Genomic DNA, 144,179 nt, shown 5'->3' with positions numbered 1-144,179 from the left:
TCCCAGGAAGACCAGTAGTAACTTCCGATGCACATCTGGGGGCATTCTGTAATGTGTGGTGTATCAGAGTGTTGATGAAACACAGAAATTGCTTCGGGATTGAATACAACAGACACCATGCGCACTTTCCTCTATAGGAGTAATGTCTCAAACAGTCTACGCTTTAATCGTTCCTTGCAAGACCAGTAGTAGTTTCCGATGCACATCTGGAGACATTCTGTAGTCTGTGGACTATCAGAGTATTGATGAAACACAGAAATTGCATCGGGATTGAATACAACAGTCACCATGTGCACTTTCCTCCATGGGAGTAATGTCTCAAACAGTCTACGCTTTGATCGTTCCCTGGAAGACCAGTTGTATTTTCCGATGCACATCTGGAGGCATTGTGTCATCTGTGGACCTTCAAAGTGTTGATGAAACACAGAAATTGCATCGGGATTGAATACAACAGTCAAAATGCGCACTTTTGTCCTTGGGAGTAATGTCTTAAACAGTCTACGCTTTGATCTTTCCCTGGAAGACCAGTAGTAGTTTCCGATGCACATCTGCAGGCATTCTGTAATATGTTGACCTTTAAAGTGTTGATGATACACAGAAATTGCATAGGGATTGAATTCAACAGGCACCATGAGCACTTTTGTCCATGAGAGTAATGTCATATACAGTCTACGCTTTGATCGTTCCCTGCAAGACCGGTAGTAGTACCGATGCACATCTGGAGGCATTCTGTAATGTGTGGACTATCAGAGTGTTGATGAAACACAGAAATTGCCTCGGGATTGAATACAACAGTCACCTGGCGCACTTTCCTCCATGGGAGTAACGTCTCAAACAGTTTACGCTTTGATCGTTCCCTGGAGGACCAGTAGTAGTTTCCGATACATATCTGGAGGCATTCTGTAATCTGTAAACTATCAGAGTGTTGTTCAAACACAGAAATTGCATCGGGATTGAATACAACAGTCACCATGCGCACGTTCCTCCGTGGGAGTAATGTCTCAAATAGTTTACGCTTTGATCGTTCCCTGGAAGACCAGTAGTAGTTTCCGATGCACATCTGGGGGCATTCTGTTAAGTGTGGACTATCAGAGTGTTGATGAAACACAGAAATTGCATCGGGATTGAATACAACAGACACCATGGCCACTTTACTTCATGGGAGTAATGTCTCAAACAGTCTACGCTTTGATCGTTCCCTGGAAGACCAGTAGCAGTTTCGATTGCACATCTGGAGGCATTCTGTAGTCTGTGGACTATCAGAGTGTTGATGAAACACAGAAATTGCATCGCGATTGAATACAACAGTCACCATGCGCACTTTTCTCCATGGGAATAATGTCTCAAACAGTCTACGCTTTGATCGTTCCCGGGAAGACCGATGCACATCTGGTATCATGCTGTAATCTGTGGACTATCAGAATGTTGATGAAACATAGAAATTGCATCGGGATTGAATACAACAGACACCATGCGCACTTTCCTACAATGGAGTAATGTTTCAAACAGATTACGCTTTGATCGTTCCTGGAAGACCAGTAGTAGTTTCCGATGCACATCTGATGGCATTGTGTAATGTGTGGGTTATCAGAGTGTTGATGAATCATAGAAATTGCATCGGGATTGAATACAACAGTCACCATGCGCACTTTCCTCCATGGGAGTAATGTCTCAAACAGTCAACGCTTTGATCGTTCCCTGCAAGACAAGTAGTAGTTTCCGATGCACATCTAGAAAAATTCTATAATCTGTGGACCTTCAAAGTGTTAATGAATCACAGAAATTGCCTTGGTATTGAACACAAAAGTCACCATGCGCATTTTCCTCCATGGGAGTAATGTCTCAAACAGTCTACCCTTTGATCGTTTCCTGCAAGACCAGTAGTAGTTTCGGATGCACATCTGGAGGCATTCTGTAGTCTGTGAACTATCAGAGTGTTGATGAAACACAGAAATTGCATCGGGATTGAATACAACAGTAATCAGGCGCACTGTCCTCCATGGGAGTAACGTCTCAAACAGTTTACGCTTTGATCGTTCCCTGGAAGACCAGTAGTAGTTTCCAATGCACATCTGGAAGCATTCTGTAATCTGTAAACTATCAGAGTTTTGTTCAAACACAGAAATGGCATCGGGATTGAATACAACAGCCACCATGCGCACTTTGCTCCATGGGAGTAATGTCTCAAACAGTCAACGCTTTGATCGTTCCCTGCAAGACAAGTAGTAGTTTCCGATGCACATCTGGAGAAATTCTATTATCTGTGGACCTTCAAAGTGTTGATGAAACACAGATATTGCCTCGGGATTGAATACAAAAGTCACAATGCGCATTTTCCTCAATGGGAGTAAAGTCTCAAACAGTCTACGCTTTGATCGTTTCCTGGAAGTCCAGTAGTAGTTTCCGATGCATATCTGGAGGCATTCTGAAATCTGTTTACCTTCAATGTGTTGATGAAACACAGATATTGCATCGGGATTGAATACAGGAGTCACCATGCGCACATTCCTTCATGGGAGTAATGTCTCAAACAGTTTACGCTTTGATCGTTCCCTGGAAGACCAGTAGTAGTTTCCGATGCACATCTGGGGGCATTATGTAATGTGTGGTGTATCAGAGTGTTGATGAAACACAGAAATTGCATCGGGATTGAATACAACAGAAGCCATGCGCACTTTCCTCCATGGGAGTAATGTCTCAAACAGGCTACTTTTTAATCGTTTCCTGCACGACCAGTAGTAGTTTCTGATGAACATCTGGAGGCATTCTGTAGTCTGTGGACTATCAGAGTGTTCATGAAACCCAGAAATTGCATTGGGATTGAATACAATAGTCACCATGCGCACTTTCCTCCATGGGAGTAATGTCTCAAACAGTCTACGGTTTGATCGTTCCCTGGAAGACCTGTAGTAGTTCCCGATGCTCTTCTGGTGGAAATCTGTAATCTGTGGACTATCAGAGTTTTGTTGAAACACAGAAAATGCATCGTGATTGAATACAACAGTCACCATGCGCACTTTCCTGCATGGAGGTCATGTCTCAAACTGTTATCGCTTTGATCGTTCCCTTGTAGACAAGTAGTAGTCTCCGATGCACTTCTGGGGGCATTCTGTAATGTGTGGACTATCAGAGTGTTGATGAAACACAGAAATTTCATCGGGATTGAATACAACAGTCACCATGGGCACTTTCCTCCATGGGAGTAATGTCGCAAACAGTCAACGCTATGATCGTTCCCTGCAAGACCAGTAGTAGTTTCCGATGCACATCTGGAAAAATTCTATAATCAGTGGACCTTCAAAGTGTTAATGAATCACAGAAATTGCCTTGGTATTGAACACAAAAGTCACCATGCGCATTTTCCTCCATGGGAGTAATGTCTCAAACAGTCTACCCTTTGATCGTTCCCTGCAAGACCAGTAGTACTTTCGGATGCACATCTGGAGGCATTCTGTAATCTGTAAACTATCAGAGTGTATTTCAAGCACAGAAATTGCATCGGGATTGAATACAACAGTCACAATGCGCACTTCCCTCCATGGGAGTAATGTCTCAAACAGTATACGCTTTGATCGTTCCCTGGAAGACCAGTAGTAGTTTCCGATGCACATCTGGAGGCATTCTGTAATCTGTGGACCTTCAAAATGTTAATGAAACACAGAAATTGCATAGGGATTGAATACAACAGTCACCATGCACACTTTCCTCCATGGGAGTAATGTCTCAAACATTCTACGCTTTGATCGTTCCCTGCAAGACCAGTAGTAGTTTCCGATGCACATCTAAAGGCATTCCGTAATCTGTGGATCTTCAAAGTGTTGATGAAACACAGAAATTGCATCGTGATTGAATACAACAGTCACCATGCTCACTTTCCTCCATGGGAGTAATGTCTCAATCGGTCTACGCTTTGATCGTTTCCTGGAAGACCAGTAGTAGTTTCTCGATGCACAGCTGGAGGCATTCTGTAATCTGTGTACCTTCAAAGTGTTGATGAAACACAGAAATTGCATCGGGAGTGAATACAACAGTCACCATGCGCACTTTTCTCCATGGGAGTAATGTCTCAAACAGTCTACGCTTTGATCGTTCCCGGGAAGACCGATGCACATCTGATGTCATGCTGTAATCTGTGGACTATCAGAATGTTGATGAAACATAGAAATTGCATCGGGATTGAATACAACAGTCACCATGCGCACTTTCCTACATTGGAGTAATGTCTCAAACAAATTACGCTTTGATCTTTCCCTGGAAGACCAGTAGTAGTTTCCGATGCACTTCTGGGGGCATTGTGTAATGTGTGGACTATCAGAGTGTTGATGAAACACAGAAATTGCATCGGGATTGAATACAACAGTCACCATCCGCACTTTTCTCCATGGGAGTAATGTCTGAAACAGTCAACGCTTTGATCGCTCCCTGCAAGACAAGTAGTAGTTTCCGATGCACATCTGGAGGCATTCTGTAATCTGTTTTCCTTCAATGTGCTGATGAAACACAGAAATTGCATCGGGATTGAATACAGCAGTCACCATGCGCACTTTCCTCCATGGGAGTAATGTCTCAAACAGTTTACGCTTTGATCGTTCCCTGGAAGACCAGTTGTAGTTTCCGATGCACATCTGGAGGCTTTCTGTAATCTGTGGACCTTTAAAGTGTTGATGAAACACAGAAATTGCATCTTGATTGAATACAACAGTCAAAATGCGCACTTTTGTCCATGGGAGTAATGTCCCAAACAGTCTACGCTTTGATCGTTCCCTGGAAGACCAGTTGTAGTTTTCTATGCACATCTGGAGGCTTTCTGTAATGTGTGGTGTATCAGAGTGTTGATGAAACACAGAAATTGCATCGGGATTGAATTCAACAGACACCATGCGCACTTTCCTCTATGGGAGTAATGTCTTAAACTGTCTACACTTTAATCGCTCCCTGCAAGACCAGTAGTAGTTTCCGATGCACATCTGGAGGCATCATGTAGTCTGTGGACTATCAGAGTGTTGATGAAACACAGAAATTGCATCGGGATTGAATACAACAGTCACCAAGCGCACTTTTCTCCATGGAAGTAATGTCTCAAACAGTCTACGTTTTGATCGTTCCCTGGAAGACCAGTTGTAGTTTTCTATGCACATCTGGAGGCTTTCTGTAATCTGTGGACCTTCAAAGTGTTGATGAAACACAGAAATTGCATCGGGATTGAATACAACAGTCAAAATGCGCACTTTTGTCCATGGGAGTAATGTCTCATACGGTCTACGCTTTGATCGTTCCCTGGAAGACCAGTAGTAGTTACCGATGCACATCTGGAGACATTCTGTAATATGTGGACTTTTAAAGTGTTGATGAAACATAGAAATTGCATCGGGATTGAATACAACAGTCACCATGCGCACTTTTGTCCATGAGAGTAATATCTCAAACAGTCTACGCTTTGATCGTTCCCTGCAAGACCGTTAGTAGTTTCCGATGCACATCTGGAGGCATTCTGTAATCTGTGGACTATCTGAGTGTTGATGAAACACAGAAATTGCCTCAGGATTGAATACAACAGTCACCATGCGCACTTTCCTCCGTGGGAGTAATGTCACAAACAGTTTACGCTTTGATCGTTCCCTGGAAGACCAGTATTAGATTCCGATTCACATCAGGGGGCAGTCTGTAATGTGTGGACTATCAGAGTGTTGATGAAACACAGAAATTGCATCGGGATTGAACACAACAGACACCATGAACACTCTCCTCCATGGGAGTAATGTCTCAAACAGTCTACGCTTTGATCCTTCCCTGCAAGACCAGTAGTAGTTTTGGATGCACATCTGGAGGCATTCAGTAGTCTGTGGACTATCAGAGTGTTGATGAAACACAGAAATTGCATCGGGATTGAATACAGCAGTCACCATGCGCACTTTCCTCTATGGGAGTAATGTCTTAAACTGTCTACACTTTAATCGTTCCCTGCAAGACCAGTAGTAGTTTCCGATGCACATCTGGAGGCATCATGTAGTCTGTGGACTATCAGAGTGTTGATGAAACACAGAAATTGCATCGGGATTGAATACAACAGTCACCAAGCGCACTTTTCTCCATGGAAGTAATGTCTCAAACAGTCTACGCTTTGATCGTTCCCTGGAAGACCAGTAGTAGTTTCCGATGCAGATCTGGAGGCATTCTGTAATCTGTGGAACATCAGAATGTTGATGAAACACAGAAATTGCATCGGGATTGAATACAACAGCCACCATGCGCACTTTTCTCCATGGGAGTAATGTCTCAAATAGTCTACGTTTTGATCGTTCCCTGGAAGACCAGTAGTAGTTTCCGATGCACTTCTGGGATCATTGTATAATGTGTGGACCATCAGAGTGTTAATGAAACACAGAAATTGCTTCGGGATTGAATACAACAGTCACCATGCGCACTTTCCTCCATGGGAGTAGTTTCTCCAACAGTCAACGCTTTGATCGTTCCCTGCAAGTCAAGTAGTAGTTTCTCGATGCACAGCTGGAGGCATTCTGTAATCTGTGTACCTTCAAAGTGTTGATGAAACACAGAAATTGCATCGGGAGTGAATACAACAGTCACCATGCGCACTTTTCTCCATGGGAGTAATGTCTCAAACAGTCTACGCTTTGATCGTTCCCGGGAAGACCGATGCACATCTGATGTCATGCTGTAATCTGTGGACTATCAGAATGTTGATGAAACATAGAAATTGCATCGGGATTGAATACAACAGTCACCATGCGCACTTTCCTACATTGGAGTAATGTCTCAAACAAATTACGCTTTGATCTTTCCCTGGAAGACCAGTAGTAGTTTCCGATGCACTTCTGGGGGCATTGTGTAATGTGTGGACTATCAGAGTGTTGATGAAACACAGAAATTGCATCGGGATTGAATACAACAGTCACCATCCGCACTTTTCTCCATGGGAGTAATGTCTCAAACAGTCAACGCTTTGATCGCTCCCTGCAAGACAAGTAGTAGTTTCCGATGCACATCTGGAGGCATTCTGTAATCTGTTTTCCTTCAATGTGCTGATGAAACACAGAAATTGCATCGGGATTGAATACAGCAGTCACCATGCGCACTTTCCTCCATGGGAGTAATGTCTCAAACAGTTTACGCTTTGATCGTTCCCTGGAAGACCAGTTGTAGTTTCCGATGCACATCTGGAGGCTTTCTGTAATCTGTGGACCTTTAAAGTGTTGATGAAACACAGAAATTGCATCTTGATTGAATACAACAGTCAAAATGCGCACTTTTGTCCATGGGAGTAATGTCCCAAACAGTCTACGCTTTGATCGTTCCCTGGAAGACCAGTTGTAGTTTTCTATGCACATCTGGAGGCTTTCTGTAATGTGTGGTGTATCAGAGTGTTGATGAAACACAGAAATTGCATCGGGATTGAATTCAACAGACACCATGCGCACTTTCCTCTATGGGAGTAATGTCTTAAACTGTCTACACTTTAATCGTTCCCTGCAAGACCAGTAGTAGTTTCCGATGCACATCTGGAGGCATCATGTAGTCTGTGGACTATCAGAGTGTTGATGAAACACAGAAATTGCATCGGGATTGAATACAACAGTCACCAAGCGCACTTTTCTCCATGGAAGTAATGTCTCAAACAGTCTACGTTTTGATCGTTCCCTGGAAGACCAGTTGTAGTTTTCTATGCACATCTGGAGGCTTTCTGTAATCTGTGGACCTTCAAAGTGTTGATGAAACACAGAAATTGCATCGGGATTGAATACAACAGTCAAAATGCGCACATTTGTCCATGGGAGTAATGTCTCATACGGTCTACGCTTTGATCGTTCCCTGGAAGACCAGTAGTAGTTACCGATGCACATCTGGAGACATTCTGTAATATGTGGACTTTTAAAGTGTTGATGAAACATAGAAATTACATCGGGATTGAATACAACAGTCACCATGCGCACTTTTGTCCATGAGAGTAATATCTCAAACAGTCTACGCTTTGATCGTTCCCTGCAAGACCGTTAGTAGTTTCCGATGCACATCTGGAGGCATTCTGTAATCTGTGGACTATCTGAGTGTTGATGAAACACAGAAATTGCCTCAGGATTGAATACAACAGTCACCATGCGCACTTTCCTCCGTGGGAGTAATGTCACAAACAGTTTACGCTTTGATCGTTCCCTGGAAGACCAGTATTAGTTTCCGATTCACATCAGGGGGCAGTCTGTAATGTGTGGACTATCAGAGTGTTGATGAAACACAGAAATTGCATCGGGATTGAACACAACAGACACCATGAACACTTTCCTCCATGGGAGTAATGTCTCAAACAGTCTACGCTTTGATCCTTCCCTGCAAGACCAGTAGTAGTTTTGGATGCACATCTGGAGGCATTCAGTAGTCTGTGGACTATCAGAGTGTTGATGAAACACAGAAATTGCATCGGGATTGAATACAGCAGTCACCATGCGCACTTTCCTCTATGGGAGTAATGTCTTAAACTGTCTACACTTTAATCGTTCCCTGCAAGACCAGTAGTAGTTTCCGATGCACATCTGGAGGCATCATGTAGTCTGTGGACTATCAGAGTGTTGATGAAACACAGAAATTGCATCGGGATTGAATACAACAGTCACCAAGCGCACTTTTCTCCATGGAAGTAATGTCTCAAACAGTCTACGCTTTGATCGTTCCCTGGAAGACCAGTAGTAGTTTCCGATGCAGATCTGGAGGCATTCTGTAATCTGTGGAACATCAGAATGTTGATGAAACACAGAAATTGCATCGGGATTGAATACAACAGCCACCATGCGCACTTTTCTCCATGGGAGTAATGTCTCAAATAGTCTACGTTTTGATCGTTCCCTGGAAGACCAGTAGTAGTTTCCGATGCACTTCTGGGATCATTGTGTAGTGTGTGGACCATCAGAGTGTTAATGAAACACAGAAATTGCTTCGGGATTGAATACAACAGTCACCATGCGCACTTTCCTCCATGGGAGTAGTGTCTCCAACAGTCAACGCTTTGATCGTTCCCTGCAAGTCAAGTAGTAGTTTCTCGATGCACAGCTGGAGGCATTCTGTAATCTGTGTACCTTCAAAGTGTTGATGAAACACAGAAATTGCATCGGGAGTGAATACAACAGTCACCATGCGCACTTTTCTCCATGGGAGTAATGTCTCAAACAGTCTACGCTTTGATCGTTCCCGGGAAGACCGATGCACATCTGATGTCATGCTGTAATCTGTGGACTATCAGAATGTTGATGAAACATAGAAATTGCATCGGGATTGAATACAACAGTCACCATGCGCACTTTCCTACATGGGAGTAATGTCTGAAACAGTCTACGCTTTGATCGTTTCCTGGAAGGCCAGTAGTAGTTTCCGATGCACATCTGGAGGCATTCTGTAATCTGTTTTCCTTCAATGTACTGATGAAACACAGAAATTGCTTCGGGATTGAATACAGCAGTCACCATGCGCACTTTCCTCCATGGGAGTAATGTCTCAAACAGTTTACGCTTTGATCGTTCCCTGGAAGACCAGTTGTAGTTTCCGATGCACATCTGGAGGCTTTCTGTAATCAGTGGCCTTTAAAGTGTTGATGAAACACAGTAATTGCATCGGGATTGAATACAACAATCAAAATGCGCACTTTTGTCCATGGGAGTAATGTCATAACAGTCTACGCTTTGATCGTTCCCTGGAAGACCAGTGGTAGTTTCCGATGCACATCTGGGGCATTTTGTAATGTGTGGTGTATCAGAGTGTTGATGAAACACAGAAATTGCATCGGGATTGAATACAACAGACACCATGCGCACTTTCCTCCATGGGAGTAATGTCTTAAACAGACTACGCTTTAATCGTTCCCTGCAAGACCTGTAGTAGTTTCCGATGCACATCTGGAGCCATCATGTAGTCTGTGGACTATCAGAATGTTGAAGAAACACAGAAATTGCATCGGGATTGAATACAACAGTCACCATGCGCACTTTTCTCCATGGGAGTAATGTCTCAAACAGTCTACGCTTTGATCGTTTCCTGGAACACCGGTAGTAGTTTCCGATGCACATCTGGAGGCAATCTGTAATCTTCGGACCTTCGAAGTGTTGATGAAACACAGAAATTGCATCGGGATTGAATACAACAGTCAACATGCGCACTTTCCTCCACGGGAATAATGTCTCAAACAGTTTACGCTTTGATCGTTCCCTGGAAGACCAGTAGTAGTTTCCGATGCACATCTGGGGCATTCTGTAATGTGTGGACTATCGGAGTGTTGATGAAACACAGAAATTGCATCGGGATTGAATACAACAGACACCATGCGCACTTTCCTCCATGGGAGTAATGTCTCAAACAGTCTACGCTTTGATCGTTCCCTGGAAGACTAGTAGTAGTTTTCGATGCACATCTGGTGTCTTTCTGTAATCAGTGGACCTTCAAAGTGTTGGTGAAACACAGAAATTGCATCGGGATTCAATACAACAGTCAAAATGCGCACTTTTGTGCATGGGAGTAATGTCCCAAACAGTCTACGCTTTGATCGTTCCCTGGAAGACCAGTAGTAGTTACCGATGCACATCTGGAGACATTCTGTAATATGTGGACTTTTAAAGTGTTGATGAAACATAGAAATTGCATCGGGATTGAATACAACAGTCACCATGCGCACTTTCCTCCATGGGAGTAATGTCTCAAACAGTCTACGCTTTGATCGTTTCCTGGAAGACCAGTAGTAGTTTCTCGATGCACAGCTGGAGGCATTCTGTAATCTGTGTACCTTCAAAGTGTTGATGAAACACAGAAATTGCATCGGGAGTGAATACTACAGTCACCATGCGCACTTTTCTCCATGGGAGTAATGTCTCAAACAGTCTACGCTTTGATCGTTCCTGGGAAGACCGATGCTCATCTGATGTCATGCTGTAATCTGTGGACTATCAGAATGTTGATGAAACATAGAAATTGCATCAAGATTGAATACAACAGTCACCATGCGCACTTTCCTACATTGGAGTAATGTCTCAAACAAATTACGCTTTGATCTTTCCCTGGAAGACCAGTAGCAGTTTCCGATGCACATCTAGAGGCATCATGTAGTCTGTGGACTATCAGAGTGTTGAAGAAACACAGAAATTGCATCGGGATTCAATACAACAGTCACCATGCGCACTTTTCTCCATGGGAGTAATGTCTCAAACAGTCAACGCTTTGAACGTTCCCTGCAAGACAAGTAGTAGTTTCCGATGCACATCTGGAGGCATTCTGTAATGTGTTTTCCTTCAATGTGCTGATGAAACACAGAAATTGCATTGGGATTGAATACAGCAGTCACCATGCGCACTTTCCTCCATGGGAGGAATGTCTCAAACAGTTTACGCTTTGATCGTTCCCTGGAAAACCAGTTGTAGTTTCCGATGCACATCTGGAGGCTTTCTGTAATCTGTGGACCTTTAAAGTGTTGATGAAACACAGAAATTGCATCGGGATTGAATACAACAGTCAAAATGCGCACTTTTGTCCATGGGAGTAATGTCCCAAACAGTCTACGCTTTGATCGTTCCCTGGAAGACCAGTGGTAATTCCCTATGCACATCTGGGGCATTCTGTAATGTGTGGTGTATCAGAGTGTTGATGAACCACAGAAATTGCATCGGGATTGAATACAACAGTCACCATGCCTACTTTTCTCCACGGGAGTAATGTCTCAAACAGTCTACGTTTTGATCGTTCCCTGGAAGACCAGTTGTAGTTTTCTATGCACATCTGGAGGCTTTCTGTAATCTGTGGACCTTCAAAGTGTTGATGAAACACAGAAATTGCATTGGGATTGAATACAACAGTCAAAATGCGCACTTTTCTCCATGGGAGTAATGTCCCAAACAGTCTACGCTTTGATCGTTCCCTGGAAGACCAGTAGTAGTTACCGATGCACATCTGGAGACATTCTGTAATATGTGGACCTTTAAAGTGTTGATGAAACATAGAAATTGCATAGGGATTGAATACAACAGTCACCATGCGCACTTTTGTCCATGACAGTAATATCTCAAACAGTCTACGCTTTGATCGTTCCCTGCAAGACCGTTAGTAGTTTCCGATGCACATCTGGAGGCATTCTGTAATCTGTGGACTATCTGAGTGTTGATGAAACACAGAAATTGCCTTGGGATTGAATACAACAGTCACCATGCGCACTTTCCTCCGTGGGAGTAATGTCTCAAACAGTTTACGCTTTGATCGTTCCCGGGAAGACCAATATTAGTTTCCGATTCACATCAGGGGGCAGTCTGTAATGTGTAGACTATCAGAGTGATGATGAAACACAGAAATTGCATCGGGATTGAATACAACAGACACCATGAACACTTTCCTCCATGGGAGTAATGTCTCAAACAGTCTACGCTTTGATCCTTCCCTGCAAGACCAGTAGTAGTTTTCGATGCACATCTGGAGGCATTCAGTAGTCTGTAGACTATCAGAGTGTTGATGAAACACAGAAATTGCATCGGGATTGAATACAGCAGGCACCATTCGCACGTTTCTCCATGGGAGTAATGTCTCAAACAGTCTACGCTTTGATGGTTCCCTGGAAGACCAGTAGTAGTTTCCGATGCTGATCTGGAGGCATTCTGTAATCTGTGGAACATCAGAATGTTGATGAAACACAGAAATTGCATCGGGATTGAATACAACAGCCACCATGCGCACTTTTCTCCATGGGAGTAATGTCTCAAATAGTCTACGTTTTGATCGTTCCCTGCAAGACCAGTAGTAGTTTCCGAAGCACATCTAAAGGCATTCTGTAATCTGTCGACCTTCAAACTGTTGATGAAACACGGAAATTGCGTCGGGATTGAATACAACAGTCACCATGCGCACTTTTCGCCATGGAAGTAATGTCTCAAACAGTCTACGCTTTGATCATTCCCGGAAAGACCGATGCATATCTGGTGTCATGCTGTAATCTGTGGACTATCAGAATGTTGATGAAACATAGAAATTGCATCGGGATTGAATAAAACAGTCACCACGCCCACTTTCCTACATGGGTGTAATGTCTCAAACAGATTACGTTTTGATCGTTCCCTGGAAGCCCAGTAGTAGTTTCCGATGCACTTCTGGGATCATTGTGTAATGTGTGGACCATCAGAGTGTTAATGAAACACAGAAATTGCATCGGGATTGAATACAACAGTCACCATGCGCACTTTCCTCCATGGGAGTAGTGTCTCCAACAGTCAACGCTTTGATCGTTCCCTGCAAGACAAGTAGTAGCTTGTGGATGCACAGCTGGAGGCATTCTGTAATCTGTGTACCTTCAAAGTGTTGATGAAACATAGAAATTGCATCGGGTGTGAATACAACAGTCACCATGCGCACTTTTCTCCATGGGAGTAATGTCTCAAACAGTTTACGCTTTGATCGTTCCCGGGAAGACCGATGCACATCTGATGTCATGCTGTAATCTGTGGACTATCAGAATGTTGATGAAACATAGAATTTGCATCGGGATTGAATACAACATTCACCATGCGCACTTTCCTACATGGGAGTAATGTCTCAAACAGATTACGCTTTGATCTTTCCCTGGAAGACCAGTAGTAGTTTCTGATGCACTTCTGGGGGCATTGTGTAATGTGTGGACTATCAGAGTGTTGATGAAACACAGAAATTGCATCGGGATTGAATACAACAGTCACCATCCGCACTTTTCTCCATTGGAGTAATGTCTCAAACAGTAAACTATTTGATCGTTCCCTGCAAGGAAAGTAGTAGTTTCCGATGCACATCTGGAGAAATTCTATAATCTGTGGCCCTTCAAAGTGTTGATGAAACACAGAAATTGCCTCGGGATTGAATACAAAAGTCATCATGCGCATTTTCCTCCATGGGAGTAATGTCTGAAACAGTCTACGCTTTGATCGTTTCCTGGAAGGCCAGTAATTATTTCCGATGCACATCTGGAGGCATTCTGTAATCTGTTTTCCTTCAATGTACTGATGAAACACAGAAATTGCATCGGGATTGAATACAACAGACACCATGCGCACTTTCCTCCATGGGAGTAATGTCTTAAACAGACTACGCTTTAATCGTTCCCTGCAAGACCTGTAGTAGTTTCCGATGCACATCTGGAGCCATCATGTAGTCTGTGGACTATCAGAATGTTGAAGAAACACAGAAATTGCATCGGGATTGAATACAACAGTCACCATGCGCACTTTTCTCCATGGGAGTAATGTCTCAAACAGTCTACGCTTTGATCGTTTCCTGGAACACCGGTAGTAGTTTCCGATGCACATCTGGAGGCAATCTGTAATCTTCGGACCTTCGAAGTGTTGATGAAACACAGAAATTGCATCGGGATTGAATACAACAGTCAACATGCGCACTTTCCTCCACGGGAATAATGTCTCAAACAGTTTACGCTTTGATCGTTCCCTGGAAGACCAGTAGTAGTTTCCGATGCACATCTGGGGCATTCTGTAATGTGTGGACTATCGGAGTGTTGATGAAACACAGAAATTGCATCGGGATTGAATACAACAGACACCATGCGCACTTTCCTCCATGGGAGTAATGTCTCAAACAGTCTACGCTTTGATCGTTCCCTGGAAGACTAGTAGTAGTTTTCGATGCACATCTGGTGTCTTTCTGTAATCAGTGGACCTTCAAAGTGTTGGTGAAACACAGAAATTGCATCGGGATTCAATACAACAGTCAAAATGCGCACTTTTGTGCATGGGAGTAATGTCCCAAACAGTCTACGCTTTGATCGTTCCCTGGAAGACCAGTAGTAGTTACCGATGCACATCTGGAGACATTCTGTAATATGTGGACTTTTAAAGTGTTGATGAAACATAGAAATTGCATCGGGATTGAATACAACAGTCACCATGCGCACTTTCCTCCATGGGAGTAATGTCTCAAACAGTCTACGCTTTGATCGTTTCCTGGAAGACCAGTAGTAGTTTCTCGATGCACAGCTGGAGGCATTCTGTAATCTGTGTACCTTCAAAGTGTTGATGAAACACAGAAATTGCATCGGGAGTGAATACTACAGTCACCATGCGCACTTTTCTCCATGGAGTAATGTCTCAAACAGTCTACGCTTTGATCGTTCCTGGGAAGACCGATGCTCATCTGATGTCATGCTGTAATCTGTGGACTATCAGAATGTTGATGAAACATAGAAATTGCATCAAGATTGAATACAACAGTCACCATGCGCACTTTCCTACATTGGAGTAATGTCTCAAACAAATTACGCTTTGATCTTTCCCTGGAAGACCAGTAGTAGTTTCCGATGCACATCTAGAGGCATCATGTAGTCTGTGGACTATCAGAGTGTTGAAGAAACACAGAAATTGCATCGGGATTCAATACAACAGTCACCATGCGCACTTTTCTCCATGGGAGTAATGTCTCAAACAGTCAACGCTTTGATCGTTCCCTGCAAGACAAGTAGTAGTTTCCGATGCACATCTGGAGGCATTCTGTAATGTGTTTTCCTTCAATGTGCTGATGAAACACAGAAATTGCATTGGGATTGAATACAGCAGTCACCATGCGCACTTTCCTCCATGGGAGGAATGTCTCAAACAGTTTACGCTTTGATCGTTCCCTGGAAAACCAGTTGTAGTTTCCGATGCACATCTGGAGGCTTTCTGTAATCTGTGGACCTTTAAAGTGTTGATGAAACACAGAAATTGCATCGGGATTGAATACAACAGTCAAAATGCGCACTTTTGTCCATGGGAGTAATGTCCCAAACAGTCTACGCTTTGATCGTTCCCTGGAAGACCAGTGGTAATTTCCTATGCACATCTGGGGCATTCTGTAATGTGTGGTGTATCAGAGTGTTGATGAAACACAGAAATTGCATCGGGATTGAATACAACAGTCACCATGCCTACTTTTCTCCACGGGAGTAATGTCTCAAACAGTCTACGTTTTGATCGTTCCCTGGAAGACCAGTTGTAGTTTTCTATGCACATCTGGAGGCTTTCTGTAATCTGTGGACCTTCAAAGTGTTGATGAAACACAGAAATTGCATTGGGATTGAATACAACGGTCAAAATGCGCACTTTTCTCCATGGGAGTAATGTCCCAAACAGTCTACGCTTTGATCGTTCCCTGGAAGACCAGTAGTAGTTACCGATGCACATCTGGAGACATTCTGTAATATGTGGACCTTTAAAGTGTTGATGAAACATAGAAATTGCATAGGGATTGAATACAACAGTCACCATGCGCACTTTTGTCCATGAGAGTAATATCTCAAACAGTCTACGCTTTGATCGTTCCCTGCAAGACCGTTAGTAGTTTCCGATGCACATCTGGAGGCATTCTGTAATCTGTGGACTATCTGAGTGTTGATGAAACACAGAAATTGCCTTGGGATTGAATACAACAGTCACCATGCGCACTTTTCTCCATGGGAGTAATGTCTCAAACAGTCTACGCTTTGATCGTTCCCTGGAAGACCAGTAGTAGTTTTCGATGCACATCTGTAGGCTTTCTGTATTCAGTGGACCTTCAAAGTGTTGATGAAACACAGAAATTGCATCGGGATTGAATACAACAGACACCATGCGCACTTTCCTCCATGGGAGTAATGTCTTAAACAGTCTACGCTTTAATCGTTCCCTGCAAGACCAGTAGTAGTTTCCGATGCACATCTGGAGGCATCATGTAGTCTGTGGACTATCAGAGTGTTGAAGAAACACAGAAATTGCATCGGGATTGAATACAACAGTCACCATGCGCACTTTTCTCCATGGGAGTAATGTCTCAAACAGTCTACGCTTTGATCGTTCCCTGGAAGACCAGTAGTAGTTTTCGATGCACATCTGTAGGCTTTCTGTATTCAGTGGACCTTCAAAGTGTTGATGAAACACAGAAATTGCATCGGGATTGAATACAACAGTCAAAATGCGCACTTTTGTCCATGGGAGTAATGTCCCAATCAGTCTACGCTTTGATCGTTCCCTGGAAGACCAGTAGTAGTTACCGATGCACATCTGGAGACATTCTGTAATATGTGGACTTTTAAAGTGTTGATGAAACATAGAAATTGCATCGGGATTGAATACAACAGTCACCATGCGCATTTTCCTCCGTGGGAGTAATGTCTCAAACAGTTTACGCATTGATCGTTCCCTGGAAGACCAGTATTAGTTTCCGATTCACATCAGGGGGCAGTCTGTAATGTGTGGACTATCAGAGTGTTGATGAAACACAGAAATTGCATCGGGATTGAATACAACAGACACCATGCCCACTTTCCTCCATGGGAGTACTGTCTCAAACAGTCTACGCTTTGATCCTTCCCTGCAAGACCAGTAGTAGTTTTGGATGCACATCTGGAGGCATTCAGTAGTCTGTGGACTATCAGAGTGTTGATGAAACACAGAAATTGCATCGGGATTGAATACAGCAGTCACCATTCGCACGTTCCTCCATTGGAGTAATGTCTCAAACAGTCTACGCTTTGATCGTTCCCTGGAAGACCAGTAGTAGTTTTCGATGCAGATCTGGAGGCATTCTGTAATCTGTGGAACATCAGAATGTTGATGAAACACAGAAATTGCATCGGGATTGAATACAACAGCCACCATGCGCACTTTTCTCCATGGGAGTAATGTCTCAAATAGTCTACGTTTTGATCGTTCCCTGCAAGACCAGTAGTAGTTTCCGAAGTACATCTAAAGGCATTCTGTAATCTGTCGACCTTCAAAGTGTTGATGAAACACGGAAATTGCGTCGGGATTGAATACAACAGTCACCATTCGCACTTTTCTCCATTGAAATAATGTCTCAAACAGTCTACGCTTTGATCGTTCCCGGAAAGACCGATACACATCACGTGTCATGCTGTAATCTGTGGACTATCAGAATGGTGATGAAACATAGAAATTGCATCGGGATTGAATAAAACAGTCACCATGCCCACTTTCCTACATGGGAGTAATGTCTCAAACAGATTACGTTTTGATCGTTCCCTGGAAGACCAGCAATAGTTTCCGATGCAAATCTGGGGGCATTCCGTAATGTGTGGTGTATCAGAGTGTTGATGAAACACAGAAATTGCATCGGGATTGAATACAACACACACCATGCGCACTTTCCTCCGTGGGAGTAATGTCTCTAACAGTCTACGCTTTAATCGTTCCCTGCAAGACCAGTAGTAGTTTCCGATGCACATCTGGAGGCACTCTGTAGTCTGTGGACTATCAGAGTGTTGATGAAACACAGAAATTGCATCGGGATTGAATACAACAGTCACCATGCGCACTTTCCACCATGGGAGTAATGTCTCAAACAGTCTACGCTTTGATTGTTCCCTGGAAGACCAGTTGTAGTTTCCGATGCACATCTGGAGGCATTCTGTAATCTGTGGACCTTCAAAGTGTTGATGAAACACGGAAATTGCATCTGGATTGAATACAACATTCAAAATGCGCACTTTTGTCCATGGGAGTAATGTCTCAAACAGTCTACGCTTTGTTCGTTCCCTGGAAGACCAGTAGTAGTTTCCGATGCACATCTGGAGGCATTCTGTAATATGTGGACCTTTAAAGTGTTGATGAAACACAGAAATTGCATCGTGATTAAATACAACAGTCACCATGGGCACTTTTGTCCATGAGAGTTATGTCTCAAACAGTCTACGCTTTGATCGTTCCCTGCAAGACCGGTAGTAGTTTCCGATGCACATCTGGAGGCATTCTGTAATCTGTGGACTATCTAAGTGTTGATGAAACACAGAAATTGCATCGGGATTGAATACAACAGTCACCATGCCCACTTTCCTCCATGGGAGTAATGTCTCAAACAGTCTACGCATTGATCGTTCCCTGCAAGACCAGTAGTAGTTTCCGATGCACATCTGGAGGCATTCTGTAGTCTGTGGACTATCAGAGTGTTGATGAAACACAGAAATTGCATCGGGATTGAATACAACAGTCACCATGCGCACTTTCCTCCTTGGGAGTAATGTCTCAAACAGTGTACACTTTGATCGTTCCCTGGAAGACCAGCAGTAGTTTCCGATTCACATGTGGTGTCAATCTGAAATCTGTGGAGTATCAGAGTGTTGATGAATCACAGAAATTGCATCGGGATTGAATACAACAGTCACCATGCGACTTTCCTCAATGGGAGTAATGTCTCAAACAGTTTACACTATGATCGTTCCCTGGAAAACCAGTAGTAGTATCCGATGCACATCTGGGGGTATTCCGTAATGTATGGACTATCAGAGTGTTTATGAATTACAGAAATTGCATCGGGATTGAATACAACAGTCACCATGCGCACTTTCCTCCATGGGAGTAATGTCTCATACAGTTTACGCTTTGATCGTTCCATGGAAGACAAGTAGTAGTTTTCGATGCACATCTAGGGGCATTCTGTAGTGTGTGGACTATCAGAGTGTTGATGAAACACAGAAATTGCATCGGGATTGAATATAACAGTCACCATGCGCACTTTCCTGCATAAGAGTAATGTCTCAAACAGTCTACGATTTGATCGTTCCCTGGAAGACCAGTAGTAGTTTCCGATGCACATCTGGAGGCCTTCTGTATTCTGTGGACCTTCAAAGTGTTGATGAAACACAGAGATTAACTCGGGATTGAATACAACAGTCATCATGCGCATTTTCCTACATGGGAGGAATGTCTCAAACAGTTTACGCTTTGATAGTTCCCTGGAAGACCAGCAATAGTTTACGATGCAAATCTGGGGGCTTTCCGTAATGTGTGGTGTATCAGAGTGTTGATGAAACACAGAAATTGCATCGGGATTGAATACAACAGACACCATGCGCACTTTCCTCCGTGGGAGTAATGTCTCAAACAGTCTACGCTTTAATCGTTCCCTGCAAGACCAGTAGTAGTTTCCGATGCACATCTGGAGGCATTCTGTAGTCTGTGGACTATCAGAGTTTTGATGAAACACAGAAATTGCATCGGGATTGAATACAACAGTCACCATGCGCACTTTCCTCCATGGGAGTAATGTGTCAAACAGTCTACGCTTTGATCGTTCCCTCGAAGACCAATTGTAGTTTCCGATGCACATCTGGAGGCATTCTGTAATCTGTGGACCTTCAAAGTGTTGATGAAATACGGAAATTGCATCTGGATTGAATACAACAGTCAAAATGCGCACTTTTGTCCATGGGAGTAATGTCTCAAACAGTCTACGCTTTGATCGTTCCCTGGAAGACCAGTAGTAGTTTCCGATGCACATCTGGAGGCATTTTGTAATATGTGGACCTTTAAAGTGTTGATGAAACACAGAAATTGCATCGGGATTAAATACAACAGTCACCATGCGCACTTTTGTCCATGAGAGTAATGTCTCAAACAGTCTACGCTTTGATCGTTCCCTGCAAGACCGGTAGTAGTTTCCGATGCACATCTGGAGGCATTCTGTAATCTGTGGACTATCTAAGTGTTGATGAAACACAGAAATTGCATCGGGATTGAATACAACAGTCACCATGCCCACTTTCCTCCATGGGAGTAATGTCTCAAACAGTCTACGGTTTGATCGTTACCTGGAAGACCAATAGTAGTTTCCCATGCATATCTGAGGGCATTGTGTAATGTGTGGACTGTCAGAGTGTTGATGAAACACAGAAATTGCATCGGGATTGAATACAACAGTCACCATGCGCACTTTCCTCCATGGGAGTAATGTCTCAAACAGTCTACACTTTGATCGTTCCCAGTAAGACCAGTAGTAGTTTCCCATGCTTATCTGAGGGCATTGTGTAATGTGTGGACTGTCAGAGTGTTGATGAAACACAGAAATTGCATCGGGATTGAATACAAGAGTCACCATGCGCACTTTCCTCCATGGGAGTAATGTCTCAAACAGTCTACGCTTTGATCGTTTCCTGCAAGACCAGTAGTAGTTTCCGATGCACATCTGGAGGCATTCTGTAATCTGTGGACCTTTAAAGTGTTGATGAAACACAGAAATTGCATCGGGATTGAATACAACAGTCACCATGCGCACATTCCTCCATGGGAGTAATGTCTCAAACAGTCTACACTTTGATCGTTCCCTGGAAGACCAGTAGTAGTTTCCCATGCACATCTGACGGCATTGTGTAATGTGTGGACTGTCAGAGTGTTGACGAAACACAGAAATTGCATCGGGATTGAATACAAGAGTCACCATGCGCACTTTCCTCCATGGGAGTAATGTCTCAAACAGTCTGCGCTTGATCGTTCCCTGCAAGACCAGTAGTAGTTTCCGATGCACATCTGGAGGCATTCTGTAATCTGTGGACCTTTAAAGTGTTGATGAAACACAGATATTGCGTCGGGATTGAATAGAACAGACATCATGCGCATTTTCCTACATGGGAGTAATGTCTCAAACAGTCTACGCTTTGATCGTTCCCTGCAAGACCAGTAGTAGTTTACTATGCACATCTGGAGGCATTCTGTAATCTGTGGACCTTCAAAGTGTTGATCAAACACAGAAATTGCAACGGGATTGAATACAACAGTCACCATGCGCACTTTTGTCCGTAGGGGTAATGTCTCAAACAGTCTACGATTTAATCGTTAACTGCAAGACCGGTAGTAGTTTCCGATGCACATCTTGAGGCATTCTGTAATCTGTAAACTATCAGAGTGTTGTTCAAACACAAAAATGCATCGGGATTGAATACAAGAGTCACCATGCGCACTTTCCTCCATGGGAGTAATGTCTCAAACAGTTTACGCTTTGATCGTTTCCTGGAAGACAAGTAGTAGTTTCCGATGCACATCTGGAGGCATTCTGTAATCTGTGTGACTTTCAAAATGTTGATGAAACACAGAAATTGCATCGGGATTGAATAAAACAGTCACCATGCGCACTTTCCTCCATGGGAGTAATTTCTCAAACAGTCTACGATTTGATCGTTCCCTGCAAGACCAGTAGTAGTTTCCGATGCACATCTGGAGGAATTCTGTAATCTGTGGACCTTCAAAGTGTTGATGAAACACAGAAATTGCCTCGGGATTGAATACAACAGTCACCATGCGCACTTTCCTCCATGGGAGTAATGTCTCAAACAGTCTACGATTTGATCGCTCCCTGCAAGACCAGTAGTAGTTCCTGATGCACATCTGGAGGCTTTCTGTAATCTGTGGACATTCAAAGTATAGATGAAACACAGAAATTACCTTGGGATTGAATACAACAGTCACCATGCGACCTTTCTTCCATGGGAGTAATGTCTCAAACAGGCTACGCTTTGATCGTTACCTGGAAGACCAGTAGTAGTTTCCGATGCACATCTGGCGTCATTCTGTAATCTGTGGACTATCAGAGTGTTGATGAAACACAGAAATTGCATCGGGATTGTATTCAACAGTCACCATGCGCACTTTCCGACATGGGAGTAATGTCTCAAACAGTTTACGCTTTGATCGTTCCCTGGAAGACCACTAATAGATTCCCATACACATTTGTGGGCATTGTGTAATGTGTGGACTGTCAGAGTGTTGATGAAACACAGAAATTGCATCGTGATTGAATACAACAGTCACCATGCGCACTTTCCTCCATGGGAGTAATGTCTCAAACAGTCTACACTTTGATCGTTCCCTGGAAGACCAGTAGTAGTTTCCCATGCATATCTGAGGGCACTGTGTAATGTGTGGACTGTCAGGGTGTTGATGAAACACAGAAATTGCATCGGGATTGAATACAAGAGTCACCATGCGCACTTTCCTCCATGGGAGTAATGTCTCAAACAGTCTACGCTTTCATCGTTTCCTGCAAGACCAGTAGTAGTTTCCGATGCACATCTGGAGGCATTCTGTAATCTGTGGACCTTCAAAGTGTTGATGAAACACAGAAATTGCATCGGGATTGAATACAACAGTCACCATGCGCACATTCCTCCATGGGAGTAATGTCTCAAACAGTCTACACTTTGATCGTTCCCTGGAAGACCAGTAGTAGTTTCCCATGCACATCTGAGGGCATTGTGTAATGTGTGGACTGTCAGAGTGTTGACGAAACACAGAAATTGCATCGGGATTGAATACAGCAGTCACCATGCGCACTTTCCTCCATGGGAGTAATTTCTCAAACAGTCTACGATTTGATCGTTCCCTGCAAGACCAGTAGTAGTTTCCGATGCACATCTGGAGGAATTCTGTAATCTGTGGACCTTCAAAGTGTTGATGAAACACAGAAATTGCCTCGGGATTGAATACAACAGTCACCATGCGCACTTTCCTCCATGGGAGTAATGTCTCAAACAGTCTACGATTTGATCGCTCCCTGCAAGACCAGTAGTAGTTCCTGATGCACATCTGGAGGCTTTCTGTAATCTGTGGACATTCAAAGTATAGATGAAACACAGAAATTACCTTGGGATTGAATACAACAGTCACCATGCGACCTTTCTTCCATGGGAGTAATGTCTCAAACAGTCTACGCTTTCATCGTTACCTGGAAGACCAGTAGTAGTTTCCGATGCACATCTGGTGTCATTCTGTAATCTGTGGACTATCAGAGTGTTGATGAAACACAGAAATTGCATCGGGATTGTATACAACAGTCACCATGCGCACTTTCCGACATGGGAGTAATGTCTCAAACAGTTTACGCTTTGATCGTTCCCTCGAAGACCAGTAGTAGATTCCCATACACATTTGTGGGCATTGTGTAATGTGTGGACTGTCAGAGTGTTGATGAAACACAGAAATTGCATCGGGATTGAATACAAGAGTCACCATGTTCTCTTTCCTCCATGGGAGTAATGTCTCAAACAGTCTACGCTTTTATCGTTTCCTGGAAGACCAGTAGTAGTTTCCGATGCACATCTGGAGGCATTCTGTAATGTGTGGGCTATCAGAGTGTTGATGAAACACTGAAATTGCATAGCTATTGAATACAACAGTCACCATTCGCACGTTCCTCCTTGGGAGTAATGTCTCAAACCGTCTACGCTTTGATTGTTCAATGGAAGACAAGTAGTAGTTTCCGATGCACATCTGGATGCATTCTGTAATCTGTGGAACATCAGAATGTTGATGAAACACAGAAATTGAATCGGGATTGAATACAACAGTCACCATGCGCACTTTCCTCCATGGGAGTAATGTTTCAAACAGTCTACACTTTGAACGTTCCCTGCAATACCGGTAGTAGTTTCCGATGCAAATCTGGAGGCATTCTGTAGTCTGTGGACTATCAGAGTGTTGATGAAACACAGAAATTGCATCGGGATTGAATACAACAGTCACCATGCGCACTTTCCTCCATGGGAGTAATGTCTCAAACAGTCTACACTTTGATCGTTCCCTGGAAGACCAGTAGTAGTTTCCGATGCACATCTTGTGTCAATCTGAAATCTGTGGAGTATCAGAGTGTTGATGAAACACAGAAATTGCATCGGGATTGAATACAACAGTCAACATGCGACTTTCCTCAATGGGAGTAATGTCTCAAACAGTTTACACTTTGATCGTTCCCTGGAAGACCAGTAGTAGTATCCGATGCACATCTGGGGGTATTCTGTAATGTATGGAATATCAGAGTGTTTATGAATTACAGAAATTGCATCGGGATTGAATACAACAGTCACCATGCGCACTTTCCTCCATGGGAGTAATGTCTCATACATTTTACGCTTTGATCGTTCCATGGAAGACCAGTAGTAGTTTTCGATGCACATCTAGGGGCATTCTGTAGTGTGTGGACCTTCAAAGTGTTGATGAAACACAGAAATTGCCTCTTGATTGAATACAACAGTCATCATGCGCATTTTCCTACATGGGAGTAATGCCTCTAACAGTCTACGCATTGATCGTTCAATGGAAGAGCAGTAGTAGTTTCCGATGCACATCTGGTGTCATTCTGTAATCTGTGGACTATCACAGTGTTAATGAAACACAGAAATAGCATCGGGATTGTATACAACAGTCACCATGCGCACTTTCCGACATGGGAGTAATGTCTCAAACAGTTTACGCTCTGATCGTTCCCTGGAAGACCAGTAGTAGATTCCCATGCACATCTGGGGGCATTGTGTAATGTGTGGACTGTCAGAGTGTTGATGAAACACAGAAATTGCATCGGGATTGTATACAAGAGTCACCATGCGCACTTTCCTCCATGGGAGTAATGTCTCAAACAGTCTACGCTTTGATCGTTCCCTGGAAGACCAGTAGTAGATTACGATGCACATCTGGGGCATTCTGTAATGTGTGGGCTATCAGAGTGTTGATGAAACACAGAAATTGCATCGGGATTGAATACAACTGTCACCTATGCGCACTTTCCTCCATGGGAGTAATGTCTCAAACAGCCTACTCTTTGATCGTTGCCTGCAAGACCAGTAGTAGTTTCCGATGCACATCTCTAGGCATTCTGTATTCGGTGGCCCTTCAAAGTGTTGATGAAACACAGATATTGCGTCGGGATTGAATAGAACAGACATCATGCGCATTTTCCTACATGGGAGAAATGTCTCAAACAGTCTACGCTTTGATCGTTCCCTGGAAGACCAGTAGTAGTTTACGATGCACATCTGGAGGCATTCTGTAATCTGTGGACCTTCAAAGTGTTGATTAAACACAGAAATTGCACCGGGATTGAATACAACAGTCACCATGCGCACTTTTGTCCGTAGGGGTAATGTCTCAAACAGTCTACGATTTAATCGATAAATGCATGACATGTAGTAGAATCCGATGCACATCTGGAGGCATTCTGTAATCTGTAAACTATCAGAGTGTTGTTCAAACACAAAATTGCATCGGGATTGAATACAACAGTCACCATGCGCACTTTCCTCCATGGGAGTAATTTCTCAAACAGTCTACGCTTTCATCGTTCCCTGCAAGACCAGTAGTAGCTTCCGATGCACATCTGGAGGAATTCTGTAATCTGTGGACATTCAAAGTGATGATGAAATACAGAAATTGCCTTGGGAATGAATACAACAGTCACCATGCGCACTTTCCTCCATAGGAGTAATGTCTCAAACAGTCTACGCTTTGATCGTTCCCTGCAAGACCAGTAGTAGTTCCTGATGGACATCTGGAGGCTTTCTGTAATCTGTGGACATTCAAAGTATAGCTGAAAGCACAGAAATTGCCTCGGGATTGAATACAACAGTCTCCATGCGCACTTTTCTCCATGGGAGTAATGTCTCAAACAGTCTACGCTTTGATCGTTCCCGGGAAGACCGATGCACATCTGGTGGCATTCTGTAATCTGTGGACTATCAGAATGTTGATGAAACGTAGAAATTGCCTCGGGATTGAATACAGCAGTCACCATGCGCACTTTCCTCCATGGGAGTAATGTCTCAAACAGTCTACGCTTTGATCGTTCTCTGGAAGACCAGTAGTAGTTTACGATGCACATCTGGTGGCATTCTGTAATGTGTGGACTATCAGAGTTTTGATGAAACACAGAAATTGCATCGGGATTGAATACAACAGTCACCATGCGCACTTTCCTCCATGGGAGTAATGTCTCAAACAGCGAACGTTTTGTTCGTTCCCTGCAAGACCAGTAGTAGTTTCCGATGCACATCTGGAGAAATTCTATAATCTGTGGCCCTTCAAAGTGTTGATGAAATACAGAAATTGCCTCGGGATTGAATACAAAAGTCACCATGCGCATTTTCCACCATGGGAGTAATGTCTCAAACAGTCTACGCTTTGATCGTTTCCTCGAAGGCCAGTAGTAGTTTCCGATGCACATCTGGAGGCATTCTGTAATCTGTTTACCTTCAATGTGTTTATGAAACACAGAAATTGCATCGGGATTGAATACAGCAGTCACCATGCGCACTTTCCTCCATGGGAGTAATGTCTCAAACAGTTTACGCTTTGATCGTTCCCTGGACGACCAGTAGTAGTTTCCGATGCACATCTGCGGGCACTCTGTAATGTGTGGTATATCAGAGTGTTGATGAAATACAAAATTGCTTCGGGATTGAATACAACAGTCACCATGCGCCCTTTGCTATATGGGAGTAATGTCTCAAACAGTCTACGTTTTGATCGTTCGCTGGAAGACCAGTTGTAGTTTCCGATGCACATATGGAGGCATTCTGTAATCTGTGGACCTTCAAAGTGTTGATGAAACACTGAAATTGCATGGGGATTGAATACAACAGTCAAAATGCGATCTTTTGTCCACGGGAGTAATGTCTCAAACCGTCTACGCTTTGATCGTTCCCTGGAAGACCAGTAGTAGTTTACGATGCACATCTGGAGGCATTCTGTAATCTGTGGACCTTCAAAGTGTTGATGAAACACAGAAATTGCATCGGGATTGAATACAACAGTCACCATGCGCACTTTTGTCCGTAGGGGTAATGTCTCAAACAGTCTACGATTTAATCGATAACTGCATGACCGGTAGTAGTTTCCGATGCACATCTGGAGGCATTCTGTAATCTGTAAACTATCAGAGTGTTGTTCAAACACAGATATTGCGTCGGGATTGAATACAACTGTCACCATACGCACTTTCCTCCATGGGAGTAATGTCTCAAACAGTCTACGCTTTGATCGTTCCCTGCAAGACCAGTAGTAGTTCCTGATGCACATCTGGAGGCTTTCTGTAATCTGTGGACATTCAAAGTATAGATGAAAGCACAGAAATTGCCTCGGGATTGAATACAACAGTCTCCATGCGCACTTTTCTCCATGGGAGTAATGTCTCAAACAGTCTACGTTTTGATCGTTCTCGGGAAGACCGATGCACATCTGGTGGCATTCTGTAATCTGTGGACTATCAGAATGTTGATGAAACGTAGAAATTGCCTCGGGATTGAATACAACAGTCACCATGCGCACTTTCCTCCATGGGAGTAATGTCTCAAACAGTCTACGCTTTGATCGTTCCCTGCAAGACCAGTAGTAGTTTACGATGCACATCTGGGGGCATTCTGAAATGTGTGGACTATCAGAGTTTTGATGAAACACAGAAATTGCATCGGGATTGAATATAACATTCACCATGCGCACTTTCCTCAATGGGAGTAATGTCTCAAACAGCCAACGTTTTGATCTTTCCCTCCAAGACCAGTAGTAGTTTCCGATGCACATCTGGAGAAATTCTATAATCTGTGGACCTTCAAAGTGTTGATGAAATACAGAAATTGCCTCGGGATTGAATACAAAAGTAACCATGCGCATTTTCCACCATGGGAGTAATGTCTCAAACAGTCTACGCTTTGATCGTTTCCTGGAAGGCCAGTAGTAGTTTCCGATGCACATCTGGAGGCATTCTGTAATCTGTTTACCTTCAATGTGTTCATGAAACACAGAAATTGCATCGGGATTCAATACAGCAGTCACCATGCGCACTTTCCTCCATGGGAGTAATGTCTCAAACAGTTTACGCTTTGATCGTTCCCTGGACGACTAGTAGTAGTTTCCGATGCACATCTGCGGGCACTCTGTAATGTGTGGTATATCAGAGTGTTGATGAAATACAAAATTGCTTCGGGATTGAATACAACAGTCACCATGCGCCCTTTGCTATATGGGAGTAATGTCTCAAACAGTCTACGCTTTGATCGTTCGCTGGAAGACCAGTTGTAGTTTCCGATGCACATCTGGAGGCATTCTGTAATCTGTGGACCTTCAAAGTGTTGATGAAACACAGAAATTGCATCGGGATTGAATACAACAGTCAAAATGCGAACTTTTGTCCACGGGAGTAATGTCTCAAACCGTCTACGCTTTGATCGTTCCCTGGAAGACCAGTAGTAGTTTCCGATGCACATCGAGGGCATTCTGTAATCTGTGGACCTTCAAGGTGTTGATGAAACACAGAAATTGCATCGGGATTGAATACAACAGTCACCATGCGCACTTTCCTCCATGGGAGTAACGTCTCAAACAGTTTACGCTTTGATCGTTCCCTGGAAGACCAGTAGTAATTTCCGATGCACAGTTGGAGACATTCTGCAATGTGTAAACTATCAGAGTGATGTTCAAACACAGAAATTGCATCGGGATTGAATACAACAGTCACCATGCGCACCTTCCTCCATGGGAGTAATGTCTCAAAACAGTTTACGCCTTGATCGTTCCCTGGAAGACCTGTAGTAGTTTCCGATGCACTTCTGGGCGCATTCTGTAATGTGTGGACTACCAGAGTATTGATGAAACACAGAAATTAAATCATGATTGAATACAACAGACACCATGCCCACTTTCCTCTATGGGAGTAATGTCTCAAACAGTCTACGCTTTGATCGTTCCCTGCAAGACCAGTAGTAGATTCGGATGGACATCTGGAGCCATTCTGTAGTCTGTGGACTATCAGAGTGTTGATGAAACACAGAAATTGCATCGGGATTGAATACAACAGTCACCATGCGACTTTCCTCCATAGGAGTAATGTCTCAAAGAGTTTACACTTTGATCGTTCCCTGGAAGACCAGTAGTAGTACCCGATGCACATCTGGGGGCATTCTGTAATGTGTGGACTGTCAGAGTGTTGATGAATCACAGAAATTGCATCGGGATTGAATACAACAGTCACCATGCGCACTTTCCTCCATGGGAGTAATGTCTCATACAGTTTACGCTTTGATCGTTCCCAGGAAGACCAGTAGTAGTTTCCGATGCACATCTAGGGGCATTCTGTAATGTGTGGACTATCAGAGTGTAGATGAAACACAGAAATTGCATCGGGATTGAATACAACAGTCACCATGCGCACTTTCCTCCATGGGAGTAATGTCTCAAACAGTCTACACTTTGATTGTTCCCTGCAAGACCAGTAGTAGTTTCCGATGCACATCTGGGGCATTCTGTAATGTGTGGGCTATCAGAGTGTTGATGAAACACAGAAATTGCATCGGGATTGAATACAACTGTCACCTATGCGCACTTTCCTCCATGGGAGTAATGTCTCAAACAGCCTACTCTTTGATCGTTGCCTGCAAGACCAGTAGTAGTTTCCGATGCACATCTCTAGGCATTCTGTATTCGGTGGCCCTTCAAAGTGTTGATGAAACACAGATATTGCGTCGGGATTGAATAGAACAGACATCATGCGCATTTTCCTACATGGGAGAAATGTCTCAAACAGTCTACGCTTTGATCGTTCCCTGGAAGACCAGTAGTAGTTTACGATGCACATCTGGAGGCATTCTGTAATCTGTGGACCTTCAAAGTGTTGATTAAACACAGAAATTGCACCGGGATTGAATACAACAGTCACCATGCGCACTTTTGTCCGTAGGGGTAATGTCTCAAACAGTCTACGATTTAATCGATAAATGCATGACATGTAGTAGAATCCGATGCACATCTGGAGGCATTCTGTAATCTGTAAACTATCAGAGTGTTGTTCAAACACAAAATTGCATCGGGATTGAATACAACAGTCACCATGCGCACTTTCCTCCATGGGAGTAATTTCTCAAACAGTCTACGCTTTCATCGTTCCCTGCAAGACCAGTAGTAGCTTCCGATGCACATCTGGAGGAATTCTGTAATCTGTGGACATTCAAAGTGATGATGAAATACAGAAATTGCCTTGGGAATGAATACAACAGTCACCATGCGCACTTTCCTCCATAGGAGTAATGTCTCAAACAGTCTACGCTTTGATCGTTCCCTGCAAGACCAGTAGTAGTTCCTGATGGACATCTGGAGGCTTTCTGTAATCTGTGGACATTCAAAGTATAGCTGAAAGCACAGAAATTGCCTCGGGATTGAATACAACAGTCTCCATGCGCACTTTTCTCCATGGGAGTAATGTCTCAAACAGTCTACGCTTTGATCGTTCCCGGGAAGACCGATGCACATCTGGTGGCATTCTGTAATCTGTGGACTATCAGAATGTTGATGAAACGTAGAAATTGCCTCGGGATTGAATACAGCAGTCACCATGCGCACTTTCCTCCATGGGAGTAATGTCTCAAACAGTCTACGCTTTGATCGTTCTCTGGAAGACCAGTAGTAGTTTACGATGCACATCTGGTGGCATTCTGTAATGTGTGGACTATCAGAGTTTTGATGAAACACAGAAATTGCATCGGGATTGAATACAACAGTCACCATGCGCACTTTCCTCCATGGGAGTAATGTCTCAAACAGCGAACGTTTTGTTCGTTCCCTGCAAGACCAGTAGTAGTTTCCGATGCACATCTGGAGAAATTCTATAATCTGTGGCCCTTCAAAGTGTTGATGAAATACAGAAATTGCCTCGGGATTGAATACAAAAGTCACCATGCGCATTTTCCACCATGGGAGTAATGTCTCAAACAGTCTACGCTTTGATCGTTTCCTCGAAGGCCAGTAGTAGTTTCCGATGCACATCTGGAGGCATTCTGTAATCTGTTTACCTTCAATGTGTTTATGAAACACAGAAATTGCATCGGGATTGAATACAGCAGTCACCATGCGCACTTTCCTCCATGGGAGTAATGTCTCAAACAGTTTACGCTTTGATCGTTCCCTGGACGACCAGTAGTAGTTTCCGATGCACATCTGCGGGCACTCTGTAATGTGTGGTATATCAGAGTGTTGATGAAATACAAAATTGCTTCGGGATTGAATACAACAGTCACCATGCGCCCTTTGCTATATGGGAGTAATGTCTCAAACAGTCTACGTTTTGATCGTTCGCTGGAAGACCAGTTGTAGTTTCCGATGCACATATGGAGGCATTCTGTAATCTGTGGACCTTCAAAGTGTTGATGAAACACTGAAATTGCATGGGGATTGAATACAACAGTCAAAATGCGATCTTTTGTCCACGGGAGTAATGTCTCAAACCGTCTACGCTTTGATCGTTCCCTGGAAGACCAGTAGTAGTTTACGATGCACATCTGGAGGCATTCTGTAATCTGTGGACCTTCAAAGTGTTGATGAAACACAGAAATTGCATCGGGATTGAATACAACAGTCACCATGCGCACTTTTGTCCGTAGGGGTAATGTCTCAAACAGTCTACGATTTAATCGATAACTGCATGACCGGTAGTAGTTTCCGATGCACATCTGGAGGCATTCTGTAATCTGTAAACTATCAGAGTGTTGTTCAAACACAGATATTGCGTCGGGATTGAATACAACTGTCACCATACGCACTTTCCTCCATGGGAGTAATGTCTCAAACAGTCTACGCTTTGATCGTTCCCTGCAAGACCAGTAGTAGTTCCTGATGCACATCTGGAGGCTTTCTGTAATCTGTGGACATTCAAAGTATAGATGAAAGCACAGAAATTGCCTCGGGATTGAATACAACAGTCTCCATGCGCACTTTTCTCCATGGGAGTAATGTCTCAAACAGTCTACGTTTTGATCGTTCTCGGGAAGACCGATGCACATCTGGTGGCATTCTGTAATCTGTGGACTATCAGAATGTTGATGAAACGTAGAAATTGCCTCGGGATTGAATACAACAGTCACCATGCGCACTTTCCTCCATGGGAGTAATGTCTCAAACAGTCTACGCTTTGATCGTTCCCTGCAAGACCAGTAGTAGTTTACGATGCACATCTGGGGGCATTCTGAAATGTGTGGACTATCAGAGTTTTGATGAAACACAGAAATTGCATCGGGATTGAATATAACATTCACCATGCGCACTTTCCTCAATGGGAGTAATGTCTCAAACAGCCAACGTTTTGATCTTTCCCTCCAAGACCAGTAGTAGTTTCCGATGCACATCTGGAGAAATTCTATAATCTGTGGACCTTCAAAGTGTTGATGAAATACAGAAATTGCCTCGGGATTGAATACAAAAGTAACCATGCGCATTTTCCACCATGGGAGTAATGTCTCAAACAGTCTACGCTTTGATCGTTTCCTGGAAGGCCAGTAGTAGTTTCCGATGCACATCTGGAGGCATTCTGTAATCTGTTTACCTTCAATGTGTTCATGAAACACAGAAATTGCATCGGGATTCAATACAGCAGTCACCATGCGCACTTTCCTCCATGGGAGTAATGTCTCAAACAGTTTACGCTTTGATCGTTCCCTGGACGACTAGTAGTAGTTTCCGATGCACATCTGCGGGCACTCTGTAATGTGTGGTATATCAGAGTGTTGATGAAATACAAAATTGCTTCGGGATTGAATACAACAGTCACCATGCGCCCTTTGCTATATGGGAGTAATGTCTCAAACAGTCTACGCTTTGATCGTTCGCTGGAAGACCAGTTGTAGTTTCCGATGCACATCTGGAGGCATTCTGTAATCTGTGGACCTTCAAAGTGTTGATGAAACACAGAAATTGCATCGGGATTGAATACAACAGTCAAAATGCGAACTTTTGTCCACGGGAGTAATGTCTCAAACCGTCTACGCTTTGATCGTTCCCTGGAAGACCAGTAGTAGTTTCCGATGCACATCGAGGGCATTCTGTAATCTGTGGACCTTCAAGGTGTTGATGAAACACAGAAATTGCATCGGGATTGAATACAACAGTCACCATGCGCACTTTCCTCCATGGGAGTAACGTCTCAAACAGTTTACGCTTTGATCGTTCCCTGGAAGACCAGTAGTAATTTCCGATGCACAGTTGGAGACATTCTGCAATGTGTAAACTATCAGAGTGATGTTCAAACACAGAAATTGCATCGGGATTGAATACAACAGTCACCATGCGCACCTTCCTCCATGGGAGTAATGTCTCAAAACAGTTTACGCCTTGATCGTTCCCTGGAAGACCTGTAGTAGTTTCCGATGCACTTCTGGGCGCATTCTGTAATGTGTGGACTACCAGAGTATTGATGAAACACAGAAATTAAATCATGATTGAATACAACAGACACCATGCCCACTTTCCTCTATGGGAGTAATGTCTCAAACAGTCTACGCTTTGATCGTTCCCTGCAAGACCAGTAGTAGATTCGGATGGACATCTGGAGCCATTCTGTAGTCTGTGGACTATCAGAGTGTTGATGAAACACAGAAATTGCATCGGGATTGAATACAACAGTCACCATGCGACTTTCCTCCATAGGAGTAATGTCTCAAAGAGTTTACACTTTGATCGTTCCCTGGAAGACCAGTAGTAGTACCCGATGCACATCTGGGGGCATTCTGTAATGTGTGGACTGTCAGAGTGTTGATGAATCACAGAAATTGCATCGGGATTGAATACAACAGTCACCATGCGCACTTTCCTCCATGGGAGTAATGTCTCATACAGTTTACGCTTTGATCGTTCCCAGGAAGACCAGTAGTAGTTTCCGATGCACATCTAGGGGCATTCTGTAATGTGTGGACTATCAGAGTGTAGATGAAACACAGAAATTGCATCGGGATTGAATACAACAGTCACCATGCGCACTTTCCTCCATGGGAGTAATGTCTCAAACAGTCTACACTTTGATTGTTCCCTGCAAGACCAGTAGTAGTTTCCGATGCACATCTGGAGTCATTCTGTAATCTGTGGACCTTCTAAGTGTTAATGAAACACAGAAATTGCCTCGGGATTGAATACAACTGTCACCATGAGCACTTTCCTCCATGGGAGTAATGTCTCAAACAGTCTACGATTTGATCGTTCCCTGCAAGACCAGTTGTAGTTTACGATGCACCTCTGGAGGCATTCTGTAATCTGTGGACCTTTGAAGTGTTGATGTAACACAGATATTGCCTCGGGATTGAATAGAACAGACATCATGAGCATTTTCCTACATAGGAGTAATGTCTCAAACAGTCTACGCTTTGATAGTTCCCTGGAAAACCAGTAGTAGTTTCCGATGCACATCTGGTGTCATTCTGTAATCAGTGGACTGTCAGAGTGTTGATGAAACACAAAAATTGCATCGGGATTGAATACAAGAGTCACAATGCGCACTTTCCTCCATGGGGGTAATGTCTCAAACAGTCTACGCTTTGATCGTTCCCTGCAAGACCAGTAGTAGTTTACGATGCACATCTTGGGGCATTCTGTAATGTGTGGGCTATCAGAGTGCTGATGAAACACAGAAATTGCATCGGGATTAAATACAACAGTCACCATGCGCACTTACCTCCATGGGAGTAACGTCTCAAACAGTTTACGATTTGATCGTTCTCTGCAAGACCAGTAGTAGTTTCCGATGCACAGTTGGAGGCATTCTGTAATCTGTAAACTATCAGAGTGTTGATGAAACACAGAAATTAAATCGGGATTGAATAGAACAGACATCATGCGCATTTTCCAACATGGGAGTAATGTCTCAAACAGTCTACGCTTTGATCGTTCCCTGGAAGACCAGTAGTAGTTTACGATGCACATCTGGAGGCATTCTGTAATCTGTGGACCTTCAAAGTGTTGATGAAACACAGAAATTGCATCGGGATTGAATACAACACTCACGAAGCGACTTTCCTCCATTGGAGTAATGTCTCAAAGAGTTTACATTTTGATCGTTCAATGGAAGACCAGTAGCTGTATCCGATGCACATCTGGGGACATTCTGTAATGTGTGGACTATCAGAGTGTTGATTAATCACAGAAATTGCATCGGGATTGAATACAACAGTCACCATGCGCACTTTCCTCCATGGGAGTAATGTCTCATACAGTTTACGGTTTGATCGTTCCCTGGAAGACCAGTAGTAGTTTCCGATGCACATTTAGGCTCATTCTGTAATGTGTGGACTATCAGAGTGTAGATGAAACACAGATATTGCCTCGGGATTGAATAGAACAGACATAATGCGCATTTTCCTACATGGGAGTAATGTCTCAAACAGTCTACGCTTTGATCGTTCCCTGGAAGACCAGTAGTAGTTTACGATGCACATCTAGAGGCATTCTGTAATCTGTGGACCTTCAAAGTGTTGATGAAACACAGAAATTGCATCGGGATTGAATACAACAGTCACCATGCGCACTTTTCTCCATAGGGGTATGTCTCAAACAGTCTACGATTTAATCGTTCCCTGTAAGACCGGTATTAGTTTCCGATGTACATCTGTATCCATTCTGTAATCTGTAAACTATCAGAGTGTTGTTCAAACACAGAAATTACATCGGGATTGAAACAACAGTCACCATGCGCACTTCCCTCCATGGTAGTAATGTCTCGAACAGTATACGTTTTGATCGTTCCCTGGAAGACCAGAAGTAGTTTCCGATGCACATCTGGAGGCATTCTGTAATCTGTGGACTATCTGAGTGCTGATGAAACACAAAAATTGCCTCGGGATTGAATACAACAGTCACCATGCGCACTTCCCTCCATGGGAGTAACGTAACAAACAGTCTACGCTTTGACGTTCCCTGGAGGAATAGTAGTAGTTTCTGATGCACATATGGAGGCATTCTGTAATCTGTAAACTATCAGAGTGTTGATGAAACACAGAAATTGCATCGGGATTGAATACAACAGTCACCATGCGCACTTTCCGACATGGGAGTAATGTCTCAAACAGTTTACACTTTGATCGTTCCCTGGAAGACCAGTAGTAGTATCCGATGCACATCTGGGGGCATTCTGTAATGTACGGACTATCAGAGTTTTGATGAATCACAGAACTTGCATCGGGATTGAATACAACAGTCACCATGCGCACTTTCCTCCATGGGAGTAATGTCTCATACAGTTTACGCTTTGATTGTTCCATGGAAGACCGGTAGTAGTTTCCGATGCATATCTGGAGGCATTCTGTAATCTGTGGACTGTCAGAGTGTTGATGAAACACAGAAATTAAATCGGGATTGAATACAACAGACACCATGCCCACTTTCCTCCATGGGAGTAATGTCTCAAACAGTTTACGCTTTGATCATTCCCTGCAAGACCAGTAGTAGATTCGGATGCACATCTGGAGCCATTCTGTAGTCTGTGGACTATCAGAGTGTTGATGAAACACAAAAATTGCATGGGGATTGAATACAACAATCACCATGCGACTTTCCTCCATGGGAGTAATGTCTCAAAGAGTTTACACTTTGATCGTTCCCTTTAAGACCAGTAGTAGTATCCGATGCACATCTGGTGGCATTCTGCAATGTGTGGACTATCAGAGTGTTGATGAATCACAGAAATTGCATCGGGATTGAATACAACTGTCACCATGCGCACTTTCCTCCATGGGAGTAATGTCTCAAACAGTTTACGCTTTGATCGTTCCCTGGAAGACCAGTAGTAGATTCCGATGCACATCTGGAGTCATTCTGTAATCTGTGGACCTTCTAAGTGTTAATGAAACACAGAAATTGCCTCGGGATTGAATACAACTGTCACCATGCGCACTTTCCTCCATGGGAGTAATGTCTCAAACATTCTACGCTTTGATCGTTCCCTGCAAGACCAGTTGTAGTTTCCGATGGATGTCTTCAGGCATTCTGTAATCTGTGGACCTTCAAAGTGTTGATGTAACACAGATATTGCCTCGGGATTGAATAGAACAGACATCATGCGCATTTTCCTCCATGGGACTAATGTCTCAAAGAGTCTACGCTTTGATCGTTCCCTGGAAGACCAGTAGTAGTTTACGATGCTCATCTGGAGGCATTCTGTAATCTGTGGACCTTGAAAGTGTTGATGAAACACAGAAATTGCATCGGGATTGAATACAACATTCACCATGCGCACTTTCCTCCATGGGAGTAATGTCTCAAACAGTCTACGCTTTGATCGTTCCCTGCAAGACCAGTAGTAGTTTCCGATGCATGTCTTGAGGCATTCTGTAATCTGTGGACCTTCAAAGTGTTGATGTAACACAGATATTGCCTCGGGATTGAATAGAACAGACATCATGCGCATTTTCCTACATGGGAGTAATGTCTCAAACAGTCTACGCTTTGATCGTTCCCTGGAAGACCAGTAGTAGTTTCCGATGCACATCTGGAGTCATTCTGTAATCTGTGGACCTTCTAGGTGTTAATGAAACACAGACATTGCCTCGGGATTGAATACAACTGTCACCATGCGCACTTTCCTCCATGGGAGTAATGTCTCATACAGTCTACGCTTTGATCGTTCCCTGCAAGACCAGTTGTAGTTTCCGATGCATATCTTGACTCATTCTGTAATCTGTGGACCTTCAAAGTGTTGATGTAACACAGATATTGCCTCGGGATTGAATAGAACAGACATCATGCGCATTTTCCAACATGGGAGTAATGTCTCAAACAGTCTACGCTTTGATCGTTCCCTGGAAGACCAGTAGTAGTTTACGATGCACATCTGCAGGCATTCTGTAATCTGTGGACCTTCAAAGTGTTGATGAAACACAGAAATTGCATCGGGATAGAATACAACAGTCACCATGCGCACTTTTCTCCATAGGGGTAATGTCTCAAACAGTCTACGATTTAATCTTTCCCTGCAAGACCGGTAGTAGTTTCCGATGCACATCTGGAGGCATTCTGTAATCTGTTAACTATCAGAGTGTTGATGAAACACAGAAATTGCATCGGGATTGAATACAACAGTCACCATGCGCACTTTCCTCAATGGGAGTAACGTCTCAAACAGTTTACGCTTTGATCGTTCCCTGGAAGACCAGTAGTAGATTCCCATGCACATCTGGGAGCATTGTGTAATGTGTGGACTGTCAGAGTGTTGATGAAACACAAAAATTGCATCGGGATTGAATACAAGAGTCACCATGCGCACTTTTCTCCATGGGAGTAATGTCTCAAACAGTCTACGCTTTGATAGTTCCCTGCAAGACCAGTAGTAGTTTACGATGCACATCTGGAGGCATTCTGTAATCTGTGGACCTTCAAAGTGTTGATGAAACACAGAAATTACATCGGGATTGAATACAACAGTCACCATGCGCACTTTCCTCCATGGGAGTAACGTCTCAAACAGTTTACGCTTTGATCGTTCCCTGGAAGACCAGTAGTAGTTTCCGATGCACATCTGGAGTCATTCTGTAATCTGTGGACCTTCTAGGTGTTAATGAAACACAGAAATTGCCTCGGGATTGAATACAACTGTCACCATGCGCACTTTCCTCCATGGGAGTAATGTCTCATACAGTCTACGCTTTGATCGTTCCCTGCAAGACCAGTTGTAGTTTCCGATGCATATCTTGAGGCATTCTGTAATCTGTGGACCTTCAAAGTGTTGATGTAACACAGATATTGCCTCGGGATTGAATGGAACAGACATCATGCGCATTTTCCAACATGGGAGTAATGTCTCAAACAGTCTACGCTTTGATCGTTCCCTGGAAGACCATTAGTAGTTTACGATGCACATCTGGAGGCATTCTGTAATCTGTGGACCTTCAAAGTGTTGATGAAACACAGAAATTGCATCGGGGTTGAATACAACAGTCACCATGCGCACTTTTCTCCATAGGGGTAATGTCTCAAACAGTCTACGATTTAATCTTTCCCTGCAAGACCGGTAGTAGTTTCCGATGCACATCTGGAGGCATTCTGTAATCTGCTAACTATCAGAGTGTTGATGAAACACAGAAATTGCATCGGGATTAAATACAACAGTCACCATGCGCACTTTCCTCCATGGGAGTAACGTCTCAAACAGTTTACGCTTTGATCGTTCCCTGGAAGACCAGTAGTAGATTCCCATGCACATCTGGGAGCATTGTGTAATGGCTGGACTGTCAGAGTGTTGATGAAACACAAAAATTGCATCGGGATTGAATACAAGAGTCACCATGCGCACTTTTCTCCATGGGAGTAATGTCTCAAACAGTCTACGCTTTGATAGTTCCCTGCAAGACCAGTAGTAGTTTACGATGCACATCTGGAGGCATTCTGTAATCTGTGGACCTTCAAAGTGTTGATGAAACACAGAAATTACATCGGGATTGAATACAACAGTCACCATGCGCACTTTCCTCCATGGGAGTAATGTCTCAAACAGTCTACGCTTTGATCGTTCCCTGCAAGACCAGTAGTAGTTTCCGATGCACATCTGGAGTCATTCTGTAATCTGTGGACCTTCTAAGTGTTAATGAAACAAAGAAATTGCCTCGGGATTGAATACAACTGTCACCATGCGCACTTTCCTCTATAGGAGTAATGTCTCAAACAGTCTACTCTTTGATCGTTCCCTGCAAGACCAGTTGTAGTTTCCGATGCACCTCTTGAGGCATTCTGTAATCTGTGGACCTTCAAAGTGTTGATGAAACACAGATATTGCCTCGGGATTGAATAGAACAGACATCATGCGCATTTTCCTACATGGGAGTAATGTCTCAAACAGTCTACGCATTGATCGTTCCCTGGAAGACAAGTAGTAGTTTACGATGGACATCTGGAGGCATTCTGTAATCTGTGGACCTTCAAAGTGTTGATGAAACACAGAAATTGCATCGGGATTGAATACAACAGTCACCATGCGCACTTTTCTCCATAGGGGTAATGTCTCAAACAGTCTACGATTTAATCGTTCCCTGCAAGACCGGTAGTAGTTTCCGATGCACATCTGTAGGCATTCTGTAATCTGTAAACTATCAGAGTGTTGTTCAAACACAGAAATTACATCGGGATTGAATACAACAGTCACCATGCGCACTTCCCTCCAAGGGAGTAATGTCTCAAACAGTATACGCTTTGATCGTTCCGTGGAAGACCAGAAGTAGTTTCCGATGCACATCTGGAGGCATTCTGTAATCTGTCTACTATTTGAGTGCTGATGAAACACAAGAATTGCCTCGGGATTGAATACAACAGTCACCATGCGCACTTCCCTCCATGGGAGTAACGTCTCAAACAGTCTACGCTTTGTTTGTTCCCTTGAGGAATAGTAGTAGATTCCGATTCACGTATGGAGGCATTCTGTAATCTGTAAACTATCAGAGTGTTGAGGAAACACAGAAATTGCATCGGGATTGAATACAACAGTCACCATGCGCACTTTCCTCTATGGGAGTAACGTCTCAAACAGTTTACGCTTTGATCGTTCCCTGGAAGACCAGTAGTAGATTCCCATGCACATCTGGGAGCATTGTGTAATGTGTGGACTGTCAGAGTGTTGATGAAACACAAAAATTGCATCGGGATTGAATACAAGAGTCACCATGCGCACTTTTCTCCATGGGAGTAATGTCTCAAACAGTCTACGCTTTGATCGTTCCCTGCAAGACCAGTAGTAGTTTACGATGCACATCTGGGGCATTCTGTAATGTGTGGGCTATCAGAGTGTTGATGAAACACAGAAATTGCATCGCGGATTAAATACAACAGTCACCATGTGCACTTTCCGACATGGGAGTAATGTCTCAAACAGTTTACACTTTGATCGATCACTGGAAGACCAATAGTAGTATCCGATGCACATCTGGGGGCATTCTGTAATGAATGGACTATCAGAGTATTGATGAATCACAGAACTTGCATCGGGATTAAATACAACAGACACCATGCGCACTTTCCTCCATGGGAGTAATGTCTCATACAGTTTACGCTTTGATCGTTCCCTGGAAGACCAGTAGTAGATTCCCATGCACATCTGGAGGCATTGTGTAATGTGTGGGCTATCAGAGTGTTGATGAAACACAGAAATTGCATCGGGATTAAATACAACAGTCACCATGCGCACTTTCCTCCATGGGACTAATGTCTCAAACAGTCTACGCTTTGATCGTTCCCTGGAAGACCAGTAGTAGTTTACGATGCTCATCTGGAGGCATTCTGTAATCTGTGGACCTTGAAAGTGTTGATGAAACACAGAAATTGCATCGGGATTGAATACAACATTCACCATGCGCACTTTCCTCCATGGGAGTAATGTCTCAAACAGTCTACGCTTTGATCGTTCCCTGCAAGACCAGTAGTAGTTTCCGATGCACATCTGGAGTCATTCTGTAATCTGTGGACCTTCTAAGTGTTAATGAAACAAAGAAATTGCCTCGGGATTGAATACAACTGTCACCATGCGCACTTTCCTCTATAGGAGTAATGTCTCAAACAGTCTACTCTTTGATCGTTCCCTGCAAGACCAGTTGTAGTTTCCGATGCACCTCTGGAGGCATTCTGTAATCTGTGGACCTTCAAAGTGTTGATGAAACACAGATATTGCCTCGGGATTGAATAGAACAGACATCATGCGCATTTTCCTACATGGGAGTAATGTCTCAAACAGTCTACGCATTGATCGTTCCCTGGAAGACAAGTAGTAGTTTACGATGGACATCTGGAGGCATTCTGTAATCTGTGGACCTTCAAAGTGTTGATGAAACACAGAAATTGCATCGGGATTGAATACAACAGTCACCATGCGCACTTTTCTCCATAGGGGTAATGTCTCAAACAGTCTACGATTTAATCGTTCTCTGCAAGACCGGTAGTAGTTTCCGATGCACATCTGTAGGCATTCTGTAATCTGTCAACTATCAGAGTGTTGTTCAAACACAGAAATTACATCGGGATTGAATACAACAGTCACCATGCGCACTTCCCTCCAAGGGAGTAATGTCTCAAACAGTATACGCTTTGATCGTTCCGTGGAAGACCAGAAGTAGTTTCCGATGCACATCTGTAGGCATACTGTAATCTGTCTACTATTTGAGTGCTGATGAAACACAAGAATTGCCTCGGGATTGAATACAACAGTCACCATGCGCACTTCCCTCCATGGGAGTAACGTCTCAAACAGTCTACGCTTTGTTCGTTCCCTTGAGGAATAGTAGTAGATTCCGATTCACGTATGGAGGCATTCTGTAATCTGTAAACTATCAGAGTGTTGATAAAACACAGAAATTGCATCGGGATTGAATACAACAGTCACCATGCGCAGTTTCCGACATGGGAGTAATGTCTCAAAGAGTTTACACTTTGATCGTTCCCTGGAAGACCAGTAGTAGTTTACGATGCACATCAGGGGCATTCTGTAATGTGTGGGCTATCAGAGTGTTGATGAAACACAGAAATTGCATCGCGGATTAAATACAACAGTCACCATGTGCACTTTCCGACATGGGAGTAATGTCTCAAACAGTTTACACTTTGATCGATCACTGGAAGACCAATAGTAGTATCCGATGCACATCTGGGGGCATTCTGTAATGAATGGACTATCAGAGTGTTGATGAATCACAGAACTTGCATCGGGATTAAATACAACAGACACCATGCGCACTTTCCTCCATGGGAGTAATGTCTCATACAGTTTACGCTTTGATCGTTCCCTGGAAGACCAGTAGTAGATTCCCATGCACATCTGGGGGCATTGTGTAATGTGTGGACTGTCAGAGTGTTGATGCAACACAAAAATTGCATCGGGATTGAATACAAGAGTCACCATGGGCACTTTCCTCCATGGGAGTAATGTCTCAAACAGTCTACGCTTTGATCGTTCCCTTCAAGACCAGTAGTAGTTTACGATGCACATCTGGGGGCATTCTGTAATGTGTGGGCTATCAGAGTGTTGATGAAACACAGAAATTGCATCGGGATTAAATACAACAGTCACCATGCGCACTTTCCTCAATGGGACTAATGTCTCAAACAGTCTACGCTTTGATCGTTCCCTGGAAGACCAGTAGTAATTTACGATGCTCATCTGGAGGCATTCTGTAATCTGTGGACCTTGAAAGTGTTGATGAAACACAGAAATTGCATCGGGATTGAATACAACATTCACCATGCGCACTCTCCTCCATGGGAGTAATGTCTCAAACAGTCTACGCTTTGATCGTTCCCTGCAAGACCAGTAGTAGTTTCCTATGCACATCTGGAGTCATTCTGTAATCTGTGGACCTTCTAAGTGTTAATGAAACAAAGAAATTGCCTCGGGATTGAATACAACTGTCACCATGCGCACTTTCCTCTATAGGAGTAATGTCTCAAACAGTCTACTCTTTGATCGTTCCCTGCAAGACCAGTTGTAGTTTCCGATGCACCTCTGGAGGCATTCTGTAATCTGTGGACCTTCAAAGTGTTGATGAAACACAGATATTGCCTCGGGATTGAATAGAACAGACATCATGCGCATTTTCCTACATGGGAGTAATGTCTCAAACAGTCTACGCATTGATCGTTCCCTGGAAGACAAGTAGTAGTTTACGATGGACATCTGGAGGCATTCTGTAATCTGTGGACCTTCGAAGTGTTGATGAAACACAGAAATTGCATCGGGATTGAATACAACAGTCACCATGCGCACTTTTCTCCATAGGGGTAATGTCTCAAACAGTCTACGATTTAATCGTTCCCTGCAAGACCGGTAGTAGTTTCCGATGCACATCTGTAGGCATTCTGTAATCTGTAAACTATCAGAGTGTTGTTCAAACACAGAAATTACATCGGGATTGAATACAACAGTCACCATGCGCACTTCCCTCCAAGGGAGTAATGTCTCAAACAGTATACGCTTTGATCGTTCCGTGGAAGACCAGAAGTAGTTTCCGATGCACATCTGGAGGCATTCTGTAATCTGTCTACTATTTGAGTGCTGATGAAACACAAGAATTGCCTAGGGATTGAATACAACAGTCACCATGCGCACTTTCCTCCATGGGAGTAACGTCTCAAACAGTCTACGCTTTGTTCGTTCCCTTGAGGAATAGTAGTAGATTCCGATTCACGTATGGAGGCATTCTGTAATCTGTAAACCATCAGAGTGTTGATGAAACACAGAAATTGCATCGGGATTGAATACAACAGTCACCATGCGCAGTTTCCGACATGGGAGTAATGTCTCAAAGAGTTTACACTTTGATCGTTCCCTGGAAGACCAGTCGTAGTATCCTATGCACATCTGGGGGCATTCTGTAATGTATGGACTATCAGAGTGTTGATGAATCACAGAACTTGCATCGGGATTGAATACAACAGTCACCATGGGCACTTTCCTCCATGGGAGTAATGTCTCATACAGTTTACGCTTTGATCGTTCGATGGAAGACCAGTAGTAGTTTTCGATACACATCTATGGGCATTCTGTAATGTGTGGACTATCAGAGTATTGATGAAACACAGAAATTCCATCGGGATTGAATACAACAGTCACCATGTGCACTTTTGTCAATAGGGGTTATGACTCAAACAGTCTACGATTTAATCGTTCCCTGCAAGACCGGTAGTAGTTTCCGATGCACATCTGGAGGCATTCTGTAATCTGTGGACTATCTGGGTATTGATGAAACACAAAAATTGCCTCGGGATTGAATACAACAGTCACCATGCGCACTTTCCTCCATGGGAGTAACGTCTCAAACAGTCTAGGCTTTGATCGTTCCCTGGAGGAATAGTAGTAGTTTCCGATGCACATCAGGAGGCATTCTGTGTTCTGTAAACTATCAGAGTGTTGTTCAAACACAGAAATTTCTTCGGGATTGAATACAACAGTCACCATGCGCACTTTCCTCCATTGGAGTAATGTCTCAAACAGTTTACGCTTTGATCGTTTCATGGAAGACCAGTAGCAGTTTCCGATGCACATCTGGAGGCATTCTGTAATCTGTGGACTTTCAAAATGTTGATGAAACACAGAAATTGCATCGGGGTTGAATACAACAGTCACCATACGCACTTACCTCCATGGGAGTAATTTCTGAAACAGTCTACGATTTGATCGTCCCCTGCAAGACCAGTAGTAGTTCCTGATGCACATCTGGAGGCTTTCTGTAATCTGTTGACCTTCAAAGTGTAGATGAATCACAGAAATTGCCTCGGGATTGATTACAACAGTCACCATGCGCTCTTTCCTCCATGGGAGTAACGTCTCAAACAGTCTACGCCTTGATCGTTCCCTGGAGGAATAGTAGTACTTTCCGATGCACATCTGGAGGCATTCTGTAATCTGTAAACTATCAGAGTGTTGTTCAAACACAGAAATTTCTTCGGGATTGAATACAACAGTCACCATGCGCACTTTCCTCCATGGGAGTAATGTCTCAAACAGTTTACGCTTTCATCGTTTCCTGGAAGACCAGTAGTAGTTTCCGATGCACATCTGGAGGCATTCTGTAATCTGTGGACTTTCAAAATGTTGATGAAACACGGAAATTGCATCGGGATTGAATACAACAATCACCATACGCACTTTCCTCCATGGGAGTAATGTCTCAAACAGTCTACGCTTCGATCATTCCCTGGAAGACCAGTAGTAGTTTCCGATGCACATCTCGTGTCATTCTGTAATCTGTGGACTATCAGAGTGTTGATGAAACATAGAAATTGCATCGGTATTGAATACAACAGTCACCATACGCACTTTCCTCCATGGGAGTAATGTCCTAATCAGTTTACGCATTGATCGTTAACTGGAAGACCAGTAGTAGTTCCCGATGCACGTCTGGGGGCATTATGTAATGTGTGGACTATCAGAGTGTTGATGAAACATAGAAATTGCATCGGAATTGATTACAACAGTCACCATGCGCACTTCCTTCCATGGGAGTAACGTCTCAAACAGCCTACGCTTTGTTCGTTCCCTGGAGGAATAGTAGTAGTTTCCGATGCACATCTGGAGGCATTCTGTAATCTGTGGAATATCAGAATGTTGATGAAACACAGATATTGCATCGGGATTGAATACAACAGTCACCATGCGCACTTTCCTCCATGGGAGTAATGTCTCAAACAGTCTACGCTTTGATCGTTCCCTGGAAGAAAAGTTGTAGTTTCCGATGCATATCTTGAGGCATTCTGTAATCTGTGGACCTTCAAAATGTTGATGTAACACAGATATTGCCTCGGGATTGAATAGAACAGACATCATGCGCATTTTCCTACATGGGAGTAATGTCTCAAAGAGTCTACGCTTTGATCATTCCCTGGAAGACCAGTAGTAGTTTACGATGCACATCTGGAGGTATTCTGTAATCTGTGGACCTTCAAAGTGTTGATGAAACACAGAAATTGCATCGGGATTGAATACAACAGTCACCATGCGCACTTTTCTCCATAGGGGTAATGTCTCAAACAGTCTACGATTTAATCGTTCCCTGCGAGACCGGTAGTAGTTTCCGATGCACATCTGGAGGCATTCTGTAATCTTTAAACTATCAGAGTGTTGTTCAAACACAGAAATTACATCGGGATTGAATACAACAGTCACCATGCGAACTTCCCTCCATGGGAGTAACGACTCAAACAGTATACGCTTTGATCGTTCTCTGGAAGACCAGTAGTAGTTTCCGATGCACATCTGGAGGCATTCTGTAATCTGTGGACTATCTGAGTGCTGATGAAACACAAAAATTGCATCGGGATTGAATACAATAGTCACCATGCGCACTTTCCGACATGGGAGTAATGTCTCAAACAGTTTACACTTTGATCGTTCCCTGGAAGACCAATAGTAGTATCCGATGCACATCTGGGGGCATTCTGTAATGAATGGACTATCAGAGTGTTGATGAATCACAGAATATGCATCGGGATTGAATACAACAGTCACCATGCGCACTTTCCTCCATGGGAGTAATGTCTCATACAGTTTACGCTTTGATCGTTCCCTGGAAGACCAGTAGTAGATTCCCATGCACACCTGGGGGCATTGTGTAATGTGTGGACTGTCAGAGTGTTGATGAAACACAAAAATTGCATCTGGATTGAATACAAGAGTCACCATGCGCACTTCCCTCCATGGGAGTAATGTCTCAAACAGTCTACGCTTTGATCGTTCCCTGCCAGACCAGTAGTAGTTTACGATGCACATCTGGGGGCACTCTGTAATGTGTGGGCTATCAGAGTGTTGATGAAACACAGAAATTGCATCGGGATTGAATACAAGAGTCATCATGGGCACATTCTTCCATGGGAGTAATGTTTTAAACAGTCTACGCTTTGATCGTTCCCTGCAAGACCAGTAGTAGTTCCCGATGCACATCTGGAGGCATTGTGTAATCTGTGGACCTTCAAAGTGTTCATGAAACACAGATATTGCTACGAGATTGAATAGAACAGACATCATGAGCATTTTCCTACATGGGAGTAATGTCTCAAACAGTCTACGCTTTGATCGTTCCCTGGAAGACCAGCAGTAGTTTACGATGCACATCTGGAGGCATTCTGTAATCTGTGGACTATCTGAGTGCTGATGAAACACAAAAATTGCCTCGGGATTGAATACAACAGTCACCATGGGCACTTTCCTCCATGGGAGTAATGTCTCAAACAGTCTACGCTTTGATCGTTCCCTGCAAGACCAGTAGTAGTTTCCGATGCACATCTGGAGGCATTCTGTAATCTGTGGACTAACTGAGTGCAGATGAAACACAAAATTGCCTCGGGATTGAATACAACAGTCACAATGCGCACTTTCCTCCATGGGAGTAACGTCTCAAACAGTCTACGCTTTGATCGTTCCCTGGAGGAATAGTAGTAGTTTCCGATGCACACCTGGAGGCATTCTGTAATCTGTAAACTATCAGACTGTTGTTCAAACACACAACTTTCTTCGGGATTGAATACAACAGTCACCATGCGCACTTTCCTCCATTGGAGTAATGTCTCAAACAGTTTACGCTTTGATCGTTTCCTGGAAGTCCAGTAGTAGTTTCCGATGCACATCTGGAGGCATTCTGTAATCTGTGGACTTTCAAAATGTTGATGAAACCCAGAAATTGCATCGGGATTGAATACAACAGTCACCATACGCACTTTCCGCCATGGGAGTAATTTCTGAAACAGTCTACGCTTTGATCGTTCCCTGCAAGACCAGTCGTAGTTCCTGATGCACTTCTGGAGCCTTTCTGTAATCTGTGGACCTTCAAAGTGTAGATGAAACACAGAAATTACCTCGGGATTGAATACAACAGTCACCATGCGCACTTTCCTCCATGGGAGTAATGTCTCAAACAGTCTACGGTTTGATCGTTTCCTGGAAGACCAGTAGTAGTTTCCGATGCACATCTGGAGTCATTCTGTAATCTGTAAACTATCAGAGTGTTGATGAAATACAGAAATTGCTTCGGGATTGAATACAACAGTCAGCATGCGCACTTTCCGACATGGGAGTAATGTCTCAAACAGTTTACACTTTGATCGTTCCCTGAAAGACCAGTAGTAGTATCCGATGCACATCTGGGGGCATTCTGTAATGTATGGACTATCAGAGTGTTGATTAATCACAGAACGTGCATCGGGATTGAATACAACAGTCACCATGCGCACTCTCCGACATGGGAGTAATGTCTCATACAGTTTACGCTTTGATCGTTCCATGAAAGACTATTAGTAGTTTACGATGCACATCTAGGGGCATTCTGTAATGTGTATACTATCAGAGTGTTGATGAAACACAGAAATTGCATCGGGATTGAATACAACAGTCATCATGCGCAGTTTCCTTCATGGGAGTAATGTCTCAAACAGTCTACGCTTTGATCGTTCCCTGGAAGACCAGTGGTACTTTCCGATGCACATCTGGTGTCATTCTGTAATCTGTGGACTATCAGAGTGTTGATGAAACACAGCAATTGCATCGGGATTGAATACAACAGCCACCATGCGCACTTTCCGACATGGCAGTAATGTCGCAAACAGTTTACGCTTTGATCGTTCCCTGGAAGACCAGTAGTAGTTTCCGATGCACATCTGGAGGCATTCTGTAATCTATGGACTATCTGAGTGCCGATGAAATACAAAAATTGTCTCGGGATTGAATACAACAGTCACCATGCGCACTTCCCTCCATGGGAGTAAAGTCTCAAACAGTCTACGCTTTGTTCGTTCCCTGGAGGAATAGTAGTAGTTTCCGATGCACATATGGAGGCATTCTGTAATCTGTAAACTATCAGAGTGTTGATGAAACACAGAAATTGCATCGGGATTGAATACAACAGTCACCATGCGCACTTTCCTCCATGGGAGTAATGTCTCATACAGTTTACGCTTTGATCTTTCCATGGAAGGCCAGTAGTAGTTTTCGATGCACATCTAGGGGCATTCTGTAATGTGTGGACTATCAGAGTGTTGATGAAACACAGATATTTGCATCGGGATTGAATACAACAGTCATCATGCGCATTTTCCTACATGGGAGTAATGTCTCAAACAGTCTACGCTTTGATTGTTCCCTGGAAGACCAGTAGTAGTTTCCGAAGCACATCTGGTGTCATTCTGTAATCAGTGAACTATCAGAGTGTTGATGAAACACAGAAATTGCATCGGGATTGAATACAACATTCACCATGCGCACTTTTCGAGATGGCAGTAATGTTTCAAACAGTTTACGCTTTGATCGTTCCCTGGAAGACCAGTAGTAGATTCCCATGCACATCTGGGGGCATTGTGTAATGTGTGGGTTATCAGAGTGTTGAAACACAGAAATTGCATTGGGATTAAATACAACAGCCACCATGCGCACTTTCCTCCATGGGAGTAATGTCTCAAACAGTCTACGCTTTGATCGTTTCCTGCAAGACCAGTAGTAGTTTCCGATGCACATCTGGAGGCATTCTGTAATCTGTGGACCTTCTGAGTGTTGATGAAACACAGAAATTGCATCGGGATTGAATACAACAGTCACCATGCGCAGTTTAAGACATGGGAGTAATGTCTCAAACAGTTTACGCTTTGATCGTTCCCTGGAAGACCAGTAGTAGTTTCCCATGCTCATCTGGGGGCATTGTGTAATGTGTGCACTGTCAGAATGTTGATGAAACACAGAAATTGCATCGGGATTGAATACAACAGTCACCATTTGCACATTCCTCCATGGGAGTAATGTCTCAAACAGTCTACGCTTTGATCGTTCCCTGCAAGACCAGTAGTAGTTTCCGATGAACATCTGGAGGCATTCTGTAATCTGTGGACCTTCAAAGTGTTCATGAAACACAGATATTGCTTCGGGATTGAATAGAACAGACATCATGCGCATTTTCCTACATAATGAGTAATGTATCAAACAGTCTACGCTTTGGTCGTTCCCTGGAAGACCAGCAGTAGTTTACGATGCACATCTGGAGGCATTCTGTAATCTGTGGACTATCTGAGTGCTCATGAATCAGAAAAATTGCCTCGGGATTGAATACAACAGTCACCATGGGCACTTTCCTCCATGGGAGTAATGTCTCAAACAGTCTACGTTTTGATCGTTCCCTGCAAGACCAGTAGTAGTTTCCGATGCACATCTGGAGCATTCTGTAATCTGTGGAGCTTGATAGTGTTGATGAAACACAGAAATTGCATCGGGATTGAATACATCAGTCACCATGTGCACTTTTGTCAATAGGGGTTATGACTCAAACAGTCTACGATTTAATCGTTCCCTGAAAGACCGGTAGTAGTTTCCGATGCACATCTGGAGGCATTCTGTAATCTGTCTACTATCTGAGTGCTGATGAAACACAAAAATTGCCTCGGGATTGAATACAACAGTCACCATGCGCACTTTCCTCCATGGGAGTAACGTCTCAAACAGTCTACGCTTTGTTCGTTCCCTTGAGGAATAGAAGTAGATTCCGATGCACGTATGGAGGCATTCTGTAATCTGTAAGCTATCAGAGTGTTAATGAAACACAGAAATTGCATCGGGATTGAATACAACAGTCACCATGCGCAGTTTCCGACATTGGAGTAATGTCTCAAAGAGTTTACACTTTGATCGTTCCCTGGAAGACCAGTCGTAGTATCCGATGCACATCTGGGGGCATTCTGTAATGTATGGACTATCAGAGTGTTGATGAATCACAGAACTTGCATCGGGATTGAATACAACAGTCACCATGCGCACTTTCCTCCATGGGAGTAATGTCTCATACAGTTTACGCTTTGTGCGTTCGATGGAAGACCAGTAGTAGTTTTCGATACACATCTATGGGCATTCTGTAATGTGTGGACTATCAGAGTATTGATGAAACACAGAAATTCCATCGGGATTGAATACAACAGTCACCATGTGCACTTTTGTCAATAGGGGTTATGACTCAAACAGTCTACGATTTAATCGTTCCCTGCAAGACCGGTAGTAGTTTCCGATGCACATCTGGAGGCATTCTGTAATCTGTGGACTATCTGGGTATTGATGAAACACAAAAATTGCCTCGGGATTGAATACAACAGTCACCATGCGCACTTTCCTCCATGGGAGTAACGTCTCAAACAGTCTAGGCTTTGATCGTTCCCTGGAGGAATAGTAGTAGTTTCCGATGCACATCTGGAGGCATTCTGTGTTCTGTAAACTATCAGAGTGTTGTTCAAACACAGAAATTTCTTCGGGATTGAATACAACAGTCACCATGCGGACTTTCCTCCATTGGAGTAATGACTCAAACAGTTTACGCTTTGATCGTTTCATGGAAGACCAGTAGTAGTTTCCGATGCACATCTGGAGGCATTCTGTAATCTGTGGACTTTCAAAATGTTGATGAAACACAGAAATTGCATCGGGATTGAATACAACAGTCACCATACGCACTTTCCTCCATGGGAGTAATTTCTGAAACAGTCTACGCTTTGATCGTTCCCTGCAAGACCAGTAGTAGTTCCTGATGCACATCTGGAGGCATTCTGTAATCTGTGGACCTTCAAAGTGTTGATGAAACACAGAAATTGCCTCGGGATTGAATACAACAGTTACAATGCGCACTTCCCTCCATGGGAGTAATGTCTCAAACGGTATACGATTTGATCGCTCCCTGGAAGACCAGTAGTAGTTTCCGATGCACATCTGGACGCATTCTGTAATCTGTGGACTATCTGAGTGCTGATGAAACACAAAAATTGCCTCGGGATTGATTACAACAGTCACCATGCGCACTTTCCTCCATGGGAGTAACGTCTCAAACAGTCTACGCTTTGATCGTTCCCTGGAGGAATAGTAGTACTCTCCGATGCACATCTGGAGGCATTCTGTTATCTGTAAACTATCAGAGTGTTGTTCAAACACAGAAATTTCTTCGGGATTGAATACAACAGTCACCATGCGCACTTTACTCCATGGGAGTAATGTCTCAAACAGTTTACGCTTTGATCGTTTCCTGGAAGACCAGTAGTAGTTTCCGATGCACATCTGGAGGCATTCTGTAATCTGTGGACTTTCAAAATGTTGATGAAACACGGAAATTGCATCGGGATTGAATACAATAATCACCATACGCACTTTCCTCCATGGGAGTAATTTCTGAAACAGTCTACGCTTTGATCGTTCCCTGCAAGACCAGTAGTAGTTCCTGATGCACATCTGGAGGCTTTCAGTAATCTGTGAACCTTCAAAGTGTAGATGCAACACAGAAATTACCTCGGGATTGAATACAACAGTCACCATGCGCACTTTCCTCCATGGGAGTAATGTCTCAAACAGTTCACGGTTTGATCGTTTCCTGGAAGACCAGTAGTAGTTTCCGATGCTCATCTGGAAGCATTCTGTAATCTGTGGACTTTCAAAGTGTTGACGAAACACAGAAATTGCCTCGGGATTGAATACAACAGTCACCATGAGCACTTTCCTCCATGGGTGTAATGTCTCAAACAGTCTACGCTTCGATCGTTCCCTGGAAGACCAGTAGTAGTTTCCGATGCACATCTCGTGTCATTCTGTAATCTGTGGACTATCAGAGTGTTGATGAAACATAGAAATTGCATCGGTATTGAATACAACAGTCACCATGCGCACTTTCCGACATGGGAGTAATGTCTCAAACAGTTTACACTTTGATCGTTCCCTGGAAGACCAATAGTAGTATCCGATGCACATCTGGGGGCATTCTGTAATGAATGGACTATCAGAGTGTTGATGAATCACAGAGTTTGCATCGGGATTGAATACAACAGTCACCATGCGCACTTTCCTCCATGGGAGTAATGTCTCATACAGTTTACGCTTTGATCGTTCCCTGGAAGACCAGTAGTAGATTCCCATGCACATCTGGGGGCATTGTGTAATGTGTGGACTGTCAGAGTGTTGATGAAACACAGAAATTGCATCGGGATTGAATACAACAGTCACCATGCGCACTTTCCTCCATGGGAGTAATGTCTCAAACAGTCTACGATTTGATCGTTCCCTGCAAGACCAGTAGTAGTTTCCGATGAACATCTGGAGGCATTCTGTAATCTATGGACCTTCAAAGTGTTCATGAAACACAGATATTGCTTCGGGATTGAATAGAACAGACATCATGCGCATTTTCCTACATAATGAGTAATGTCTCAAACAGTCTACGCTTTGATCGTTCCCTGGAAGACCAGCAGTAGTTTACGATGCACATCTGGAGGCATTCTGTAATCTGTGGACAATCTGAGTGCTGATGAAACACAAAAATTGCCTCGGGATTGAATACAACAGTCACCATTCGCACTTCCCTCCATGGGAGTAATGTCTCATACAGTTTACGCTTTGATCGTTCGATGGAAGACCAATAGTAGTATCCGATGCACATCTGGGGGCATTCTGTAATGAATGGACTATCAGAGTGTTGATGAATCACAGAGTTTGCATCGGGATTGAATACAACAGTCACCATGCGCACTTTCCTCCATGGGAGTAATGTCTCATACAGTTTACGCTTTGATCGTTCCCTGGAAGACCAGTAGTACATTCCCATGCACATCTGGGGGCATTGTGTAATGTGTGGACTGTCAGAGTGTTGATGAAACACAGAAATTGCATCGGGATTGAATACAACAGTCACCATGCGCACTTTCCTCCATGGGAGTAATGTCTCAAACAGTTCACGGTTTGATCGTTTCCTGGAAGACCAGTAGTAGTTTCCGATGCTCATCTGGAAGCATTCTGTAATCTGTGGACTTTCAAAGTGTTGACGAAACACAGAAATTGCCTCGGGATTGAATACAACAGTCACCATGCGCACTTTCCTCCATGGGAGTAATGTCTCAAACAGTCTACGATTTGATCGTTCCCTGCAAGACCAGTAGTAGTTTCCGATGCTCATCTGGAAGCATTCTGTAATCTGTGGACTTTCAAAGTGTTGACGAAACACAGAAATTGTCTCGGCATTGAATACAACAGTCATCATGCGCATTTTCCTCCATGGGAGTAATGTCTCAAACAGTCTACGTTTTGATCGTTCCCTGCAAGACCGGTAGTAGTTTCCGATGCACATCTGTAGGCATTCTGTAATCTGTAAACTATCAGAGTGTTGTTCAAACACAGAAATTACATCGGGATTGAATACAACAGTCACCATGCGCACTTCCCTCCAAGGGAGTAATGTCTCAAACAGTATACGCTTTGATCGTTCCGTGGAAGACCAGAAGTAGTTTCCGATGCACGTCTGGAGGCATTCTGTAATCTGTCTACTATCTGAGTGCTGATGAAACACAAGGATTGCCTCGGGATTGAATACAACAGTCACCATTCGCACTTCCCTCCATGGGAGTAACGTCTCAAACAGACTACGTTTTGTTCGTTCCCTTGAGGAATAGTAGTAGATTCCGATGCACGTATGGAGGCATTCTGTAATCTGTAAACTATCAGAGTGTTGATGAAACACAGAAATTGCATCGGGATTGAATACAACAGTCACCATGCGCAGTTTCCGACATGGGAGTAATGTCTCAAAGAGTTTACACTTTGATCGTTCCCTGGAAGACCAGTCGTAGTATCCGATGCACATCTGGGGGCATTCTGTAATGTATGGACTATCAGAGTGTTGATGAATCACAGAACTTGCATCGGGATTGAATACAACAGTCACCATGCGCACTTTCCTCCATGGGAGTAATGTCTCATACAGTTTACGCTTTGATCGTTCGATGGAAGACCAGTAGTAGTTTTCGATACACATCTATGGGCATTCTGTAATGTGTGGACTATCAGAGTATTGATGAAACACAGAAATTCCATCGGGATTGAATACAACAGTCACCATGTGCACTTTTGTCAATAGGGGTTATGACTCAAACAGTCTACGATTTAATCGCTCCCTGCAAGACCGGTAGTAGTTTCCGATGCACATCTGGAGGCATTCTGTAATCTGTGGACTATCTGAGTATTGATGAAACACAAAAATTGCCTCGGGATTGAATACAACAGTCACCATGCGCACTTTCCTCCATGGGAGTAATTTCTGAAACAGTCTACGCTTTGATCGTTCCCTGCAAGACCAGTAGTAGTTCCTGATGCACATCTGGAGGCTTTCTGTAATCTGTTGACCTTCAAAGTGTAGATGAAACACAGAAATTACCTCGGGATTGAATACAACAGTCACCATGCGCACTTTCCTCCATGGGAGTAATGTCTCAAACAGTCTACGGTTTGATCGTTCCCTGCAAGACCAGTAGTAGTTTCCGATGCTCATCTGGAAGCATTCTGTAATCTGTGGACCTTCAAAGTGTTGATGAAACACAGAAATTGCCTCGGGATTGAATACAACAGTTACAATGCGCACTTCCCTCCATGGGAGTAATGTCTCAAACGGTATCCGATTTGATCGGTCCCTGGAAGACCAGTAGTAGTTTCCGATGCACATCTGGACGCATTCTGTAATCTGTGGACTATCTGAGTGCTGATGAAACACAAAAATTGCCTCGGGATTGATTACAACAGTCACCATGAGCACTTTCCTCCATGGGAGTAACGTCTCAAACAGTCTACGCTTTGATTGTTCCCTGGAGGAATAGTAGTACTTTCCGATGCACATCTGGAGGCATTCTGTAATCTGTAAACTATCAGAGTGTTGTTCAAACACAGAAATTTCTTCGGGATTGAATACAACAGTCACCATGCGCACTTTCCTCCATGGGAGTAATGTCTCAAACAGTTTACGCTTTGATCGTTTCCTGGAAGACCAGTAGTAGTTTCCGATGCACATCTGGAGGCATTCTGTAATCTGTGGACTTTCAAAATGTTAATGAAACACGGAAATTGCATCGGGATTGAATACAACAATCACCATACGCACTTTCTTCCATGGGAGTAATTTCTGAAACAGTCTACGCTTTGATCGTTCCCTGCAAGACCAGTAGTAGTTCCTGATGCACATCTGGAGGCTTTCTGTAATCTGTGAACCTTCAAAGTGTAGATGAAACACAGAAATTACCTCGGGATTGAATACAACAGTCACCATGCGCACTTTCCTCCATGGGAGTAATGTCTCAAACAGTCTACGGTTTGATCGTTTCCTGGAAGACCAGTAGTAGTTTCCGATGCTCATCTGGAAGCATTCTGTAATCTGTGGACCTTCAAAGTGTTGATGAAACACAGAAATTGCCTCGGGATTGAATACAACAGTCACCATGAGCACTTTCCTCCATGGGAGTAATGTCTCAAACAGTCTACGCTTCGATCGTTCCCTGGAAGACCAGTAGTAGTTTCCGATGCACATCTCGTGTCATTCTGTAATCTGTGGACTATCAGAGTGTTGATGAAACATAGAAATTGCATTGGTATTGAATAAAACAGTCACCATACGCACTTTCCTCCATGGGAGTAATGTCCTAATCAGTTTACGCATTGATCGTTAACTGGAAGACCAGTAGTAGTTCCCGATGCACATCTGTGGGCATAATGTAATGTGTGGACTATCAGAGTGTTGATGAAACATAGAAATTGCATCGGAATTGATTACAACAGTCACCATGCGCACTTCCTTTCATGGGAGTAACGTCTCAAACAGCCTACGCTTTGTTCGTTCCCTGGAGGAATAGTAGTAGTTTCCGATGCACATCTGGAGGCATTCTGTAATCTGTGGACCTTCAAAGTGTTGATGAAACACAGAAATTGCCTCGCGATTAATTACAACAGTCATCATGCGCAGTTTCCTTCATGGGAGTAATGTCTCAAACGGTCTACGCTTTGATCGTTCCGTGGAACAAAAGTTGTAGTTTCCGATGCATATCTTGAGGCATTCTGTAATCTGTGGACCTTCAAAATGTTGATGTAACACAGATATTGCCTCGGGATTGAATAGAACAGACATCACGCGCATTTTCCTACATGGGAGTAATGTCTCAAACAGTCTACGCTATGATCATTCCCTGGAAGACCAGTAGTAGTTTACGATGCACATCTGGAGGCATTCTGTAATCTGTGGACCTTCAAAGTGTTGATGAAACACAGAAATTGCATCGGGATTGAATACAACAGTCACCATGCGCACTTTTCTCCATAGGGGTAATGTCTCAAACAGTCTACGATTTAATCGTTCCCTGCGAGACCGGTAGTAGTTTCCGATGAACATCTGGAGGCATTCTGTAATCTTTAAACTATCAGAGTGTTGTTCAAACACAGAAATTACATCGGGATTGAATACAACAGTCACCATGCGAACTTCCCTCCATGGGAGTAACGTCTCAAACAGTATACGCTTTGATCGTTCTCTGGAAGACCAGTAGTAGTTTCCGATGCACATCTGGAGGCATTCTGTAACCTGTGGACAATCTGAGTGCTGATGAAACACAAAAATTGCATCGAGATTGAATACAATAGTCACCATGCGCACTTTCCAACATGGGAGTAATGTCTCAAACAGTTTACACTTTGATCGTTCCCTGGAAGACCAATAGTAGTATCCGATGCACATCTGGGGGCATTCTGTAATGAATGGACTATCAGAGTGTTGATGAATCACAGAATTTGCATCGGGATTGAATACAACAGTCACCATGCGCACTTTCCTCCTTGGGAGTAATGTCTCATACAGTTTACGCTTTGATCGTTCCCTGGAAGACCAGTAGTAGATTCCCATGCACATCTGGGGGCATTGTGTAATGTGTGGACTGTCAGAGTGTTGATGAAACACAAAAATTGCATCGGAATTGAATACAAGAGTCACCATGCGCACTTCCCTCCATGGGAGTAATGTCTCAAACAGTCTACGCTTTGATCGTTCCCTGCCAGACCAGTAGTAGTTTACGATGCACATCTGGGGCACTCTGTAATGTGTGGGCTATCAGAGTGTTGATGAAACACAGAAATTGCATCGGGATTGAATACAACAGTCACCATGTGCACTTTCCTCCATGGGAGTAATGTCTCAAACAGTCTACTCTTTGATCGTTCCCTGCAAGACCAGTTGTAATTTCCGATGCACCTCTGGAGGCATTCTGTAATCTGTGGACCTTCAAAGTGTTGATGAAACACAGATATTGCCTCGGGATTGAATAGAACAGACATCATGCGCATTTTCCAACATGGGAGTAATGTCTCAAACAGTCTACGCTTTGATCGTTCCCTGGAAGACCAGTAGTAGTTTACGATGCACATCTGGAGGCATTCTGTAATCTGTGGACCTTCAAAGTGTTGATGAAACACAGAAACTGCATCGGGATTGAATACAACAGTCAACATGCGCACTTTTCTCCATAGGGGTAATGTCTCAAAGAGTCTACGATTTAATCGTTCCCAGCAAGACCGGTAGTAGTTTCCGATGCACATCTGTAGGCATTCTGTAATCTGTAAACTATAAGAGTGTTGTTCAAACACAGAAATTACATCGGGATTGAATACAACAGTCACCATGCGCACTTCCCTCCATGGGAGTAATGTCTCAAACAGTCTACGATTTGATCGTTCCCTGCAAGACCAGTAGTAGTTTCCGATGCTCATCTGGAAGCATTCTGTAATCTGTGGACTTTCAAAGTGTTGACGAAACACAGAAATTGTCTCGGCATTGAATACAACAGTCATCATGCGCATTTTCCTCCATGGGAGTAATGTCTCAAACAGTCTACGTTTTGATCGTTCCCTGCAAGACCGGTAGTAGTTTCCGATGCACATCTGTAGGCATTCTGTAATCTGTAAACTATGAGAGTGTTGTTCAAACACAGAAATTACATCGGGATTGAATACAACAGTCACCATGCGCACTTCCCTCCAAGGGAGTAATGTCTCAAACAGTATACGCTTTGATCGTTCCGTGGAAGACCAGAAGTAGTTTCCGATGCACGTCTGGAGGCATTCTGTAATCTGTCTACTATCTGAGTGCTGATGAAACACAAGGATTGCCTCGGGATTGAATACAACAGTCACCATTCGCACTTCCCTCCATGGGAGTAACGTCTCAAACAGACTACGTTTTGTTCGTTCCCTTGAGGAATAGTAGTAGATTCCGATGCACGTATGGAGGCATTCTGTAATCTGTAAACTATCAGAGTGTTGATGAAACACAGAAATTGCATCGGGATTGAATACAACAGTCACCATGCGCAGTTTCCGACATGGGAGTAATGTCTCAAAGAGTTTACACTTTGATCGTTCCCTGGAAGACCAGTCGTAGTATCCGATGCACATCTGGGGGCATTCTGTAATGTATGGACTATCAGAGTGTTGATGAATCACAGAACTTGCATCGGGATTGAATACAACAGTCACCATGCGCACTTTCCTCCATGGGAGTAATGTCTCAAACAGTCTACGGTTTGATCGTTCCCTGCAAGACCAGTAGTAGTTTCCGATGCTCATCTGGAAGCATTCTGTAATCTGTGGACCTTCAAAGTGTTGATGAAACACAGAAATTGCCTCGGGATTGAATACAACAGTTACAATGCGCACTTCCCTCCATGGGAGTAATGTCTCAAACGGTATCCGATTTGATCGCTCCCTGGAAGACCAGTAGTAGTTTCCGATGCACATCTGGACGCATTCTGTAATCTGTGGACTATCTGAGTGCTGATGAAACACAAAAATTGCCTCGGGATTGATTACAACAGTCACCATGAGCACTTTCCTCCATGGGAGTAACGTCTCAAACAGTCTACGCTTTGATTGTTCCCTGGAGGAATAGTAGTACTTTCCGATGCACATCTGGAGGCATTCTGTAATCTGTAAACTATCAGAGTGTTGTTCAAACACAGAAATTTCTTCGGAATTGAATACAACAGTCACCATGCGCACTTTCCTCCATGGGAGTAATGTCTCAAACAGTTTACGCTTTGATCGTTTCCTGGAAGACCAGTAGTAGTTTCCGATGCACATCTGGAGGCATTCTGTAATCTGTGGACTTTCAAAATGTTAATGAAACACGGAAATTGCATCGGGATTGAATACAACAATCACCATACGCACTTTCTTCCATGGGAGTAATTTCTGAAACAGTCTACGCTTTGATCGTTCCCTGCAAGACCAGTAGTAGTTCCTGATGCACATCTGGAGGCTTTCTGTAATCTGTGAACCTTCAAAGTGTAGATGAAACACAGAAATTACCTCGGGATTGAATACAACAGTCACCATGCGCACTTTCCTCCATGGGAGTAATGTCTCAAACAGTCTACGGTTTGATCGTTTCCTGGAAGACCAGTAGTAGTTTCCGATGCTCATCTGGAAGCATTCTGTAATCTGTGGACCTTCAAAGTGTTGATGAAACACAGAAATTGCCTCGGGATTGAATACAACAGTCACCATGAGCACTTTCCTCCATGGGAGTAATGTCTCAAACAGTCTACGCTTCGATCGTTCCCTGGAAGACCAGTAGTAGTTTCCGATGCACATCTCGTGTCATTCTGTAATCTGTGGACTATCAGAGTGTTGATGAAACATAGAAATTGCATTGGTATTGAATACAACAGTCACCATACGCACTTTCCTCCATGGGAGTAATGTCCTAATCAGTTTACGCATTGATCGTTAACTGGAAGACCAGTAGTAGTTCCCGATGCACATCTGTGGGCATAATGTAATGTGTGGACTATCAGAGTGTTGATGAAACATAGAAATTGCATCGGAATTGATTACAACAGTCACCATGCGCACTTCCTTTCATGGGAGTAACGTCTCAAACAGCCTACGCTTTGTTCGTTCCCTGGAGGAATAGTAGTAGTTTCCGATGCACATCTGGAGGCATTCTGTAATCTGTGGACCTTCAAAGTGTTGATGAAACACAGAAATTGCTTCGCGATTAATTACAACAGTCATCATGCGCAGTTTCCTTCATGGGAGTAATGTCTCAAACGGTCTACGCTTTGATCGTTCCGTGGAACAAAAGTTGTAGTTTCCGATGCATATCTTGAGGCATTCTGTAATCTGTGGACCTTCAAAATGTTGATGTAACACAGATATTGCCTCGGGATTGAATAGAACAGACATCATGCGCATTTTCCTACATGGGAGTAATGTCTCAAACAGTCTACGCTATGATCATTCCCTGGAAGACCAGTAGTAGTTTACGATGCACATCTGGAGGCATTCTGTAATCTGTGGACCTTCAAAGTGTTGATGAAACACAGAAATTGCATCGGGATTGAATACAACAGTCACCATGCGCACTTTTCTCCATAGGGGTAATGTCTCAAACAGTCTACGATTTAATCGTTCCCTGCGAGACCGGTAGTAGTTTCCGATGAACATCTGGAGGCATTCTGTAATCTTTAAACTATCAGAGTGTTGTTCAAACACAGAAATTACATCGGGATTGAATACAACAGTCACCATGCGAACTTCCCTCCATGGGAGTAACGTCTCAAACAGTATACGCTTTGATCGTTCTCTGGAAGACCAGTAGTAGTTTCCGATGCACATCTGGAGGCATTCTGTAACCTGTGGACTATCTGAGTGCTGATGAAACACAAAAATTGCATCGAGATTGAATACAATAGTCACCATGCGCACTTTCCAACATGGAAGTAATGTCTCAAACAGTTTACACTTTGATCGTTCCCTGGAAGACCAATAGTAGTATCCGATGCACATCTGGGGGCATTGTGTAATGAATGGACTATCAGAGTGTTGATGAATCACAGAATTTGCATCGGGATTGAATACAACAGTCACCATGCGCACTTTCCTCCTTGGGAGTAATGTCTCATACAGTTTACGCTTTGATCGTTCCCTGGAAGACCAGTAGTAGATTCCCATGCACATCTGGGGGCATTGTGTAATGTGTGGACTGTCAGAGTGTTGATGAAACACAGAAATTGCATCGGGATTGAATACAACAGTCACCATGTGCACTTTCCTCCATGGGAGTAATGTCTCAAACAGTCTACTCTTTGATCGTTCCCTGCAAGACCAGTTGTAATTTCCGATGCACCTCTGGAGGCATTCTGTAATCTGTGGACCTTCAAAGTGTTGATGAAACACAGATATTGCCTCGGGATTGAATAGAACAGACATCATGCGCATTTTCCAACATGGGAGTAATGTCTCAAACAGTCTACGCTTTGATCGTTCCCTGGAAGACCAGTAGTAGTTTACGATGCACATCTGGAGGCATTCTGTAATCTGTGGACCTTCAAAGTGTTGATGAAACACAGAAACTGCATCGGGATTGAATACAACAGTCAACATGCGCACTTTTCTCCATAGGGGTAATGTCTCAAAGAGTCTACGATTTAATCGTTCCCAGCAAGACCGGTAGTAGTTTCCGATGCACATCTGTAGGCATTCTGTAATCTGTAAACTATAAGAGTGTTGTTCAAACACAGAAATTACATCGGGATTGAATACAACAGTCACCATGCGCACTTCCCTCCATGGGAGTAATGTCTCAAACAGTCTACGCTTTGATCGTTCCCTGCAGTACCAGTAGTAGTTTCCGATGCACATCTGGAGGCATTCTGTAATCTGTGGACCTTCAAAGTGTTGATGAAACACAGAAATAGCATCGGGATTGAATAAAAAAGTCATCATGCGCATTTTCCTACATGGGAGTAATGTCTCAAACAGTCTACGCTTTGATCGTTCCCTAGAAGACCAGTAGTAGTTTCCGATGCACATCTGGTGTCATTCTGTAATCAGTGAACTATCAGAGTGTTGATGAAACACAGAAATTGCATCGGGATTGAATACAACAGTCACCATGCGCACTTTTCGAGATGGCAGTAATGTCTCAAACAGTTTACGCTTTGATCGTTCCCTGGAAGACCAGTAGTAGATTCCCATGCACATCTGGGGCATTGTGTAATGTGTGGACTGTCAGAGTGTTGATGAAACACAGAAATTGCATCGGGATTGAATACAAGAGCCACCATACGCACTTTCCTCCATGGGAGTAATGTCTCAAACAGTCTACGCTTAGATTGTTCCCTGCAAGACCAGTAGTAGTTTACGATGCACATCTGGGGGCATTCTGTAATGTGTGGGTTATCAGAGTGTTGATGAAACACAGAAATTGCATCGGGATTAAATACAACAGCCACCATGCGCACTTTCTTCCATGGGAGTAATTTCTGAAACAGTCTACGCTTTGATCGTTCCCTGCAAGACCAGTAGTAGTTCCTGATGCACATCTGGAGGCTTTCTGTAATCTGTGAACCTTCAAAGTGTAGATGAAACACAGAAATTACCTCGGGATTGAATACAACAGTCACCATGCGCACTTTCCTCCATGGGAGTAATGTCTCAAACAGTCTACGGTTTGATCGTTTCCTGGAAGACCAGTAGTAGTTTCCGATGCTCATCTGGAAGCATTCTGTAATCTGTGGACCTTCAAAGTGTTGATGAAACACAGAAATTGCCTCGGGATTGAATACAACAGTCACCATGAGCACTTTCCTCCATGGGAGTAATGTCTCAAACAGTCTACGCTTCGATCGTTCCCTGGAAGACCAGTAGTAGTTTCCGATGCACATCTCGTGTCATTCTGTAATCTGTGGACTATCAGAGTGTTGATGAAACATAGAAATTGCATTGGTATTGAATACAACAGTCACCATACGCACTTTCCTCCATGGGAGTAATGTCCTAATCAGTTTACGCATTGATCGTTAACTGGAAGACCAGTAGTAGTTCCCGATGCACATCTGTGGGCATAATGTAATGTGTGGACTATCAGAGTGTTGATGAAACATAGATATTGCATCGGAATTGATTACAACAGTCACCATGCGCACTTCCTTTCATGGGAGTAACGTCTCAAACAGCCTACGCTTTGTTCGTTCCCTGGAGGAATAGTAGTAGTTTCCGATGCACATCTGGAGGCATTCTGTAATCTGTGGACCTTCAAAGTGTTGATGAAACACAGAAATTGCTTCGCGATTAATTACAACAGTCATCATGCGCAGTTTCCTTCATGGGAGTAATGTCTCAAACGGTCTACGCTTTGATCGTTCCGTGGAACAAAAGTTGTAGTTTCCGATGCATATCTTGAGGCATTCTGTAATCTGTGGACCTTCAAAATGTTGATGTAACACAGATATTGCCTCGGGATTGAATAGAACAGACATCATGCGCATTTTCCTACATGGGAGTAATGTCTCAAACAGTCTACGCTATGATCATTCCCTGGAAGACCAGTAGTAGTTTACGATGCACATCTGGAGGCATTCTGTAATCTGTGGACCTTCAAAGTGTTGATGAAACACAGAAATTGCATCGGGATTGAATACAACAGTCACCATGCGCACTTTTCTCCATAGGGGTAATGTCTCAAACAGTCTACGATTTAATCGTTCCCTGCGAGACCGGTAGTAGTTTCCGATGAACATCTGGAGGCATTCTGTAATCTTTAAACTATCAGAGTGTTGTTCAAACACAGAAATTACATCGGGATTGAATACAACAGTCACCATGCGAACTTCCCTCCATGGGAGTAACGTCTCAAACAGTATACGCTTTGATCGTTCTCTGGAAGACCAGTAGTAGTTTCCGATGCACATCTGGAGGCATTCTGTAACCTGTGGACTATCTGAGTGCTGATGAAACACAAAAATTGCATCGAGATTGAATACAATAGTCACCATGCGCACTTTCCAACATGGAAGTAATGTCTCAAACAGTTTACACTTTGATCGTTCCCTGGAAGACCAATAGTAGTATCCGATGCACATCTGGGGGCATTGTGTAATGAATGGACTATCAGAGTGTTGATGAATCACAGAATTTGCATCGGGATTGAATACAACAGTCACCATGCGCACTTTCCTCCTTGGGAGTAATGTCTCATACAGTTTACGCTTTGATCGTTCCCTGGAAGACCAGTAGTAGATTCCCATGCACATCTGGGGGCATTGTGTAATGTGTGGACTGTCAGAGTGTTGATGAAACACAGAAATTGCATCGGGATTGAATACAACAGTCACCATGTGCACTTTCCTCCATGGGAGTAATGTCTCAAACAGTCTACTCTTTGATCGTTCCCTGCAAGACCAGTTGTAATTTCCGATGCACCTCTGGAGGCATTCTGTAATCTGTGGACCTTCAAAGTGTTGATGAAACACAGATATTGCCTCGGGATTGAATAGAACAGACATCATGCGCATTTTCCAACATGGGAGTAATGTCTCAAACAGTCTACGCTTTGATCGTTCCCTGGAAGACCAGTAGTAGTTTACGATGCACATCTGGAGGCATTCTGTAATCTGTGGACCTTCAAAGTGTTGATGAAACACAGAAACTGCATCGGGATTGAATACAACAGTCAACATGCGCACTTTTCTCCATAGGGGTAATGTCTCAAAGAGTCTACGATTTAATCGTTCCCAGCAAGACCGGTAGTAGTTTCCGATGCACATCTGTAGGCATTCTGTAATCTGTAAACTATAAGAGTGTTGTTCAAACACAGAAATTACATCGGGATTGAATACAACAGTCACCATGCGCACTTCCCTCCATGGGAGTAATGTCTCAAACAGTCTACGCTTTGATCGTTCCCTGCAGTACCAGTAGTAGTTTCCGATGCACATCTGGAGGCATTCTGTAATCTGTGGACCTTCAAAGTGTTGATGAAACACAGAAATAGCATCGGGATTGAATAAAAAAGTCATCATGCGCATTTTCCTACATGGGAGTAATGTCTCAAACAGTCTACGCTTTGATCGTTCCCTAGAAGACCAGTAGTAGTTTCCGATGCACATCTGGTGTCATTCTGTAATCAGTGAACTATCAGAGTGTTGATGAAACACAGAAATTGCATCGGGATTGAATACAACAGTCACCATGCGCACTTTTCGAGATGGCAGTAATGTCTCAAACAGTTTACGCTTTGATCGTTCCCTGGAAGACCAGTAGTAGATTCCCATGCACATCTGGGGCATTGTGTAATGTGTGGACTGTCAGAGTGTTGATGAAACACAGAAATTGCATCGGGATTGAATACAAGAGCCACCATACGCACTTTCCTCCATGGGAGTAATGTCTCAAACAGTCTACGCTTAGATTGTTCCCTGCAAGACCAGTAGTAGTTTACGATGCACATCTGGGGGCATTCTGTAATGTGTGGGTTATCAGAGTGTTGATGAAACACAGAAATTGCATCGGGATTAAATACAACAGCCACCATGCGCACTTTCCTCCATGGGAGTAATGTCTCAAACAGTCTACTCTTTGATCGTTTCCTGCAAGACCAGTAGTAGTTTCCGATGCACATCTGGAGGCATTCTGTAATCTGTGGTCCTTCTGAGTGTTGATGAAACACAGAAATTGCATCGGGATTGAACACAACAGTCACCATGCGCACTTTCCTCCATGGGAGTAATGTCTCAAACAGTCTACGCTTTGATCGTTCCCTGGAAGACCAGTAGTAGTTTCCCATGCACATCTGGGGGCATTGTGTAATGTGTGGACTGTCAGAGTGTTGATGAAACATAGAAATTGCATCGGGATTGAATACAAGAGTCACCATGGGCACATTCCTCCATGGGAGTAATGTCTCAAACAGTCTACGCTTTGATCGTTCCCTGCAAGACCAGTAGTAGTTCCCGATGCACATCTGGAGGCATTGTGTAATCTGTGGACCTTCAAAGTGTTCATGAAACACAGATATTGCTACGAGATTGAATAGAACAGACATCATGAGCATTTTCCAACATGGGAGTAATGTCTCAAACAGTCTACGCTTTGATCGTTCCCTGGAAGACCAGCAGTAGTTTACGATGCACATCTGGAGGCATTCTGTAATCTGTGGACTATCTGAGTGCTGATGAAACACAAAAATTGCCTCGGGATTGAATACAACAGTCACCATGGGCACTTTCCTCCATGGGAGTAATGTCTCAAACAGTCTACGCTCTGATCGTTCCCTGCAAGACCAGTAGTAGTTTCCGATGCACATCTGGAGGCATTCTGTAATCTGTGGAGCTTCAAAGTGTTGATGAAACACAGAAATTGCATCGGGATTGAATACAACAGTCACCATGTGCACTTTTGTCAATTGGGGTTATGACTCAAACAGTCTACGATTTAATCGTTCCCTGCAAGACCGGTAGTAGTTTCCGATGCACATCTGGAGGCATTCTGTAATCTGTGGACTATCTGAGTGCAGATGAAACACAAAAATTGCCTCGGGATTGAACACAACAGACACAATGCGCACTTTCCTCCATGGGAGTAACGTCTCAAACAGTCTACGCTTTGATCGTTCCCTGGAGGAATAGTAGTAGTTTCCGATGCACACCTGGAGGCATTCTGTAATCTGTAAACTATCAGACTGTAGTTCAAACACACAAATTTCTTCGGGATTGAATACAACAGTCACCATGCGCACTTTCCTCCATGGGAGTAATGTCTCACACAGTTTACGCTTTGATCGTTTCCTGGAAGACCAGTCGTAGTTTCCGATGCACATCTGGAGGCATTCTGTAATCTGTGGACTTTCAAAATGTTGATGAAACCCAGAAATTGCATCGGGATTGAGTACAACAGTCACCATACGCACTTTCCGCCATGGGAGTAATTTCTGAAACAGTCTACGCTTTGATCGTTCCCTGCAAGACCAGTCGTAGTTCCTGATGCACATCTGGAGGCTTTCTGTAATCTGTGGACCTTCAAAGTGTAGATGAAACACAGAAATTACCTCGGGATTGAATACAACAGTCACCATGCGCACTTTCCTCCATGGGATTAATGTCTCAAACAGTCTACGGTTTGATCGTTTCCTGGAAGACCAGTAGTAGTTTCCGATGCTCATCTGGAAGCATTCTGTAATCTGTGGACTATCAGAGTGTTGATGAAACATAGAAATTGCATCGGAATTGATTACAACAGTCACCATGCGCACTTCCTTCCATGGGAGTAACGTCTCAAACAGTCTACGCTTTGTTCGTTCCCTGGAGGAATAGTAGTAGTTTCCGATGTACATCTGGAGTCATTCTGTAATCTGTAAACTATCAGAGTGTTGATGAAATACAGAAATTGCTTTGGGATTGAATACAACAGTCACCATGCGCACTTTCCGACATGGGAGTAATGTCTCAAACAGTTTACACTTTGATCGTTCCCTGGAAGACCAGTAGTAGATTCACATGCACATCTGGGGGCATTGTGTAATGTGTGGACTGTCAGAGTGTTGATGAAACACAGAAATTGCATCGGGATTGAATACAACAGTCACCATGCGCACTTTCCTCCATGGGAGTAATGTCTCAAACAGTTCACGGTTTGATCGTTTCCTGGAAGACCAGTAGTAGTTTCCGATGCTCATCTGGAAGCATTCTGTAATCTGTGGACTTTCAAAGTGTTGACGAAACACAGAAATTGCCTCGGGATTGAATACAACAGTCACCATGCGCACTTTCCTCCATGGGAGTAATGTCTCAAACAGTCTACGATTTGATCGTTCCCTGCAAGACCAGTAGTAGTTTCCGATGCTCATCTGGAAGCATTCTGTAATCTGTGGACTTTCAAAGTGTTGACGAAACACAGAAATTGTCTCGGCATTGAATACAACAGTCATCATGCGCATTTTCCTCCATGGGAGTAATGTCTCAAACAGTCTACGTTTTGATCGTTCCCTGCAAGACCGGTAGTAGTTTCCGATGCACATCTGTAGGCATTCTGTAATCTGTAAACTATCAGAGTGTTGTTCAAACACAGAAATTACATCGGGATTGAATACAACAGTCACCATGCGCACTTCCCTCCAAGGGAGTAATGTCTCAAACAGTATACGCTTTGATCGTTCCGTGGAAGACCAGAAGTAGTTTCCGATGCACGTCTGGAGGCATTCTGTAATCTGTCTACTATCTGAGTGCTGATGAAACACAAGGATTGCCTCGGGATTGAATACAACAGTCACCATTCGCACTTCCCTCCATGGGAGTAACGTCTCAAACAGACTACGTTTTGTTCGTTCCCTTGAGGAATAGTAGTAGATTCCGATGCACGTATGGAGGCATTCTGTAATCTGTAAACTATCAGAGTGTTGATGAAACACAGAAATTGCATCGGGATTGAATACAACAGTCACCATGCGCAGTTTCCGACATGGGAGTAATGTCTCAAAGAGTTTACACTTTGATCGTTCCCTGGAAGACCAGTCGTAGTATCCGATGCACATCTGGGGGCATTCTGTAATGTATGGACTATCAGAGTGTTGATGAATCACAGAACTTGCATCGGGATTGAATACAACAGTCACCATGCGCACTTTCCTCCATGGGAGTAATGTCTCATACAGTTTACGCTTTGATCGTTCGATGGAAGACCAGTAGTAGTTTTCGATACACATCTATGGGCATTCTGTAATGTGTGGACTAGCAGAGTATTGATGAAACACAGAAATTCCATCGGGATTGAATACAACAGTCACCATGTGCACTTTTGTCAATAGGGGTTATGACTCAAACAGTCTACGATTTAATCGCTCCCTGCAAGACCGGTAGTAGTTTCCGATGCACATCTGGAGGCATTCTGTAATCTGTGGACTATCTGAGTATTGATGAAACACAAAAATTGCCTCGGGATTGAATACAACAGTCACCATGCGCACTTTCCTCCATGGGAGTAATTTATGAAACAGTCTACGCTTTGATCGTTCCCTGCAAGACCAGTAGTAGTTCCTGATGCACATCTGGAGGCTTTCTGTAATCTGTTGACCTTCAAAGTGTAGATGAAACACAGAAATTACCTCGGGATTGAATACAACAGTCACCATGCGCACTTTCCTCCATGGGAGTAATGTCTCAAACAGTCTACGGTTTGATCGTTCCCTGCAAGACCAGTAGTAGTTTCCGATGCTCATCTGGAAGCATTCTGTAATCTGTGGACCTTCAAAGTGTTGATGAAACACAGAAATTGCCTCGGGATTGAATACAACAGTTACAATGCGCACTTCCCTCCATGGGAGTAATGTCTCAAACGGTATCCGATTTGATCGCTCCCTGGAAGACCAGTAGTAGTTTCCGATGCACATCTGGACGCATTCTGTAATCTGTGGACTATCTGAGTGCTGATGAAACACAAAAATTGCCTCGGGATTGATTACAACAGTCACCATGAGCACTTTCCTCCATGGGAGTAACGTCTCAAACAGTCTACGCTTTGATTGTTCCCTGGAGGAATAGTAGTACTTTCCGATGCACATCTGGAGGCATTCTGTAATCTGTAAACTATCAGAGTGTTGTTCAAACACAGAAATTTCTTCGGGATTGAATACAACAGTCACCATGCGCACTTTCCTCCATGGGAGTAATGTCTCAAACAGTTTACGCTTTGATCGTTTCCTGGAAGACCAGTAGTAGTTTCCGATGCACATCTGGAGGCATTCTGTAATCTGTGGACTTTCAAAATGTTAATGAAACACGGAAATTGCATCGGGATTGAATACAACAATCACCATACGCACTTTCTTCCATGGGAGTAATTTCTGAAACAGTCTACGCTTTGATCGTTCCCTGCAAGACCAGTAGTAGTTCCTGATGCACATCTGGAGGCTTTCTGTAATCTGTGAACCTTCAAAGTGTAGATGAAACACAGAAATTACCTCGGGATTGAATACAACAGTCACCATGCGCACTTTCCTCCATAGGAGTAATGTCTCAAACAGTCTACGGTTTGATCGTTTCCTGGAAGACCAGTAGTAGTTTCCGATGCTCATCTGGAAGCATTCTGTAATCTGTGGACCTTCAAAGTGTTGATGAAACACAGAAATTGCCTCGGGATTGAATACAACAGTCACCATGAGCACTTTCCTCCATGGGAGTAATGTCTCAAACAGTCTACGCTTCGATCGTTCCCTGGAAGACCAGTAGTAGTTTCCGATGCACATCTCGTGTCATTCTGTAATCTGTGGACTATCAGAGTGTTGATGAAACATAGAAATTGCATTGGTATTGAATACAACAGTCACCATACGCACTTTCCTCCATGGGAGTAATGTGCTAATCAGTTTACGCATTGATCGTTAACTGGAAGACCAGTAGTAGTTCCCGATGCACATCTGTGGGCATAATGTAATGTGTGGACTATCAGAGTGTTGATGAAACATAGAAATTGCATCGGAATTGATTACAACAGTCACCATGCGCACTTCCTTTCATGGGAGTAACGTCTCAAACAGCCTACGCTTTGTTCGTTCCCTGGAGGAATAGTAGTAGTTTCCGATGCACATCTGGAGGCATTCTGTAATCTGTGGACCTTCAAAGTGTTGATGAAACACAGAAATTGCCTCGCGATTAATTACAACAGTCATCATGCGCAGTTTCCTTCATGGGAGTAATGTCTCAAACGGTCTACGCTTTGATCGTTCCGTGGAACAAAAGTTGTAGTTTCCGATGCATATCTTGAGGCATTCTGTAATCTGTGGACCTTCAAAATGTTGATGTAACACAGATATTGCCTCGGGATTGAATAGAACAGACATCATGCGCATTTTCCTACATGGGAGTAATGTCTCAAACAGTCTACGCTATGATCATTCCCTGGAAGACCAGTAGTAGTTTACGATGCACATCTGGAGGCATTCTGTAATCTGTGGACCTTCAAAGTGTTGATGAAACACAGAAATTGCATCGGGATTGAATACAACAGTCACCATGCGCACTTTTCTCCATAGGGGTAATGTCTCAAACAGTCTACGATTTAATCGTTCCCTGCGAGACCGGTAGTAGTTTCCGATGAACATCTGGAGGCATTCTGTAATCTTTAAACTATCAGAGTGTTGTTCAAACACAGAAATTACATCGGGATTGAATACAACAGTCACCATGCGAACTTCCCTCCATGGGAGTAACGTCTCAAACAGTATACGCTTTGATCGTTCTCTGGAAGACCAGTAGTAGTTTCCGATGCACATCTGGAGGCATTCTGTAACCTGTGGACTATCTGAGTGCTGATGAAACACAAAAATTGCATCGAGATTGAATACAATAGTCACCATGCGCACTTTCCAACATGGGAGTAATGTCTCAAACAGTTTACACTTTGATCGTTCCCTGGAAGACCAATAGTAGTATCCGATGCACATCTGGGGGCATTGTGTAATGAATGGACTATCAGAGTGTTGATGAATCACAGAATTTGCATCGGGATTGAATACAACAGTCACCATGCGCACTTTCCTCCTTGGGAGTAATGTCTCATACAGTTTACGCTTTGATCGTTCCCTGGAAGACCAGTAGTAGATTCCCATGCACATCTGGGGGCATTGTGTAATGTGTGGACTGTCAGAGTGTTGATGAAACACAAAAATTGCATCGGAATTGAATACAAGAGTCACCATGCGCACTTCCCTCCATGGGAGTAATGTCTCAAACAGTCTACGCTTTGATCGTTCCCTGCCAGACCAGTAGTAGTTTACGATGCACATCTGGGGCACTCTGTAATGTGTGGGCTATCAGAGTGTTGATGAAACACAGAAATTGCATCGGGATTGAATACAACAGTCACCATGTGCACTTTCCTCCATGGGAGTAATGTCTCAAACAGTCTACTCTTTGATCGTTCCCTGCAAGACCAGTTGTAATTTCCGATGCACCTCTGGAGGCATTCTGTAATCTGTGGACCTTCAAAGTGTTGATGAAACACAGATATTGCCTCGGGATTGAATAGAACAGACATCATGCGCATTTTCCAACATGGGAGTAATGTCTCAAACAGTCTACGCTTTGATCGTTCCCTGGAAGACCAGTAGTAGTTTACGATGCACATCTGGAGGCATTCTGTAATCTGTGGACCTTCAAAGTGTTGATGAAACACAGAAACTGCATCGGGATTGAATACAACAGTCAACATGCGCACTTTTCTCCATAGGGGTAATGTCTCAAAGAGTCTACGATTTAATCGTTCCCAGCAAGACCGGTAGTAGTTTCCGATGCACATCTGTAGGCATTCTGTAATCTGTAAACTATAAGAGTGTTGTTCAAACACAGAAATTACATCGGGATTGAATACAACAGTCACCATGCGCACTTCCCTCCATGGGAGTAATGTCTCAAACAGTCTACGCTTTGATCGTTCCCTGCAGTACCAGTAGTAGTTTCCGATGCACATCTGGAGGCATTCTGTAATCTGTGGACCTTCAAAGTGTTGATGAAACACAGAAATAGCATCGGGATTGAATAAAAAAGTCATCATGCGCATTTTCCTACATGGGAGTAATGTCTCAAACAGTCTACGCTTTGATCGTTCCCTAGAAGACCAGTAGTAGTTTCCGATGCACATCTGGTGTCATTCTGTAATCAGTGAACTATCAGAGTGTTGATGAAACACAGAAATTGCATCGGGATTGAATACAACAGTCACCATGCGCACTTTTCGAGATGGCAGTAATGTCTCAAACAGTTTACGCTTTGATCGTTCCCTGGAAGGCCAGTAGTAGATTCCCATGCACATCTGGGGCATTGTGTAATGTGTGGACTGTCAGAGTGTTGATGAAACACAGAAATTGCATCGGGATTGAATACAAGAGCCACCATACGCACTTTCCTCCATGGGAGTAATGTCTCAAACAGTCTACGCTTAGATTGTTCCCTGCAAGACCAGTAGTAGTTTACGATGCACATCTGGGGGCATTCTGTAATGTGTGGGTTATCAGAGTGTTGATGAAACACAGAAATTGCATCGGGATTAAATACAACAGCCACCATGCGCACTTTCCTCCATGGGAGTAATGTCTCAAACAGTCTACGCTTTGATCGTTTCCTGCAAGACCAGTAGTAGTTTCCGATGCACATCTGGAGGCATTCTGTAATCTGTGGACCTTCTGAGTGTTGATGAAACACAGAAATTGCATCGGGATTGAACACAACAGTCACCATGCGCACTTTCCTCCATGGGAGTAATGTCTCAAACAGTCTACGCTTTGATCGTTCCCTGGAAGACCAGTAGTAGTTTCCCATGCACATCTGGGGGCATTGTGTAATGTGTGGACTGTCAGAGTGTTGATGAAACATAGAAATTGCATCGGGATTGAATACAAGAGTCACCATGGGCACATTCCTCCATGGGAGTAATGTCTCAAACAGTCTACGCTTTGATCGTTCCCTGCAAGACCAGTAGTAGTTCCCGATGCACATCTGGAGGCATTGTGTAATCTGTGGACCTTCAAAGTGTTCATGAAACACAGATATTGCTACGAGATTGAATAGAACAGACATCATGAGCATTTTCCAACATGGGAGTAATGTCTCAAACAGTCTACGCCTTGATCGTTCCCTGGAAGACCAGCAGTAGTTTACGATGCACATCTGGAGGCATTCTGTAATCTGTGGACTATCTGAGTGCTGATGAAACACAAAAATTGCCTCGGGATTGAATACAACAGTCACCATGGGCACTTTCCTCCATGGGAGTAATGTCTCAAACAGTCTACGCTCTGATCGTTCCCTGCAAGACCAGTAGTAGTTTCCGATGCACATCTGGAGGCATTCTGTAATCTGTGGAGCTTCAAAGTGTTGATGAAACACAGAAATTGCATCGGGATTGAATACAACAGTCACCATGTGCACTTTTGTCAATTGGGGTTATGACTCAAACAGTCTACGATTTAATCGTTCCCTGCAAGACCGGTGGTAGTTTCCGATGCACATCTGGAGGCATTCTGTAATCTGTGGACTATCTGAGTGCAGATGAAACACAAAAATTGCCTCGGGATTGAATACAACAGACACAATGCGCACTTTCCTCCATGGGAGTAACGTCTCAAACAGTCTACGCTTTGATCGTTCCCTGGAGGAATAGTAGTAGTTTCCGATGCACACCTGGAGGCATTCTGTAATCTGTAAACTATCAGACTGTAGTTCAAACACACAAATTTCTTCGGGATTGAATACAACATTCACCATGCGCACTTTCCTCCATGGGAGTAATGTCTCACACAGTTTACGCTTTGATCGTTTCCTGGAAGACCAGTCGTAGTTTCCGATGCACATCTGGAGGCATTCTGTAATCTGTGGACTTTCAAAATGTTGATGAAACCCAGAAATTGCATCGGGATTGAGTACAACAGTCACCATACGCACTTTCCGCCATGGGAGTAATTTCTGAAACAGTCTACGCTTTGATCGTTCCCTGCAAGACCAGTCGTAGTTCCTGATGCACATCTGGAGGCTTTCTGTAATCTGTGGACCTTCAAAGTGTAGATGAAACACAGAAATTACCTCGGGATTGAATACAACAGTCACCATGCGCACTTTCCTCCATGGGATTAATGTCTCAAACAGTCTACGGTTTGATCGTTTCCTGGAAGACCAGTAGTAGTTTCCGATGCTCATCTGGAAGCATTCTGTAATCTGTGGACTATCAGAGTGTTGATGAAACATAGAAATTGCATCGGAATTGATTACAACAGTCACCATGCGCACTTCCTTCCATGGGAGTAACGTCTCAAACAGTCTACGCTTTGTTCGTTCCCTGGAGGAATAGTAGTAGTTTCCGATGTACATCTGGAGTCATTCTGTAATCTGTAAACTATCAGAGTGTTGATGAAATACAGAAATTGCTTTGGGATTGAATACAACACTCACCATGCGCACTTTCCGACATGGGAGTAATGTCTCAAACAGTTTACACTTTGATCGTTCCCTGGAAGACCAGTAGTAGTATCCGATGCACATCTGGGGGCATTGTGTAATGTATGGACTATCAGAGTGTTGATGAATCACAGAACTTGCATCGGGATTGAATACAACAGTCACCATGCGCACTCTCCGACATGGGAGTAATGTCTCATACAGTTTACGCTTTGATAGTTCCATGAAAGACCATTAGTAGTTTACGATGCACATCTAGGGGCATTCTCTAATGTGTATACTATCAGAGTTTTGATGAAACACAGAAATTGCATCGGGATTGAATACAACAGTCATCATGCGCAGTTTCCTTCAAGGGAGTAATGTCTCAAACAGTCTACGCTTTGATCGTTCCCTGGAAGACCAGTGGTACTTTCCGATGCACATCTGGTGTCATTCTGTAATCTGTGGACTATCAGAGTGTTGATGAAACACAGCAATTGCATCGGGATTGAATACAACAGCCACCATGCGCACTTTCCGACATGGCAGTAATGTCGCAAACAGTTTACGCTTTGATCGTTCCCTGGAAGACCAGTAGTAGTTTCCGATGCACATCTGGAGGCATTCTGTAATCTGTGGACTATCTGAGTGCCGATGAAACACAAAAATTGTCTCGGGATTGAATACAACAGTCACCATGCGCACTTCCCTCCATGGGAGTAAAGTCTCAAACAGTCTACGCTTTGTTCGTTCCCTGGAGGAATAGTAGTAGTTTCCGATGCACATATGGAGGCATTCTGTAATCTGTAAACTATCAGAGTGTTGATGAAACACAGAAATTGCATCGGGATTGAATACAACAGTCACCATGCGCACTTTCCTCCATGGGAGTAATGTCTCATACAGTTTACGCATTGATCTTTCCATGGAAGGCCAGTAGTAGTTTTCGATGCACATCTAGGGGCATTCTGTAATGTGTGGACTATCAGAGTGTTGATCAAACACTGAAATTTGCATCGGGATTGAATACAACAGTCATCATGCGCATTTTCCTACATGGGAGTAATGTCTCAAACAGTCTACGCTTTGATCGTTCCCTGGAAGACCAGTAGTAGTTTCCGAAGCACATCTGGTGTCATTCTGTAATCAGTGAACTATCAGAGTGTTGATGAAACACAGAAATTGCATCGGGATTGAATACAACATTCACCATGCGCACTTTTCGAGATGGCAGTAATGTTTCAAACAGTTTACGCTTTGATCGTTCCCTGGAAGCCTAGTAGTAGATTCCCATGCACATCTGGGGGCATTGTGTAATGTGTGGACTGTCAGAGTGTTGATGAAACACAGAAATAGCATCGGGATTGAATACAAGGGCCACCATGCGCACTTTCCTCCATGGGAGTAATGTCTCAAACAGTCTACGCTTAGATCGTTCCCTGCAAGACCAATAGTAGTTTACGATGCACATCTGAGGGCACTCTGTAATGAGTGGGGTTTCAGAGTGTTGAAACACGGAAATTGCATCGGGATTAAATACAACAGCCACCATGCGCACTTTCCTCCATGGGAGTAAAGTCTCAAACAGTCTACGCTTTGATCGTTTCCTGCAAGACCAGTAGTAGTTCCTGATGCACATCTGGAGGCTTTCTGTAATCTGTGGACCTTCTGAGTCTTGATGAAACACAGAAATTGCATCGGGATTGAATACAACAGTCACCATGCGCAGTTTAAGACATGGGAGTAATGTCTCAAACAGTTTACGCTTTGATCGTTCCCTGGAAGACCAGTAGTAGTTTCCCATACTCATCTGGGGGCATTGTGTAATGTGTGCACTGTCAGAGTGTTGATGAAACACAGAAATTGCATCGGGATTGAATACAAGAGTCACCATTTGCACATTCCTCCATGGGAGTAATGTCTCAAACAGTCTACGCTTTGATCGTTCCCTGCAAGACCAGTAGTAGTTTCCGATGAACATCTGGAGGCATTCTGTAATCTGTGGACCTTCAAAGTGTTCATGAAACACAGATATTGCTTCGGGATTGAATAGAACAGACATCATGCGCATTTTCCTACATAATGAGTAATGTCTCAAACAGTCTACGCTTTGATCGTTCCCTGGAAGACCAGCAGTAGTTTACGATACACATCTGGAGGCATTCTGTAATCTGTGGACTATCTGAGTGCTGATGAAACACAAAAATTGCCTCGGGATTGAATACAACAGTCACCATGGGCACTTTCCTCCATGGGAGTAATGTCTCAAACAGTCTACGTTTTGATCGTTCCCTGCAAGACCAGTAGTAGATTCCGATGCACATCTGGAGGCATTCTGTAATCTGTGGAGCTTGAAAGTGTTGATGAAACACAGAAATTGCATCGGGATTGAATACAACAGTCACCATGTGCACTTTTGTCAATAGGGGTTATGACTCAAACAGTCTACGATTTAATCGTTCCCTGAAAGACCGGTAGTAGTTTCCAATGCACATCTGGAGGCATTCTGTAATCATTGGACTATCTGAGTGCTGATGAAACACAAAAATTGCCTCGGGATTGAATACAACAGACACCATGCGCACTTTCCTCCATGGGAGTAACGTCTCAAACAGTCTACGCTTTGATCGTTCCCTGGAGGAATAGTAGTAGTTTCCGATGCACATCTGGAGGCATTCTGTAATCTGTAAACTATCAGAGTGTTGTTCAATTCCAGAAATTACATCGGGATTGAATACAACAGTTACAATGCGCACTTCCCTCCATGGGAGTAATGTCTCAAACAGTATACGATTTGATCGTCCCCTGGAAGACCAGTAGTAGTTTCCGATGCACATCTGGATTCATTCTGTAATCTGTGGTCTATCTGAGTGCTGATGAAACACAAAAATTTCTTCGGGATTGAATACAACAGTCACCATGCGCACTTTCCTTCATGGGAGTAATGTCTCAAACAGTTTACGCTTTGATCGTTTCCTGGAAGACCAGTAGTAGTTTCCGTTGCACATCTGGAGGCATTCTGTACTCTGTGGACTTTCAAAATGTTGATGAAACACAGAAATTGCATCGGGATTGATTACAACAGTCACCATACGCACTTTCCTCCATGGGATTAATTTCTGAAACAGTCTGCGCTTTGATCGTTCCCTGCAAGACCAGTAGTAGTTCCTGATGCACATCTGGAGGCATTCTGTAATGTGTGGACTATCAGATTGTTGATGAAACATAGAAATTGCATCGGAATTGATTACAACAGTCACCATGCACACTTCCTTCCATGGGAGTAACGTCTCAAACAGTCTACGCTCTGTTCGTTCCCTGGAGGAATAGTAGTAGTTTCCGATGCACATCTGGAGTCATTCTGTAATCTGTAAACTATCAGAGTGTTGATGAAATACAGAAATTGCATCGGGATTGAATACAAAAGTCACCATGCGCACTTTGCGACATGGGAGTAATCTCTCAAACAGTTTACACTTTGATCGTTCCCTGGAAGACCAGTAGTAGTATCCGATGCACATCTGGGGGCATTCTGTAATGTATGGACTATCAGAGTGTTGATGAATCACAGAACTTGCATCGGGATTGAATACAACAGTCACCATGCGCACTTTCCGACATGGGAGTAATGTCTCATACAGTTTACGCTTTGATAGTTCCATGGACGACCAGTAGTAGTTTACGATGCACATCTATGGGCATTCTGTAATGTGTATACTATCAGAGTGTTGATGAAACACAGAAATTGCATCGGGATTGAATACAACAGTCACCATGCGCACTTTTCTCCATAGGGGTAATGTCTCAAACAGTCTACGATTTAATCGTTCCCTGCAAGACCGGTAGTAGTTTCCGATGCACATCTGTAGGCATTCTGTAATCTGTAAACTATCAGAGTGTTGTTCAAACACAGAAATTACATCGGGATTGAATACAACAGTCACCATGCGCACTTTTCTCCGTGGGAGTAATGTCTCAAACAGTATACGCTTTGATCGTTCCCTGGAAGACCAGAAGTAGTTTCCGATGCACATCTGGAGGCATTCTGTAATCTGTGCACTATCTGAGTGCTGATGAAACACAAAAATTGCCTCGGGATTGAATACAACAGTCACCATGCGCACTTCCCTCCATGGGAGTAACGTCTCAAACAGTCTACGCTTTGTTCGTTCCCTGGAGGAATAGTAGTAGTTTCCGATGCACATATGGAGGCATTCTGTAATCTGTAAACTATCAGAGTGTTGATGAAACACAGAAATTGCATTGGGATTGAATACAACAGTCACCATGCGCACATTCCTCCATGGGAGTCATGTCTCAAACAGTCTACGCTTTGATCGTTCCCTGAAGGACCAGTAGTAGTATCCGATGCACATCTGGAGGCATCCTGTAATCTGTGGACCTTCAAAGTGTTGGTGAAAACAGAAATTGCATCGGGATTGAATACAACAGACATCATGCGCATTTTCCTACATGGGAGTAATGTCTCAAACAGTTTACGCTTTGATCGTTCCCTGGAAGAACAGTAGTAGATTCGAATGCACATCTGGGGGCATTGCGTAATGTGTGGACTGTCAGAGTGTTGATGAAACACAGAAATTCCATCGAGATTGAGTACAAGAGTCACCATGGGCACTTTCCTCCATGGGAGTAATGTCTCAAACAGTCTACGCTTTGATCGTTCCCTGCAAGACCAGTAGTAGTTTCCGATGCACATCTGGAGGCATTCTGTAATCTGTGGACCTTCAAAGTGTTCATGAAAAACAGATATTGCCTCGGGATCGAATAGAACAGACATCATGCGCATTTTCCTACATGGGAGTAATGTCTCAAACAGTCTACGCTTTGATCGTTCCCTGGAAGACCAGCAGTAGTTTACGATGTACATCCGGAGCTATTCTGTAATCTGTGGAGCTTCAAAGTGTTGATGAAACACAGAAATTGCCTCGGGATTGAATACAACGGTCACCATGCGCACTTTCCTCCATGGGAGTAATGTCTCAAACAGTCTACGCTTTGATCGTTCCCTGCAAGACCACTATTAGTTTCTGATGCACATCTAGATGCTTTCTGTAATCTGTGGACCTTCAAAGTGTAGATGAAACACAGTAATTACATTGGTATTGAATACAACAGTCACCATGCGCACTTTCCTACAGTCTACGGTTTGATCGTTTCCTGGAAGACGAGTAGTAGTTTCCGATGCACATCTGGAGGTATTCTGTATTCTGTGGACCTTCAAAGTGTTGATGAAACACAGAAATTGCATCGGGATTGAATACAACAGTCACCATGTGCACTTTTGTCAATAGGGGTAATGTCTCAAACAGTCTACGATTTAATCGTTCCCTGGAAGACCGGTAGTAGTTTCCGATGCACATCTGCAGGCATTCTGTAATCTGTAAACTATCGGAGTGTTGTTCAAAAACAGAAATTACATCGGGATTGAATACAACAGTTACCTTGCGCACTTCCCTCCATGGGAGTAATGTCTCAAACAGTATACGATTTGATCGTTCCCTGGAAGACCAGTAGTAGTTTCCGATGCACATATGGGGGCCTTCTGTTATGGGTGGACTATCAGAGTGTTGATGAAACACAGAAATTGCATCGGGATTGAATACAACAGTCACATTGCGCACTTTCCTCCATGGGAGTAATTTCTGAAACAGTCTACGCTTTGATCGTTCCCTGCAAGACCAGTAGTAGTTTCCGATGCACATCTGGAGGAATTCTGTAATCTGTGGACCTTCAAAGTGTTGATGAAACACAGAAATTGCCTCGGGATTTAATACAACAATCACCATGCGCACTTTCCTCCATGGGAGTAATGTCTCAAACAGTCTACTCTTTGATCGTACCCTGCAAGACCAGTATTACTCTCTGATGCACATCTGGATGCTTTCTGTAATCTGTGGACCTTCAAAGTGTAGATGAAACACAGAAATTACATCGGGATTGAATACAACAGTCACCATGCGCACTTTCCTCCATGGGAGTAATGTCTCAAACAGTCTTTGATCGTTTCCTGGAAGACCAGTAGTAGTTCCCGATGCAAATCTGGGGGCATTCTGTAACGTGTGGACTATCAGAGTGTTGATGAAACACAGGTAATTGCATCTGGATTGATTACAACATTCACCATGCGCACTTCCCTCCGTGGGAGTAACGTCTCAAACAGTCTACGTTTTGTTCGTTTCCTGGAGGAATAGTAGTAGTTTCCGATGCACATCTGGAGGCATTCTGTAATCTGTAAACTATCAGAGTGTTGATGAAACACAGAAATTGCATCGGGATCGAATACAACAGTCACCATGCGCACATTCCTACTTGGGAGTAATGTCTCAAACAGTCTACGTTTTGATCGTTCCCTGCATGACCAGTAGTAGTTTCCGGTGCACATCCGGAGGCATTCTGTAATCTGTGGACTTTCAAAAAGTTGATGAAACACAGATATTGCCTCGGGATTGAATAGAACAGACATCATGCGCATTTTCCTACATGGGAGTAATGTATCAAACAGTCTACGCTTTGATCGTTCCCTGGAAGACCAGTAGTAGTTTACGATGCACATTTAGGGGCATTCTGTAATGTGTGGACTATCAGAGTGTAGATGAAACACAGAAATTGCATCGGGATTGAATACAACAGTCACCATGTGCACTTTTGTCAATAGGGGTTATGACTCAAACAGTCTACGATTTAATCGTTCCCTGAAAGACCGGTAGTAGTTTCCGATGCACATCTGGAGGCATTCTGTAATCTGTGGACTATCTGAGTGCTGATGAAACACAAAAATTGCCTCGGGATTGAATACAACAGTCACCATGCGCACTTTCCTCCATGGGAGTAACGTCTCAAACAGTCTACGCTTTGATCGTTCCCTGGAGGAATAGTAGTAGTTTCCGATGCACATCTGGAGGCATTCTGTAATCTGTAAACTATCAGAGTGTTGTTCAATTCCAGAAATTACATCGGGATTGAATACAACAGTTACAATGCGCACTTCCCTCCATGGGAGTAATGTCTCAAACAGTATACGATTTGATCGTTCCCTGGAAGACCAGTAGTAGTTTCCGATGCACATCTGGAGGCATTCTGTAATCTGTGGTCTATCTGAGTGCTGATGAAACACAAAAATTTCTTCGGGATTGAATACAACAGTCACCATGCGCACTTTCCTTCATGGGAGTAATGTCTCAAACAGTTTACGCTTTGATCGTTTCCTGGAAGACCAGTAGTAGTTTCCGTTGCACATCTGGAGGCATTCTGTACTCTGTGGACTTTCAAAATGTTGATGAAACACAGAAATTGCATCGGGATTGATTACAACAGTCACCATACGCACTTTCCTCCATGGGATTAATTTCTGAAACAGTCTACGCTTTGATCGTTCCCTGCAAGACCAGTAGTAGTTCCTGATGCACATCTGGAGGCATTCTGTAATGTGTGGACTATCAGATTGTTGATGAAACATAGAAATTGCATCGGAATTGATTACAACAGTCACCATGCGCACTTCCTTCCATGGGAGTAACGTCTCAAACAGTCTACGCTCTGTTCGTTCCCTGGAGGAATAGTAGTAGTTTCCGATGCACATCTGGAGTCATTCTGTAATCTGTAAACTATCAGAGTGTTGATGAAATACAGAAATTGCATCGGGATTGAATACAAAAGTCACCATGCGCACTTTCCGACATGGGAGTAATCCCTCAAACAGTTTACACTTTGATCGTTCCCTGGAAGACCAGTAGTAGTATCCGATGCACATCTGGGGGCATTCTGTAATGTATGGACTATCAGAGTGTTGATGAATCACAGAACTTGCATCGGGATTGAATACAACAGTCACCATGCGCACTTTCCGACATGGGAGTAATGTCTCATACAGTTTACGCTTTGATAGTTCCATGGAAGACCAGTAGTAGTTTACGATGCACATCTAGGGGCATTCTGTAATGTGTATACTATCAGAGTGTTGATGAAACACAGAAATTGCATCGGGATTGAATACAACAGTCACCATGGGCACTTTCCTTCATGGGAGTAATGTCTCAAACAGTCTACGCTTTGATCGTTTCCTGCAAGACCAGTAGTAGTTTCCGATGCACATCTGGAGGCATTCTGTAATCTGTGGACCTTCAAAGTGTTGATGAAAAACAGAAATTGCCTCGGGATTGAATACAACAGTCACCATGAGCACTTTCCTCCATGGGAGTCATGTCTCAAACAGTCTACGTTTCGATCGTTCCCTGGAAGACCAGTAGTAGTTTCCGATGCACATCTCGTGTCATTCTGTAATCTGCGGACAATCAGAGTGTTGATGAAACATAGAAATTGCATCGGTATTGAATACAACAGACACCATACGCACTTTCCTCCATGGGAGTAATGTCCTAATCAGTTTACGCTTTGATCGTTCACTGGAAGACCAGTAGTAGTTCCCGATGCACATCTGGGGGCATTCTGTAATGTGTGGACTATCAGATTGTTGATGAAACATAGAAATTGCATCGGAATTGATTACAACAGTCACCATGCGCACTTCCTTATATGGGAGTAACGTCTCAAACAGTCTACGCTCTGTTCGTTCCCTGGAGGAATAGTAGTAGTTTCCGATGCACATCTGGAGTCATTCTGTAATCTGTAAACTATCAGAGTGTTGATGAAATACAGAAATTGCATCGGGATTGAATACAAAAGTCACCATGCGCACTTTCCGACATGGGAGTAATCTCTCAAACAGTTTACACTTTGATCGTTCCCTGGAAGACCAGTAGTAGTATCCGATGCACATCTGGGGGCATTCTGTAATGTATGGACTATCAGAGTGTTGATGAATCACAGAACTTGCATCGGGATTGAATACAACAGTCACCATGCGCACTTTCCGACATGGGAGTAATGTCTCATACAGTTTACGCTTTGATAGTTCCATGGAAGACCAGTAGTAGTTTACGATGCACATCTATGGGCATTCTGTAATGTGTATGCTATCAGAGTGTTGATGAAACACAGAAATTGCATCGGGATTGAATACAACAGTCACCATGCGCACTTTCCTTCATGGGAGTAATGTCTCAAACAGTCTACGCTTTGATCGTTTCCTGCAAGACCAGTAGTAGTTTCCGATGCACATCTGTAGGCATTCTGTAATCTGTGGACCTTCAAAGTGTTGATGAAAAACAGAAATTGCCTCGGGATTGAATACAACTGTCACCATGCGCACTTTCCCCCATGGGGGTTATGTCTCAAACAGTCTACTCTTTGATCGTTCCCTGCAAGACCAGTTGTAGCTTCCTATGCACCTCTGGAGGCATTCTGTAATCTGTGGACCTTCAAAGTGTTGATGAAACACAGATATTGCCTCGGGATTGAATAGAACAGAAATCATGCGCATTTTCCTACATGGGAGTAATGTCTCAAACAGTCTACGCTTTGATCGTTCCCTGGAAGACCAGTAGTAGTTTACGATGCACATCTGGAGGCATTCTGTAATCTGTGGACCTTCAAAGTGTTGATGAAACACAGAAATTGCATCGGGATTGAATACAACAGTCACCATGCGCACTTTTCTCCGTGAGAGTAATGTCTCAAACAGTATACGCTTTGATCGTTCCCTGGAAGACCAGAAGTAGTTTCCGATGCACATCTGGAGGCATTCTGTAATCTGTGCACTATCTGAGTGCTGATGAAACACAAAAATTGCCTCGGGATTGAATACAACAGTCACCATGCGCACTTCCCTCCATGGGAGTAACGTCTCAAACAGTCTACGCTTTGTTCGTTCCCTGGAGGAATAGTAGTAGTTTCCGATGCACATATGGAGGCATTCTGTAATCTGTAAACTATCAGAGTGTTGATGAAACACAGAAATTGCATCGGGATTGAATACAACAGTCACCATGCGCACTTTCCTCCATGGGAGTCATGTCTCAAACAGTCTACGCTTTGATCGTTCCCTGAAGGACCAGTAGTAGTTTCCGATGCACATCTGGAGGCATCCTGTAATCTGTGGACCTTCAAAGTGTTGGTGAAAACAGAAATTGCATCGGGATTGAATACAACAGACATCATGCGCATTTTCCTACATGGGAGTAATGTCTCAAACAGTTTACGCTTTGATCGTTCCCTGGAAGAACAGTAGTAGATTACAATGCACATTTGGGGGCATTGTGTAATGTGTGGACTGTCAGAGTGTTGATGAAACACAGAAATTCCATCGAGATTGAGTACAAGAGTCACCATGGGCACTTTCCTCCATGGGAGTAATGTCTCAAACAGTCTACGCTTCGATCGTTCCCTGGAAGACCAGTAGTAGTTTCCGATGCACATCTGGAGGCATTCTGTAATCTGTAAACTATCAGAGTGTTTTTCAAACACACAAATGTCTTCGGGATTGAATACAACAGTCACCATGCGCACTTTCCTCCATGGGAGTAATGTCTCAAACAGTTTACGCTTTGATCGTTTCCTGGAAGACCAGTAGTAGTTTCCGATGCACATCTGGAGGCATTCTGGAATCTGTGGACTTTCAAAATGTTGATGAAACACAGAAATTACATCGGGATTGAATACAAAAGCCACCATGCGCAATTTCCGACATGGCAGTAATGTCGCAAACAGTTTACGCTTCGATCGTTCCCTGGAAGACCAGTAGTAGATTCCCATGCACATCTGGGGGCATTGTGTAATGTGTGGACTGTCAGAGTGTTGATGAAACACAGAAATTGCATCGGGATTAAATACAACAGCCACCATGCGCACTTTCCTCCATGAGAGTAATGTCTCAAACAGTCTACGCTTTGATCGTTTCCTGCAAGACCAGTAGTAGTTTCCGATGCACATCTGGAGGCATTCTGTAATGTGTGGACCCCCAAAGTGTTGATGAAAGACAGAAATTGCATCGGAATTGAATACAACAGTCACCTTGCGCACTTTCCTCCATGGGAGTAATTTCTGAAACATTCTACGCTTTGATCGTTCCCTGCAAGACCAGTAGTAGTTTCCGATGCACATCTGGAGGAATTCTGTAATCTGTGGACCCTCAAAGTGTTGATGAAACACAGAAATTGCCTCGGGATTGAATACAACGGTCACCATGCGCACTTTCCTCCATGGGAGTAATGTCTCAAACAGTCTACGCTTTGATCGTTCCCTGCAAGACCAGTATTAGTTTCTGATGCACATCTGGATGCTTTCTGTAATCTGTGGACCTTCAAAGTGTAGATGAAACACAGAAATTACATCGGTATTGAATACAACAGTCACCATGCGCACTTTCCTCCATGGGAGTAATGTCTCAAACAGTCTACGGTTTGATCGTTTCCTGGAAGACGAGTAGTAGTTTCCGATGCACATCTGGAGGTATTCTGTATTCTGTGGACCTTCAAAGTGTTGATGAAACACAGAAATTGCATCGGGATTGAATACAATAGTCAACATGCGCACTTTCCTCCATGGGAGTTATGTCTCAAACAGTCTTTGATCGTTTCCTGGAAGACCAGTAGTAGTTCCCGATGCACATCTGGAGGCATTCTGTAATCTGTGGACCTTCAAAGTGTTGATGAAACACAGAAATTGCCTCGGGATTGAATACAACAGTCACCATGCGCACTTTCCTCCATGGGAGTAATGTCTCAAACAGTCTTTGATCGTTTCCTGGAAGACCAGTAGTAGTTCCCGATGCAAATCTGGGGGCATTCTGTAACGTGTGGACTATCAGAGTGTTGATGAAACACAGTAATTGCATCTGGATTGATTACAACATTCACCATGCGCACTTCCCTCCGTGGGAGTAACGTCTCAAACAGTCTACGTTTTGTTCGTTCCCTGGAGGAATAGTAGTAGTTTCCGATGCACATCTGGAGGCATTCTGCAATCTGTAAACTATCAGAGTGTTGATGAAACACAGAAATTGCATCGGGATTGAATACAACAGTCACCATGCGCACATTCCTACTTGGGAGTAATGTCTCAAACAGTCTACGTTTTGATCGTTCCCTGCATGACCAGTAGTTGTTTCCGGTGCACATCCGGAGGCATTCTGTAATCTGTGGACTTTCAAAAAGTTGATGAAACACAGATATTGCCTCGGGATTGAATAGAACAGACATCATGCGCATTTTCCTACATGGGAGTAATGTATCAAACAGTCTACGCTTTGATCGTTCCCTGGAAGACCAGTAGTAGTTTACGATGCACATTTAGGGGCATTCTGTAATGTGTGGACTATCAGAGTGTAGATGAAACACAGAAATTGCATCGGGATTGAATACAACAGTCACCATGCGCACTTTCCTCCATGGGAGTAACGTCTCAAACAGTCTACGCTTTGTTCGTTCCCTGGAGGAATAGTAGTAGCTTCCGATGCACATATGGAGGCATTCTGTAATCTGTAAACTGTCAGAGTGTTGATGAAACACAGAAATTGCATCGGGATTGAATACAACAGTCACCATGCGCACTTTCCTCCATGGGAGTCATGTCTCAAACAGTCTACGCTTTGATCGTTCCCTGAAGGACCAGTAGTAGTTTCCGATGCACATCTGGAGGCATCCTGTAATCTGTGGACCTTCAAAGTGTTGGTGAAAACAGAAATTGCATCGGGATTGAATACAACAGACATCATGCGCATTTTCCTACATGGGAGTAATGTCTCAAACAGTCTACGCTTTGATCGTTCGCTGGAAGACCAGTAGTAGTTTCTGACGCATCTCTGGTGTCATTCTGTAATCAGTGGACTATCAGAGTGTTGATGAAACACAGAAATTGCATCGGGATTGAATGCAACAGTCACCATGCGCACTTTTCGATATAGCAGTAATGTCTCAAACAGTTTACGCTTTGATCGTTCCCTGGAAGACCTGTAGTAGATTCCCATGCACATCTGGGGGCATTGTGTAATGTGTGGACTGTCAGAGTGTTGATGAAACACAGAAATTGCATCGGGATTGAATTCAAGAGTCACCATGCGCGGTTTCCGACATGGGAGTAATGTCTCAAACAGTTTACGCTTTGATCGTTCCCTGGAAGACCAGTAGTAGTTTACCACGCACATCTGGGGGCATTGTGTAATATGTGGACTGTCAGAATGTTGATGAAACACAGAAATTGCATCGGGATTGAGTACAAGAGTCACCATGCGCACTTTCCTCCATGGGAGTAACGTCTCAAACAATCTACGCTTTGATCGTTCCCTTTAGGAATAGTAGTAGTTTCCGATGCACATCTGGAGGCATTCTGTAATCTGTAAACTATCACAGTGTTGTTCAAACACACAAATTTCTTCGGGATTGAATGCAACAGTCACCATGCGCACTTTCCTCCATGGGAGTAATGTCTCAAACAGTTTACGCTTTGATCGTTTCCTGGAAGACCAGTAGTAGTTTCCGATGCACATCTGGATACATTCTGTAATCTGTGGACCTTCAAAGTGTTGATGAAACACAGAAATTGCATCGGGATTGAATACAACAGTCACCATGTGCACTTTTGTCAATAGGGGTAATGTCTCAAACAGCCTACGATTTAATCGTTCCCTGCAAGACCAGTAGTAGATTCCGATGCGCATCTGGAGGCATTCTGTAATCTGTAAACTATCAGAGTGTTGTTCAAACACAGAAATTGCATCGGGATTGTATACAACAGTAACCATGCGCACTTTCCTCCATGGGGGTAATGTCTCAAAGTGTTTACGCTTTTATCGTTCCCTGGAAGACCAGTAGTAGTTTCCGAAGCATATCTGAGGGCATTCTGTAATCTGTGGACTATTGGAGTGTTGATAATACACAGAACTTGCATCTGGATTGAATTCAACAGTCACCATGCGTACTTTCCTCCATGGGAGTAATGTCTCAAACAGTCTACGCTTTGATCGATCCCTACAAGACCAGTAGTAGTTTCGGATGCACATCTGTAGGCATTCTGTAGTCTGTGGACTATCAGAGTGTTGATGAAACACAGAAATTGCATCGGGAGTGAATACAACAGTCACCATTCGCACTTTCGTCCATGGGAGTAATGACTCAAACAGTTTACGCTTTGGTCGTTCCCTGGAGGACCAGTAGTACTTTCCGATGCACATCTGGAGAAATTCTATAATCAGTGGACCTTCAAAGTGTTGATGAAACACAGAAATTGCATCGGGATTGAATACAACAGTCACCATGCGCACTTTCCTCCATGGGAGTAATGTCTCAAACAGTCTACGCTTTGATCGTTCCCTGGAAGACCAGTAGTAGTTTCCGATGCACATCTGGTGTCAATCTGTAATCTGTGGACTATCACAGTGTTGATGAAACAAAGAAATTGCATCGGGATTGAATACAACAGTCACCATGCGCACTTTCCTCCATGGGAGTAATGTCTCAAACAGTTTACACTTTGATCGTTCCCTGAAAGACCAGTAGTAGTTTAGGAATGACATCTAGGGGCATTCTGTAATGTGTGGTCTATCAGAGTGTTGATGAAACACAGAAATTGAATCGGGATTGAATACAATAGGCACCATGCGCACTTTCCTCCATGGGATTAATGTCTCACACAGTTTACGCTTTGATCGTTCCCTGAAAGACCAGTAGTAGTTTCCGATTGACATCTAGGGGCATTCTGTAATGTGTGGTCTATCAGAGTGTTGATGAAACACAGAAATTGCATCGGGATTGAATACAACAGTCACCATGCGCACTTTTCTCCGTGGGAGTAATGTCTCAAACAGTATACGCTTTGATCGTTCCCTGGAAGACCAGAAGTAGTTTCCGATGCACATCTGGAGGCATTCTGTAATCTGTGCACTATCTGAGTGCTGATGAAACACAAAAATTGCCTCGGGATTGAATACAACAGTCACCATGCGCACTTCCCTCCATGGGAGTAACGTCTCAAACAGTCTACGCTTTGTTCGTTCCCTGGAGGAATAGTAGTAGTTTCCGATGCACATATGGAGGCATTGTGTAATCTGTAAACTATCAGAGTGTTGATGAAACACAGAAATTGCATCGGGATTGAATACAACAGTCACCATGCGCACTTTCCTCCATGGGAGTCATGTCTCAAACAGTCTACGCTTTGATCGTTCCCTGCAAGACCAGTAGTAGTTTCCGATGCACATCTGGAGGCATTCTGTAATCTGTGGACCTTCAAAGTGTTCATGAAAAACAGATATTGCCTCGGGATCGAATAGAACAGACATCATGCGCATTTTCCTACATGGGAGTAATGTCTCAAACAGTCTACGCTTTGATCGTTCCCTGGAAGACCAGCAGTAGTTTACGATGTACATCCGGAGCTATTCTGTAATCTGTGGAGCTTCAAAGTGTTGATGAAACACAGAAATTGTATCGGGATTGAATACAACAGTCACCATGTGCACTTTTGTCAATAGGGGTAATTACTCAAACAGTCTACGATTTAATCGTTCCCTGCAAGACCGGTAGCAGTTTCCGATGCACATCTGGAGGCATTCTGTAACCTGTAAACTATCAGAGTGTTGTTTAAACCCAGAAATTACATCGGGATTGAATACAACAGTTACCATGCCCACTTCCCTCCATGGGAGTAATGTCTCAAACAGTATACGATTAAATCGTTCCCTGGAAGACCAGTAGTAGTTTCCGATGCACATCTGGAGGCATTCTGTAATCTGTAAACTATCAGAGTGTTTTTCAAACACACAAATGTCTTCGGGATTGAATACAACAGTCACCATGCGCACTTTCCTCCATGGGAGTAATGTCTCAAACAGTTTACGCTTTGATCGTTTCCTGGAAGACCAGTAGTAGTTTCCGATGCACATCTGGAGGCATTCTGGAATCTGTGGACTTTCAAAATGTTGATGAAACACAGAAATTACATCGGGATTGAATACAAAAGCCACCATGCGCAATTTCCGACATGGCAGTAATGTCGCAAACAGTTTACGCTTCGATCGTTCCCTGGAAGACCAGTAGTAGATTCCCATGCACATCTGGGGGCATTGTGTAATGTGTGGACTGTCAGAGTGTTGATGAAACACAGAAATTGCATCGGGATTAAATACAACAGCCACCATGCGCACTTTCCTCCATGAGAGTAATGTCTCAAACAGTCTACGCTTTGATCGTTTCCTGCAAGACCAGTAGTAGTTTCCGATGCACATCTGGAGGCATTCTGTAATGTGTGGACCCCCAAAGTGTTGATGAAAGACAGAAATTGCATCGGAATTGAATACAACAGTCACCTTGCGCACTTTCCTCCATGTGAGTAATTTCTGAAACATTCTACGCTTTGATCGTTCCCTGCAAGACCAGTAGTAGTTTCCGATGCACATCTGGAGGAATTCTGTAATCTGTGGACCTTCAAAGTGTTGATGAAACACAGAAATTGCCTCACGATTGAATACAACGGTCACCATGCGCACTTTCCTCCATGGGAGTAATGTCTCAAACAGTCTACGCTTTGATCGTTCCCTGCAAGACCAGTATTAGTTTCTGATGCACATCTGGATGCTTTCTGTAATCTGTGGACCTTCAAAGTGTAGATGAAACACAGAAATTACATCGGTATTGAATACAACAGTCACCATGCGCACTTTCCTCCATGGGAGTAATGTCTCAAACAGTCTACGGTTTGATCGTTTCCTGGAAGACGAGTAGTAGTTTCCGATGCACATCTGGAGGTATTCTGTATTCTGTGGACCTTCAAAGTGTTGATGAAACACAGAAATTGCATCGGGATTGAATACAACAGTCACCATGTGCACTTTTGTCAATAGGGGTAATGTCTCAAACAGTCTACGATTTAATCGTTCCCTGCAAGACCGGTAGTAGTTTCAGATGCACATCTGGAGGCATTCTGTAATCTGTAAACTATCGGAGTGTTGTTCAAAAACAGAAATTACATCGGGATTGAATACAACAGTTACCATGCGCACTTCCCTCCATGGGAGTAATGTCTCAAACAGTATACGATTTGATCGTTCCCTGGAAGACCAGTAGTAGTTTCCGATGCACATCTGGGGGCCTTCTGTTATGGGTGGACTATCAGAGTGTTGATGAAACACAGAAATTGCATCGGGATTGAATACAACAGTCACCTTGCGCACTTTCCTCCATGGGAGTAATTTCTGAAACAGTCTACGCTTTGATCGTTCCCTGCAAGACCAGTAGTAGTTTCCGATGCACATCTGGAGGAATTCTGTGATCTGTGGACCTTCAAAGTGTTGATGAAACACAGAAATTACCTCGGGATTTAATACAACAATCACCATGCGCACTTTCCTCCATGGGAGTAATGTCTCAAACAGTCTACGCTTTGATCGTACCCTGCAAGACCAGTATTACTCTCTGATGCACATCTGGATGCTTTCTGTAATCTGTGGACCTTCAAAGTGTAGATGAAACACAGAAATTACATCGGGATTGAATACAATACTCAACATGCGCACTTTCCTCCATGGGAGTAATGTCTCAAACAGTCTTTGATCGTTTCCTGGAAGACCAGTAGTAGTTCCCGATGCACATCTGGAGGCATTCTGTAATCTGTGGACCTTCAAAGTGTTGATGAAACACAGAAATTGCCTCGGGATTGAATACAACAGTCACCATGCGCACTTTCCTCCATGGGAGTAATGTCTCAAACAGTCTTTGATCGTTTCCTGGAAGACCAGTAGTAGTTCCCGATGCAAATCTGGGGGCATTCTGTAACGTGTGGACTATCAGAGTGTTGATGAAACACAGTAATTGCATCTGGATTGATTACAACATTCACCATGCGCACTTCCCTCCGTGGGAGTAACGTCTCAAACAGTCTACGTTTTGTTCGTTCCCTGGAGGAATAGTAGTAGTTTCCGATGCACATCTGGAGGCATTCTGTAATCTGTAAACTATCAGAGTGTTGATGAAACACAGAAATTGCATCGGGATTGAATACAACAGTCACCATGCGCACATTCCTACTTGGGAGTAATGTCTCAAACAGTCTACGTTTTGATCGTTCCCTGCATGACCAGTAGTAGTTTCCGGTGCACATCCGGAGGCATTCTGTAATCTGTGGACTTTCAAAAAGTTGATGAAACACAGATATTGCCTCGGGATTGAATAGAACAGACATCATGCGCATTTTCCTACATGGGAGTAATGTATCAAACAGTCTACGCTTTGATCGTTCCCTGGAAGACCAGTAGTAGTTTACGATGCACATTTAGGGGCATTCTGTAATGTGTGGACTATCAGAGTGTAGATGAAACACAGAAATTGCATCGGGATTGAATACAACAGTCACCATGCGCACTTTCCTCCATGGGAGTAACGTCTCAAACAGTCTACGCTTTGTTCGTTCCCTGGAGGAATAGTAGTAGCTTCCGATGCACATATGGAGGCATTCTGTAATCTGTAAACTGTCAGAGTGTTGATGAAACACAGAAATTGCATCGGGATTGAATACAACAGTCACCATGCGCACTTTCCTCCATGGGAGTCATGTCTCAAACAGTCTACGCTTTGATCGTTCCCTGAAGGACCAGTAGTAGTTTCCGATGCACATCTGGAGGCATCCTGTAATCTGTGGACCTTCAAAGTGTTGGTGAAAACAGAAATTGCATCGGGATTGAATACAACAGGCATCATGCGCATTTTCCTACATGGGAGTAATGTCTCAAACAGTCTACGCTTTGATCGTTCGCTGGAAGACCAGTAGTAGTTTCTGACGCATCTCTGGTGTCATTCTGTAATCAGTGGACTATCAGAGTGTTGATGAAACACAGATATTGCATCGGGATTGAATGCAACAGTCACCATGCGCACTTTTCGATATAGCAGTAATGTCTCAAACAGTTTACGCTTTGATCGTTCCCTGGAAGACCTGTAGTAGATTCCCATGCACATCTGGGGGCATTGTGTAATGTGTGGACTGTCAGAGTGTTGATGAAACACAGAAATTGCATCGGGATTGAATACAAGAGTCACCATGCGCGGTTTCCGACATGTGAGTAATGTCTCAAACAGTTTACGCTTTGATCGTTCCCTGGAAGACCAGTAGTAGTTTACCACGCACATCTGGGGGCATTGTGTAATATGTGGACTGTCAGAGTGTTGATGAAACACAGAAATTGCATCGGGATTGAGTACAAGAGTCACCATGCGCACTTTCCTCCATGGGAGTAACGTCTCAAACAATCTACGCTTTGATCGTTCCCTTTAGGAATAGTAGTAGTTTCCGATGCACATCTGGAGGCATTCTGTAATCTGTAAACTATCACAGTGTTGTTCAAACACACAAATTTCTTCGGGATTGAATGCAACAGTCACCATGCGCACTTTCCTCCATGGGAGTAATGTCTCAAACAGTTTACGCTTTGATCGTTTCCTGGAAGACCAGTAGTAGTTTCCGATGCACATCTGGAGGCATTCTGGAATCTGTGGACTTTCACAATGTTGATGAAACACAGAAATTACATCGGGATTGAGCACAACAGCCACCATGCGCAATTTCCGACATGGCAGTAATGTCGCAAACAGTTTACGCTTTGATCGTTCCCTGGAAGACCAGTAGTAGATTCCCATGCACATCTGGGGGCATTGTGTAATGTGTGGACTGTCAGAGTGTTGATGAAACACAGAAATTGCATCGGGATTGAATACAAGAGTCAGCATGAGCACTTTCCTCCATGGGAATAATGTCTCAAACAGTCAACGCTTTGATCGTTCCGTGCAAGACCAGTAGTAGTTTACGATGCACATCTGGGGGCATTCTGTAATGTGTGGGCTATCACAGTGTTGATGAAACACAGAAATTGCATCGGGATTAAATACAACAGCCACCATGCGCACTTTCCTCCATGAGAGTAATGTCTCAAACAGTCTACGCTTTGATCGTTCCCTGCAAGACCAGTATTAGTTTCTGATGCACATCTGGATGCTTTCTGTAATCTGTGGACCTTCAAAGTGTAGATGAAACACAGAAATTACATCGGGATTTAATACAACAGTCACCATGCGCACTTTCCTCCATGGGAGTAATGTGTCAAACAGTCTACGGTTTGATCGTTTCCTGGAAGACCAGTAGTAGTTTCCGATGCACATCTGGATACATTCTGTAATCTGTGGACCTTCAAAGTGTTGATGAAACACAGAAATTGCATCGGGATTGAATACAACAGTCACCATGTGCACTTTTGTCAATAGGGGTAATGTCTCAAACAGCCTACGATTTAATCGTTCCCTGCAAGACCAGTAGTAGATTCCGATGCGCATCTGGAGGCATTCTGTAATCTGTAAACTATCAGAGTGTTGTTCAAACACAGAAATTGCATCGGGATTGTATACAACAGTAACCATGCGCACTTTCCTCCATGGGGGTAATGTCTCAAAGTGTTTACGCTTTTATCGTTCCCTGGAAGACCAGTAGTAGTTTCCGAAGCATATCTGAGGGCATTCTGTAATCTGTGGACTATTGGAGTGTTGATAATACACAGAACTTGCATCTGGATTGAATTCAACAGTCACCATGCGTACTTTCCTCCATGGGAGTAATGTCTCAAACAGTCTACGCTTTGATCGATCCCTACAAGACCAGTAGTAGTTTCGGATGCACATCTGTAGGCATTCTGTAGTCTGTGGACTATCAGAGTGTTGATGAAACACAGAAATTGCATCGGGAGTGAATACAACAGTCACCATTCGCACTTTCGACCATGGGAGTAATGACTCAAACAGTTTACGCTTTGGTCGTTCCCTGGAGGACCAGTAGTACTTTCCGATGCACATCTGGGGGCATTCTGTAATGAGTGGACTATCAGAGTGTTGATGAAACACAGAAATAGCATCGGGATTGAATACAATAGTCACCATGCGCACTTTCCTCCATGGGAGTAATATCTCAAACAGTCAAAACTTTGATCGTTCCCGGCAAAACCAGTAGTAGTTTCCGATGCACATCTGGAGAAATTCTATAATCAGTGGACCTTCAAAGTGTTGATGAAACACAGAAATTGCATCGGGATTGAATACAACAGTCACCATGCGCACTTTCCTCCATGGGAGTAATGTCTCAAACAGTCTACGCTTTGATCGTTCCCTGGAAGACCAGTAGTAGTTTCCGATGCACATCTGGTGTCAATCTGTAATCTGTGGACTATCACAGTGTTGATGAAACAAAGAAATTGCATCGGGATTGAATACAACAGTCACCATGCGCACTTTCCTCCATGGGAGTAATGTCTCAAACAGTTTACACTTTGATCGTTCCCTGAAAGACCAGTAGTAGTTTAGGAATGACATCTAGGGGCATTCTGTAATGTGTGGTCTATCAGAGTGTTGATGAAACACAGAAATTGAATCGGGATTGAATACAATAGGCACCATGCGCACTTTCCTCCATGGGATTAATGTCTCACACAGTTTACGCTTTGATCGTTCCCTGAAAGACCAGTAGTAGTTTCCGATTGACATCTAGGGGCATTCTGTAATGTGTGGTCTATCAGAGTGTTGATGAAACACAGAAATTGCATCGGGATTGAATACAACAGTCACCATGCGCACTTTTCTCCGTGGGAGTAATGTCTCAAACAGTATACGCTTTGATCGTTCCCTGGAAGACCAGAAGTAGTTTCCGATGCACATCTGGAGGCATTCTGTAACCTGTAAACTATCAGAGTGTTGTTTAAACCCAGAAATTACATCGGGATTGAATACAACAGTTACCATGCCCACTTCCCTCCATGGGAGTAATGTCTCAAACAGTATACGATTAAATCGTTCCCTGGAAGACCAGTAGTAGTTTCCGATGCACATCTGGAGGCATTCTGTAATCTGTAAACTATCAGAGTGTTTTTCAAACACACAAATGTCTTCGGGATTGAATACAACAGTCACCATGCGCACTTTCCTCCATGGGAGTAATGTCTCAAACAGTTTACGCTTTGATCGTTTCCTGGAAGACCAGTAGTAGTTTCCGATGCACATCTGGAGGCATTCTGGAATCTGTGGACTTTCAAAATGTTGATGAAACACAGAAATTACATCGGGATTGAATACAAAAGCCACCATGCGCAATTTCCGACATGGCAGTAATGTCGCAAACAGTTTACGCTTCGATCGTTCCCTGGAAGACCAGTAGTAGATTCCCATGCACATCTGGGGGCATTGTGTAATGTGTGGACTGTCAGAGTGTTGATGAAACACAGAAATTGCATCGGGATTAAATACAACAGCCACCATGCGCACTTTCCTCCATGAGAGTAATGTCTCAAACAGTCTACGCTTTGATCGTTTCCTGCAAGACCAGTAGTAGTTTCCGATGCACATCTGGAGGCATTCTGTAATGTGTGGACCCCCAAAGTGTTGATGAAAGACAGAAATTGCATCGGAATTGAATACAACAGTCACCTTGCGCACTTTCCTCCATGTGAGTAATTTCTGAAACATTCTACGCTTTGATCGTTCCCTGCAAGACCAGTAGTAGTTTCCGATGCACATCTGGAGGAATTCTGTAATCTGTGGACCTTCAAAGTGTTGATGAAACACAGAAATTGCCTCACGATTGAATACAACGGTCACCATGCGCACTTTCCTCCATGGGAGTAATGTCTCAAACAGTCTACGCTTTGATCGTTCCCTGCAAGACCAGTATTAGTTTCTGATGCACATCTGGATGCTTTCTGTAATCTGTGGACCTTCAAAGTGTAGATGAAACACAGAAATTACATCGGTATTGAATACAACAGTCACCATGCGCACTTTCCTCCATGGGAGTAATGTCTCAAACAGTCTACGGTTTGATCGTTTCCTGGAAGACGAGTAGTAGTTTCCGATGCACATCTGGAGGTATTCTGTATTCTGTGGACCTTCAAAGTGTTGATGAAACACAGAAATTGCATCGGGATTGAATACAACAGTCACCATGTGCACTTTTGTCAATAGGGGTAATGTCTCAAACAGTCTACGATTTAATCGTTCCCTGCAAGACCGGTAGTAGTTTCAGATGCACATCTGGAGGCATTCTGTAATCTGTAAACTATCGGAGTGTTGTTCAAAAACAGAAATTACATCGGGATTGAATACAACAGTTACCATGCGCACTTCCCTCCATGGGAGTAATGTCTCAAACAGTATACGATTTGATCGTTCCCTGGAAGACCAGTAGTAGTTTCCGATGCACATCTGGGGGCCTTCTGTTATGGGTGGACTATCAGAGTGTTGATGAAACACAGAAATTGCATCGGGATTGAATACAACAGTCACCTTGCGCACTTTCCTCCATGGGAGTAATTTCTGAAACAGTCTACGCTTTGATCGTTCCCTGCAAGACCAGTAGTAGTTTCCGATGCACATCTGGAGGAATTCTGTAATCTGTGGACCTTCAAAGTGTTGATGAAACACAGAAATTACCTCGGGATTTAATACAACAATCACCATGCGCACTTTCCTCCATGGGAGTAATGTCTCAAACAGTCTACGCTTTGATCGTACCCTGCAAGACCAGTATTACTCTCTGATGCACATCTGGATGCTTTCTGTAATCTGTGGACCTTCAAAGTGTAGATGAAACACAGAAATTACATCGGGATTGAATACAATACTCAACATGCGCACTTTCCTCCATGGGAGTAATGTCTCAAACAGTCTTTGATCGTTTCCTGGAAGACCAGTAGTAGTTCCCGATGCACATCTGGAGGCATTCTGTAATCTGTGGACCTTCAAAGTGTTGATGAAACACAGAAATTGCCTCGGGATTGAATACAACAGTCACCATGCGCACTTTCCTCCATGGGAGTAATGTCTCAAACAGTCTTTGATCGTTTCCTGGAAGACCAGTAGTAGTTCCCGATGCAAATCTGGGGGCATTCTGTAACGTGTGGACTATCAGAGTGTTGATGAAACACAGTAATTGCATCTGGATTGATTACAACATTCACCATGCGCACTTCCCTCCGTGGGAGTAACGTCTCAAACAGTCTACGTTTTGTTCGTTCCCTGGAGGAATAGTAGTAGTTTCCGATGCACATCTGGAGGCATTCTGTAATCTGTAAACTATCAGAGTGTTGATGAAACACAGAAATTGCATCGGGATTGAATACAACAGTCACCATGCGCACATTCCTACTTGGGAGTAATGTCTCAAACAGTCTACGTTTTGATCGTTCCCTGCATGACCAGTAGTAGTTTCCGGTGCACATCCGGAGGCATTCTGTAATCTGTGGACTTTCAAAAAGTTGATGAAACACAGATATTGCCTCGGGATTGAATAGAACAGACATCATGCGCATTTTCCTACATGGGAGTAATGTATCAAACAGTCTACGCTTTGATCGTTCCCTGTTAGACCAGTAGTAGTTTACGATGCACATTTAGGGGCATTCTGTAATGTGTGGACTATCAGAGTGTAGATGAAACACAGAAATTGCATCGGGATTGAATACAACAGTCACCATGCGCACTTTCCTCCATGGGAGTAACGTCTCAAACAGTCTACGCTTTGTTCGTTCCCTGGAGGAATAGTAGTAGCTTCCGATGCACATATGGAGGCATTCTGTAATCTGTAAACTATCAGAGTGTTGATGAAACACAGAAATTGCATCGGGATTGAATACAACAGTCACCATGCGCACTTTCCTCCATGGGAGTCATGTCTCAAACAGTCTACGCTTTGATCGTTCCCTGAAGGACCAGTAGTAGTTTCCGATGCACATCTGGAGGCATCCTGTAATCTGTGGACCTTCAAAGTGTTGGTGAAAACAGAAATTGCATCGGGATTGAATACAACAGACATCATGCGCATTTTCCTACATGGGAGTAATGTCTCAAACAGTCTACGCTTTGATCGTTCGCTGGAAGACCAGTGGTAGTTTCCGACGCATCTCTGGTGTCATTCTGTAATCAGTGGACTATCAGAGTGTTGATGAAACACAGAAATTGCATCGGGATTGAATGCAACAGTCACCATGCGCACTTTTCGATATAGCAGTAATGTCTCAAACAGTTTACGCTTTGATCGTTCCCTGGAAGACCAGTTGTAGATTCCCATGCACATCTGGGGGCATTGTGTAATGTGTGGACTGTCAGAGTGTTGATGAAACACAGAAATTGCATCGGGATTGAATACAAGAGTCACCATGCGCGGTTTCCGACATGGGAGTAATGTCTCAAACAGTTTACGCTTTGATCGTTCCCTGGAAGACCAGTAGTAGTTTACCACGCACATCTGGGGGCATTGTGTAATATGTGGACTGTCAGAGTGTTGATGAAACACAGAAATTGCATCGGGATTGAGTACAAGAGTCACCATGCGCACTTTCCTCCATGGGAGTAACGTCTCAAACAATCTACGCTTTGATCGTTCCCTTTAGGAATAGTAGTAGTTTCCCATGCACATCTGGAGGCATTCTGTAATCTGTAAACTATCACAGTGTTGTTCAAACACACAAATTTCTTCGGGATTGAATGCAACAGTCACCATGCGCACTTTCCTCCATGGGAGTAATGTCTCAAACAGTTTACGCTTTGATCGTTTCCTGGAAGACCTGTAGTAGTTTCCGATGCACATCTGGAGGCATTCTGGAATCTGTGGACTTTCAAAATGTTGATGAAACACAGAAATTACATCGGGATTGAGCACAACAGCCACCATGCGCAATTTCCGACATGGCAGTAATGTCGCAAACAGTTTACGCTTTGATCGTTCCCTGGAAGACCAGTAGTAGATTCCCATGCACATCTGGGGGCATTGTGTAATGTGTGGACTGTCAGAGTGTTGATGAAACACAGAAATTGCATCGGGATTGAATACAAGAGTCAGCATGAGCACTTTCCTCCATGGGAATAATGTCTCAAACAGTCTACGCTTTGATCGTTCCGTGCAAGACCAGTAGTAGTTTACGATGCACATCTGGGGGCATTCTGTAATGTGTGGGCTATCACAGTGTTGATGAAACACAGAAATTGCATCGGGATTAAATACAACAGCCACCATGCGCACTTTCCTCCATGAGAGTAATGTCTCAAACAGTCTACGCTTTGATCGTTCCCTGCAAGACCAGTATTAGTTTCTGATGCACATCTGGATGCTTTCTGTAATCTGTGGACCTTCAAAGTGTAGATGAAACACAGAAATTACATCGGGATTGAATACAACAGTCACCATGCGCACTTTCCTCCATGGGAGTAATGTGTCAAACAGTCTACGGTTTGATCGTTTCCTGGAAGACCAGTAGTAGTTTCCGATGCACATCTGGATACATTCTGTAATCTGTGGACCTTCAAAGTGTTGATGAAACACAGAAATTGCATCGGGATTGAATACAACAGTCACCATGTGCACTTTTGTCAATAGGGGTAATGTCTCAAACAGCCTACGATTTAATCGTTCCCTGCAAGACCAGTAGTAGATTCCGATGCGCATCTGGAGGCATTCTGTAATCTGTAAACTATCAGAGTGTTGTTCAAACACAGAAATTGCATCGGGATTGTATACAACAGTAACCATGCGCACTTTCCTCCATGGGGGTAATGTCTCAAAGTGTTTACGCTTTTATCGTTCCCTGGAAGACCAGTAGTAGTTTCCGAAGCATATCTGAGGGCATTCTGTAATCTGTGGACTATTGGAGTGTTGATAATACACAGAACTTGCATCTGGATTGAATTCAACAGTCACCATGCGTACTTTCCTCCATGGGAGTAATGTCTCAAACAGTCTACGCTTTGATCGATCCCTACAAGACCAGTAGTAGTTTCGGATGCACATCTGTAGGCATTCTGTAGTCTGTGGACTATCAGAGTGTTGATGAAACACAGAAATTGCATCGGGAGTGAATACAACAGTCACCATTCGCACTTTCCTCCATGGGAGTAATGACTCAAACAGTTTACGCTTTGGTCGTTCCCTGGAGGACCAGTAGTACTTTCCGATGCACATCTGGGGGCATTCTGTAATGAGTGGACTATCAGAGTGTTGATGAAACACAGAAATAGCATCGGGATTGAATACAATAGTCACCATGCGCACTTTCCTCCATGGGAGTAATATCTCAAACAGCCAAAACTTTGATCGTTCCCGGCAAAACCAGTAGTAGTTTCCGATGCACATCTGGAGAAATTCTATAATCAGTGGACCTTCAAAGTGTTGATGAAACACAGAAATTGCATCGGGATTGAATACAACAGTCACCATGCGCACTTTCCTCCATGGGAGTAATGTCTCAAACAGTCTACGCTTTGATCGTTCCCTGGAAGACCAGTAGTAGTTTAGGATTGACATCTAGGGGCATTCTGTAATGTGTGGTCTATCAGAGTGTTGATGAAACACAGAAATTGAATCGGGATTGAATACAATAGGCACCATGCGCACTTTCCTCCATGGGATTAATGTCTCACACAGTTTACGCTTTGATCGTTCCCTGAAAGACCAGTAGTAGTTTCCGATTGACATCTAGGGGCATTCTGTAATGTGTGGTCTATCAGAGTGTTGATGAAACACAGAAATTGAATCGGGATTGAATACAACAGTCACCAAGAGCACTTTCCTCCATGGGAGTAATGTCTCAAAAAGTCTACGATTTCATCGTTCCCTGCCAGACCAGTAGTAGTTTCCGATGCACATCTGGAGTCATTCTGTAATCTGTGGACCTGCTAAGTGATAATGAAACACAGAAATTGCCTCGGGAATGAATACAACTGTCACCATGCGCACTTTCCTCCATGGGAGTAATGTCTCAAACAGTTTACGCTTTGATCGTTCCCTGGAAGACCAGTAGTAGTTTCCGATGCACATCTGGAGGCATTCAAAGTGTTGATGAAACACAGAAATTGCATCGGGATTGAATACAACAGTCTCCATGCGCACTTTCCTTCATGGGAGTAATGTCTCAAACAGTCTACTCTTTGATCGTTCCCTGGAAGAGCAGTGGTAGTTTCCGATGCACATATGGAGGCATTCTGTAATCTGTGGAACATCAGAGTGTTGATGAAATACAGAAATTGCATCGCGATTGGATACAACATTCACCATACGCACTTTCCTCTATGGGAGTAGTGTCTCAAACAGTTTACGATTTGATCGTTCCCTGGAAGATCAGTAGTAGTTTACGATGCACATCTGGGGGCATTCTGTAATGTGTGGACTATCAGAGTGTTAAAATGCATCGGGACTGAATACAACAGCCACCATGCGCAATTTCCGACATGGGAGTAATGTCTCAAATAGTCTACGCTTTGATCGTTACCTGCAAGACCAGTAGTAGTTTCCGATGCACATCTAAAGGCATTCTGTAATCTGTGGACCTTCAAAGTGTTGATGAAACACAGAAATTGCATCGGGATTGAATACAACAGTCACCATCTGCACTTTCCTCCATGGGAGTAATGTCTCAAACAGTCTACGCTTTGATCGATCCCTACAAGACCAGTAGTAGTTTCGGATGCACATCTGTAGGCATTCTGTAGTCTGTGGACTATCAAAGTGTTGATGAAACACAGAAATTGCATCGGGATTGAATACAGCAGCCAACATGCGCACGTTCCTCCATGTGAGTAATGTCTCAAACAGTCTACGCTTAGATCGTTCCCTGGAAGACCAGTAGTAGTTTCCGATGCACATCTGGAGGCATTCTGTAATCTGTGGAACATCAGAATGTTGATAAACACAAAAATTGCATCGGGATTGAATACAACATTCACCATGCGCACTTTCCTCCATTTGAGTAGTGTCTCAAACAGTTTACGCTTTGATCGTTCCCTGGAAGACCAGTAGTAGTCTACATTGCACATCTGGGGGCATTCTGTAATGTGTGGACTATCAGAGTGTTGATGAATCACAGAAATTGCATCGGGATTGAATACAACAGTCACCATGCGCACTTTCCTCCAAGGGAGTAATGTCTCAAACTGTCTACGCTTTGATCGTTCCCTGCATGACCAGTAGTAGTTTCCGATGCACATCTGGAGTCATTCAGTAATCTGTCGACCTTCTTAGTGTCAATGAAACACAGAAATTGCCTCGGGATTGAAAACAACAGTCACCATGGGCACTTTCCTCCATGGGAGTAATGTCTCAAACAGTCTACGCTTTGATCGTTGCCTGCAAGACCAGTTGTAGTTTCCGATGCACATCTGGAGGCATTCTGTAATCTGTGGACCTTCAAAGTGTTGATGAAACACAGAAATTGCCTCGGGATTGAATACAACAGTCATCATGCGCATTTCCCTACATGGGAGTAATGTCTCAAACAGTCTACGCTTTGATCGTTCCCTGGAAGACCAGTAGTAGATTCCGATGCGCATCTGGAGGCATTCTGTAATCTGTAAACTATCAGAGTGTTGTTCAAACACAGAAATTGCATCGGGATTGTATACAACAGTAACCATGCGCACTTTCCTCCATGGGAGTAATGTCTCAAAGTGTTTACGCTTTTATCGTTCCCTGGAAGACCAGTAGTAGTTTCCGAAGCATATCTGAGGGCATTCTGTAATCTGTGGACTATTAGAGTGTTGATAATACACAGAACTTGCATCTGGATTGAAGTCAACAGTCACCATGCGTACTTTCCTCCATGGGAGTAATGTCTCAAACAGTCTACGCTTTGATCGATCCCTACAAGACCAGTAGTAGTTTCGGATGCACATCTGTAGGCATTCTGCAGTCTGTGGACTATCAGAGTGTTGATGAAACACAGAAATTGCATCGGGAGTGAATACAACAGTCACCATTCGCACTTTCCTCCATGGGAGTAATGACTCAAACAGTTTACGCTTTGGTCGTTCCCTGGAAGACCAGTAGTACTTTCCGATGCACATCTGGGGGCATTCTGTAATGAGTGGACTATCAGAGTGTTGATGAAACACAGAAATAGCATCGGGATTGAATACAATAGTCACCATGCGCACTGTCCTCCATGAGAGTAATGTCTCAAACAGTCAAAACTTTGATCGTTCCCAGCAAGACCAGCAGTAGATTCCGATGCACATCTGGAGAAATTCTATAATCAGTGGACCTTCAAAGTGTTGATGAAACACATTAATTGCATCGGGATTGAAAACAACAGTCACCATGCGCACTTTCCTCCATGGGAGTAATGTCTCAAACAGTCTACGTTTTGATCGTTCCCTGCAAGACCAGTAGTAGTTTCCGATGCACATCTGGAGGCATTCTGTAATCTGTAAACTATCAGAGTGTTGTTCAAACACAGAAATTGCATCGGGAGTGACTACAACAGTCACCATGGGCACTTTCCTCCATGGGAGTAGTGTCTCAAACAGTTTATGCTTTGATCGTACCCTGGAAGACCAGTAGTAGTTTACGAAGCACATCTGGGTTCATTCTGTAATGTGTGGGCTATCAGAGTGTTGATGAAACACAGACATTGCATCGGGATTGAATACTACAGCCACCATGCGCACTTTCCTCCATAGGATTAATGTCTCAAATAGTCTACGATTTGATCGTTCCCTGCAAGACAAGTAGTAGTTTCCGATGCACATCTAAAGGCATTCTGTAATCAGTGGACCTTCAAAGTGTTGATGAAACACAGGAATTGCATCGGGATTGAATACAACAGTCACCATGCGCACTTTCCTCCATGGGAGTAATGTCTCAAAGAGTCTACGCTTTGATCGTTCCCTGGAAGACCAGTAGTAGTTTCCGATGCACATCTGGTGTCAATCTGTAATCTGTGGACTATCACAGTGTTGATGAAACAAAGAAATTGCATCGGGATTGAATACAACAGTCACCATGCGCACTTTCCTCCATGGGAGTAATGTCGCAAACAGTTTACACTTTGATCGTTCCCTGAAAGACCAGTAGTAGTTTAGGATTGACGTCTAGGGGCATTCTGTAATGTGTGGTCTATCAGAGTGATGATGAAACACAGAAATTGAATCGGGATTGAATACAACAGGCACCATGCGCACTTTCCTCCATGGGATTAATGTCTCACACAGTTTACGCTTTGATCGTTCCCTGAAAGACCAGTAGTAGTTTCCGAATGACATCTAGGGGCATTCTGTAATGTGTGGTCTATCAGAGTGTTGATGAAACACATAAATAGAATCGGGATTGAATACAACAGTCACCAAGCGCACTTTCTCCACGGGAGTAATGTCTCAAAAAGTCTACGCTTTCATCGTTCCCTGCAAGACCAGTAGTAGTTTCCGATGCACATCTGGAGTCATTCTGTAATATGTGGACCTTCAAAGAGTTAATGAAACACAAAATTGCCTCGGGATTGAATACAACTGTGACCATGCGCACTTTCCTCCATGGGAGTAATGTCTCAAACAGTTTACGCTTTGATCGTTCCCTGGACGACTAGTAGTAGTTTCCGATGCACATCTGGCGTCAATCTGTAATCTGTGGACTATCAGAGTGTTGATGAAACACAGAAATTGCATCGGGATTGAATACAACAGACACCACGCGCACTTTCCTCCATGGGAGTAATGTCTCAAAGTGTTTACGCTTTGATCGTTCCCTGGAAGACCAGTAGTAGTTTCCGATGCACATCTGGAGTCATTCTGTAATATGTGGACCTTCAAAGTGTTAATGAAACACAGAAATTGCCTCGGGATTGAATACAACTGTGACCATGCCCACTTTCCTCCATGGAAGTAATGTCTCAAACAGTCTACGCTTTGATGGTTCCGTGCAAGACCAGTAGTAGATTCGGATGCACATCTGGAGGCATTCTGTAGTCTGTGGACTATCAGAGTGTTGATGAAACACAGAAATTGCATCGGGATTGAATACAGCAGTCACCATGTGCACGTTCCTCCATGGGAGTAATGTCTCAAACAGTCTACGCTTTGATCGTTCCCTTCAAGACCAGTAGTAGTTTTCGATGCACATCTGGAGGCATTCTGTAATCTGTGGACCTTCAAAGTGTTGATGAAACACAGAAATTGCATCGGGATTGAATACAGCAGTCACCATGCGCACGTTCCTCCATGTGAGTAATGTCTCATACAGTCTACGCTTTGATCGTTCCCTGGAAGACCAGTAGTAGTTTCCGATGCACATATGGAGGCATTCTGTAATCTGGGGAACATCAGAATGTTGATGAAACACAGAAATTGCATCGGAATTGAATACAACATTCACCATGCGCACTTTCCTCCATGGGAGTAGTGTCTCAATCAGGTTACGATTTGATCGTCCCCTGGAGGACCAGTAGTAGTTTACGAAACACATCTGGGGGCATTCTGTTATGTGTGGACTATCAGAGTATTGATGAAACACCGAAATTGCATCGGGATTGAATACAACATTCACCATTCGCACTTTCCTCCATGGGAGTAATGACTCAAAGAGTTTACGCTTTGATCGTTCCCTGGAAGACCAGTAGTATTTTCCGATGCACATCTGAGGGCATTCTGTAATGAGTGGACTATCAGAGTGTTGATGAAACACAGAAAATGCCTCGGGATTGAATACAACAGTCATCATGCGCATTTTACTACTTGGGAGTAATGTCTCAAATAGTTTACACTTTGATCGTTCCTTGGAATACCAGTAGTAGTATCCGATGCACATCTGGGGGCAATCTGTAATGTGTGGACTATCAGAGTGTTGATGAATCACAGAAATTGCATCGGGATTGAATACAACAGTGCACCATGCGCACTTTAATCCATGGGAGTAATGTCTCATACAGTTTACGCTTTGATCGTTCCCTGAAAGACCAGTAGTAGTTTCTGATGCACATCTAGGGGCATTTTGTAATGTGTGGTCTATCAGAGTTTTGATGAAACACGGAAATTGAATCGACATTGAATACAACAGTCACCAAGCGCACTTTCCTCCATGGGAGTAATGTCTCAAAAAGTCTACGCTTTGATCGTTCCCTGCAAGACCAGTAGTAGTTTTGGATGCACATCTGCTGTCATTCTGTAGTCTGTGGACTATCAGAGTGTTGATGAAACACAGGAATTGCGTCGGGATTGAATACAACAGTCACCATACGCACTTTCCTCCATGGGAGTAATGTCTCAAACAGTTTACGCTTTGATCGTTCTCTGGAAGACCAGTAGTAGTTTCCGATGCACATCTGGAGGCATTCTGTAATCTGTGGACCTTCAAAGTGTTGATGAAACACAGAAATTGCATCGGGATTGAATACAACAGTTATCATGCGCATTTCCTCCATGGGAGTAATGTCTCAAACAGTCTACACTTTGATCGTCCCCTGGAAGACCAGTAGTAGTTTCCGATGCACATCTGCTGTCATTCTGTAATCTGTGGACTATCAGAGTGTTGATGAAACGCAGAAAATGATTCGGGATTGAATACAACAGCCACCATGCGCACTTTCCTCCATGGGAGTAATGTGCTAAACAGTTTACGCTTCGATCGTTCCCTGGAAGACCAGTTGTAGTTCCCGATGCACATCTGGGGGCATTCTGTAATGTGTGGATTATCAGAGTGTTTATGAAACACAGGACCAGCATCGGGATAGATTACAACAGTCACCATGCGCACTTTCCTCCATTAGAGTAATGTCCCAAACAGTTTACGCTTTGATCGTTCCCTGGAAGACCAGTAGTAGTTTCCGATGCACATCTGGAGGCATTCTGTAATCTGTGGACCTTCAAAGTGTTGATGAAACACAGAAATTGAATCGAGATTGAATACAACAGTCACCAAGCGCACTTTCCTCCATGGGAGTAATGTCTCAAAAAGTCTACGCTTTGATCGTTCCCTGGAAGACCAGTAGTAGTTTCCGATGCAAATCTGGTGTCAATCTGTAATCTGTGGACTGTCAGAGTGTTGATGAAACACAGAAATTGCATCGGGATTGAATACAACAGTCACCAAGCGCACTTTCCTCCATGGGACTAATGTCTCAAACAGTTTACATATTGATCGTTCCTTGGAAGACCAGTAGTAGTATCCGATGCACATCTGGGGGCATTCTGTAATGTGTGGACTATCAGAGTGTTGATGAATCACAGAAATTGCATCGGGATTGAATACAACAGGCACCATGCGCACCTTCCTCCATGGGAGTAATGTCTCATGCAGTTTACGCTTTGATCGTTCCCTGAAAGACCAGTAGTAGTTTCCGATTCACATTTGGGGGCATTTTGTAATGTGTGGTCTATCAGAGTGTTGATGAAACACAGAAATTGAATCGGGATTGTATACAACAGTCACCAAGCGCACTTTCCTCCATGGGAGTTATGTCTCAAACAGTCTACGCTTTGATCGGTCCCTGCAAGACCAGTAGTAGTTTCCAAAGCACATCTGGAGTCATTCTGTAATCTGTGGACCTTCAAAGTGTTGATGAACAACAGAAATTGCATCGGGATTGAATTCAACAGACACCATGCGCACTTTCCTCCATGGGAGTAATGTCTCAAACAGTCTACGCTTTGATCGGTCCCTGCAAGACCAGTAGTAGTTTCCAAAGCACATCTGGAGTCATTCTGTAATCTGTGGACCTTCAAAGTGTTGATGAACAACAGAAATTGCATCGGGATTGAATTCAACAGACACCATGCGCACTTTCCTCCATGGGAGTAATGTCTCTAACAGTCTACGCTTTAATCGTTCCCTGCAAGACCAGTAGTAGTTTCGGATGCACATCTGGAGCCATTCTGTACTCTGTGGACTATCACAGTGTTGATGAATCACAGGAATTGCATCGGGATTGAATACAACAGTCACCATACGCACTTTCCTCCATGGGAGTAATGTCTCAAACAGTTTATGTTTTGATCGTTCTCTGGAAGACCAGTAGTAGTTTCCGATGCACATCTGGAGGCATTCTGTAATCTGTGGACCTTCAAAGTGTTGATGAAACACAGAAATTGCATCGGGATTGTATACAACTGTCACCATGCGCACTTTCCTCCATGGGAGTTATGTCTCAAACAGTTTACGCTTTGATCGTTCCCTGGAAGACCAGTAGTAGTTTCCGATGCACATCTGGAGGCATTGTGTAATCTGTGGACCTTCAAAGTGTTGATGAAACACAGGAATTGCATCGGGATTGAATACAACAGTCTCCATGCGCACTTTCCTCCATGGGAGTAATGTCTCAAACAGTCTACGCTTTGATCGGTCCCTGCAAGACCAGTAGTAGTTTCCAAAGCACATCTGGAGTCATTCTGTAATCTGTGGACCTTCAAAGTGTTGATGAACAACAGAAATTGCATCGGGATTGAATTCAACAGACACCATGCGCACTTTCCTCCATGGGAGTAATGTCTCTAACAGTCTACGCTTTAATCGTTCCCTGCAAGACCAGTAGTAGTTTCGGATGCACATCTGGAGCCATTCTGTACTCTGTGGACTATCACAGTGTTGATGAATCACAGGAATTGCATCGGGATTGAATTCAACAGACACCATGCACACTTTCCTCCATGGGAGTAATGTCTCTAACAGTCTACGCTTTGATCGTTCCCTGCAAGACCAGTAGTAGTTTTGGATGCACATCTGGAGGCATTCTGTAGTCTGTGGACTATCAGAGTGTTGATGAAACACAGGAATTGCATCGGGATTGAATACAACAGTCACCATACGCACTTTCCTCCATGGGAGTAATGTCTCAAACAGTTTATGTTTTGATCGTTCTCTGGAAGACCAGTAGTAGTTTCCGATGCACATCTGGAGGCATTCTGTAATCTGTGGACCTTCAAAGTGTTGATGAAACACAGAAATTGCATCGGGATTGAATACAACAGTTATCATGCGCATTTCCTCCATGGGAGTAATGTCTCAAACAGCCTACACTTTGATCGTTCCCTGGAAGACCAGTAGTAGTTTCCGATGCACATCTGCTGTCATTCTGTAATCTGTGGACTATCAGAGTGTTGATGAAACACAGAAATTGAATCGGGATTGAATACAACAGCCACCATGCGCACTTTCCTCCATGGGAGTAATGTGCTAAACAGTTTACGCTTTGATCGTTCCCTGGAAGACCAGTTGTAGTTCCCGATGCACATCTGGGGGCATTCTGTAATGTGTGGATTATCAGAGTGTTTATGAAACACAGGACCAGCATCGGGATAGATTACAACAGTCACCATGCGCACTTTCCTTCATGAGAGTAATGTCCCAAACAGTTTACGCTTTGATCGTTCCCTGGAAGACCAGTAGTAGTTTCCGATGCACATCTGGAGGCATTCTGTAATCTGTGGACCTTCAAAGTGTTGATGAAACACAGAAATTGCATCGGGATCGAATACAACAGTCATCATGCGCATTTCCTCCATGGGAGTAATGTCTCAAACTGTCTACACTTTGATCGTTCCCTGGAAGACCAGTAGTAGTTTCCGATGCACATCTGGTGTCATTCTGTAATCTGTGGACTATCAGAGGGTTGATGAAACACAGAAATTGCATCGGGATTGAATACAACATTCACCATGCGCACTTTCCTCCATGGGAGTAGTGTCTCAAACAGTTTACGATTTAATCGTTCCCTGGAAGACCAGTAGTAGTTTACAATGCACATCTGGGGGCATTCTGTAATGTGTGGACTATCAGAGTGTTGATGAAACACAGAAATTGCATCGGGATTGAATACAACAGCCACCATGCGCACTTTCCTCCATGGGAGTAATGTGCTAAACAGTTTACGCTGTGATCGTTCCCTGGAAGACCTGTTGTAGTTCCCGATGCACATCTGGGGGCATTCTGTAATGTTTGGATTATCAGAGTCTTGATGAAACACAGAACCTGCATCGGTATAGATTACAACAGTCACCATGCGCTCTTTCCTCCATGAGAGTAATGTCCCAAACAGTTTACGCTTTTATCGTTCCCTAGAAGACCAGTAGTAGTTTCCGATGCACATCTGGGGGCATTCTGTTATGTGTGGACTATCTGAATGTTGATGAAACACAGAAATAGCATCGGGATTGACTACAACAGTCACCATGCGCACTTTCCTCCATGGGAGTAATGTCTCAAACAGTCTACGCTTTGATCGTTCCCTGCAAGACCAGTAATAGTTTCCGATGCACATCTGGAGTCATTCTGTAATCTGTGGACCTACAAAGTGTTAATGAAACACAGAAATTCCCTCGGGATTGAATACAACTGTCACCATGCGCACTTTCCTCCATGGGAGTAATGTCTCAAACAGTCAACGCATTGATCGTTCCCTGGAAGACCATTAGTAGTTTCCGATGCACATCTGGAGGCATTCTGTAATCTGTGGACCTTCAAAGTGTTGATGAAACACAGAAATTGCATCGGTATTGAATACAACAGTCATCATGCGCATTTCCTCCATGGGAGTAATGTTTCAAACAGTCTACACTTTGATCGTTCCCTGGAAGACCAGTAGTAGTTTCCGATGCACATCTGGTGTCATTCTGTAATGTGTGGACTATCAGAGGGTTGATGAAACACAGAAATTGCATCGGGATTGAATACAAAATTCACCATTCGCACTTTCCTCCATGGGAGTAGTGTCTCAAACAGTTTACGAATTAATCGTTCCCTGGAAAACCAGTAGTAGTTTACGATGCACATCTGGGGGCATTCTGTTATGTGTGGACTATAAGAGTATTGATGAAACACAGAAATTGCATCGGGATTGAATACAACAGCAACCATGCGCACTTTCCTCCATGGGAGTAATGTGCTAAACAGTTTACGCTGTGATCGTTCCCTGGAAGACCTGTTGTAGTTACCGATGGACATCTGGGGGCATTCTGTAATGTTTGGATTATCAGAGTCTTGATGAAACACAGAACCTGCATCGGTATAGATTACAACAGTCACCATGCGCTCCTTCCTCCATGAGAGTAATGTCCCAAACAGTTTACGCTTTGATCGTTCCCTAGAAGACCAGTAGTAGTTTCCGATGCACATCTGGGGGCATTCTGTTATGTGTGGACTATCTGAACGTTGATGAAACACAGAAATAGCATCGGGATTAAATACAAGAGTCACCATGCGCACTTTCCTCCATGGGAGTAATGTCTCAAACAGTCTACGCTTTGATCGTTCCCTGCAAGACCAGTAGTACTTTCCGATGCACATCTGGAGTCATTCTGTAATCTGTGGACCTACAAAGTGTTAATGAAACACAGAAATTCCCTCGGGATTGAATACAACTGTCACCATGCGCACTTTCCTCCATGGGAGTAATGTCTCAAACAGTCTACGCATTGATCGTTCCCTGGAAGACCATTAGTAGTTTCCGATGCACATCTGGAGGCATTCTGTAATCTGTGGACATTCAAAGTGTTGATGAAACACAGAAATTGCCTCGGGATTGAATACAACAGTCATCATGCGCTTTTTCCTACATGGAAGTAATGTCTCAAACAGTCTACGCTCTGATCGTTCCCTGTATGACCAGTAGTAGTTTCCGATGCACATCTAAAGGCATTATGTAATCTTTGGACCTTCAGTGTTGATGAAACACAGAAATTGCATCGGGATTGAATACAACAGTCACCATGCGCACTTTCCTCCATGGGAGTAATGTCTCAAACAGTCTACGCTTTGATCGTTCACTGGAAGACCAGTAGTAGTTTCCGATGCACATCTGGAGTCATTCTGTAATCTGTGGACCTTCTAAGTGTTAATGAAACAAAGAAACTGCCTCGGGATTGAATACAACTGCCACCATGCGCACATTCCTCCATAGGAGTAACGACTCAAACAGTCTACGCTTTGATCGTTCCCTGCAAGACCAGTAGTAGTTTCCGATGCACATCTGGAGGCATTCTGTAATGTGTGGACTATCAGAGTGTTGTTGAAACACAGAAATTGCATCGGGATTGAATACAACAGTCACCATGCGCGCTTTCCTCCATGGGAGTAATATCTCAAACAGTTTACGCTTTGATCGTTCCCTGGAAGACCAGTAGTAGTTTCCGATGCACATCTAAAGGCATTCTGTAATCTGTGGACCTTCAAAGTGTTGATGAAACACAGATATTGCATCGGGATTGAATACAACAGTCACCATGCGCACTTTCCTCCATGGGAGTAATGTCTCAAACAGTCTACGCTTTGATCGTTCACTGGAAGACCAGTAGTAGTTTCCGATGCACATCTGGTGTCAATCTGTAATCTGTGGACTATCAGAGTGTTGAGGAAACAGGAAATGCATCGGGATTGAATACAAGAGTCACCATCCGCACTTTAATCCATGGGAGTAATGTCTCATATAGTTGACGTTTTCATCGTTCCCTGGAAGACCAGTAGTAGTTTGCGATGCACATCTGGGGGCATTCTGTAATGTGTGGACTATCAGAGTGTTGATGAATCGCAGAAATTGCATGGGGATTGAATACAACAGGCACCATGCACACTTTCCTCCATGGGAGTAATGTCTCATACAGTTTACGCTTTGATCGTTCCCTGGAAGACCAGTAGTAGTTTCCGATGAACATCTAGGGGCATTCTGTAATGTGTGGACTATCAGAGTGTTGATGAAACACAGAAATTGCATCGGGTTTGAATACAACAGTCACCATGCGCAGGTTCCTCCATGGGAGTTATGTCTCAAACAGTTTACGTTTTGATCGTTCCCTGGAAGACCAGTTGTAGTTTACGATGCACATCTGGAGGCATTCTGTAATCTGTGGACCTTCAAAGTGTTGATGAAACACAGAAATTGCATCGGGATTGAATACAGCAGTCACCATGCGCACGTTCCTCCATGTGAGTAATGTCTCATACAGTCTACGCTTTGATCGTTCACTGGAAGACCAGTAGTAGTTTCCGATGCACATATGGAGGCATTCTGTAATCTGGGGAACATCAGAATGTTGATGAAACACAGAAATTGCATCGGAATTGAATACAACATTCACCATGCGCACTTTCCTCCATGGGAGTAGTGTCTCAATCAGTTTACGATTTGATCGTCCCCTGGAGGACCAGTAGTAGTTTACGAAACACATCTGGGGGCAATATGTAATGTGTGGACTACCATATTGTTGATGAAACACAGAAATTGCATCGGTATTGAATACAACAGCCACCATGCGCACTTTCCTCCATGGGAGTAATGTCCTAAAAAGTTTACGCTTCGATCGTTCCCTGAAAGACCAGTAGTAGTTCCCGATGCACATCTGGGGGCATTCTGTAATGTGTGGACTATCAGAGTGTTGATGTAACACAGAACCTGCATCGGGATAGATTACAACAGTCACCATGCGCACTTTCCTCCATGAGAGTAATGTCCCAAACAGTTTACGCTTTGATCGTTCCCTGGAAGACCAGTAGTAATTTCCGATGCACATCTGTGGGCATTCTGTTATGTGTGGACTATCAGAGTATTGATGAAACACAGAAATTGCATCGGGATTGAATACAACATTCACCATGCGCACTTTCCTCCATGGGAGTAATGACTCAAACAGTTTACGCTTTGATCGTTCCCTGGAAGACCAGTAGTATTTTCCGATGCACATCTGAGGGCATTCTGTAATGAGTGGACTATCAGAGTGTTGATGAAACACAGAAAATGCCTCGGGATTGATTACAACTGTCACCAAGCGCACTTTCCTCCATGGGAGTAATGTCTCAAAAAGTCTACGCTTTGATCGTTCCCTGGAAGACCAGTAGTAGTATCCGAAACACATCTGGAGTCATTCTGTAATCTGTGGACCTTCTAAGTGTTAATGAAGCACAGAAGTTGCCTCGGGATTGAATACAACTGTCACCATGCGCACTTTCCTCCACTGGAGTAATGTCTCAAACAGTCTACACTTTGATCGTTCCCTGCAAGACCAGTAGTAATTTCCGATGCACATCTGGAGGCATTCTGTAATCTGTGGACCTTCAAAGTGTTGATGAAACACAGAAATTGCCTCGTGATTGAATACACAGTCATCATGCGCATTTTCCTACATGGGACTAATGTCTCAAACAGTCTACGCTTTGATCGTTCCCTGCAAGACCAGTAGTAGTTTCCGATGCACATCTGGAGTCATTCTGTAATCTGTGGACCTACAAAGTGTTAATGAAACACAGAAATTCCCTCGGGATTGAATACAACTGTCACCATGCGCACTTTCCTCCATGGGAGTAATGTCTCAAACAGTCTACGCTTTGATCGTTCACTGGAAGACCAGTAGTAGTTTCCGATGCACATCTGGAGACATTCTGTAATCTGTGGACCTTCTAAGTGTTAATGAAACAAAGAAATTGCCTCGGGATTGAATACAACTGCCACCATGCGCACATTCCTCCATAGGAGTAACGACTCAAACAGTCTACGCTTTGATCGTTCCCTGCAAGACCAGTAGTAGTTTCCGATGCACATCTGGAGGCATTCTGTAATGTGTGGACTATCAGAGTGTTGTTCAAACACATAAATTGCATCGGGATTGAACACAACAGTCACCATGCGCGCTTTCCTCCATGGGAGTAATGTCTCAAACAGTTTACGCTTTGATCGTTCCCTGGAAGACCAGTAGTAGTTTCCGATGCACATCTAAAGGCATTCTGTAATCTGTGGACCTTCAAAGTGTTGATGAAACACAGAAATTGCATCGGGATTGAATGCAACAGTCACCATGCGCACTTTCCTCCATGGGAGTAATGTCTCAAACAGTCTACGCTTTGATCGTTCACTGGAAGACCAGTAGTAGTTTCCGATGCACATCTGGTGTCAATCTGTAATCTGTGGACTATCAGAGTGTTGAGGAAACAGAAAATGCATCGGGATTGAATACAAGAGTCACCATCCGCACTTTAATCCATGGGAGTAATGTCTCATATAGTTGACGTTTTCATCGTTCCCTGGAAGACCAGTAGTAGTTTGCGATGCACATCTGGGGGCATTCTGTAATGTGTGGACTATCAGAGTGTTGATGAATCGCAGAAATTGCATCGGGATTGAATACAACAGGCACCATGCACACTTTCCTCCATGGGAGTAATGTCTCATACAGTTTACGCTTTGATCGTTCCCTGGAAGACCAGTAGTAGTTTCCGATGAACATCTAGCGGCATTCTGTAATGTGTGGACTATCAGAGTGTTGATGAAACACAGAAATTGCATCAGGTTTGAATACAACAGTCACCATGCGCACGTTCCTCCATGGGAGTTATGTCTCAAACAGTCTACGTTTTGATCGTTCCCTGGAAGACCAGTTGTAGTTTACGATGCACATCTGGAGGCATTCTGTAATCTGTGGACCTTCAAAGTGTTGATGAAACACAGAAATTGCATCGGGATTGAATACAGCAGTCGCCATGCGCACGTTCCTCCGTGTGAGTAATGTCTCATACAGTCTACGCTTTGATCGTTCACTGGAAGACCAGTAGTAGTTTCCGATGCACATATGGAGGCATTCTGTAATCTGGGGAACATCAGAATGTTGATGAAACACAGAAATTGCATCGGAATTGAATACAACATTCACCATGCGCACTTTCCTCCATGGGAGTAGTGTCTCAATCAGTTTACGTTTTGATCGTCCCCTGGAGGACCAGTAGTAGTTTACGAAACACATCTGGGGGCAATATGTAATGTGTGGACTACCAGATTGTTGATGAAACACAGAAATTGCATCGGTATTGAATACAACAGCCACCATGCGCACTTTCCTCCATGGGAGTAATGTCCTAAAAAGTTTACGCTTCGATCGTTCCCTGAAAGACCAGTAGTAGTTGCCGATGCACATCTGGGGGCATTCTGTAATGTGTGGACTATCAGAGTGTTGATGTAACACAGAACCTACATCGGGATAGATTACAACAGTCACCATGCGCACTTTCCTCCATGAGAGTAATGTCCCAAACAGTTTACGCTTTGATCGTTCCCTGGAAGACCAGTAGTAATTTCCGATGCACATCTGTGGGCATTCTGTTATGTGTGGACTATCAGAGTATTGATGAAACACAGAAATTGCATCGGGATTGAATACAACATTCACCATGCGCACTTTCCTCCATGGGAGTAATGACTCAAACAGTTTACGCTTTGATCGTTCCCTGGAAGACCAGTAGTATTTTCCGATGCACATCTGAGGGCATTCTGTAATGAGTGGACTATCAGAGTGTTGATGAAACACAGAAAATGCCTCGGGATTGAATACAACTGTCACCAAGCGCACTTTCCTCCATGGGAGTAATGTCTCAAAAAGTCTACGCTTTGATCGTTCCCTGCAAGACCAGTAGTAGTATCCGAAACACATCTGGAGTCATTCTGTAATCTGTGGACCTTCTAAGTGTTAATGAAGCACAGAAGTTGCCTCGGGATTGAATACAACTGTCACCATGCGCACTTTCCTCCACTGGAGTAATGTCTCAAACAGTCTACACTTTGATCGTTCCCTGCAAGACCAGTAGTAGTTTCCGATGCACATCTGGAGTCATTCTGTAATCTGTGGACCTACAAAGTGTTAATGAAACACAGAAATTCCCTCGGGATTGAATACAACTGTCACCATGCGCACTTTCCTCCATGGGAGTAATGTCTCAAACAGTCTACGCTTTGATCGTTTACTGGAAGACCAGTAGTAGTTTCCGATGCACATCTGGAGTCATTCTGTAATCTGTGGACCTTCTAAGTGTTAATGAAACAAAGAAATTGCCTCGGGATTGAATGCAACTGCCACCATGCGCACATTCCTCCATAGGAGTAACGACTCAAACAGTCTACGCTTTGATCGTTCCCTGCAAGACCAGTAGTAGTTTCCGATGCACATCTGGAGGCATTCTGTAATGTGTGGACTATCAGAGTGTTGTTCAAACACAGAAATTGCATCGGGATTGAATACAACAGTCACCATGCGCGCTTTCCTCCAAGGGAGTAATGTCTCAAACAGTTTACGCTTTGATCGTTCCCTGGAAGACCAGTAGTAGTTTCCGATGCACATCTAAAGGCATTCTGTAATCTGTGGACCTTCAAAGTGTTGATGAAACACAGAAATTGCATCGGGATTGAATACAACAGTCACCATGCGCACTTTCCTCCATGGGAGTAATGTCTCAAACAGTCTACGCTTTGATCGTTCACTGGAAGACCAGTAGTAGTTTCCGATGCACATCTGGTGTCAATCTGTAATCTGTGGACTATCAGAGTGTTGAGGAAACAGAAAATGCATCGGGATTGAATACAAGAGTCACCATCCGCACTTTAATCCATGGGAGTAATGTCTCATATAGTTGACGTTTTCATCGTTCCCTGGAAGACCAGTAGTAGTTTGCGATGCTCATCTGGGGGCATTCTGTAATGTGTGGACTATCAGAGTGTTGATGAATCGCAGAAATTGCATCGAGATTGAATACAACAGGCACCATGCACACTTTCCTACATGGGAGTAATGTCTCATACAGTTTACGCTTTGATCGTTCCCTGCAAGACCAGTAGTAGTTTCCGATGAACATCTAGGGGCATTCTGTAATGTTGGACTATCAGAGTGTTGATGAAACACAGAAATTGCATCGGGTTTGAATACAACAGTCACCATGCGCACGTTCCTCCATGTGAGTAATGTCTCATACAGTCTACGCTTTGATCGTTCACTGGAAGACCAGTAGTAGTTTCCGATGCACATCTGGAGTCATTCTGTAATCTGTGGACCTACAAAGTGTTAATGAAACACAGAAATTCCCTCGGGATTGAATACAACTGTCACCATGCGCACTTTCCTCCATGGGAGTAATGTCTCAAACAGTCTACGCATTGATCGTTCCCTGGAAGACCATTAGTAGTTTCCGATGCACATCTGGAGGCATTCTGTAATCTGTGGACATTCAAAGTGTTGATGAAACACAAAAATTGCCTCGGGATTGAATACAACAGTCATCATGCGCTTTTTCCTACATGGAAGTAATGTCTCAAACAGTCTACGCTCTGATCGTTCCCTGTATGACCAGTAGTAGTTTCCGATGCACATCTAAAGGCATTATGTAATCTTTGGACCTTCAGTGTTGATGAAACACAGAAATTGCATCGGGATTGAATACAACAGTCACCATGCGCACTTTCCTCCATGGGAGTAATGTCTCAAACAGTCTACGCTTTGATCGTTCACTGGAAGACCAGTAGTAGTTTCCGATGCACATCTGGAGTCATTCTGTAATCTGTGGACCTTCTAAGTGTTAATGAAACAAAGAAATTGCCTCGGGATTGAATACAACTGCCACCATGCAAACATTCCTCCATAGGAGTAACGACTCAAACAGTCTACGCTTTGATCGTTCCCTGAAAGACCAGTAGTAGTTTCCGATGCACATCTGGAGGCATTCTGTAATGTGTGGACTATCAGAGTGTTGTTCAAACACAGAAATAGCATCGGGATTGAATACAACATTCACCATGCGCACTTTCCTCCATGGGAGTAGTGTCTCAATCAGTTTACGATTTGATCGTCCCCTGGAGGACCAGTAGTAGTTTACGAAACACATCTGGGGGCAATATGTAATGTGTGGACTACCAGATTGTTGATGAAACACAGAAATTGCATCGGTATTGAATACAACAGCCACCATGCGCACTTTCCTCCATGGGAGTAATGTCCTAATAAGTTTACGCTTCGATCGTTCCCTGAAAGACCAGTAGTAGTTCCCGATGCACATCTGGGGGCATTCTGTAATGTGTGGACTATCAGAGTGTTGATGTAACACAGAACCTGCATCGGGATAGATTACAACAGTCACCATGCGCACTTTCCTCCATGAGTGTAATGTCCAAAACAGTTTACGCTTTGATCGTTCCCTGGAAGACCAGTAGTAATTTCCGATGCACATCTGTGGGCATTCTGTTATGTGTGGACTATCAGAGTATTGATGAAACACAGAAATTGCATCGGGATTGAATACAACATTCACCATGCGCACTTTCCTCCATGGGAGTAATGACTCAAACAGTTTACGCTTTGATCGTTCCCTGGAAGACCAGTAGTATTTTCCGATGCACATCTGAGGGCATTCTGTAATGAGTGGACTATCAGAGTGTTGATGAAACACAGAAAATGCCTCGGGATTGAATACAACTGTCACCAAGCGCACTTTCCTCCATGGGAGTAATGTCTCAAAAAGTCTACTCTTTGATCGTTCCCTGGAAGACCAGTAGTAGTTTCCGATGCAAATCTGGTGTCAATCTGTAATCTGTGGACTGTCAGAGTGTTGATGAAACACAGAAATTGCATCGGGATTGAATACAACAGTCACCAAGCGCACTTTCCTCCATGGGAGTAATGTCTCAAACAGTTTACACTTTGATCCTTCCTTGGAAGACCAGTAGTAGTATCCGATGCACATCTGGGGGCATTCTGTAATGTGTGGACTATCAGAGTGTTGATGAATCACAGAAATTGCATCGGGATTGAATACAACAGGCACCATGCGCACTTTCCTCCATGGGAGTAATGTCTCATACAGTTTACGCTTTGATCGTTCCCTGAAAGACCAGTAGTAGTTTCCGATGCACATCTAGGGGCATTTTGTAATGTGTGGTCTATCAGAGTGTTGATGAAACACAGATATTGAATCGGGATTGAATACAACAGTCACCAAGCGCACTTTCCTCCATGGGAGTAATGTCTCAAAAAGTCTACGCTTTGATCGTTCCCTGCAAGACCAGTAGTAGTATCCGAAACACATCTGGAGTCATTCTGTAATCTGTGGACCTTCTAAGTGTTAATGAAGCACAGAAGTTGCCTCGGGATTGAATACAACTGTCACCATGCGCACTTTCCTCCACTGGAGTAATGTCTCAAACAGTCTACACTTTGATCGTTCCCTGCAAGACCAGTAGTAGTTTCCGATGCACATCTGGAGGCATTCTGTAATCTGTGGACCTTCAAAGTGTTGATGAAACACAGAAATTGCCTCGTGATTGAATACACAGTCATCATGCGCATTTTCCTACATGGGAGTAATGTCTCAAACAGTCTACGCTTTGATCGTTCCCTGGAAGACCAGTAGTAGTTTCCGATGCACATCTGGAGGCATTCTGTAATCTGTAAACTATCAGAGTGTTGTTCAAACACAGAAATTGCGTCGGGATTGAATACACCTGTCACCATGCGCACTTTCCTCCATGGGAGTAATGTCTCAAACAGTCTACGCTTTGATCGTTCCCTGCAAGACCAGTAGTAGTTTCGGATGCACATTTGGAGGCATTCTGTACTCTGTGGACTATCACAGTGTTGATGAATCACAGGAATTGCATCGGGATTGGATTCAACAGACACCTTGCACACTTTCCTCCATGGGAGTAATGTCTCTAACAGTCTACGCTTTGATCGTTCCCTGCAAGACCAGTAGTAGTTTTGGATGCACGTCTGGAGGCATTCTGTAGTCTGTGGACTATCAGAGTGTTGATGAAACACAGGAATTGCATCGGGATTGAATACAACAGTCACCATACGCACTTTCCTCCATGGGAGTAATGTCTCAAACAGTTTACGCTTTGATCGTTCTCAGGAAGACCAGTAGTAGTTTCCGATGCACATCTGGACGCATTCTGTAATCTGTTGACCTTCAAAGTGTTGATGAAACACAGAAATTGCATCGGGATTGAATACAACAGTCATCATGCGCATTTCCTCCATGGGAGTAATGTCTCAAACAGTCTACACTTTGATCGTTCCCTGGAAGACCAGTAGTAGTTTCCGATGCACATCTGGAGGCATTCTGTAATCTGTGGACATTCAAAGTGTTGATGAAACACAGAAATTGCCTCGGGATTGAATACAACAGTCATCATGCGCTTTTTCCTACATAGAAGTAATGTCTCCAACAGTCTACGCTCTGATCGTTCCCTGGATGACCAGTAGTAGTTTCCGATGCACATCTGGAGGCATTCTGTAATGTGTGGGCTATCAGAGTGTTGATGAAACACAGAAATTGCATCGGGATTGAGTACAACAGTCACCATGCACACTTTCCTCCATGGGAGTAATGTCTCAAACAGTCTACGCTTTCATCGTTCACTGGAAGACCAGTAGTAGTTTCCGATGCACATCTGGAGTCATTCTGTAATCTGTGGACCTTCTAAGTGTTAATGAAACAAAGAAATTGCCTCGGGATTGAATTCAACTGCCACCATGCGCACATTCCTCCATAGGAGTAACGACTCAAACAGTCTACGCTTTGATCGTCCCTGCAAGACCAGTAGTAGTTTCCGATGCACAATTGGAGGCATTCTGTAATGTGTGGACTATCGGAGTGTTGTTCAAACACAGAAATTGCATCGGGATTGAATACAACAGTCACCATGCGCGCTTTCCTCCATGGGAGTAATGTCCCAAACAGTTCACGCTTTGATCTTTCCCTGGAAGACCAGTAGTAGTTTCCGATGCACATCTAAAGGTATTCTGTAATCTGTGGACCTTCAAAGTGTTGATGAAACACAGAAATTGCATCGGGATTGAATACAACAGTCACCATGCGCACTTTCCTCCATGGGAGTAATGTCTCAAACAGTCTACGCTTTGATCGTTCACTGGAAGACCAGTAGTAGTTTCCGATGCACATCGGGTGTCAATCTGTAATCTGTGGACTATCAGAGTGTTGATGAAACTCAGAAAATGCTTCGGGATTGAATACAACAGTCACCATGCACACTTTCCTCCATTGGAGTAATGTCTCAAACAGTTTACACTTTGATCGTTCCTTGGAAGACCAGTAGTAGTATCCGATGCACATCTGGGGGCATTCTGTAATGTGTGGACTATCAGAGTGTTGATGAATCGCAGAAATTGCATCGGGATTGAATACAACAGGCACCATGCACACTTTCCTCCATGGGAGTAATGTCTCACACAGTTTACGCTTTGATCGTTCCCTGGAAGACCAGTAGTAGTTTCCGATGCACATCTAGGGCATTCTGTAATGTGTGGTCTATCAGAGTGTTGATGAAACACAGAAATTGAATCGGGATTGAATACAACAGTCACCAAGCGCACTTTCCTCCATGGGAGTAATGTCTCAAAAAGACTCCGCTTTGATCGTTCCCTGCAAGACCAGAAGTAGTTTCCGATGCACATCTGGAGTCATTCTGTAATCTGTGGACCTTCTAAGTGTTAATGAAACACAGAAATTGCCTCGGGATTGAATACAACTGTCACCATGCGCACATTCCTCCATGGGAGTAATGATTCAGACAGTCTACGCTTTGATCGTTCCCTGCAAGACCAGTAGTAGTTTCCGATGCACATCTCGTGTCATTCTGTAATCTGTGGACTATCAGAGTGTTGATGAAACACAGAAATTGCATCGGGATTGAAAACAACAGTCACCAAGCGCACTTTCCTCCATGGGAGTAATGTCTCAAACAGTTTACTCTTTGATCGTTCCCTTCTAGACCTGTAGTAGTTTCCCATGCACATCTGGGGGCATTGTGTAATGTGTGGACAGTCAGAGTGTTGATGAAACACAGAAATTGCATCGGGATTGAATACAAGAGTCACCATGGGCACTTTCCTCCATTGGAGTAATGTCTCAAACAGTCTACGCTTTAATCGTTCCCTACAAGACCAGTAGTAGTTTCCGATGCACATCTGGTGTCATTCTGTAATGTGTGGACTATCAGAGGGTTGATGAAACACAGAAATTCCCTCGGGATTGAATACAACTGTCACCATGCGCACTTTCCTCCATGGGAGTAATATCTCAAACAGTCTACGCATTGATCGTTCACTGGAAGACAATTAGTAGTTTCCGATGCACATCTGGAGGCATTCTGTAATCTGTGGACATTCAAAGTGTTGATGAAACACAGAAATTGCCTCGGGATTGAATACAACAGTCATCATGCGCTTTTTCCTACATGGAAGTAATGTCTCAAACAGTCTACGCTCTGATCGTACCCTGGATGACCAGTAGTAGTTTCCGATGCACATCTGGAGGCATTCTGTAATGTGTGGGATATCAGAGTGTTGATGAAACACAGAAATTGCATCGGGATTGAATATAACAGCCACCATGCGCACTTTCCTCCATGGGAGTAATGTCTCAAATAGTCTACGCTTTGATCGTTCCCTGAAGGGCCGGTAGTAGTTTCCGATGCACATCTAAAGGCATTCTGTAATCTTTGGACCTTCAGTGTTGATGAAACACAGAAATTGCATCGGGATTGAATACAACAGTCACCATGCGCACTTTCCTCCATGGGAGAAATGTCTCAAACAGTCTACGCTTTGATCGTTCACTGGAAGACCAGTAGTAGTTTCCGATGCACATCTGGAGTCATTCTGTAATCTGTGGACCTTCTAAGTGTTAATGAAACAAAGAAATTGCCTCGTAATTGAATTCAACTGCCACCATGCGCACATTCCTCCATAGGAGTAACGACTCAAACAGTCTACGCTTTGATCGTTCCCTGCAAGACCAGTAGTAGTTTCCGATGCACATCTGGAGGCATTCTGTAATGTGTGGACTATCAGAGTGTTGTTCAAACACAGAAATTGCATCGGGATTGAATACAACAGTCACCATGCGCGCTTTCCTCCATGGGAGTAATGTCCCAAACAGTTTACGCTTTGATCGTTCCCTGGAAGACCAGTAGTTTTTTCCGATGCACATCTAAAGGCATTCTGTAATCTGTGGACCTTCAAAGTGTTGATGAAACACAGAAATTGCATCGGGATTGAATACAACAGTCACCATGCGCACTTTCCTCCATGGGAGTAATGTCTCAAACAGTCTACGCTTTGATCGTTCACTGGAAGACCAGTAGTAGTTTCCGATGCACATCTGGTGTCAATCTGTAATCTGTGGACTATCAGAGTGTTGATGAAACACAGAAAATGCATCGGGATTGAATACAACAGTCACCATGCACACTTTCCTCCATTGGAGTAATGTCTCAAACAGTTTACACTTTGATCGTTCCTTGGAAGACCAGTAGTAGTATCCGATGCACATCTAGGGGCATTCTGTAATGTGTGGTCTATCAGAGAGTTGATGAAACACAGAAATTGAATCGGGATTGAATACAACAGTCACCAAGCGCACTTTCCTCCATGGGAAAATGTCTCAAAAAGTCTCCGCTTTGATCGTTCCCTGCAAGACCAGTAGTAGTTTCCGATGCACATCTGGAGTCATTCTGTAATCTGTGGACCTTCTAAGTGTTAATGAAACACAGAAATTGCCTCGGGATTGAATACAACTGTCACCATGCGCACATTCCTCCATGGGAGTAATGATTCAAACAGTCTACGCCTTGATCGCTCCCTGCAACACCAGTAGTAGTTTCGGATGCACATCTGGAGGCATTCTGTACTCTGTGGACTATCACAGTGTTGATGAATCACAGGAATTGCATCGGGATTGGATTCAACAGACACCTTGCACACTTTCCTCCATGGGAGTAATGTCTCTAACAGTCTACGCTTTGATCATTCCCTGCAAGACCAGTAGTAGTTTTGGATGCACATCTGGAGGCATTCTGTAATGTGTGGATTATCAGAGTGTTTATGAAACACAGGACCAGCATCGGGATAGATTACAACAGTCACCATGCGCACTGTCCTCCATGAGAGTAATGTCCCAAACAGTTTACGCTTTGATCGTTCCCTGGAAGACCAGTAGCAGTTTCCGATGCACATCTGGAGGCATTCTGTAATCTGTGGACCTTCAAAGTGTTGATGAAACACAGAAATTGCATCGGGATTGAATACAACAGTCATCATGCGCATTTCCTCCATGGGAGTAATGTCTCAAACAGTCTACACTTTGATCATTCCCTGGAAGACCAGTAGTAGTTTCCGATGCACATCTGGTGTCATTCTGTAATCTGTGGACTATCAGAGGGTTGATGAAACACAGAAATTGCATCGGGATTGAATACAACATTCACCATGCGCACATTCCTCCATGGGAGTAGTGTCTCAAACAGTTTACGATTTAATCGTTCCCTGGAAGACCAGTAGTAGTTTACGATGCACATCTGGGGGCATTCTGTAATGTGTGAACTATCAGAGTGTTGATGAAACACAGAAATTGCATCGGGATTGAATACAACAGCCACCATGCGCACTTTCCTCCATGGGAGTAATGTGCTAAACAGTTTACGCTGTGATCGTTCCCTGGAAGACCTGTTGTAGTTCCCGATGCACATCTGGGGCCATTCTGTAATGTTTGGATTATCAGAGTCTCGATGAAACACAGAACCTGCATCGGTATAGATTACATCAGTCACCATGCGCTCTTTCCTCCATGAGAGTAATGTCCCAAACAGTTTACGCTTTGATCGTTCCCTAGAAGACCAGTAGTAGTTTCCGATGCACATCTGGGGGCATTCTGTTATGTGAGGACTATCTGAATGTTGATGAAACACAGAAATAGCATCGGGATTGAATACAACAGTCACCATGCGCACTTTCCTCCATGGGAGTAATGTCTCAAACAGGCTACGCTTTGATCGTTCCCTGCAAGACCAGTAGTAGTTTCCGATGCACATCTGGAGTCATTCTGTAATCTGTGGACCTACAAAGTGTTAATGAAACACAGAAATTCCCTCGGGATTGAATACAACTGTCACCATGCGCACTTTCCTCCATGGGAGTAATATCTCAAACAGTCTACGCATTGATCGTTCTCTGGAAGACCATTAGTAGTTTCCGATGCACATCTGGAGGCATTCTGTAATCTGTGGACATTCAAAGTGTTGATGAAACACAGAAATTGCCTCGGGATCGAATACAACAGTCATCATGCGCTTTTTCCTACATGGAAGTAATGTCTCAAACAGTCTACGCTCTGATCGTTCCCTGGAAGACCAGTAGTAGTTTCCGATGCACATCTGCTGTCATTCTGTAATCTGTGGACTATCAGAGTGTTGATGAAACACAGAAATTGCATCGGGATTGAATACAACAGCCACCATGCGCACTTTCCTCCATGGGAGTAATGTGCTAAACAGTTTACGCTTTGATCGTTCCCTGGAAGACCAGTTGTAGTTCCCGATGCACATCTGGGGGCATTCTGTAATGTGTGGATTATCAGAGTGTTTATGAAACACAGGACCAGCATCGGGATAGGTTACAACAGTCACCATGCGCACTTTCCTCCATGAGAGTAATGTCCCAAACAGTTTACGCTTTGATCGTTCCCTGGAAGACCAGTAGCAGTTTCCGATGCACATCTGGAGGCATTCTGTAATCTGTGGACCTTCAAAGTGTTGATGAAACACAGAAATTGCATCGGGATTGAATACAACAGTCATCATGCGCATTTCCTCCATGGGAGTAATGTCTCAAACAGTCTATACTTTTATCGTTCCCTGGAAGACCAGTAGTAGTTTCCGATGCACATCTGGTGTCATTCTGTAATCTGTGGACTATCAGAGGGTTGATGAAACACAGAAGTTGCATCGGGATTGAATACAACATTCACCATGCGCACTTTCCTCCATGGGAGTAGTGTCTCAAACAGTTTACGATTTAATCGTTCCCTGGAAGACCAGTAGTAGTTTACGATGCACAGCTGGGGGCATTCTGTAATGTGTGGACTATCAGAGTGTTGATGAAACACAGAAATTGCATCGGGATTGAATACAACAGCCACCATGCGCAGTTTCCTCCATGGGAGTAATGTGCTAATCAGTTTACGCTGTGATCGTTCCCTGGAAGACCTGTTGTAGTTCCCGATGCACATCTGGGGGCATTCTGTAATGAGTGGACTATCAGAGTGTTGATGAAACACAGAAAATGCCTCGGGATTGATACAACTGTCACCAAGCGCACTTTCCTCCATGGGAGTAATGTCTCAAAAAGTCTACGCTTTGATCGTTCCCTGGACGACCAGTAGTAGTTTCCGATGCAAATCTGGTGTCAATCTGTAATCTGTGGACTGTCAGAGTGTTGATGAAACACAGAAATTGCATCGGTATAGATTACAACAGTCACCATGCGCTCTTTCCTCCATGAGAGTAATGTCCCAAACAGTTTACGCTTTGATCGTTCCCTAGAAGACCAGTAGTAGTTTCCGATGCACATCTGGGGGCATTCTGTTATGTGAGGACTATCTGAATGTTGATGAAACACAGAAATAGCATCGGGATTGAATACAACAGTCACCATGCGCACTTTCCTCCATGGGAGTAATGTCTCAAACAGTCTACGCTTTGATCGTTCCCTGCAAGACCAGTAGTAGTTTCCGATGCACATCTAAAGTCATTCTGTAATCTGTGGACCTACAAAGTGTTAATGAAACACAGAAATTCCCTCGGGATTGAATACAACTGTCACCATGCGCACTTTCCTCCATGAGAGTAATATCTCAAACAGTCTACGCATTGATCGTTCACTGGAAGACCATTAGTAGTTTCCGATGCACATCTGGAGGCATCCTGTAATCGGTGGACATTCAAAGTGTTGATGAAACACAGAAATTGCCTCGGGATTGAATACAACAGTCATCATGCGCTTTTTCCTACACGGAAGTAATGTCTCAAACAGTCTACGCTCTGATCGTTCCCTGGATGACCAGTAGTAGTTTCCGATGCACATCTGGAGGCATTCTGTAATGTGTGGGCTATCAGAGTGTTGATGAAACACAGAAATTGCATCGGGATTGAATATAACAGCCACCATGCGCACTTTCCTCCATGGGAGTAATGTCTCAAATAGTCTACGCTTTGATCGTTCCCTGAAGGGCCGGTAGTAGTTTCCGATGCACATCTAAAGGCATTCTGTAATCTTTGGACCTTCAGTGTTGATGAAACACAGAAATTGCATCGGGATTGAATACAACAGTCACCATGCGCACTTTCCTCCATGGGAGTAATGTCTCAAACAGTCTACGCTTTGATCGTTCACTGGAAGACCAGTTGTAGTTTCCGATGCACATCTGGAGTCATTCTGTAATCTGTGGACCTTCTAAGTCTTAATGAAACAAAGAAATTGCCTCGGGATTGAATTCAACTGCCAAAATGCGCACATTCCTCCATAGGAGTAACGACTCAAACAGTCTACGCTTTGATCGTTCCCTGCAAGACCAGTAGTAGTTTCCGATGCACATCTGGAGGCATTCTGTAATGTGTGGACTATCAGAGTGTTGATGAATCGCAGAAATTGCATCGGGAATGAATACAACAGGCACCATGCACACTTTCCTGCATGGGAGTAATGTCTTACACAGTTTACGCATTGATTGTTCCCTGGAAGACCAGTAGTAGTTTCCGATGCACATCTAGGGGCATTCTGTAATGTGTGGTCTATCAGAGTGTTGATGAAACACAGAAATTGAATCGGGATTGAATACAACAGTCACCAAGCGCACTTTCCTCCATGGGAGTAATGTCTCAAAAAGTCTCCGCTTTGATCGTTCCCTGCAAGACCAGTAGTAGTTTCCGATGCACATCTGGAGTCATTCTGTAATCTGTGGACCTTCTAAGTGATAATGAAACACAGAAATTGCCTCGGTATTGAATACAACTGTCACCATGCGCACATTCCTCCATGGGAGTAATGATTCAAACAGTCTACGCTTTGATCGTTCCCTGCAGGACCAGTAGTAGTTTCCGATGCACATCTGGTGTCATTCTGTAATCTGTGGACTATCAGATTGTTGATGAAACACAGAAATTGCATCGGGATTGAATACAAGAGTCACCATGGGCACTTTCCTCCATTGGAGTAATGTCTCAAACAGTCTACGCTTTGATCGTTCCCTGCAAGACCAGTAGTAGTTTCCGATGCACATCTGGAGTCATTCTGTAATCTGTGGACCTTCAAAGTGTTGATGTAACACAGAAATTGCCTCGGGATTGAATAGAACAGTCATCATGCGCATTTTCCTACATGGGAGTAATGTCTCAAACAGTCTACGTTTTGATCGCTCCCTGGAAGACCAGTAGTAGTTTCCGTTGCACATCTGGAGGCATTCTGTAGCCTGTGGACTATCAGAGTGTTGATGAAACACAGGAATTGCATCGTGATTGAATACAACAGTCACCATGCGCACTTTCCTCCATGGGAGTAATGTCTCAAACAGTCTACGATTTGATCGTTCCCTGGAAGACCAGTAGTGGTTTCGATGCACATATGGATGCATTCTGTAATCTGTGGAACATCAGAATGTTGATGAAACACAGAAATTGCATCGGGATTGGATACAACATTCACCATGCGCACTTTCCTCCATGGGAGTAATGTCTCAAAGGGTTTACGCTTTGATCGTTCCCTGCAAGACCAGTAGTAGTTTCCGATGCACATCTTAAGGCATTCTGTAATCTGTGGACCATCAAAGTGTTGATGAAACACAGAAATTGCATCGGGATTGAATACAACAGTCACCAAGCGCACTTTCCTCCATGGGAGTAATGTCTCAAACAGTTTACGATTTGATCGTTCCCTTCAATACCAGTAGTAGTTTCCCATGCACATGTGGGGGCATTGTGTAATGTGTGGACTGTCAAATTGTTGATGAAACACAGAAATTGCATCGGGATTGAATACAGCAATCACCATGCGCACGTTCCTCCATGTGAGTAATGTCTCAAACAGTCTACGCTTTGATCGTTCCCTGGAAGACCAGTAGTAGTTTCCGATGCACATATGGAGGCATTCTGTAATCTGTGGAACTTCAGAACGTTGATGAAACACAGAAATGCATCGGGATTGAATACAACATTCACCATGTGCACTTTCCTCCATGGGAGTAGTGTCTCAAACAGTTTACGATTTAATCGTTCCCTGGAAGACCAGTTGTAGTTCCCGATGCACATCTGGGGGCATTCTGTAATGTGTGGATTATCAGAGTGTTGATGAAACACAGGACCGAAATCGGGATAGATTACAACAGTCACCATGGTGCACTTTCCTCCATGAGAGTAATGTCCCAAAAAGTTTACGCTTTGATCGTTCCCTGGAAGACCAGTAGTAGTTTCCGATGCACATCTGGAGGCATTCTGTAATCTGTGGACCTTCAAAGTGTTGATGAAACACAGAAATTGCATCGGGATTGAATACAACAGTCATCATGCGCATTTCCTCCATGGGAGTAATGTCTCAAACAGTCTACACTTTGATCGTTCCCTGGAAGACCAGTAGTAGTTTCCGATGCACATCTGGTGTCATTCTGTAGTCTGTGGACTATCAGAGGGTTGATGAAACACAGAAATTGCATCGGGATTGAATACAACATTCACCATGCGCACTTTCCTCCATGGGAGTAATGTCTAAACAGTTTAAGATTTAATCGTTCCCTGGAAGACCAGTAGTAGTTTACGATGGACATCTGGGGGCATTCTGTAATGTGTGGACTATCAGAGTGTTGATGAAATACAGATATTGCTTCGGGATTGAATACAACAGCCACCATGCGCACTTTCCTCCATGGGAGTAATGTGCTTAACAGTTTACGCTGTGATCGTTCCCTGGAAGACCTGTTGTAGTTCCCGATGCACTTCTGGGGGCATTCTGTAATGTTTGGATTATCAGAGTGTTGATGAAACACAGAACCTGCATCGGTATAAATTACAACAGTCACCATGCGCTCTTTCCTCCATGAGAGTAATGTCCCAAACAGTATACTCTTTGATCGTTCCCTAGAAGACCAGTAGTAGTTTTCGATGCACAACTGGGGGCATTCTGTTATGTGAGGACCATCAGAGTGTTGATGAAACACAGAAATAGCATCGGGATTGAATACAACAGTCACCATGCGCACTTTCCTCCATGGGAGTAATGTCTCAAACAGTCAACACTTTGATCGTTCCCTGCAAGACCAGTAGTAGTTTCCGATGCACATCTGGAGAATTTCTATAATCAGTGGACCTTCAAAGTGTTGATGAAACACAGAAATTGCATCGGGATTGAATACAACAGTCACCATGCGCACTTTCCTCCATGGGAGTAATGTCTCAAACAGTCTACGCTTTGATCGTTCCCTGCAAGACCAGTAGTAGTTTCCGATGCACATCTGGAGTCATTCTGTAATCTGTGGACCTTCAAAGTGTTAATGAAACACAGAAATTGCCTCGGGATTGAATACAACTGTCACCATGCGCACTTTCCTCCATGGGAGTAATGTCTCAAACAGTCTATGCATTGATCGCTCCCTGGAGGACCAGTAGTAGTTTCCGATGCACATCTGGGGGCATTCTGTAATCTGTGGACCTTCAAAGTGTTGATGAAACACAGAAATTGCCTCGGGATTGAATACAACAGTCATCATGCGCTTTTTCCTACATAGAAGTAATGTCTCAAACAGACTACGCTCCGACCGTTCCCTGGATGACCAGTAGTAGTTTCCGATGCACATCTGGAGGCATTCTGTAATGTGTGGGCTATCAGAGTGTTGATGAAACACAGACATTGCATCGGGATTGAATATAACAGCCACCATGCGCACTTTCCTCCATGGGAGTAATGTCTCAAACAGTCTACGCTTTGATCGTTCCCTGCAAGACCAGTAGTAGTTTCCGTTGCACATCTGGAGTCATTCTGTAATCTGTGGACCTTATAAGTGTTAATGAAACAAAGAAATTGCCTCGGGATTGAATACAACTGCAACCATGCGCACATTCCTCCATAGGAGTAATGACTCAAACAGTCTACGCTTTGATCGTTCCCTGCAAGACCAGTAGTAGTTTCCGATGCACATCTGGAGGCATTCTGTAATGTGTGGACTATCAGAGTGTTCTTCAAACACAGAAATTGCATCGGGATTGAATACAACAGTCACCATGCGCGCTTTCCTCCATGGGAGTAATGTCTCAAACAGTTTACGCTTTGATCGTTCCCTGGAAGACCAGTAGTAGTTTCCGATGCACATCTAAAGGCATTCTGTAATCTGTGGACCTTCAAAGTGTTGATGAAACACAGAAATTGCATCGGGATTGAATACAACAGTCACCATACGCACTTCCCCCATGGGAGTAATGTCCTAAACAGCTCACGCTTTGATCGTTCCCTGGAAGACCAGTAGTAGTTTCCGATGCACATCTGGTGTCAATCTGTAATCTGTGGACTATCAGAGTGTTGATGAAACACAGAAAATGCATCGGGATTGAGTACAACAGTCACCATGCACACTTTCCTCCATTGGAGTAATGTCTCAAACAGTTTACACTTTGATCGTTCCTTGGAAGACCAGTAGTAGTATCCGATGCACATCTGGAGAATTTCTATAATCAGTGGACCTTCAAAGTGTTGATGAAACACAGAAATTGCATCGGGATTGAATACAACAGTCACCATGCGCACTTTCCTCCATGGGAGTAGTGTCTCAAACAGTCTACGCTTTGATCGTTCCCTGCAAGACCAGTAGTAGTTTCCGATGCACATCTGGAGTCATTCTGTAATCTGTGGACCTTCAAAGTGTTAAAGAAACACAGAAATTGCCTCGGACTTGAATACAACTGTCACCATGCGCACTTTCCTCCATGGGAGTAATGTCTCAAACAGTCTATGCATTGATCGCTCCCTGGAAGACCAGTAGTAGTTTCCGATGCACATCTGGAGGCATTCTGTAATCTGTGGACCTTCAAAGTGTTGATGAAACACAGAAATTGCCTCGGGATTGAATACAACAGTCATCATGCGCTTTTTCCTACATAGAAGTAATGTCTCAAACAGTCTACGCTCTGATCGTTCCCTGGATGACCAGTAGTAGTTTCCGATGCACATCTGGAGGCAATCTGTAATGTGTGGGCTATCAGAGTGTTGATGAAACACAGACATTGCATCGGGATTGAATATAACAGCCACCATGCGCACTTTCCTCCATGGGAGTAATGTCTCAAACAGTCTACGCTTTGATCGTTCCCTGCAAGACCAGTAGTAGTTTCCGTTGCACATCTGGAGTCATTCTGTAATCTGTGGACCTTATAAGTGTTAATGAAACAAAGAAATTGCCTCGGGACTGAATACAACTGCAACCATGCGCACATTCCTCCATAGGAGTAATGACTCAAACAGTCTACGCTTTGATCGTTCCCTGCAAGACCAGTAGTAGTTTCCGATGCACATCTGGAGGCATTCTGTAATGTGTGGACTATCAGAGTGTTGTTCAAACACAGAAAATGCATCGGGATTGAATACAACAGTCACCATGCGCGCTTTCCTCCATGGGAGTAATGTCTCAAACAGTTTACGCTTTGATCGTTCCCTGGAAGACCAGTAGTAGTTTCCGATGCACATCTAAAGGCATTCTGTAATCTGTGGACCTTCAAAGTGTTGATGAAACACAGAAATTGCATCGGGATTAAATACAACAGTCACCATACGCACCTCCCCCATGGGAGTAATGTCCTAAACAGCTCACGTTTTGATCGTTCCCTGGAAGACCAGTAGTAGTTTCCGATGCACATCTGGTGTCAATCTGTAATCTGTGGACTATCAGAGTGTTGATGAAACACAGAAAATGCATCGGGATTGAGTACAACAGTCACCATGCACCCTTTCCTCCATTGGAGTAATGTCTCAAACAGTTTACACTTTGATCGTTCCTTGGAAGACCAGTAGTAGTATCCGATGCACTTCTGGGGGCATTCTGTAATGTGTGGACTATCAGAGTGTTGAGGAATCGCAGAAATTGCATCGGGATTGAATACAACAGGCACCATGCACACTTTCTTCCATGGGAGTAATGTCTCATACAGTTTACGCTTTGATCGTTCCCTGGAAGACCAGTAGTAGTTTCCGATGCACATCTAGGTTCATTCTGTAATGTGTGGTCTATCAGAGTGTTGATGAAAAACAGAAATTGAATCGGGATTGAATACAACAGTCACCAAGCGCACTTTCCTCCATGGGAGGAATGTCTCAAACAGTTTACGCTTTGATCGTTCCCTTCTAGACCTGTAGTAGTTTCCCATGCACATCTGAGGGCATTGTGTAATGTGTGGTCTGTCAGAGTGTTGATGAAACACAGAAATTGCATCGGGATTGAATACAAGAGTCATCATGCGCATTTTCCTACATGGGAGTAATGTCTCAAACAGTCTACGTTTTGATCGCTCCCTGGAAGACCAGTAGTAGTTTCCGTTGCACATCTGGAGGCATTCTGTAGCCTGTGGACTATCAGAGTGTTGATGAAACACAGGAATTGCATCGGGATTGAATACAACAGTCACCATGCGCACATTCCTCCATGGGAGTAATGTCTCAAACAGTCTACGATTTGATCGTTCCCTGGATGACCAGTAGTAGTTTCCGATGCACATCTAAAGGCATTCTGTAATCTGTGGACCTTCAGTGTTGATGAAACACAGAAATTGCATCGGGATTGGATACAACATTCACCATGCGCACTTTCCTCCATGGCAGTTGTGTCTCAAAGAGTTTTCGCTTTGATCGTTCCCTGGAAGACCAGTAGTAGTTTACGATGCACATCTGGGGGCATTCTGTAATGTGTGGACTATCAGAGTGTTGAAGAAACATAGAAATTGCATCGGGATTGAATACAACGGCCACCATGCGCACTTTCCTCCATGGGAGTAATGTCTCAAATAGTCTCCGCTTTGATCGTTCCCTGCAAGACCAGTAGTAGTTTCCGATGCACATCTGGAGGCATTCTGTAATGTGTGTACTATCAGAGTGTTGTTCAAACACAGAAATTGCATCAAGATTGAATACAACAGTCACCATGTGCACTTTCCTCCATGGGAGTAATGTCTCAAAAAGTTTACGCTTTGATCGTTCCCTGGAAGACCAGTAGTAGTTTCCGATGCACATCTAAAGGCATTCTGTAATCTGTGGACCTTCAAAGTGTTGATGAAACACAGAAATTGCATCGGGATTGAATACAACAGTCACCATGCGTACTTTAATCCATGTAAGTAATGTCTCAAACAGTCTACGCTTTGATCGTTCCCTGGAAGACCAGTAGTAGTTTCCGATGCACATCTGGTGTCAATCTGTAATCTGTGGACTATCAGAGTGTTGATGAAACACAGAGAATGCATAGGGATTGAATACAACATTCACCATGCACACTTTCCTCCATTGGAGTAATGTCTCTAAGAGTACACTTTGATCGTTCCTTGGAAGACCAGTAGTAGTATCCGATGCACATCTGGGGGCATTCTGTAATGTGTGGACTATCAGAGTGTTGATGAATCGCAGAAATTGCATCGGGATTGAATACAACAGGCACCATGCACACTTTCCTCCATGGGAGTAATGTCTCATACAGTTTACGCTTTGATCGTTCCCTGGAAGATCAGTAGTAGTTTCCGATGCACAATTAGGCGCATTCTGTAATGTGTGGTCTATCAGGTGTTGATGAAACACAGAAATTGAATCGGGATTGAATACAACAGTCACCAAGCGCACTTTCCTCCATGGGAGTAATGTCTCAAAAAGTCTCCGCTTTGATCGTTCCCTGCAAGACCAGTAGTAGTTTCCGATGCACATCTGGAGTCATTCTGTAATCTGTGGACCTTCTAAGTGTTAGTGAAACACAGAAATTGACTCGGGATTGAATACAACTGTCACCATGCGCACATTCCTCCATGGGAGTAATGATTCAAACAGTCTACGCTTTGATCATTCCCTGCAAGACCAGTAGTAGTTTCCGATGCACATCTGGTGTCATTCTGTAATCTGTGGACTATCAGAGTGTTGATGAAACACAGAAATTGCATCGGGATTGAATACAATAGTCACCAAGCGCACTTTCCTCCATGGGAGTAATGTCTCAAACAGTTTACGCTTTGATCGTTCCCTTCTAGACCTGTAGTAGTTTCCCATGCACATCTGGGGGCATTGTGTAATGTGTGGACTGTCAGAGTGTTGATGAAACACAGAAATTGCATCGGGATTGAATTCAAGAGTCACCATGCGCACTTTCCTCCGTTGGAGTAATGTCTCAAACAGTCTACGCTTTGATCGTTCCCTGCAAGACCAGTAGTAGTTTCCGATGCACATCTGGAGTCATTCTGTAATCTGTGGACCTTCAAAGTGTTGATTTAACACAGAAATTGCATCGGGATTGAACACAACAGTCATCATGCGCATTTTCCTAAAGGGGAGTAATGTCTCAAACAGTCTACGTTTTGATCGCTCCCTGGAAGACCAGTAGTAGTTTCCGTTGCACATCTGGTGGCATTCTGTAGCCTGTGGACTATCAGAGTGTTGATGAAACACAGGAATTAACATCGGGATTGAATGCAACAGTCACCATGCTCACTTTCCTCCATGGGAGTAATGTCTCAAACAGTCTACGACTTGATCGTTCTCTGGAAGACCAGTAGTAGTTTCCGATGCACATATGGAGGCATTCTGTAATCTGTGGAACATCTGAATGTTGATGAAACACAGAAATTGCATCGGGATTAAATACAACAGCCACCATGCGTACTTTCCCCCATGGGAGTAATGTCTCAAATAGTCTCCGCTTTGATCGTTCCCTGCAAGACCAGTAGTAGTTTCCGATGCACATCTAAAGGCATTCTGTAATCTGTGTACCTTCAAAGTGTTGATGAAACACAGAAATTGCATTGGGATTGAATAAAACAGTCACCATGCCCACTTTCCTCCATGGGAGTAATGTCTCATACAGTTTACGCTTTGATCGTTCCCTGGAAGACCAGTAGTAGTTTCCGATGCACATCTAGGATCATTCTGTAATGTGTGAACTATCAGAGTGTTGATGAAACACAGAAATTGCATCGGGATTGAATACAACAGTCACCTTGCGCACTTTCCTCCATGGGAGTAATGTCTCAAACAGTCTACGCTTTGATCGTTCCCTGCAAGACCAGTAGTAGTTTCCGATGCACGTCTGGAGTCATTCTGTAATCTGTGGACATTCAGAGTGTTAATGAAACACAGAAATTGCCTCGGGATTGAATACCACTGTCACCATGCGCACTTTCCTCCATGGGAGTAATGTCTCAAACAGTCTACGCTTTGATCGTTCCCTGCAAGACCAGTAGTAGTTTCCGATGCACATCTGGAGGCATTCTGTAACCTGTAAACTATCAGAGTGTTGTTCAAACACAGAAATTGCATCGGGATTGAATACAACAGTCACAATGCGCACTTTCCTCCATGGCAGTTGTGTCTCAAAGAGTTTTCGCTTTGATCGTTCCCTGGAAGACCAGTAGTAGTTTACGATGCACATCTGGGGGCATTCTGTAATGTGTGGACTATCAGAGTGTTGAAGAAACATAGAAATTGCATCGGGATTGAATACAACGGCCACCATGCGCACTTTCCTCCATGGGAGTAATGTCTCAAATAGTCTCCGCTTTGATCGTTCCCTGCAAGACCAGTAGTAGTTTCCGATGCACATCTGGAGGCATTCTGTAATGTGTGTACTATCAGAGTGTTGTTCAAACACAGAAATTGCATCAAGATTGAATACAACAGTCACCATGTGCACTTTCCTCCATGGGAGTAATGTCTCAAAAAGTTTACGCTTTGATCGTTCCCTGGAAGACCAGTAGTAGTTTCCGATGCACATCTAAAGGCATTCTGTAATCTGTGGACCTTCAAAGTGTTGATGAAACACAGAAATTGCATCGGGATTGAATACAACAGTCACCATGCGTACTTTAATCCATGTAAGTAATGTCTCAAACAGTCTACGCTTTGATCGTTCCCTGGAAGACCAGTAGTAGTTTCCGATGCACATCTGGTGTCAATCTGTAATCTGTGGACTATCAGAGTGTTGATGAAACACAGAGAATGCATAGGGATTGAATACAACATTCACCATGCACACTTTCCTCCATTGGAGTAATGTCTCTAAGAGTACACTTTGATCGTTCCTTGGAAGACCAGTAGTAGTATCCGATGCACATCTGGGGGCATTCTGTAATGTGTGGACTATCAGAGTGTTGATGAATCGCAGAAATTGCATCGGGATTGAATACAACAGGCACCATGCACACTTTCCTCCATGGGAGTAATGTCTCATACAGTTTACGCTTTGATCGTTCCCTGGAAGATCAGTAGTAGTTTCCGATGCACAATTAGGCGCATTCTGTAATGTGTGGTCTATCAGGTGTTGATGAAACACAGAAATTGAATCGGGATTGAATACAACAGTCACCAAGCGCACTTTCCTCCATGGGAGTAATGTCTCAAAAAGTCTCCGCTTTGATCGTTCCCTGCAAGACCAGTAGTAGTTTCCGATGCACATCTGGAGTCATTCTGTAATCTGTGGACCTTCTAAGTGTTAGTGAAACACAGAAATTGACTCGGGATTGAATACAACTGTCACCATGCGCACATTCCTCCATGGGAGTAATGATTCAAACAGTCTACGCTTTGATCATTCCCTGCAAGACCAGTAGTAGTTTCCGATGCACATCTGGTGTCATTCTGTAATCTGTGGACTATCAGAGTGTTGATGAAACACAGAAATTGCATCGGGATTGAATACAATAGTCACCAAGCGCACTTTCCTCCATGGGAGTAATGTCTCAAACAGTTTACGCTTTGATCGTTCCCTTCTAGACCTGTAGTAGTTTCCCATGCACATCTGGGGGCATTGTGTAATGTGTGGACTGTCAGAGTGTTGATGAAACACAGAAATTGCATCGGGATTGAATTCAAGAGTCACCATGCGCACTTTCCTCCGTTGGAGTAATGTCTCAAACAGTCTACGCTTTGATCGTTCCCTGCAAGACCAGTAGTAGTTTCCGATGCACATCTGGAGTCATTCTGTAATCTGTGGACCTTCAAAGTGTTGATTTAACACAGAAATTGCATCGGGATTGAACACAACAGTCATCATGCGCATTTTCCTAAAGGGGAGTAATGTCTCAAACAGTCTACGTTTTGATCGCTCCCTGGAAGACCAGTAGTAGTTTCCGTTGCACATCTGGTGGCATTCTGTAGCCTGTGGACTATCAGAGTGTTGATGAAACACAGGAATTAACATCGGGATTGAATGCAACAGTCACCATGCTCACTTTCCTCCATGGGAGTAATGTCTCAAACAGTCTACGACTTGATCGTTCTCTGGAAGACCAGTAGTAGTTTCCGATGCACATATGGAGGCATTCTGTAATCTGTGGAACATCTGAATGTTGATGAAACACAGAAATTGCATCGGGATTAAATACAACAGCCACCATGCGTACTTTCCCCCATGGGAGTAATGTCTCAAATAGTCTCCGCTTTGATCGTTCCCTGCAAGACCAGTAGTAGTTTCCGATGCACATCTAAAGGCATTCTGTAATCTGTGTACCTTCAAAGTGTTGATGAAACACAGAAATTGCATTGGGATTGAATAAAACAGTCACCATGCCCACTTTCCTCCATGGGAGTAATGTCTCATACAGTTTACGCTTTGATCGTTCCCTGGAAGACCAGTAGTAGTTTCCGATGCACATCTAGGATCATTCTGTAATGTGTGAACTATCAGAGTGTTGATGAAACACAGAAATTGCATCGGGATTGAATACAACAGTCACCTTGCGCACTTTCCTCCATGGGAGTAATGTCTCAAACAGTCTACGCTTTGATCGTTCCCTGCAAGACCAGTAGTAGTTTCCGATGCACGTCTGGAGTCATTCTGTAATCTGTGGACATTCAGAGTGTTAATGAAACACAGAAATTGCCTCGGGATTGAATACCACTGTCACCATGCGCACTTTCCTCCATGGGAGTAATGTCTCAAACAGTCTACGCTTTGATCGTTCCCTGCAAGACCAGTAGTAGTTTCCGATGCACATCTGGAGGCATTCTGTAACCTGTAAACTATCAGAGTGTTGTTCAAACACAGAAATTGCATCGGGATTGAATACAACAGTCACAATGCGCACTTTCCTCCATGGGAGTAATGTCTCAAACAGTTTACGCTTTGATCGTTCCCTGGAAGACGAGTAGTAGTTTCCGATGCACATCTGGAGGCATTCTGTAATCTGTGGACCTTCAAAGTGTTGATGAAACACAGAAATTCCATCGGGATTGAATACAACAGTCGTCATGCGCATTTCCTCCATGGAAGTAATGTCTCAAACAGTCTACAATTTGATCGTTCCCTGGAATACCAGTAGTAGTTTCTGATGCACATCTGGTGTCATTCTGTAATCTGTGGACTATCAGAGGGTTGATGAAACACAGAAATTGCATCGGGATTGAATACAACAGTCACCAAGCGCACTTTCCTCCATGATAGTAATGTCTCAAACAGTTTACTCTATGATCGTTCCCTTCAAGACCATTAGTAGTTTCTCATGCACATCTATGGCATTGTGTAATGTGTGGACTGTCAGAGTGTTGATGAAACACAGAAATTGCATCTGGATTGAATACAAGAGTCACCATGCGCACTTTCCTCCATGGGAGATATGTCTCAAACAGTCTACGCTTTGATCGTTCCCTGCAAGACCAGTAGTAGTTTTCGATGCACTTCTGGAGGCATTCTGTAATCTGTGGACCTTCAAAGTGTTGATGAAACACAGAAATTGCCTCGGGATTGAATAGAACAGGCATCATGCGCATTTTCCTACATGGGAGTAATTTCTCAAACAATCTACGTTTTGATCGTTAGCTGGAAGACCAATAGTAGTTTCCGATGCACATCTGGAGGCATTCTGTAATCTGTAAACTATCAGAGTGTTGTTCAAACACAGATATTGCATCGGTATTGAAAACAACAGTCACCATGCGCACTTTCCTCCATGTAAGTAATGTCTCAAACAGTCTACGCTTTGATCGTTCCCTGGAAGACCAGTAGTAGTTTCCGATGCACATCTGGTGTCAATCAGTAATCTGTGGACTATCAGAGTGTTGATGAAACACAGAAAATGCATCGGGATTGAGTACAACAGTCACCATGCACACTTTTCTCCATTGGAGTAATGTCTCAAACAGTTTACACTTTGATCGTTCCTTGGAAGACCAGTAGTAGTATCCGATGCACTTCTGGGGGCATTCTGTAATGTGTGGACTATCAGAGTGTTGAGGAATCGCAGAAATTGCATCGGGATTGAATACAACAGGCACCATGCACACTTTCTTCCATGGGAGTAATGTCTCATACAGTTTACGCTTTGATCGTTCCCTGGAA

This window comes from Schistocerca gregaria, chromosome 1, assembly GCF_023897955.1.
Source record: "Schistocerca gregaria isolate iqSchGreg1 chromosome 1, iqSchGreg1.2, whole genome shotgun sequence".
Lineage (NCBI taxonomy): Eukaryota > Metazoa > Arthropoda > Insecta > Orthoptera > Acrididae > Schistocerca > Schistocerca gregaria.
Note: the sequence above shows the minus strand (reverse complement) of the source record.